The following is a 144,179-nucleotide window of genomic DNA, read 5'->3' on the forward strand; positions in this document are numbered from 1 at the left end:
GTCACATGCTCCACTGACTGAGCCAGCCAGGTGCGCCCAAGCATTTTTTAAAGGGGAAGTTATTGCTAAATTTTATCTGTACTGGCATAATTATTCCGTAAGTCTCTTCTTCAAAGTTGTACGTACTGTTCTAAGAGGACAAGCTCTGCCCTTAGGAGGAATTGAATTAAAGATAGGCAAAACCAGGCATGATCATGGTACTGGTTTCATTATAATTTCTAATATTTTTTGACATATTAAGAGATGATTCTCTTTCTTTTTTTGCCCATGTATACATTTTCCTTTTTTCAACACTTGAAAATTGTATTCTAATTTTATATAACAAACTATCAGGGTGCCTGGCGGGCTCAGTCTGAAGGATATGCGACTCTTGATCTTGCAGTCATGAGTTCGAGCCCCACATTGGATGTAGAGATTATAAATAAATCAACCTAAAAAAAAAAAAAAAAAACTAGGAGCGCCTGGGTAGCTCAGTTGAGCATCTGAGCATCTTTTGATTTCGGCTTGGGTCATGATCTCATGGTTTGTAGTTTCGAGCAAGCCACGTGTCAGGTGACTTTCAGCATGGTACCTGCTTGGGATTCTCGGTCTCCCTCTCTGCCTTTCCCCTGCTTGCCCTCTCAAAAATGGATAAATCTTAAAAACAAAAACCCCACGTTCTAATTGCCATTACAAAAGCCTTCCATGCTTTTTGCCATACTCAAGAAGCATGCCCACATCGAAGAAGTTTGGTAGTGGTGGTGGTGGTGTGTGTGTGTAGTGTAGCATAGTTTAAACGGGATCATGCATACACATTAAGGTGCAATCCCCTTTTCTCACTTGGTAACTTACCATGACTGGGCTTCCTTCCAGTCAGTGCCTACAAGTGTAACTTTTTAGCTTTTAGACTCCTACATCATAAAGACAAAGCATAATAATATGCAGCCCAATCTTCCACCAGTTCAGATTTGTTATTTTACAAATAATTAATTGTACAATTTTATTACACATGTATTATTTCCTGTTGGTGCTTCTGTTGAGTGGATGGATTCCCACCAGTTGGATTCCTTGCTTTACAACATAGTGTATTTTAGATGTAGTAGTTAATGCCTTATTTTCTGAAATTCGCCATTAATCTAGAAATATATACCCATTCCCAACAACTTCAATGAAGAATGAATCTTTTGTTAAATTGAGTGAAGAAAAAAAAGTGCGTTTAATTTGCATTTTCTTAACTGTCGGTGAGGTTGAGCGTTTATCATGTCTAAAACATCATGCCTCATATTGCTGTGAATTCCTTGTTTTTATGTATTCCATTTTTTAAATTGGAGTAGTTTTTGAAGGAGTTTGTAGAAACCTTGTTTTGTTACATACTTTGCAGTTGGTTTTCTTAGTCTAGCATGTATTTTTTACCTTTTTTAATGGCAAAAGAAATCAACAGACTTTTTCTGTGAAGGACCAGATAGTAAATATTTCAGGCTTTGTGGTCATACAGAATCTACTCTGCCTTTGTAGTGTGAAAACATACATAAACCAGTGGTTCTTAACCAGGGGTAGTTTTTACCTGTCCTACTCTTAATCCCAGGAGACACTGGGCAGTGTCCAGAGAGATGTTTGTTTGTCAGTTTGAGGGGAAGGGCTGCTGGCATCTAGTGGGTAAAGGCTAGGGATGCTCTGAATATCCTGTAATGCATAGTACAGTCCCTTACAACAGATCTGGGGGTGCCTGGGTGGCTCAGTAGGTTAAGCGTCTGACTTCAGCTCAGGTCATGATCTCATGGTTGGTGGGTTCAAGCCCCGTGTCGGGCACTGTGCTGACAGCTCAGAGCCCGGAGCCTGCTTCAGATTCTGTGTCTCCCTCTCTCTCTGCTCCTTCCCCACTTGTGCTCTCTCTCATAAACATTGGAAAAAAATTTTTTAGAATTATCTAGTCCAAAATATCAGTGCTGAAGTTGAGAAATCCTGAATGTAAGAAAATGGGCATGGCTGTGTTCCAATAAAACTTTACACAACAAGCAACAGGCCACATTTAGGTATCCTTTTTGATGTATGATATCTACTTTTCTGATATTGTTCCAGAATTCTCCTAATTTTTCCAAACTTTCTTGTTTATGTTAAATTTTCTTGACTAAAATAATTCAGAAAAACAGTAGCACCTGTGTGACTGGTGCCTACTAACTAGACATCTAATTGTTTTTTATTAAAATTTTATAAAAGAAGTAAATCATTTCATAAATAAGTCTTCTCTTTTCCCTTCAGTCCTGCTCTTCTCCCTGTGTCTGAAGAGGCAATAACTTGGTGCACGTACTATCTGTAAAACCAATACTTAGGTGTACACACAAATGGCACATAATATGGGTTTCTAGGAAACAAATGATACGTATTTCTGTAATTTTTCTTATTGACAATATGTGAGATCTAAAACTTGAAAAATACCTAATTTTTATATGCTGTGTTGTGTTTTTATACAGTTTATTCATTGAAGTCCATTCATGAACTAGAAAACAATTGCAGATAAGATCATTTCTATATGTTTTAGCAAGGAATTGAATAAAGGATATTTTGTAATTTGAAGAATTTTCAGAAGGCCAAGGAATTAGACTTCAGGGCTGTACGATCCAGAAAATAACAGGATAAAGGCCCAGATATACCACAAATACAAAAGCTCAGATACATGGTTTCTTGAACAGTACTTGAATGTAGTACTGTTCAAGAAAATCTGCTACTGCCACTTTATGCTCATCACCTAATGTTCTAAGGACTGGAAGGTAGAAACTTCAACAGCTGCTTAAGGGGAATCAGTCACTCCTGCCACTGTGAATCCTATCCCTATGCCACCACCACCCCATTATGCTCACTTCCTCCACCTCCAAGGTTCAGGTAGTGCCTGGTGGAACCTAGATTACATGCTAACTCCCACCTGCAGTGGAGTCCAGGTGAAGTATGTGGATTGTAATGAGAAATCACAATTTGGGATGATATGACAGATTCATTCTTGTCTGCCATCATCCCACTGAATCTGGTGGAACAAGTACATTTGCTGACCCTGGATGAAATCATGGACAGACCATACCCTGAGTCCACCATATAAATCAAAACTGTAAGCATTATGGATGGGGGACTTCCCTCCTTTAGCTCAGGCATGTTGCAGGGTGGGTGAGATGCCAGATGAGGAAAGAAGACATGGCTTCTGCCTTTCTGGTCCTCTTTCTCATCTCCCAACTTGCTGTCCCTAGTTTCTGATTGCTTGGATGGAACTTGAGTATTAGAAAGAGGTCTAGATCCTCCTTGCATGATAAGTCATAATGATCCTGTCACACTGCTCTCCACCCTTGGCTGTTCTCTGCTGGAGTACTTTTGTAAATTTCTTTGGAACCCCTTGATATATAAAAGAGATGATCTGTTCAACAATCTCACACTCCTTTTCTGATTTGTTCTACTTTAGTATTTTTTTAAAAATTTTTTTTAACGTTTATTTATTTTTGAGACAGAGACAGAGCATGAACGGGGGAGGGGCAGAGAGAGAGGGAGACACACAATCGGAAGCAGGCTCCAGGCTCCGAGCCATCAGCCCAGAGCCCGACGCGGGTCTCGAACCCACGGACCGCGAGATCGTGACCTGAGCCGAAGTCGGACGCTTAACCGACTGAGCCACCCAGGCGCCCCTAGTATTCTTTTTTTTAATTTATCTTTAAAAAAGATTTTCTTATTGTGATGAATTACATCAATTTGAGTTAAATGTTTCCTCATGATTAGGTTCAGAATATGTATATCTGCATTTATGAATTTTCGACAAATACTGCATCTCTTCCAGGCATTATGTCAGGGAGTATATGATGTGACTGTCTTATTAGTGATGGTAACTTCAACTACCTAAGATTGTGCTTTCCAGGTTTCTCCACTGGAAAGAATATTTTTTTCTTTGTACTAAGTAGTATGCAGGAAGGTGCTTTTAAATTAAGATAGCTATCCCATTCTCCATTATATGTTTAAAATCCATTGATGAGGGGCACCTGGGTGGCTCGGTTGAGCATCCAACTCTTAATTTCAGCTCAGGCCATGATCTCGTGGTTTATGGGATCCAGCCCCATATTGTCAGCACAGAGCCTGCTGGGGATTCCCTCTCTGCCCCTCCTGTCCTCATGTGCTTGCATGCTCTTTCAAAATAAATAAAATTTCTTTTTAAATCCATTGATGATTCTTCATTGAATCAATTGTTACTATGATGGTCATACCCTATATGATTCTAGTCCTTTTGGAATGTGTTTCATGGCTCAGCATATTCTCAATTTATATAAAACTTATGTGTGTTTGAAAAATGCCCACCCATCTGGCTCGGTCCATTGAGCATCTGACTTGATTTCAGCTCAGGTCATGATCCCAGGGTCATGGGATCTTGCTCAGCATGGAGCTTACTGATTCTCTCTCTCTTCCTCTGCCCCTCCTCCCTGTTCATGCTCGCTCTCTAAAATAAAATGAAAAAAAAAAAAGTTTTTAATGCCTACCCATCAACAAACTACTCGTGAGGCTGCTTTTTCTTTAAAGTTTATTTTTGAGAGAGAGAGAGTGAGCAGGGGAAGAATAGACAGAGAATCCCAAGTAGGCTCCATGCTGTCAGTACAGAGCCTGACTCAGGGCTCAAATTCACAAACCATAAGATCATGACCTGAGCCAAAACTCAAAAGTCGGATACTTAACTGACTGAACCATCCAGGTGCCCCCCTCATAGGACTACTTCAAAATGTTGTGCAAATAATCATCAATTTGATAAATTAATATGTATAAAATGTTCAGAATAGATCCTGAATGACCTGTAAACTGTTGATGAGGATGGTAATACACATACTCTTATGTAAAAAAAAAAAAAAAAAAAAAAAAAAAAAGCTGCTGTTTTTATTACTACTTTCATCTAGAGTCATGAATTTTCCATTCTTGTAAATTTTTTTCTTCAAAAAAATTTTTTAATCTTTATTTTTGAGAGTGAGAGCATGGGTGGGAGCTAGGGAGAGACAGAGAAAGAGGGGGGAACAGAAGATCTAAAGTGGGCTTTGCACTGACAGCAGCAAGCCTGGGGTAGGGGGTAGGGGGACTCACACTCAGACTGTGAGAACATGACCTGAATTGATGTCAGACATTCAACCAACCAAGCCACACAGTCACCCCCTATTATTGTATATTAATACAATTGCAACAACATTCTATTGTGGAATTGACTCTTTGCTTTCAGGCATAGTCTCCTGTAAGGAAGGAAATCCAAAGAGGAAATATTTTTTGTCTGCTAATATTCAAGAGGGAAACTCCTCTGAGTATGGGTAGAAACTGGCAATAACAGTTATCCATAATCTTGACTGCTTTTAAAGATTACTTGGCACATCTCAGAAATCAACATATTGTGACAATTATTATGGAAGTGTGACAACATAAAACTGGGAGGATCCACATAGGATAACTAAACAAGCAGAATGACTAGAGAAGTGAAGAGACAAAGATTACTGTATATGTGCTTATTTCTGCTGTCTCCCTAAAGTCTTGTTAAAATAACAGTAACAGAAAGTACAAAATCAAAAGAACAGAGGATGGAAGGGGTAATAACAGTAGAAACAAATGTCAAGATGGAAGATGGAAAGCATATGGAAGGTTGTCACCTAAGAAGCTACAGGAAGTCTTGAAGAAGAAAATCTCATAGGAAAGTGAGATATTTTGTACCACAAAATACCAGAAAGGCCCCCAGCAATCCCATTGCAGCAATAATAGTGACAACAGAGACAGCTGGGCCAGTTCCTAAAATTCCAAGGGAGGAAAATCCTCTTTGACCACAGGATCTGTGTTTCCAAGAACATATAGGGAGTCCCATTGCTTTTTTTTTCTATCCTTTTACTGCTTGGCCCTACACGTTGGCAGAAAATGAACAGCAGACAAAAAAGCCAATGCTTCACCTTTCTACCCAGAAGAAAGGGAGAAATGGTCTCTGAATTGGAATGTGTTGGGAAGATCAAAGAAAATGGAGCATAAGAAAACAATCCCATAAAATTTTGTATGAACTGGAAGCACCCCCCAAGCTGTGCATTCATCAATCTGACCCTAAATAGCATACTAAGACTTTGAGAACTAAAATATAGGGTAGACCACCACCCAGGTCTCAAACTGGCCACTAGGTGGCACAGACGTGGAACAGCTCTGAAGAGAACTACAAAGATTAAAAATTAAACTGAGGTTGAAGCCACAGCTTACAGAAGGTAAGCAGGAGCTTGTGGCCTGAAACTTACTGGGTTGATTGCCTGCTACACAAACAAAAAATGCCTTAAACGAGACCCAGAGAAATATAATAGTTAAAATGACCAAGATACAATCCAAAATTACTATAGATAGAATGAGGAAAATCATGTCATCTCACAGAGGAAGAGATAATAAATGACACCAATTCTGAGATAATAACAGGTGTTGGAATTAAGAGACAAAGCCTCTAAAGCAACTATCATAGCCAAACTCCAAGAACAAGGGGAAAATACACTTGAAACAAATGGAAAAATAGAAACTCTCTGAAAAGAAATCAAAGATACAAAAAATATCTAAATGGAAATTTTAGAACTGAAAATTACAGTAACAAAAGTTCACCATATGGGCTCAATATCAGAATGAAAATGATAGAGGAAAGATTAAGTGAACTTGAAAATTGATTAATGGAAATATTCTAATCTGTATAACAGAAAAAACAGTTGAAAGAAATTATCAGGAAGAAATTATAACAATTTCCACAATCTCCTCCAGAAAATGAAAGCATGGGAAAACTCTAATAACCCATTCTATAAGCCAACATTATTTTAATACCAATCCCAGATAAAAATATTATAAGAAAGGAAGACTACAGATCAATGTCTCTCATGAATAATAGATGCAAAAATTCTCACAAATAATATTTTAGCAAATCAAATCCAACAATGTATTAAAAAAATTATACCATGACCAAATGGGATTTATTCTAACTGATCAACATTCATAAATTAATCGATGTAGGGGTGCCTGGGTGGCTCTGTCAGTTAAATGTCCAATTCTTGATTTCAGCTCAGGTCATGATCTCATGGTTCATGAGTTTGAACCCCATGTCAGGCTCTGTGCTGTCAGTGTGGAGCCTCCTTGAGATTCTCTCCCTCTTTCTCTGCCCCTCCCCTGTTTGCATGTGCGCTCTCTCTCTCTCTCTCTATCAAAATAAATGAATAAATTTAAGAAAAAATCAATTGATGTAATCCATCACATCAACAGACTAAAGAAAGATCGTGGGATTTTATCGATACAGAAAGAGTATTTGACAAAATCTGACATTCATTCATGACAAAACATTCCCAGAAAATTAGGAGAAGAGGAGAATTTCTTCAACTTGATAAAGGCATCTACAAAAACCCCACAGCTAACATCATATTTAATGGGGAGAAACTGAACGCTTTTTCCCTCAAATCAGGAATGAAGCAAGGATATCCTCTTTTACCAATCCTTTTCAACATCATACTGGAAATCCTAAGTAGTTCAAAAAGACAAGAAAATAAATAAAAGGTATGCAGATTGGAAAGAAAAAATACAATTTTCTTTGTTCACAGAGGACACAATTGCCTGTACAATCCCAAAGGATCAACAAAACTTCATTCTTTTGTCTTGAATTGACCAATCCAGCCTTAGCCCAGAAAACATGAAGCACTCTGCCACAGACCCTAATACAGGCATGTGTCCCAGATCCTATCTCTCTCTCTGTGCTGTGGCTTGACTTCCAACACAGGCCCTCAACGTGTGCTTTGTACTTTCTCCAGGACCTGTGAGTAATAATTTATTTCAGTTTCTCTTATAGTTGTTTATTGAACCATGGCTCACTCTCCAGCACCCTTGTGCTCCACTTAACAAATGTGAATTTGACAGATTCATAACAAAATCTAAGAAAATATGTACAGGATCTATATGAAGAAAACTATAAAACTGATAAAAGAAATCAAAGATCTGGGGGCACCTGGGTGGCTCAGTCAGTTAAGCATCCGACTTCAGCTCAAGTCATGATCTTACAGCTTGTGGATTCACGCCCTGTGTGGGATTCTGTGCTGATGGCTCAGAGCCTGGAGCCTGCTTCAGATTCTGTGTCTCCCTCTCTCTCTGCCCCTCCCCCCTCACACTCTGTCTCTGTCTCTCTGTCAAAAATAAATAAACATTAAAAATAATAATAAAAAAATCAAAGATCTAAATAAATGGAGAGATGATCCAGGTTCATGAATTAGAATACTCAGTATTGTGAAGAAGTCAACTGTTCCACACTTGATCTACAGATTTAACACAATCCCAATCAAAATTCCAGAAAGCTACTTTGTAGATATCAGCAAAGTTATTCTAAAATTTATATGGACAAGCAAAATCCCCAGAGTAGCCAGAACAAATTTGTAAGGCTCACATTACACATTTTCAAGACTTACTATAAAGCTACAGTAATCAAGACCACAAGGTATTTGAGAAAGAATAGAAAGAATGCATCCATTGAACAGAATAGGTCCAGAAATGGACCCACACAAATATAGTCAACAGTGCTTTGACAAAGGAGCAAAGTCAATTTAATAGCAAAAGGATAGTCTTTGGGGGGATCTGGCTGACTCAGTTGGTGGAGCATGTGACTCTTGATCTTGGGGTTGTGGTTTGAGCCCCATGTTGGGTGTAGAGATTACTTAAAATCTTAAAGAAAAATAAATGATAGTCTTTTTAACAAATGGTGCTGAAACAATTGGATGTACATCTTTAAAAATAAACACAGACCTTATATCTTATGAAAAACTTATTTCAAAGTTTTACCATATGTAGATGTATAGATGTATTTTTTACCTTTTCTAGGAAAAACACTCATTTTCAAAATTTTGTTTTGCTGTAAAGATATATGTAACTATATGCCTATGGGGAGGTTTTATTTTTTTCCCTTTATCTAAAGGAAACCAATGCAAATCATGTTGCCTGAAGATGTTCACTTCACTTAAATAGTAAAACATTTAAAACCTAAAATTTTCATTTATAAAATTATGGAAAATCAAAATTGTGTCATATTGTGGCAATTATTTTTAACAGCACCAGATAAGAAAAACTAAAATTTTATTGCAGTGAATGGCTGACATTTATGAAGATGGCCCCAAATTAGAAAGTAACAGAAGGTTCTTTAGTTGCAATTTGATTGATTTCTCCTTCTTAGTATTTATAAGGTTTATATTCTTTTAAAGGATATTATTCCGGGGCACCTAGATGGCTCAGTTGGTTGAGACTTAGACTTCGGCTCAGGTCATGATCTCACAGTTCGAGCCCCACATTGGGCTCACTGCTGTCAGTGCAGAGCCCACTTCAGATCTTCTGTCCCCCCTCTCTATCTATCCCTCTCCTGCTCGTGCTCTCTCAAAAATAAATAAATAAACATTAAAAAAAATAAAAGACATTATTCTGTGGCTGGGAATGGAGGAATAGAAAAAGAACTGTTGGGTAAGAGAAAAAAATTAATGTTTCTTAGTATAAAGGTAAATTGGGCCATTTTATACTGGTTCTTAACAAATTATTAATACACAAGTACTAAGGTGAAAGGGCTTTCTCTGCCCATCAACTACTCTCATACAAATGCAATGGCCCAGAACTTCTTACTGTTTTAATTACAGGGCAGTTCAGCCCTTTCCAAAGAGATGTACTAATCTGATTACATTGCAGTTTATTCCCTACTCTACCGCCAACTCCCACTCTTCATCTTTCATTCAGTTATATGGGAAAGATCCAGGAAAAATTCAAGATAATGCCCTACTCCAATAGAAGTGGTAAGCTAATGGATAAATCAAACCAAAGCGAAATCCTAACACGGGCACTTCCCTGGCTCAGTTAGTAGAGCATGTGACTCTTGACCTCAAGGTTGTAAATTTGAATCCCACTTTATGTGTAGAGATTATTTGAAAATACTATCTTAAGGGGTGACTGGCTCAGTCAGAAAAGCATGCAACTCTTGATCCTGGGGTCATGAGTTCAAGCCCCACATTGGGTATAAAAATTACTTAAATAAAGAAAACGTTTTAAAAAATCTTTAATGAGGGGCACCTGAGTGGCTCAGTCGGTTAAGCGGCTGACTTCGGCTCAGGTCATGATCTCACAGTCTGTGGGTTCGAGCCCCACGTCGGGCTCTGTGCTGACAGCTCAGAGCCTGGAGCCTGCTTCTGATTCTGTGTCTCCCCCTCTCTCTGACCCTCCCCCGTTCATGCTCTGTCTCTCTCTGTCTCAAAAATAAATAAATGTTAAAAAAAAAAATTTAAAAAAAAAAAAAAATAAATAAATAAAAAATAAATAAATAAATAAAAAATCTTTAATGAAACTATAAGAGAAATAATTGACATCACAGGCAACCTTAAAATTTTAAGTGACAACATAAAAAACTAAGTGTATACTATAATTACGATTTTCACCTCCCAGTTATTTATCCATTTACCTGTTTTGTTTCCAGTTTTTGGCTATTATAAATGTGTAATATATTCTTTCTTAATTGAAGTACAGTTGACATCTGTGTAATACATGCTTCATTGAACTGGGGAGATTCCCTGAGATAACTCTTTCAATATTCATCCCTTCTGTGAATGCAAAAGAAAAAAAAATCACTTGTGCTAATTTACCTCCCTATTTAGTACAATAGGTCTTGCTTTCATTTGTAAACCACAATTTCACTATTATAGAGCCTGGTGGCTTTTGAGTGCCAGGGGTATCTTTAGAGTTCTTCCAGAATTCAGGCATGCAGAAATGTTATATTAAGGGAAATGGTGATTTTCTTCAAGAGAATAAAGGACTGATTATTAAGCCTGAAACAATCTGTTAATGGCTTACAGCAAAAATGGAAAGTAATTAGTTCTCTGTTTTTGTTTTGTTTTTTTAACGTTTATTTTTGAGACAGAGAGAGACAGAGCATGAACGGGGGAGGGTCAGAGAGAGAGGGAGACACAGAATCGGAAGCAGGCTCCAGGCTCTGAGCCATCAGCCCAGAGCCCGATGCGGGGCTCGAACTCACGGACGGTGAGATCGTGACCTGAGCTGAAGTTGACCCCCAACTGACTGAGCCACCCAGGCGCCCTGTAGTTCTCTGTTTTTGATTGAACTAAAAAACATTGTCATGGGTGATCTTAAGGCTTTGATTAAGTGAATAAATGTACAACTACATTAGTGTTGAATCCAAGTTAGCTTGTGGTCACTCAGTTAAAAACTTGAACTCTAAAAATACCCTGGATATCTTCATGCTAACATTTTTGTTGAGGTTTTATATAGTTAAAATGTGTCAGTGTCCTCCAGCCAATTACCACCAGGAACATTCCTTATATTCAAACAAGCTGGGTTTACTGCTCATTGAAGCAAACAGGAACACACAATATTGAGTTTGTGTTTATTAATTTAGAGAAGGTTTAAGGAAATGGGGCTTTGTTCTGGATTCGATATTGTCAGGAATCAGGTTAATTCCATAACTGCATATCTTAATAAATCTTATCTATAAGGAGAGAAGACTAAAGGAAGATTAAAATGGTAATTGGTAAAGAAATGGCAGTCATTTCATATCAGATAAAGGGTTAGTATCCAAACTCTATAAAGTTTTCAAACTCAACACCCAAAAAGCAAAAAATCCAGTGAAGAAATGGGCAGAAGACATAGACACTTTTTCAAAACCATCCAGATGGCTAATAGATACATGAAAAGATGCTCAACAGCACTCATCATTAGAGAAATACAAATCAAAACCACAATGAGATACCACCTCACATACCTGTCAGAATGGCTAAAATTAACAACTCAGGCAACAATAGATGCAGGTGCGGATGCGGAGAAAGGGGAACCCTCTTATACTCTTGCTGGGAAAGCAAACTGCTGCAGCCACTCTGGAAAATAGTATGCAGGTTCCTCAAAAAGTTAAAAATAGAACTACCCTATGACCCAGCAATTGCACTACTAGGTATTTATCCAAAGGATACACAAATGCTGATTCGAAGGGGCACATGCCCCCCAATGTTTACAGCAGTGCTATCAACAATAGCCAGATTATGGAAGGAGCCATTGACTGATGAATGGATAAAGAAGATGTGGTATATGTATACAATGGAATATTACTCAGCAATCAAAAAGAATGAAATCTTGCCATTTGCAACAATGTGGATGGAACTAGAGTGTATTATATTATGCTAAGCAAAATAAATCAGAGAAAGACAAATATTATATGATTTCACTCATATGTGGAATTTAAGAAACACAACAGATAAACATAGGGGATGGGAAGGAACAATAAAAACAGAGAGGGAGGCAAACCATAAAAGACTCTTAAATACATGGAACAAACTGAAGGTTGCTGGAGGGGAGGTGGATGGGAGGGATGGGCTAAATGGGTGATGGACATTAAGGAAGGCACCTTTGGGATGAGCACTGGGTATTATATGGAAGTGATGAATCACTGGTTCTACTTCTGAAACCAATACTACACTGTATGTTAACTAACTTAAATTTAAATAAAAAAAAATAATTTAAAAAAGAAGTGGCAGTCATTCATGCTATCTAGGAATATATTTAGCATTCTGTGGTTTGAATAATGTTCATGTTTTGTCTGTGTTTAGATACGATTACAGAGTAATTTTGTTTTTGTCTTGGTCCATCAGGGTCACAGAACTGCATATCTAATGTCGATGTTATGTGAAATCACTTATGATCAACAGGAAAACACCAAGATGTAGTTAATAGTACCAGGCTACCTCCCACATGTCAGCAGCAGCTTTTCTCTTTCTTAAGTGCATAAAGAGCATAAATCTTAAGTGTACAGCTTGATGTCATTTTATCCACTTTATTAGGTTATATACAATGAATTACACTCATTTTAAGTATACAGCAAAGTTTTGAAAGGTGATACCCATGTAACTACCATGACAATTAAGATGCAGAACATTACCATTGCTTGAGAAAGTTCTTCGTTGCCCTGTAGTTAACCTCTCCCACCATACCTTGTTCCAGACAACCACTGATCTGCTTTCTGTCACTGTAGATTAGCTTGCATTTTCTGGAATTTCAAAAAAAAAGGAATCATACAGTATTTCTCCATTTGTGTATTGCTTTTTCACTTAGAGTGCTTTTGGCATATGGTTTTATTTCTTTTGGGTATATTAGCAGGAGTGGAATTCCTCAGTTAGTTGTTAAGTTTGTATTTTACTCTATTAGAAATTGCTGAGGCACCTGGGTGGCTCAGTTGGTTAAGCATCAGACTTCAGCTCAAGTCATGCTCTCATGGTTTGTGAGTTCAAGCCCCACATCAGGCTCTGTGCTGACATCTCTGAGCCTGGAGCCTGCTTCTGATTCTATGTCTCCCTCTCTCTCTGCCCCTGCCCTGCTCATGCTCTCTCTCTCTCTCAAAAATAAACATTCAAAAAAAAAAAAAAAAAAGGAATTGCTAACCTGTCCTCAGCAGAGGTCATTTCATTTTACATTCCCATAAACAGTATTGGAGAGTTCTAGTTGCTCCATATTCTCACCAACACTTTGTATTGTCAATCTTTTCCCCCTCCCCCACCCTCAGCCTGTACTGTCAATCTTTTTAATTTTACCTATTCTATTGCTTGAGTTGCAGTCTCTCATTGTGGGTTTTTGGTTTTGTTTTTTAAGTAAGCTCCATGCCCAATATGCGGCTTGAACTCATGACACTGAGATCAAGAGTTGGATGCTCTACCGCCTGAGCCAGGTACCCCTCATTGTGGTTTTAACTGGCATTTCCGTGATAACTAATGATGTTGAGCATCCTTTTGTGTGCATATTGGCTACTCTTGTATCTTCTTTTTGAAATACCATTAAGACTGAAGGTTTTTGTTGCAGGTCAGTATTTACTTCAAAAAACCAAATAGGGACCAGAGAATGTATTGGTTCTGAATGTATTGGTTACTGCAGAGAAATAGTAACATTTGGGATACTGAAGAGGTAGAAGTCTTAAGACTATACACCTGAATAATGGAAAGGTAGAAGAACCTATTGTCTTAAAAAATATGATCTAAAAGAGAAGATTTTCAGAGAGGAGGGACATCTTTCCTGTAGTTGAGATTTGACCTTAAGACTTGCTTCAATAGAGACACAAGAACTTAGGGAACTGATGAGAATCAATTTAAAAAAAAAAAAAACAACCCTGAATATGGGAGGCACCAGGGTGGCTCAAGTAGATTGAGCATCCAACTTTGGCTCAGGTCATGAGTTCAGCTCATGAGTTCGACTCATAGTTCATGAGTTCAAGCCCTGCATCAGGCTCTCTGCTGTCAGCGCAGAGCCCACTTTGGATCCTCTGTTTACCTCTCTCTGCCCCTCCCCCGCTGTACTCTCTCAAAAATAAACACTAAAAAAAAAAAAATACCACGGCCTGTGCCAAGAGCTTCCTTCTTCAAAAAAAAAAAAAAAAAAAGAAAAAAGAAAAAAAAAGAAATCTGAATATTGAATATTTAATAAGTGCTTCCAGATAGTTGGTTTTCATTTCTTTTCAAATGTCTTTATCAAAATCTCCTGCTCCTCCTACTTCAGATGAAACATAGAGTAAGAAGATAACCACCAAAATACTCTGGGATATATAGTTTGTAGCTTAGCAAATAAGTCTGGCTTAAATTTTGTGTATTGTGTGTGCCCCAAAACCCAAGACGATGGCTTAAATCTGAAGTGGGCACTGGATAATAAAATGCTCAACTGTTGAGAGAGACAAGCTGGGCACAGCCATATGAAACAAACAAAAAACTTCCCATAACAGTATAATAATGACATGTTTGTTTCTATCCTTTGGTGTAATAGGATATTTTCACTTGTTTCCTTTTCCAGTAATACTTTTGAACTGCTTTAGACATTATCTTTCTTACATATTGGTAAAACAGAATACAGGCAAAACATAAAATTCATTTTGACTTACAGCTCTGCTCTTATCAAGCCCATATTCTTGGTGCCAGGCCAATGTGATGACATCAAATACCCACTCAACAAAAAAGCTTTTGAGCATGGACTGTATAGGACTTTACTTGCAAGCAACAGCACATTTTCAGACTTGTAGATGATCACTGGGATCCTGGAATGTCCTGCCTGAGAGGAGTTTCTTTGTTTGCTTGGGAGCTTTGGCCACCAGATAGTCTAGCAGTGTGAGTTACGATGGGGCTTTGGGACACATTACATCAGTTGTGACCTCTGAAGGAACTGGAGACTAAAGGTATGAGCTCAAACCTTCAGAAGGAGCTGGAGACTAAAGATCAGCCTCATGGGAAGAATGTGATTGAGCCCCAGGAAAAACTCTGGCAACCAAAGGCTCAGGCAAGCTTTCCTGTGGGAATTATCATGTCATAACCAGGAAGAGGTAATGCCATCTCTGACTCCACAGAGAGAGGATGACTGGAAGCTCCACATTTGGATCCCTCCCACAATTTTCCCTGCACGTCTCTTCCTGCACATCACATTAGCTGATTCTAATTTGTACCTTTTCACTGTAACAAAAATCGTAAGTGCACTGTTTTCCTGAGTTCTGTGAGTTGTTCTACTGAATTACTGAACCTAAGAGTGGTCATAGGAAGCCCTGAATTTGTCAGGAAATTTGTATAATTCATCACATCAGAAAATTAAAGAAGAAACACATGTTCACACCAATGGATATTTAATGGCTTCTGGCAATGGCAGGGATTAAGTAAAAGAGGGACTGAGTGAAATTAGTTATGTATAACAAAGACTATTTATATCAAGAAGCATTACACTAAATGTTTAAATAGATACATGATTTCCATTAAATTGAAAAAATGAGAGAATATATCCCCCACTAATACTCAACTTTATTCTGAAAATACCAGCTACTGCTATGAGAAATGTAAATAAAATAAATATAAATATTGAGAGGACTTATTTCTATTTGCAAATACCATGACCACATGGCAGAAAACATAAGACTAAATATAAATAAAAAGAGTAAGATTATCTGGTAAGGTTGAAAATAAAACTATATCTAAATTTAAAATGTTAGCAAAATAATGAATGCCATAACATAGTTATAACACAAGACACCTTGATAGAAAACAATTCCAATATTTGTAAATGTGTAGTACTTGGAATATCTTACAAATCATGAAAAATCAATGAGATAATCCCAAAGAAATAGAAAAAATGCATGAATAAAAAAAGCACTGTAAGAAAAACGATTGGCCAATAAACATATATGAAAAAGATGCTCAACTCACTTAAAAAATTTTTTGTGTTTACTTTTGAGAGCAAGAGAGACAGAGCACAAGCCGGGAGGGACAGAGAGAGGGAGACACAAAATCCAAAGCAAGCTCCAGGCTCTGACCTGTCAGCAGAGGCCAGCACAGGGTTTGAGCTCATGGACCATGAGGTCATGACCTGAGCCAACGTTGGACGCTTAACCGTCTGAGCCACCCAGGTGCCCAACTCATTTGTAATCAGAGAATTAAATGTTGAAACCAGTAACAGAAGAAAATATGGATGCCCATTTCAATGATCAGAGGGACTCAAAATTAGTGCAGTATTGGAGAATAATATGTATGTATGGCTGACAGTGAACAATTTCACTTCTAGATACGCACCTTAGATTCCTACACCCATTAAAGAAATCAGAAAATACACAAAATGATATTCAATATAGCATTTTTATTACAACTGAAAATGGTTTATGTCCTAATCACTATTTAACAGACTATTTAATCATGTTTAATATATACATATCAAGGACCAAGCTATAATCTTCTACATTCTACAGAAAAGCACTAACCCTCAATTCAAGCAGGAAGCTTTTCAGAATATGATGTGAGCTGCAAAGAAAAGTGTCCTTCCTTACCTCCTCCCGACACAATCACTCACCATAATGTCTGAAATGATGTCCTTGAAGACATTCATTGTGGTAATGGAAGCATCTACCAAAGTGGTTCACATTCTAAAGATGGTAAGAGATACTGGGAATGAGAATTCTACAATGAATTCAGTTTGAGATACCCTGTGTTAAATAATCATCTCTTTACTATATCTTTTGACAAACTGATAATGTGTATTTGGATTTCCCCAAAGGTAGATTTTTTAATGCCTTGCTGAATTTACACATTTTCCCGAGAAATCGTTTTTTCCCCAAATACCAAGGACTACTATTCCCCAAAACAAGCTTATGGAGAATGTTGGATTAAGACCCTACACTCTGTTAAACATTGGTCCCCTGGAGATATCAGATACTTGGGAAAGGCAACACATGGATTAGTCAAGACAGATTTTGTAATAAATTCTAAATATACCTTATTTAGAATTAAGATGGGTAGAATCTTCATAAACGAAGTTGGTCTAGATTTTGCTTTTTAGGAGCGATCTTCATCTAGGTTTGTATCAGGATTAACTGTGCGGAATTAATTGGTAGAATTTTGTGAAAGATTATCTATTCTTTAAAGCTTTTACCTATACAACTACCAGAGTTTTTTCTTAAACAGGGTGTTCATATACACACATTTGCTTGTTGGTCTATTCGAGTCAACTGTCTTAACAGAATCCTACAGCAAAAAATAAGTAACCCTTTTGTATTTATGTACTAGAATACATATAGCACATATATACAGTATTACCTTATGATTAAAACAAATTTTCCTTGATAATCTGTAGCTATGCCACCTCTGTCAATATTCTAAATGTATTATCTTTCATTTTCTTTTTCTTAATTAGATCCTCCAGAACCTAGTCATTATTAACATTGGTTAAAATCTACTACTGTCTAATCCTTAATTTCTATTTTTAGTTGTGCTCTGCTTCTCTTGTGTAGGTTTTATTTTTTTGTTTCTGGTTTCTTGACATAAATACTTACTCATTCCCTTAACACACTTATTTATCTGACAGGCGTAGATATGGTGAAGATGATGAAGATTGGCCCCACAAACGAAATTTCCTTAATGCATTAAAGGGGATGAATTTCTCACCGAACAGAATTCTGGTGACATCTGACAAGTTTAGATACACACATCTCATCAACAATCATTTGTAAGTCTATAAATTTTGGTTTTGATTTTAAACATTTTATTATGGAAGCTTTCAAACACATTAAAGAAGTAGAAAATAGAAAATATTAGAACAATGACCCCCCCCCCCAAAAAAAAAAACAAACCACTACCCTTCAGTAATTAACATTTTACTACTCTACTTCCCAACTCTCTGTGCCAATTCTTTTTCTTTTGCTGGAGTCTTCTAATGCAAATGCAGTATCTTACCATTTCATAAATATAGAAGTATGTATCTCTAACACTTAGAACCTTTTATTTTTTAATAACCACAATAACATTATCCCTAACAAAATGCATATTTCTAAATATCATCTAATACTCAGTGTGTGTCCACATTTTCCCCAGTGTCTCCAAAATGTCTTTTTACATTTTGTGTAAACTAGGTCCAAGTAATGCCAATGTACTGAATTTAGTTGATAGGTCTCTTAGGTCTCTTTTAATCAATTAACAGTTGCCCTTACCTTTTCTTTTTCATATCACTCATTAAGTTGAAGAAATCAGATCATTTATTTTGTAGAATTTTAGTTCTGGGTCTGCTTGGCTGCTTCCTTCTGGTGCCATTTACTTTGTTCAGCTATTCCCCAAATTCTTGTTTTAAAGAATTTGATTTAAAGGTTTGCTTTCTTCAGTTGTTTTGGCAGTAAGGCTTTGTAGGTGGTGGTGTGTACTTCCTATTGCATTTTATCAGGAGGTGGATATTGTCTGATAGTCCCACTTTTATAGAGGTTAAAATTGATCAAAGGGCTCAGAGGTAGTCAGCTTGATAAATCCATTGTAAAGTTCTCACTATAAAATATTTCACTCAATAGTGTTAATATCGACTGAAGATCATTTTCTGGACCCATTATTCTACTAGGGAACTAGAAAATGGTGATTTTTCTAATCCTATCATTCTGTTTATTTGTAATGATTATTTAAAAAAACAAACCCTTTTAATTTGATGAGCTTTTGGTGGCCCTGAAACTTGGTCCACATGGAAAAAGCAAAAGAAGTGCTCATTTTTCTCCTTATCAATTTTCAGGATGAGTTGGTACCCAAGCATCTTCCATTGCTGACTAAACTGTGTAGCTGTGACCAAGTAAACTATCAAACTACTAGGGGGATCATGTCAAAAGACCCAACTCCCACTGGTTGAAGATGGGGCAATTTGATCAAACAGAAAACTGACTACAAAGGAAATGTTTTTTCTTTTATACAAGAGTTTTACACACACACATGCACACACAATATTAAACTTCCAACTGGTGAGTTTCCTGCCATCTTTTTAATAATTTCAAATTCATCTTTAACAGTGGTCAAACAACAGGGATTGCAAAACATTTACTTTTTGGAATTTATTATGGGAAACTAATTCCGTATTTTTTCTGATCCTTCAACAGTTGTAATCTTAACCTCACCTTCATGAAATTCATAAGGTTTCTTTTAAGCATGAAATTACTGACGCAGCTCAAATGCTCAAATGATGAAGAACTTCTCACTTTCCATATAACGTCCTAGATTTTATCTGGAATAAATTATCTTAAATTTAATTAAGTGCTGAGCAGTGACATGAGGCATTTCTACATTTACTACTTCTATAGTATATTTTTTTCATATGAATTCACTAATACTAATGATAACGACTGTAGATAATATTTACAGAAAACATGCTATGTGGCTGCTATTTTTCCAAGCATTAACTAATTAATCCTCAAGACAATCCTGTCACACAGTGTTGGCAGGCTGACTCTGAAATGGTTCTTACATTGTGGTATTCATACTCTTGTGTAATCCTCTACAATCTCTACCCTTGAGTGTGGGGTAGCCCAGTAACTTGGTTCTAATCAGTAGAGGACAGCAAAGGTGTTATTTTGGTGATTAGATCACATACGATTATAGCTTCTGTGATGCTAGCAGGCTCTACCACATTCTTGACTTGCACACTTAATAAGCAGCCATTTGAAGAAGCCCATGTAGCATGGAACTAAGGTCAGCCTTCAACCAACAGCCAACTAGAAACTGTGGACCTCAGTGCAATAGTTGACAACCATGTGAGGCTGAAAGTGGATCCCTTCCCCTGTTAGACCTTCAGATGAGACCCAACCCTGGCTGAAACCTTTAGTTTAGCTTTGTGAGACCCTAAAGGAGAAGCCCCAACTAAGTTATGTCCAGACACCTGACCTATAGAAATTATGAGATAATAAGTATTATTTTAAGCTACTAGGTTTGTGGTAATTTATTATACAGCAATAAATAACTAATATACATAGGTACTATTATCACCATTTTACAAGTAAGCAAAATGAGGCACAGAAGTTTAAGTACCTTGTCCAATAACACACTGGTAATAAAGTGGTGAAATGGGATAATGACAGATAAGGCTAAAGTTTTTCCTACATTCATTGTATTATTCCCTCAAATGAATTTGCCAAAGATAAACATCTGAAAGGTGATGGAAGGCTTTTAAAGCAACATTTTTTCCCAATAATATAAAATTTCTTACACTTAGTTGAAGCATGAAACAAATTTCTCAAAAATGAATTTTCTGATATTGTTACATAATGTACAATTGAAGGCCTTCTTGTTTTAAACTCCATTATGAATTTTCTGATGTTGAGTAAGGTGTGAATGCTGTCTAAAGGCCTTCTTACATTCCTTACATTTGTAGGGTTTCTCCCCAGTATGAATTCTCTGGTGTTGAGTAAGGAATGAATAAAGTCTAAAAGCCTTACCACATTCCTTACATTCATAAGGTTTCTCACCCGTATGAATACTCTGATGCTGAGTAAGTTGTGAGAGCAGTCTAAAAGGTTTTCTACATTCCTTACATTCATAGGGTTTCTCACCAGTATGAATACTCTGATGTTGGGTAAGTTGTGAGAGCAATCTAAAGGCCTTCCCACACTCTTCACATTCATACGGTCTCTCACCAATATGAATGCTCTGATGTGAAATAAGTTGTGAGTAACTACTAAAGGTCTTCCAGCATTCCATACATTCATAGGGTTTCTCACGAGTATGGATTCTCTGATGGCGAACAAGTTGCTGCCTTAGTCTAAAAGTCTTTCCACATTCCTTACATTCATAGGGTTTCTCACCAGTATGAATACTCTGATGGACAGTAAGTTGTTGGCATATTCTAAAAGCCTTTCCACATTCCTTACATTCATAAGGTTTCTCACCAAAATGAATTTTCTGATGTACTCTAAGGTCTGGACCACATACAAAGGCTTTCCCACATTCCTTACACTCATAGAGCTTCTCAGCAGTATGAAGTCTCTGATGTCGAGTAAGATGTGTACACTGCCTAAAGGTCTTCCCACATGCCTTACATTCATAGGGTTTCTCACCAGTGTGAATTCTCTGATGTCGAGCAAGTTGCTGATGCACTCTGAAGGCTTTTCCACACTCCTTACATTCATAGGGTTTTTCACCAGTGTGAAGCCTCTGATGTTGAGTAAGTTCTTGGAGCACTGTAAAGGCCTTTCCACATTCCTTACATTCATAGGGCTTCTCACCAGTATGAAGTTTGTGATGTCGGATAAGGTGTGCACGCTGTCTAAATGCCTGCCCGCATTCCTTACATTTATAAGGTTTCTCCCCAGTATGAATTCTCAGGTGTTGACTAAGTGTTGAGCGGCGAATAAAGGTCTTCCTACATTCCTTACATTCATACAACTTTTCTCCATTTTGAATTCTCTGATATTCAGCAAGAAAATTATGCTTTTTGTAAGTGGTCATTTTTTCAGAAGTAATTTTCACTTGCCCAAAATATCCCTCTTGTGGTTCCTTTTGCCCCTCAATCTTGCCTTTGCATTCCCAATCATTTCTAAAAAGGGAGTCCTGAAGACTGTAACTTTTAATTCTTTCCATTATCTCCCACTGGAATGAATATATTTCATAAATGTCCTTTTCTGGAGATAAAGTATTGGTCCTGTATCTGGACTCCAAATCTGAAAGAAAACAAGAAGGCAAACATACACTGTTTTCTTGTGACAGAAGAAAGCAAGCTTCTACAGAGAAATAAAAGGCACCTAAAATAATGCCTATTACAAGTGAATGGATTAGATATCTCTAAAACAGGCATTTCTGCTATAATACCACATATGTGTACTGAAAAAACCCCTTATCTTCTGCAAAATTACACACCAAAAAATTAAGAGCTTATGAAGAAAACATGGCTGGAGAAGACCACTCAAACCTATGCAACTTTATTGGCAGAGCACTAACAAATATAATAATTGATATCTTAAGAGATAACTCAAAAGGCAGCTCAACATGGCTGAAGGACACTTCATGGATACTAAAATGCCCCAAAATAAAGTGGAAATGCTGGATTTCAAGTGCTGAGACATTGCAGTGGCGGGGGGGGGGGGGGGGGGGGGGGGGAGCCCTGAGCCAGTGAGGCTACCATTAAGGTGGGAATAAAATAAAATGTAACCTGTCTTCAGCTAGAAGCCATGCAAGATTGATGGTATATATCTCTGGGGAGACAGCCCTTGGTGCAGACACTTACTAATATTCTTCATGTAGAGGTGAAAGGGCATCCAACAATAAAGCATCAAGTTGAAGGCTTTTGCCTTTCCTGCTGAATGCTGTAAGTCTACTTCTATTCTGGCTTCATTCAAGTAGGAAAATTGCCTGTGAACCAACTAACTTTCATATTATACTGTTATTCCCTATTTCATATCACTATTAAGCTAATTTGTATTGTGCGTTATTAATTATATTATGGAACAGACCGTATTCTCCTACATTAAAAAAAAAAAAAATGGTAAAGGAAACACAGAGAACAGAGTCCAGGATTGGAGGTAAGCCTGGTGATTAGGGACACAAGTTAAATCAGAGTAAGAATCACCTGAAGATTTCTTAAAACTATACATACAGAGGTATTTTTTTAATATATATATTTTTAACATTTATTTATTTTTGAGAGACAGAGACAGAGCCTGAGTGGGGGAGGGGCAGAAAGAGGGAGACACAGAATCTGAAGCAGGCTCCAGGCTCTGAGCTGGCAGCACAGAGCCTGACACAGGGCTCAAATTCACAAACTGTGAGATCATGACCTGAGCTGATGTTGGATGCCTAACCGATTGAGCCACCCAGGCACCCCTCAGAGGTATTTTTAAAGGAATGAAACTTAATCTGCAGGATTGAGTCCTGGGCATGTTTTGCTTTGTACTTATTTATATTCTCCAGCAAATGATTCAAGTGCTCATCAATATTTGAGTCTCTCTACTTAAATGTTTTTAATAACTTCTCTTTAGAATTAGAATCAAATATAAATACCTGAGCAGAGATAATAAGACTTCTGCTATCAAAACTCCTCTCTCATTTGGCTGTTCATGCCACAAGCCTCTTTTCAGCTCACAAAAGGTACTACCACTGTCCCCATTAAATAGGACCGTTCACAGGTTGTTCCCAACTGCATGGTTGGCTTCCCTTCATCATCAGGTCTCAATCAACAATCACTTCAGAAAAGCTATTCCTGCCGATCCTGTTTAAAACTATGCACTTTACACTCTATCCCAGCAAAGCGTTGCTCTTCTTCTTCCCAATTTTGGAATATTTATTAATTTTCTCATTTGTTATTCCATTAGTTTCTTACCCCTAAGCTTCCTTAGCGGCAGAAGTAATCTCTAAGTTCATTTACCATTACATAACAAACCCCATTCAAGAAACAAAACAGATGAACATATGGGAAGGGAGAAAAAAAGAGGAGAGGGAAACAAACCACGAGAGACTCTTACCGACAGAGAACAAACTAAGGGGTGATGGAGGGAGCTGGGTGGGGGATGGACTAGATGGGTGATAGGTATTAAAGAGGGTACTTGTTATGATGAGCACTGGGTGTAGTATGCAAGTGATGAATCACACTGAATTCTACTTCCAAAACCAATATTGCACTGTATGTTCACTAAAATTTAAATAAAAAGTAAAAGATATATAAATAAATAACCCCAAATACACAATAAATGTTACTCATTTAATTCCCATAACTACATAATCACTAACAGATATGTGTATCTGTTTCTAATCTTTTATTTATTTATTATCTTTTTGATATTTATTTATTTTGGTAGAGGGAGAAGGTGAGCAAGGGAGGGGCAGAGAGAGAGGGAAACAGAGAGAATCCCAAGCAGGCTCTGCACTGACAGATGCAGGGCTCGAACCCACGAACTATAAGATGATGATCTGAGCAGAAATCAAGAGTCGGACACTTAACCTACTAAGCCACACAGGTGCCCCTCTAATCTTTTAAAATGTACTACAATAGGGGTGCCTGGCTGGCTCAGTTGGTGGAGCATGTGACTCTTGATCTCAGAGTTGTGAATTTGAGACCCATGTCGGGAATAGAGTTTACTTAAAAAAAAAGTACAATGATTTACTTCTCTCTGCTAGAGTTTATACTATTATTAATGCTACATTTGCTCAAATTTTTGTTTCTTCATACCTCTTCTAGGTGCTCCTTCCCATTCCTACATACCCAAAGCAATTTTTGTACTTCCTAGAAAACTATCTCAAATATTAAAAAAAAAAATTTTTTTTAATGTTTATTTATTTCTGAGACAGAGAGAGACAGAGCATGAGTGGGGAGAGGGGCAGACAGAGAGGGAGACACAGAATCTGAAGCAGGCTCCAGGCTCTGAGTTGTCAGCACAGAGCACGATGCGAGACTCAAACTCACAAACCGTGAGATCATGACCTGAGCTGAAGTCGGGGTCAGGGCTCAACCGACTGAGCCACCCAGGCGCCCCTCAAATATTTTTTAATCACACTAACAGTGAAAGGCTTATGAATTCCTGAACAAAAAGGCATGGGCAGATATTGAGTATAGCAGAATGACTGTCAAATATGGAATGGTACCTGGGATCACCTGAGTGCAAAAGAGTAAAAAATAAAGGCTATGTTGGATAAAGGTCCAAAGATAGTGATCCAGATGGGGGACTTGCATGAGAAAATCTAAATGTTGAATGAAGTAAGCAAAGATATGGGGAGATGTGGGATAGGAGAGATAAGAAACTTTTTTTCTGTGACTACAGTACAAATCTATAAAACTGCTGGAATGGCTCAAACAAAAGTCTGATCACTGTGAACCAAAATAAGAAATAATACAATCATAAAACCAAGAGACATCTTCACACTTCAAGTTAAAAAAAAAAAAAAAAAACCCTTTACCAAGTAAAGAAAATTGTAGACTATCTAGAAAATAATATTGAAAATACTAGATTACCAAGAATCTACAAAATATACTATAGATCTTAGAAGAATTCATCAATGCATTTAAATTCTTAGAATAAAGAAAAGAAATATGAGTATCCCAGTCAAAAGTTAGAAAAAGAACAAAAAAGTATACGAAGGAACTCAGAGGAGGAAATACAATAAAAGCAAAATTTCATTGATTAGATAACAGAAAAAAAAAGAAATTAACACAAATTAAAAACCTAGGTTGTTTGAAAAAAGTCAGTGAAACCTATTAACCATTTGCTAAAAAAAAATAAAAAAAATGAAGCCACTCAAACAAAGTAAAAAACAGCAACTAGGTACTCAGGAACAACTCACCATGGGTATCTCTCATTTTTGCACATCGGGCAAGAAGTATTAACTGCCTTTGTTCTGGACTATCTTTTAAAGAATGTTTGTATAACCAACAACCTTGGAAGGTAGGGATAGTATTTCTCTCTGGATCAATAGGCAGGTTTGCTAACTGTTCAATATAATAAAGGTAGTATCTCCCTCAGAGCAAAGGTCACTCATGCTTATTGCCCATTATTAAAGATTTGGGTTCTCTACCTTCAGGGTTCTTCTCTTATTATGCAGCTCACTGCATGTTCAAGTATCCTTCTAGACCCATGCATATCACTCCCATGGGGTTTGTGGGCAAAATAGGAATGATGCAAATATGTTGATGTTCATGCCATTTGTTGTGCCGTTTTATTGTTGAGCAATAAAATCCTCATCTTTGGTTTAGGACTCTTGTATCTTTTGCCAGCATCCATGACACTGCAGCAGGCTAACTTGTTAGCTTGCATGTAGGGTAAAATTGCAGATGCTTCACAGTTCTTGACACTAACAAATAATTAACAAAACAGAATATTTTGAAAATCATAAGGAACTACCATGCCAATAAAGGGTAATTTTCTTTTAAAAATTTTTTAAGTTTTTATTTATGTATTTGAGAGAGAGAGAGAGAGAGACAGCATGAACAGGGGAGGAGCAGAGAGAGGGAGAGAAAGAATATCAAGCAGGCTCTGCCCTGTGACACGGGGCTCAAACCCACAAACTGCGAGATCATGACCTGAGCCAAAATCAAGAGCTCAACACTCAACCAACTGAGTCACTCAGGTGCCCCTAAAGGATAATTTTCTAAGGAAATATAAAGCAATCAAAGACCTAAAAACTACTCTGAAGATTATAAAAACTTTAGAAAGCACAGAGCCCAATTATAAAATGGCCCAGAACATTACAAAAAAGAATAAATTCCAAGTTATTTTAAAGTGAGTTTAAAAATGAAACAAAAACCTAGTAAACTATATGTCAATATCACTTACAAAAATTCATTCAAAAACACCTACAGCACATGAAAGAAAATACAGAACTAATTGTGGCTTATTTTAGGAATGCAAGGGCAGTTCAATACTAGGAAATCTAAAATAATTTATCATATTAATTATTCTAAGGATAAAAAATCATGTAATTGTTTCTACAGACACTGGAAAGGTATCTCACATAATTCAGCACTCATTCCTTATTTTTAAAGCACTCAAAATAACAGGAATGTATAGTTACTTCCTTAACATGATAAAATATATTTCTTCATCAGAAAGCCAGATTTAGCTTAGTGAGGAAACACTGGGGACATGAAGAGACTTTGAAACTATTCTTTTTTCTTTTTAAAGTAGGTTTCCATAATTTGGCTATTGTTGAATGGATAAAGAAATTGTGGTTTATATACACAATGGAATACTACGTGGCAATGAGAAAGAATGAAATATGGCAGCGTGGATGGAACTGGAGAGTGTTAGGCTAAGTAAAATAAGTCATACGGAGAAAGACAGATACCATATGTTTTCACTCTTATGTGGATCCTGAGCAACTTAACAGAAGACCATGGGGGAGGGGAAGGAAAAAAAAAAAAAAACGGTTAGAGAGGGAGGGAGCCAAAACGTAAGAGACTCTTAAAAACTGAAAACTGAGGGTTGATGGGGGGTGTGGGGGGGTGATGGGTATTGAGGAGGGCACCTGTTGGGATGAGCCCTGGGTGTTGTATGGAAACCAATTTGACAATAAATTTCATATTTAAAATAAATAAATAAATAAATAAAATTAAAAATTAAAAAAAAAGTCATGTGCCTTAACTTTGGATAATCATCCTAATCATCCTGGCCTTCTTGCTCTTCCTCAAACACAAAACTTCCAACTCCCAACCCAAGGCTGTTACATTTGCTGTTCTATCAGAACTTTTTTTTCTTTAATGTTTGTTTATTTTTGAGAGAGGGTGAAAGAGAGACAGAGCGTAAGTGGTGGAGGGGCAAAGAGAGAGAGGAAGAGTCAGAATCCGAAGCAGGCTCTAGGCTCTGAGTTGTTAGCACAGAGCCTGACGTGACGTGGGGCTCGAACTCACAACTGTGAGATCATGACCTGAACCAAAGTCAGATGCCGAACTGACTGAGCCACCCAGATGCCCCTAGATCTGCTTTTGCTTTAGATATTCCTATAACCTGAGTTCTTTTTCATGTCTCCACTCAACTATTGCCTCCTCAAAAAGCCTAACCAGCCTAAAATAAACCTGTCTACGCCTGCTAATTTCTATTCCCTTACTCTTCTCACTTTTTTAAGCTTGAGAGAGACAGAGCACATGCACACAGGCGGGGGAGGGGAGAGAGAGAATCCTAAGCAGGCTCTGTGCTGTCAGTGCAGAGCCTGATGCACGGCTCCATCTCCAGAGTGAGACACTTAACCGACTGAGTCTCCCAAGAGCCCCTCACTTTTCTTAATAATACTTGTCACCACCTAATATTATTTATTCATTTACTTGTTTACTTAATGTCCTACTCCTGTTAAAACATAAACTGACTGCTGGAACCTATCATTCTTGTTCACAATTGTTCCACTGGTGTCCAGCACAGTGCTAGATTGGGTACTCAATGAACGAATACATTTTTAGGCAACCAAAGACATTTAAACTAATCAAAACAGAACCTGGAAAGAAACTGGATCCTATATAGATAGATATTGCTATGCACTGAACTGTGTCCTTCCAAAGTTATACACTAAAGCCCTAACCAGCCAATGTGACTGTATTCGGCAATAGTGCTTTTAGAGGTAATTAAGGTTAAATGAAGTCATCAGGCTCCTAATCCAATAGGACTGGTGGCCTTGTTAAGAGATCTGTCTCTCTCTCTCTCTCTCTCTGGCATATGAGGACAATATGAGAAGGGATGATCTGCAAGCTGGGAAGACAGCCCTTACTGGAGCACCCAAATGCTAATCTCAGATTTCCAGCCTCCACAACTATAGGAAAGCAAGTTTCTGTTGTTTAAATCACCCCATCTATTGTATTTTGTTATGGTAGCTCAAGTTAATATAACGGATTCAGATATAAATGAATTATAATCACTGATCATAAAAAAGAGTAGCCCCTCTCTTTGTTTAAATCTTTTACTCATCATCCCTAATGGGACATTTTTGTTTACTTCTTAGTTTAAAATAACTGTAGATTCTTAGGAGGCTACAAAGAAATAACAGCAAAGTCTCACGCAACCTTCACCCAGCCTCTCTCAATGTTAACATCTTACATAACCATAGAATAATAGTCAAACCAAGAATTAACACTGGTATAATCCATAGAGCTCATTTAGATTTCACAGTTATACACGCCCTTGTGTGTATGTAGAGTTGACCCCTGAATAATGCAGGGTTAGGGATGCCAACTCCCCATGCAATTGAAAATCTGAGTAAACTTTTGACTCCCCAGAAACAACTAATAGCCTAGTGTTGACCAGAAGCCTTACTGATACAGTAAACATTTGATTAACACATATTTTATATGTGATAGTATATACTGTATTCTTATGATAAAGTGAGCTAGAAAATGTTAAGAGAAACATAAAGAAGAAAAACATGGAAGAGACAATCCATTTATAGTATTGTACTATATTTATTGGAAAAAATCCATGTATAAGTGGACCCACACAGTTCAAATGCATATTGTTCAAGGCTCAACTGTATATGGTCCTATGCAATTTAAAAATTTTATCATGTAGGGTGGGTGCCTGGGTGGCACAGTCAGTTAAATGTCTGCCTTCAACTCAGGTCATGACCTCACAGTTTGTGAGGTGGAGCCCCGTGTCGGGTTCTCTGCTGTCCTCGGAGAGTCTGCTTCAGATCCTTTGTCCCCCTCTCTCTTTGCCCCTTCCCCACCACCCACCAATAAAAAAAAAAAACAAAAACCAAAAAACTTAAAAGATTTATCATAAACTTGAATAATCACCATCACAAACAAGATACTCACTGTACCATAACCACAAGACTCCCTTGTGTTATTCCTTTATGGCCCTAAACACCCCTTCACTTTTCTATATCCTAACCCTTGGCAATGATTAATTCATTTTCATCTCTACAATTTAAAAAAAATTTTTTTAAATGTTTATTCATATTTATTTTTGACAGAGAGAGAGAGAGAGAGAGAGAGAGAGAGAGAGAGAAAGCATGAGTGGGGGAGGGGCAGAGAGAGAGGAAGACACAGAATCAGAAGCAGGCTCCAGACTCTGAGCTGTCAGCACAGAGCCTGACATGGGGCTTGAACTCACAGAACACGAGATCATGACCTGAGCCGAAGTTGGACGCTCAACCGACTGAGCCACCCAGGCGCCCCTCTACAATTTTGATATTTCATAAATGTTACATAATTAAGGTCATGTGGTATATAACTTTTTGTGATTGGTTTTTCTCACTCAGCATAATTACCTTGAGATTCACAATTACCTTGAGGTTCACTTAAGCTATCGTGTCTATCAATAGTTTCTTTCTTTTTATTGCTGAGCATTATTCCATGGTATAGATGTAACTTTTACCCATTCTTATTTGGGTTATCATTATGGTGTTGAATTGTAGTATATGTTGTTCCTTTGTTGGATATGTTTTCTTGCTATTTTCTCTCAGTCTGTGACTTATCTATTTTTATTGGTATAATTTTTTTACTGGTATATTAAAGTTTTCAATTTGGATAAGGTCTGATTTGTCAATTTTTTATTTTTATGGTTATTGCCTTTACCTAAGAAGCCGTTGCTTACTACTAAGTCATTCTCCTAGTTTTCCTCTAAAAGCTTTATATTTAGCTTTCATATATTTTTTAAAGGTGATTTTTAATTTTTTCTACTAATTCCTACACCCAACATGGGGCTCAAACCCCAAGATCAAGAGTCACATGCTTCTCCAACTGAACTAGCCAGGCACCCCTAGCTTTCATATTTTTTATATAAAATTCATATTTAGTTTTAAAACTTTTTATTTTTTATATTTAACTTTTTTTGAGAGAGATAGTGAGCGAGCATGTGAAATTTGGGGAGGGAAAGAGAATTTCAAGCAGGCTCCATGCTCAGCACAAACAATGATGTGGGGTTCAATCCCACGACCCTGGGATCATGACCTGAGCTGAAATCAATGGTCAGATGCTCAACCGACTGAGCCACCTGGCACCCGTATAGTTAACTTCTATATCTGGCTTTTCTTTAAAAAAAATTTTTTTAACATTTATTTATTTTTGAGAGACAGAGAGAGACAGAGCATGAGCAGAGGAGGGGCAGAGAGAGAGGGAGACACAGAATCCAAAGCAGGTTCCAGGCTCCAAGCTGTCAGCACAGAGCCCGACATGGGGCTCGAACCCACAAACCATGAGATCATGACCTGAGCTGAAGTCCTGAGCTGAAGTTGGACGCTTAACCAACGGAGCCACCCAGGCACCCCTATATCTGGCTTTTTATATTTTTTATGTTTAGTTTTTATATTTAAGTCTAAAATGCATCCTAAATTAATTTTTTTAAGTTTATTTCTTTATTTTGAGAGAGAGAGAGTGCATGAGCTGGGAAGGAACAGAGAGAGATGGAGACAGAGAAACACAAGCAGGCCCTGTGCTGTCAGCACACAGCCTGATGCAGGGCTCAAACTCAAAACTGTGAGATCATGACCTGAACTGAAATCAAGAGTCAGACGCTTAATAGACTGAGCCACCCAGGCACCCCCATCTTAAATTAATTTTTGAATGAAGTAGAGGTCAAGACTGGTTTTCCCGGTTATTCCAGCACCATTTGTTGAAAAAAAATTTCCTTTCCTCAAAAGGAAAAAAATAAATGGTCTTTTAAGTATGTGTAAGTTCCACCTCTAGGATCTCTGTTCTGTCCTGTTTGTTGATCTAATACTTATCTTCTACTTATACCTTATCTAATACTCAATGTCTTGATTACCATAGTTATATAATACATCTTGAAGTATCTTGAAGTCATGTAGTCTAAGTCCTATAACATATTCTTCCTTTTCCAAGATTACTTTAGAAATGCTAAGTCCATTGTTTTGCCATATAGATTTTGGAATCAGATTCTTAAAATCTATAAAATTGACATTTTAACAATACTGAGTTTTCTCATCCCCAAAAAGGTCTCTCTTCATTTCAGGTCTTTCTCTTAGGAATGTTCCATGACTTTTAGCATAGAGGTGTTACATGTTTTATCAAATTTATTCCTTAGTATTTTTGTTGACACTATTGTAAACTGACTTAATTTGCTTGCAATTTTTTAATTGACTTAATTTACCTTACTTTCCTAATTTTTTCACTACCAGTATATAAAAATATAATTGATTTTTGTATATTAACCTTGCATCCTGTGATCTTACTGTGATCATTTATTACTTTGAGTACTTGTTTTGATTCGTTAGGATTTTCTATGTACATAATCATGCAATCTCCAAAGAGAGTTTAACTTCTTTTTTATTTTATGTCTCTTATTTTTCTTGTTGTACTGCAATGCTAGGACCTTCAATACAGTGTTAAGCAGATATGGGAAACGTAGGCACTCTTGTCTTGCTCCCAATCTTAGGGGGGAATTCTTTAATCAAGTATGATGAAGTTTATAATGTAGTAAATTTTTTTTAGCAGTATTTTTTGAGGAAGCTCCCTTCAGTTTTTGGTTTCCTGAAAATTTTTATCATGAATGGATGTTGAATTTTGTTATATACTATTTTTACATCTATGGACACGATCACATGGTTTCCCTCATTTCTGTTAATACAGCGAATTACACATAATTTTTTTTACATTAATTCTAGAATGTTAAACCAAGCTTGCATTCCTGGAATAAACTGTACTTGATCATTTTTATATATTACTGAATATGACTTACTAATATTTTCTTATGATTTTACATCTATGTTCATGAAGGATAATAAGTCTGCAATTTTTCCCCCGTTTAGTGATTTCCTTGTCAGGACACACTGTAACATTTATGCTATTCTCAGAAAATGAGTTGAGAGCTCTTTCCTCTTATGAAGGAATTTGTTAACATTGCTGGTATTTCTTCCTTAAATATTTAATAGAATTCACCAGTGAAGCCATGTGGGCCTGGTGTTTTCTTTGTGGAAAGATTTCTGATTATGAATTAAATTATTTTAATAGATATAAAGTTACTTGTATTTTTTTTCTTGTGTCAGTTCTGGTAGTTACGTTTTTCAAGGAATTTTTCCATTTCACTTAAGATGTCCATTTTATTGGCATAAAATTATTCATGGCATTCTTTTATTATTCTTTTAATGGCTATAGGATGTGAAGCAATAACTCTGTTACTCTTTCATTCCTAGTGTTAAAAACTGATGTTGTGTTTCTTTTTTTCTTTTTTTTAGAACATGTGTTGCCAAAGTGAGCACTTTTTTTCTAAATGAGTCAAGCTAGGTATTTACCAATTTTGTTGATCTTTTCAAGAAATCAACTTTTGGCTTTATTAATTTTCTTCTACTTTTTCTATCTTGTTGATTTCACCTCATATTTATTATCATCTTTTTTTCTTCCATTGAGAATAGCTGCTCTCTTTGTAGTAGGAGAAAAATATGAGAGATGAGAAGAGTTGTAATACAGGTCAACAGGCAGCTCCTTTGGAGTCTAGTCTTAAAAGATTTTCATTTGGGAGCGCCTGGATGGCTCAGTTCGTTAAGCGTCCGACTTTAGCTCAGGTCATGATCTCATGGTTCATGAGTTTGAGCCCCATGTTGGGCTCTGTGCTGACAGCTCAGAGCCTGGAGCTTGCTTTGGATTTTGTGTCTCCCTCTCTCTCTGCCCTCCCCTGCTTGTACTCTGTCTCTCTCTTTCTCTCTCAAAAATAAATAAACATAAAAAAAAAAAAGATTTTAATTTGTTTCCCAGGTCTCAGGCCTTTTCTCCATAGGCCATGGGCTCTCAAAGAGAGATTTCCAACAACCTCTCAAGGCTAACAGGTTTAGCTATTACCTGTAGTAATTAATTCCCCATCCTGCTCAGCCCTCACTCACCAGGGTAGTGTCTTCTGGTCCCTTCCCTTATAACCATCCAGGGCTCCTTCCCTTCATCCAATAAGGTAATCACATCTGGTTTAGAAATGGAAGGTTCTGCTTAAAAGGTAATGTGACATGAAACTGTAAGTCCAAAAGTCAGGTTCAAATTTGGTTAAATTTGTCATTAATTACAGATCAAAATGGTACTTTATAGAGCCTAAGAGCGAAGAAATGCAAGGGAGTTGAAGAACACTCATATTAGGGTAACCTTAGGAACAGATGGTTAAGAACAGGCCTTAATATAATTTAAACTCATACAAACTCTCTTGAGAGGCAGTAAGAATCTGGATCCAGACTGCCTGAATTCAAATCCTGCCTTTGTTGCTGTGTTACCTCAGCAAATTATTAACCTCTTATACCTAAGTTTTCTCATCTGAAATGAGGATAATGATAGTAGATTTCTTACAGAGTTGTGATAATTAATTAATAATGCACAATACTAAGAATAGTATCTAAGCACAAGTATATGCAGTTATATGTATATATACATATAATATGTGAGTGTATTAACTTTTTTATCATTATCAGTTTGCTGAAAGGAGAGTTATCTTCCTGACACATCTTCTGATCCTTTATAGGATTATCCATTCAATGTTAAGTGCAAAGTTCTTAGATTTTAAATTTCAACCACAAAGCATGTAGAACTGAATACCTCTGTTATAAGAAACAGAATGCATTTACTTGAAGTTTGTGAATCCATTTCGTGCTGTATAAGCTCTACAGGCTCCCCTGGTTTTTAGACAGACTCAAAACCCCTGTGTTTAGGTATTCTTCTTGCAGGTGGATTAGGAAAGAGTGTTGAGCATTTGAATCAAATCTGGGCTCAAATATAATATAAAATCTGATTTCTTGGACAATGCTTCTGTTGTAAGCAATCCAGAATTCAAACCCAGTCCCTTGGATATCAGTGAAACAAGGAAATTACAGAGACTGGAGAAAATATGAAGGATATAGCAGGATGAAAGCAATGAAGTGGCCTATTTCCAAACTAACAAAGCTGAAACCATTCCTTTGGAACACAGAGAAAAAAAATATCTTGTTTCTCAAATCATAGTCCTGAAATTGGCAGAAGAGAAAGCCAACGTAATTTGGGATAAATAGCCTTACCTAGTGAGATGAAATTACTATAATTCTCCCACATCACATCCCTATATAAGTCTCTTTGAGCCGAGTCCAGGAATTCCCATTCTTCCTGTGAGAAGTCTATGGCCACATCCCTGAATGTCACTGAACCCTGAAAAAAAAACAAACAGAAACAAAAAACACCTCATGTATTACCTGTGAAAATAAATGAAATATTTCTTAAAAGAAAAGAGGACTTAAAAGATCGAGGACTGCAATGCAGAGAAGGGGCCACATAACAAGCAAATAGGGTAGGGCTAAAAATGTATGTATAGGGAACAGTAAGAAAATTGGTATCACTGAAGCACAGTGCTGCGTGTCTTGAATAGTCCTGTGGTTGAAGATAAGATTAATTTTCTACCCCAAAATATCTGGAAATGAATAAAATGACCCAAAAAAGTCCCAATTAAATGAAACAGTATACACAAGCCTTCAGCAAGCTATGTGTCTCCACCACAAATTCATGGAAAATATGTCTTCCACCTTCTTTGCCCTTTAATGATCATGAAAAAAATATTGATAAAAACTGCTCCCAAACGTACAACAATACCTCTTCTAAGAAAACAGACTCAAGTTAATCATAAAGTCAGATTTTCCCTATAAGGACCAATTCTTTTTTTTTTACATGTTTTTATTTATTTTTGAGACAGAGAGAGACAGAGCATGAGCAGCGGAGGGGCAGAGAGAGAGGGAGACACAGAATCTGAAGCAGGCTCCAGGCTCTGAGCTGTCAGCACAGAGCCCAATGCAGGGCTCGAACTCATGGAGTGTGAGATCATGACCTGAGCTAAAGCTGGACGCTCAACCGACTGAGCCACCCAGGCGCCCCAAGGACCAATTCTTTAGTAAACTTTAAAATAATTGCTACATGCCAGTCCACATTTTTAATATATCAGATTCAACCACTCTCTTTTCCTATTCAGATATTTTATTTCAATACAATTTCAAAAATCTTCCTCAGCTCTCACAGCCTACATTGTCTATTACTTATGCACCTAGATGACCTTACTCTTTATCATCTACCACCCCTCACCGAACACCCTTCCTCATTCCTAGTTAGAGGACACTGAACCATGATGATATCACCCTGGACCAGTGTTTTCACTAAGGCATGATTTTACTCCCCAGAAGACAACTGACCATGTATGGAGACAGTTTTGGTCGTCACGACTGGGGGGAAAGGGTGTGAGTGTTACAGGCATCTAGTTGGTAAAGGCCAGGGATACTTTGAGACATCCCACAATGTAAAAGACAGCCCCCACAATAAAAGATTCTCTGGCTCAAAATATTAATAGTCCCAAGGTTGAGAAACCTTGCTCTAAACCAGTACATCCTATAAAACTACACAAGGAACTTTGCTCCTGGTATTCTTCTCTCAGGGTTTACAGGAGATGATTCTTGATCTCTCTATTCGCAGTTCTGCTGATTACTTCCGAATCACAGGCACTGGCGAGGGAGAGATCCCTTGCCCTAATCAGCATGAGGTGGCTCAATACCGGATGCTGGACAGATGAGATTGACAGCATTTATTAGACATGTATACTCACAGCCCGGGGTAGGAGGGCACCACACATCATGCAGGGCCACACAGGGGTTGCACTCAGGAATGGAGTGAACAAGCAGGGTCTGTGGGAGGCAGGCTTTGTAGTAAAAAGAGGGTAAGGTGTCCCTGATTCCCACAGAATGTGACTGGCTTGTCTGAATAATTCTGTGTGCTGGCAGGAAGGTGAAACCCTTTACAGTGAGAACCAGGAAGGGTTTAGGTCATCTGCCTGATAGGAAAACTAGCTGTGGGGAGTCTTTTCTGCTCCGACAAGAGCAGGGAACTCACATTTAGGCCTCTGGAGCCCTGATAAAGGTATCAGGTCGGCACATGAAATTTTATGCCTTACAATACAAGGCCCCAATTACAGCCCTTACCTAATCCACCCAATCCGAAAAGCCTTTCATACCATAAGATCTCAACACATACAGAGACTGAGACCAATCAATACTAAGCCTCATCATATGTACTTGGAAAACAAGTCTGTGGAGAAATCTGGAGTTTTCCCTGTAAACAAATAGGACCAAATTCTCTTTCATCAAACCACAGCTCTTCAGAGAAAATTCAAAACAAGGATCTCTCACTTAATATCAATAACCCATCCCTGAATATCAGACATTCTAATACTACATCATCAAACAGGTGCCTATTTTCCCATCACTTAGAAGCGAAGAATTACACTGCATTATAAATCAATTCCAAGTCTCCAACTAGCCTCCATTTCCCTCCAGTATAGAATTATAGTACACATGGGTTACTGAGCACACATCTTTTGTATTTTGTCTCTTTTACTGAATTTACTTTTCTCACTTACTTTGTTTCTTTCCCCACAGTTTCTTCAATACTTTCCCAACTTTTTAGAAACTCATTTTATACTACACAGGGGCTACATGTTAAGTGCACTATGAAAATGCATTTCTAACAAGAACATAACAACGGGATGTCTCACACTCAGTATGCTGTTCTGACACCTCCTTTATCACCAGCAGCACCAGATACACACATCCTCTTTAATGCTATCTGTATGCATCTCAAAACATCTGCAGATGGTTCTAACAGTCTAGCAACTATGTTTGAAATATAACGAGACTCTCCCACACATTATTTTTCGTTAAAAAAAAGGAGGCACTGAACTATATAATTTCACTTACACAAAGTTCTAAAAATGGCAAATTCATTTACAGTGTTAGAAGTCAGGACAGTGGTTGTATCTGAGCTGGGTGCGTAGGGAGTGACTGAAAGAGGGGGCATCTGAGGTACTTGTAATATTCTCTTTCTCAACCTGAGTGCTGACAGCATAGATGTGCTCAATTTATGATAATTCATTCAGCTACACACTTATGATTCATGCACTTTCCTCTATGTATGTTATATGCCAATAAAAAGTTCAAAAAACTTTGAAACGATGTCAAATTGTGTATTGGGGACACAAATTTTTCCTACATAAAACCAGACAAAAAATCATTGTATTCAGAGAAATAAACTTACTCTGAAGTTTAAATATTAAAATCAAAAGCTGTTTATTGGGAAATGTTAACAAGGGGACATTCTGCAGAGAATGCCTGCATTTTTCTCAAGGCATTTCACTTTTGCTTGCTCATGGCTCTTGACAGATTTTGTAGTAGCTAGGAGACAGTTCACATCAGTGGAAAAAATGGAAGGGCATATAGATAGGACACTGGGCTGTCGGTCCCCAATCCTCACAGGAATGACAGCACGTTCTTGGATGGAGTTCTGTTAAATAAGAAGTTTCAAGATAAGGAACAAGTATGTACACATGACCTAGAAATCAACAATATTTCAAAAAGGAAAAAAAAAAACCATAACTTACATGGGCCATGGTTTCAAAATGCAAGAACTGGTCAGTCCTTTTCAAGATTTCTCTTCGGAGAACCGCAGAGTCCAGATAAGCCAGATCTGGAAGACAAAGAGGCCATGAAACCAAAGGTACCTCAGAGATTCCAAAAGGACTTACTGTGAGCTTTTTTCTTTTCCACTCCTACTTCCTAACTACTCCCCACTACTCTACTCACTCTGATCCCATACCCACAAAACCTGGAGGAGAGTAGAAGTCTGAAGAAATCCAAGCCCTGAAGGAACCCAGCTGAACAATAATGGATTTGATGTAAAAGCCCAAATACTTCTGAGGACTTGTGACCAGTTTCCTATCTAGTAATGTGGATCTGGTCCTGACATCGGACTCCTCCTCCCTCCAGTACAAATTTTCAGGGCTGAGAAAATGCGATACCATCCATATACGGCCTCTTGAGCCCTCCAGGATCCTGTCTGAACTTCCTAAATACGAAGACTGAAAACCACAGACTGAGCCTGGCAGCTGCTACCACTGTAAAACTGCACTGGCCTTTCCCCAGCCAAGACACTCACTACTCTGTTTCCCAATCAAGACCTCTCATACCATGACAGCCTGTGCACGTTCCCCCTCTCTTTCAGTATCCAAGGTGGAGACAAGGGGATCCCTGATCACTGCAGTCAGCCAACCACCACCACTCATTGAGAACTGTTACATGCTGGGTGCTTTATATACATCACCTGATGACCCTCAGCACTGCTCTGCAATGTATTCTCATCTCTCAAGAGATCAGGAAACTAATGCTCAAGGGAGAAATCGTTTGCCCAAAGTCACAGCTATTAAGTGGCAAAGCTTTGTTTTGAGCCCACATTTCTCTAACTAAAACACTACCTTTCAACTTTAGGTTTTTGCCTCTCCAGACTAGATTTCTATTTCATTGAGAGGAAACTGACCAAGGGCAATTCAATAAAAAATAGAAATAACCTTTCAAAAGATATTAAACCTCACTACTAATTACGAAGATGTATATAAAGCAAAAAAAAATTATTTTTACAGTGACATGACTGGAAGGTCTAAAAGACTGATGATGTCCCTTATTAGCAAGGTCATGAGAAAATGGACACTACCTTGGCCCAAATTTAGAACTATGTGAGGCAGCATTTAAATGTTATAACTATATAAACCCTGTGAACCAGTTCCCAGAGCTTCACTTGAGACTACAGGAACTACTCCTAGAGTTCCTGGGTGGCTCAGGTGGTTGAGCGTCTGACTTCGGCTCAGGTCATGATCTCATGGTTCATGAGTTTGAGTCCCGCATCGGGCTCTGCGCTGGCAGTGTGGAGCCTGCCTAGGATTGGGCACCTGGGTGGCTCAGTCAGTTAAGCGTTCAACTTCGGCACAGGTCATTATCTCACAGTTTCGTGAATTCGAGCCCCACGTTGGGCTTTGTGCTGACAGCGTGGAGCCTGGAGCCTGCTTCGAATTCTGTGTATCCCTCACTCTCTGCTCCTCCCCCGCTTGCACTCTCTCTCTCTTAAATATAAATAAACATTACCCAAAAAATAAAGGAACTACTCACACATGTACATGAAGATGCCTGCAGAGATATGCTGACAGATAAGGTTTACAATGAATAAAAGCTGAAAAGAATCTAACTGGGAAAATTATTAAACAGTAGTGCATCTACACCACTGAAAACTAGGCAAATATTAAAAAGTGATGATGTTGGGTGCCTGGGTGGCTCAGTCGGTTAAGCGTCCGACTTTGGCTCAGGTCATGATCTCGGGGTCTGTGAGTTTGAGCCCTGCATCGGGCTCTGTGCTGACAGCCTGGAGCCTGCTTCAGATTCTGTCTCCCTCTCTCTCTGCCCTTCCCCGGCTCATGCTCTGTCTCTCTCTCTGTCAAAAATAAACCTTAAGGGGCGCCTGGGTGGCGCAGTCGGTTAAGCGTCCGACTTCAGCCAGGTCACGATCTCGCGGTCCGTGAGTTCGAGCCCCGCGTCAGGCTCTGGGCTGATGGCTCGGAGCCTGGAGCCTGTTTCCGATTCTGTGTCTCCCTCTCTCTCTGCCCCTCCCCCGTTCATGCTCTGTCTCTCTCTGTCCCAAAAATAAATAAAAAATGTTGAAAAAAAAAAAAATTAAAAAAAAAAAAATAAATAAACCTTAAAAAAATTTTTTTAAAGTGATAATGTTGCCCTAATTTTGATGAAATGGGTGAAACCAGTGTGTTTACAAAAAAAATCCCAACATCTGTAGTATTACACTATTTTGACAGAAAAAATCACATGTATGCCTAGGACAAACAGTTAAAATGTTTACAGTTAAGAGCCAGCAACACACACCACCACATTAAACATATTAAAGCACATAAATACTTCAAATAAGGAAAAGATTTTCTCATTTCAAGGTTTTCTTTCAGTCTTCTGTTGACCTGAGGAAAAAAAAAAACTCAGGATATTCTAAGAACAGCTGTTTTTCCTGAGTGACTTCTTTTTTACTTCACCTTTTAATTCATGAACCAAGTCTATGACTGAATTTGCCCATGTATGCTGGAGTACTATCTAGACATCAATGGTAAAAAGTCCCTGACTGATGTATTTTAAGTACTGACAGCTGTCTCATCACTGCTTCCTTTCATATCTTAGAAATGACTTCATTTTGCTTCTGAGCCAATCCACTAGGCTAAGATGCCTCTGAAGCCTCCAACAACTATTGTATTTCCTTGCCCTACTAGTCTGACTTTGCATAAATCATCATTAAAATAAAAACTGAGACATTAACTATACTGGAATTAAAATAAAATTAAAAAAAAAAACCTATGTGACAAATCTTTTTTTTATAAATTCTTTTTTTTCATGTTTCAGTTTTTTTTTTAAGTTTGTTTATTTGTGAGGAAGAAGGGGGGAGAGAGAGAGAGAGACAGCACAAGCAGGAGAGACACAGAATTCGAAGCAGACTCCAGGCTCTGAGCTGTTAGCACTGAGCCCAACTCGGGGCTGAAAGCCACACACCATGAGACCATGACCTGAACCAAAGTCAGACACTCAACCAAATGAGCCACCCAGGCGCCCCAGCATAAATCTTACTGTAGGAAATCCATTACCTCCAGACCTCATAGCTTCAGTATAATCTGGACAAAACTTGATGATTCTTGCTGTCATCAGATTAATATCTCTTCCTTCAATCATGAAAGGTTACCGAGTAAGGCAGGAAGAATTTTTTTAAGTATGCATAATGATGAGACTTGGTATACTGTTATAATTACTAAAATGGGCTTTGGTGTGACACTTCCAGGATATAAATCTCAGCTCTGATAGTTATTAACTGTGTGATCTTGGACATGTTACTTAACTTTTCAGCCTTAGTCGCCTCCTATAAAAAAAAAAGTTGATAATTATAAATTCTATCTCAAAGTGTTATTATAAGAATTAAATAAGACACTACATATAAGAAAGCACTTAAAGTAGCAAATAAACATTAAATAAAAGTCAGCTATAGCACTGAAGATGAAGAATACTATATACTCTTCTTTCCCTAATTATTAAAGAAAATTATCTTCTGCTCTTTTCTTCTTCCATAAAAAATTTGAGCTTCTCAGCCTTGCTCTTTCTTACAATGCTAGCTAATAAATTTCAAACTTCATATTGATAAGCAATTCCTCTTGATTAACAACAATTTACAAAAGGGAGTATGTGGATGGATGAAGCAAATGTGAAAAAAATGGAATTACAACATAATAGTAACTATTAAATCTACTGAACACTTTTTATGTGTCAAGCATTATCTGAGGACTTTATTTTTTATTTTTGTAATTTTTATTTATTTTTGAGAGAGAGAGAGACAGAGTGCGAGTGGGGGAGGGGCAGAGAGAGAGACGGAGACACAGAATTTTTTTTAAACGTCTCATCCGAGCTGTCAGCACAGACCCTGATGAGGGGCTGGAACTCACGAACTGATGATGACCTGAGCCGAAGTTGGACGCCCAAAGACTGAGCCACCCAAGTGCCCCCTTAGGACTTTATATATATTAATTCACCTATTCAAAGCAATCCTATACAGTAGGTTCTGTCATTATCCTCTTAAAGATGAAAGAACTGTAGCACAAAGAAATGAAATAAATTACTCCGATTCACCCAGCTCTGACAGTTTTAGGACTAGAACACTGGTAATTTAGTACCATAACTAAACTGCCTCTCATAAAACCACATAAATATATGGCCTGAAACAACTCATGTTGTCAAAAACTTCAAACCATTTCTCAAATTTCTACCAGCATCTTCTATTCCCTTCCCTTGTTAACACAGTACTCTCCCTTAAAAACCCTGTCACATTGCAACTCCTTACAAGCCTCAAAAGCAGAAAACCCTGTCACCGATTAAACCATCTCCAAACTTTCCCTGCTTGTGAATTCAGGGCAGAGGTGAAGATCAAAGACACCTAGCATATGATTCCAACTGAACTGTAATCCTCTCAACAAATCAAAGCCTAAAATAAAGCTCTGCAGTTGGCCTCCCTTCAGGAGGTTTACTTGCAAGCCATTTAAATGATTAGAAAGCAACAGCTCACAGGAGGAATTAAATGACTGCCAAATGTTCATGTGAATACCCACAGGAGAGGAGGCAGGAAGTAACCTCATCACCCCTATCATTCACTGGGAAAGAAGAGCAAAGCTCCAGGTCTACGGATAGGATATTTCCCGTGTTAAAGCCTAACCAGTTAAAGACTACCCGGAACAAGCCTGTACAGTCCAACAAAATCAGATTTATTGATTTAAGAGAGGGAGGAAATTCCACAGGATGGGTTGGAATGCAATGGAGGAGGAGAAGAAAAGCTCTTTTGTAAAGGGTTGAGTTCCAACTGAAGGACTTTGAAGAGAATGTATGGGAAGCGGGGAACAATTCTAGAATGGTTGCAGTTTCTGAGGTAAGACTAGGAAAGGCTGGGATTAATTGGAGACTAAGTGCTATCTTGAAGGGAGGGTAGTTTAGCAATTGGGTATCTCCAGTAATAAAAAGAAAAAATAGCAAAGCAAGTGTGGAGCTTCACTGGTAAAACAGCTGTAATCTCTCAAAGAGGGAGTTGTGATCGCATTTTACAGTTGCTGCATGAAATAATAATTTCTATTTTGCAGCTGGCTTTATCTGTCTCCTGTCTCCCGGCCTGATTAATGCAAATGCTTTTTCTCTTTTCAGTCCGCACTGATTTTTATTCTTTCTCAGGAGACTCAAAGGTTTTAAACCATGCACAGAAAAATAAAAGTTACATTTCACGGAACAAAGAAATACAAATTCGTCCTGATATACTTTAGATAGACAAATAGATATAGACATAAAAATGGTTATTTCCTCTTTCTCTCCTTCCTAAAGATCAGCAGGATTGGGGGAAAAAAGACGGGAATCTTGAGACACTGAGCCTTTCTTGGAACTCAGCCCGACCTGGCTAACTCAGAACACACCCCCGCTATCACACTTGCTCCCACCATCACCACGCACATAACCCGATGGAAATTAAAGAGGGAGCCGGGAGGTAAAGCTCAGCCTTCAGAGAAAGGCCGAGTACAAAGGCCACGTCTGGAATCCGTCTCCGAATTTCCTTTACGAGGGAGCTCTGATTAAGCCGTGGTTCTGAGAGCAGCAGTTCTCGAAACCGTCTTTTTGTTGGGGGCCTTCACTCTGGGGTTCATGCATCTAACTCGAAGCCATTCTGGGCCGAGAAATCTGTGCGGCCCTTAAGCGGAAAGGGAAAGGACGCCTCAGGGCACCCAATGCCCAGTAGCGTCACAAATTCCACAGTCACTGCAACCCAGTTCACACAGAAGCCCGCGCCACCCCCGCGCCGCCCCCGCGCCCATTTCCTCAATGCACGCGACCAACTCACCTCTCGGAGCCGACACCAGCAAGAAAGCCGGAAGGAAACTACGAGCAGAGGCCTGTGGGAAATGTAGTCTTCGGTAGGGAGGGCCCGCCCCCGCCCCAACTTGTTGCTCAGAGTGCGCAAGCGCGAATGCCTGCGAGAGAGCTAGATCGCGGGGCGGCATTTAGGGTTTGACGGTGGGCTACTAGGGGAGGGGCTTCAAGGCTGCCCAGGAATGGACGAAGCGAGTTCTGCGAGCCCGTTTTGTGTTTGTAGCTGAGGAAGCCCTAGTATGGCTTAGAATGCACTTGGCACCAACAAGCACATAATGTATGTACTAGGGGCGCAGCAGATGCTTAGTATATATGCTCAAATATATATGCATCAAGTACTCAATAAAAATATCCCAGAACTAAAACAGAACCAGGATATAACAGAATCGGGAGCAGGACGACACGGAATGGTCCCCCGTGCTAGCTCGCTCTCCCGCCTTCCATTCCTTCCTCCTCTCGGTTTTTCGCCTTCCTGCAGTTGTGAAGGTGTTGTTCTATAAATTGTTAGGTTAAGATGGTTGATAAAATTGTTCCCCACCTTGTCGGCTGTTTCTTTTTCTCCAGCTTCAGTTGCCAGCCATCAGTTGCCTTCCCGAAGCAGACAATCCTTCTTTGGTGAGGTCAGTAGTAGTCTAATGCTGTGTCAGAATGTGTAAATCATTCACCTCACTTCATTTCATTACTAGGCATTTTATCAAATCAGATCATAAGAAGATGGGTGAGTACAGTACAATAAGATAGTTTAAGAGAAAATGACACATTCACATAACTTTTATTACACCATATTGTTATAATTGTTCTATTTCATTATTGTTGTTAATCTCTTACTGTGCCTAAATTATAAATTAAGCTTTATTATAGGTATGTATGTATAGAAAAAAAGCAGTCTATATGGGGCTTACTATCCACCCTTTTGGTCATCACCTGAGGGTCTTGAAATGTGTCCTCTGAGGATAAGGGTGGGGGGACTATAAGGTGTGTCTATTACTGTTTTCCCTTTAGTTCTATCAAGTTTTGCTTCAAGTATTTTTGAGCTATGTATATGTGTGTGTATATATATGCATATATATGCATATATATATATGCGTGTGTGTGTGTATATGTATATACACACACACACGCATATATATATATATAGTCTTCCTGATGAAGAAGATTGAAAAGTGAACATTAGGAAAAGTATCTTCAGAAGTGTTTCTCAGGTGACTAATAATTGAATTTGTTACGTCCTGGGTTTGGTTCAGGAAATAAATGGAATAAGCCCACCAGGATTTATCCATCATTGTAGCATCCTCCCATTTCAAATGTTTTGATACAGTAGTTCTCTCAAGAATATAACACCTGGGGCGCCTGGGTGGCTCAGTTGGTTAAGTGTCCAACTTCAGCTCAGGTCATGATCTCATGGTCCGTGGGTTCAAGCTCCTCAGTGGGCTTTGTGCTGATAGCTCAGAGCCTGGAGCCTGCTTCTGATTCTGAGTCTCCCTCTCTTCTCAGTCTCTCCCGCTCGTGCTCTATCTCTGTCTCTCTCAAAAATAAATAAATGTTAAAAAAAAAAAAAGAATATAAGACTTTACAAATTATTTGACAATGTCAAGGCCAATCTTATTAAGTCCCACTTTGCAAATAGGAAAATATATGTGAAGTAGAAGATACATGAAAATACAAATTCTATTTCTCCCTTTAGTTCATTCAGTTTTTATCATGTATTTTTAAGCCTGTTAAATAGTGTATACACATTTATGATTGTGTGTGTTCCCAATGAATTGACCCTTCTATTATGAAATATTTCTCTATGTCTCTTGTCTTTAAAAAAAATTTTTTTTTTTTTTTGGGGCGCCTGGGTGGCGCAGTCGGTTAAGCGTCCGACTTCAGCCAGGTCACGATCTCGCGGTCCGTGGGTTCGAGCCCCGCGTGGGGCTCTGGGCTGATGGCTCGGAGCCTGGAGCCTGTTTCCGATTCTGTGTCTCCCTCTCTCTCTGCCCCTCCCCCGTTCATGCTCTGTCTCTCTCTGTCCCAAAAATAAATAAAAAATGTTAAAAAAAAAAATTTTTTTTTTAATGTTTATTCCTTTTTGAGAGACAGAGACATAGCATGAGCGGCGGGAGGATCAGAGAGAGGGAGACACAGAATCTGAAGCAGGCTCCAGGCCCTGAGCTGTCAGCACAGAGCCCGGCGCAGGTCTTAAACCCAGAAACTGTGAGATCATGACCTGAGCCTCAGTCAGACATTGTACTGACTGAGCCACCCAGGTGTCTCTCTGTATCTCTTGTCTTAACGTCTATTTTGTCTAGTATCAGTACAGTCACTATAGTTTTCTTATGCTTACTGTTTGGCTAATATATCTTTTTCCATTTTTTTTCTTGAACCTACCTGTGATTTTATATTTAATATACATTTCTGATAGATATCATGTAATTTGGGTTTTACATTTGTTACCCAGTATGACAGTCTCTTGGATTTTCATTGAAATACTTAGTCCATTTATATTTATGTTATTATTAACTTGGTTGGATTTATGTTTGCTATTTGGTTGATACCTATTTACCACATTTTTTATTAACTACTTTCCTGTCTTTTTTGGAGAATTGATCATTTTTTCTGATAGATTTGAATTCTTCTGTTGGCACTCAGCTATACCTTTATGCATCTTGTTAGAGGTTGCTCTAGGGATTAAAATATGCATTCTTATTTAAACATAGTTTACCTAGAATTAATATTGTACCACTCCATGTAAAATATGAGAACCTTGTAAACAATATCATTTCATTTATACTTCTTATTCTTTGTCCTACTGTTGGCAAACATATTTCAGCTACATACATTGCATTATTTTGGTTTAAACAGTTATATATTTTAATAACTTATAAAGAAGGAAGCATATGTTATATTTATCCACATATTGACTATATCTGATGTTCTTCCTTCCTGTTGAGACTGTATTTTCATCTGAAGTCAGTTCTCTTTAACCTGAAGAGTTTCCTTTACCAGAACTGCAGTTCTGCTAGTTAAAATCTAAATATTCATTTATCTGAAAATGTCTTTATTTCATCTTCATTATAAAAGCATATTTTCTCTGGAAATAGAATTCTGAGTTGACCTATTTTTCTTTAGTTTTTCCAGATGTTATTCTATTGTCTTTTGGCTACTATTGTTTCTTCTTTTTTTTACATTATCAGAATTTTATTTTATTTTTTAATTTCAGGAATAGAGTGCAATGATTCATGACTTACATATAACACCCAGTGTACCCAACAAGTGTCCTCCTTAATGTTCCTCACCTCTTTAGCCTTTACCCAACCCAACATCCTGTCAGCAACCCTGTTTGTTCTCTGTATTTAAGAGTATCTTATGGTTTGTCTCCCCCTCTGTTTTTATATTATTTTTGTTTCCTTTCCCTTATCTTCATTTGTTTTGTCTTAAATTCCACATGTGAGTGAAATCATATGGTATTCGTCTTTCTCTGACTGACTTATTTTGCTCAACATAATACACTCTAGTTCCAGCCACATTGTTGCAAATGGCAAGATTTCATTCTTTTTGATAGCAGAGTAATATTCCATTACACATACACACACACACACGCACACACACGCACACACACCACATCTTCTTTATCCATTCATCAGTCAATGGATATTTGGGCTCTTTCCATACTTTGGCTATTGTCAATAGTGCTTCTATAAACATTGGGGTGCCATGTGCCCCTTCAAATCAGCATTTGTGTATCCTTTGGATAAATACCTAAAATACTTAGTAGTGCAATTGCTGGGTCATAGGGTAGTTCTATTTTTAATTTTTTGAGGAACCTGCATACTTTTTTCCAAAGTGGATGCACCAGTTTGCATTCCTACCAGCAATGCAAAAGGATTCCTTTTTTCTCCACATCCTTGCCAACATCTGTTGTTGCCTGAGTTGTTAATGTTAGCCATTCTGACAACTGTGGAGTGGTATCTCATTGTGGTTTTCATTAGTATTTCTCTGATGATGAGTGATGTTGAGCATTTTTTCTTGTGTCTGTTAGCCATCTGGATGTCTTCTTTGGAAAAGTGTCTATTCATGTCTTTTGCCCATTTCTTCACTGGATTATTTGTTTTTTGGGTGTTGAGTTTGATACGTTCTTTATAGATTTTGGATACTAACCCTGTATCTGATATGTCCTTTGCAAATATCTTCTCCCATTCTGTTGTTTGCCTTTTAGTTTTGCTGATTGTTTCCTTCACTGTGCAGAAGATTTTTATTTTGATGAAGTCTCAGTAGTTCATTTTTGCTTCTGTTTCCCTTGCCTCTGGAGACAAGTCAAGTAAGAAGTTGCTGCAGCCAAGACCAAGGAGGTTGTTGCCTATTTTCTCCTCTAGGATTTAAAAAAAATTTTTTTAATGTTTATTTATTTTTGAGAGAGAGAGAGAGAGAGACAAAGCGCAAGCAGGGGAGGGGCAGAGAGAGAGGGAGACACAGAATCCAAAGCAGGCTCCAGGCTCTGAGCTGTCAGCTCCAACCCATGAAATATGAGATCATGACCTGAGGCAAAGTCAGATACTTAACTGACTGAGCCACGCACGTGCCCCTCTCCTCTAGGATTTTAATGGCTTCCTGTCGTATGTTTAGGTCTTTTATCCATTTTGAGTTTATTTTTGCGTATGGTGTAAGAAAGTGGCCCAGGTTCATTCTTCTGCATCTCACTGTCCAGTTTTCCAAACACCATTTGTGAAAGAGACTGTCTTTTTCCATTGGATATTCTTTCCTGCTTTGTCAAAGATTAGTTGACCATACATTTCTGAGTCCATTTCTGGGTTCTCTATTTTGTTTCATTGATCTATATGTCTGTTCTTGTGCCAGTACCATAATGTCTTGATGATTACAGCTTTGTAATACAGCTTGAAGTCCAGAATTGTGATGCCTCCAGCTTTGGTTTTCCTTTTCAGGATTGCTTTGGCTACTCATGGTCTTTTGTGGTTCCATACATATTTTAGGATTGTTTCTCCTAGCTCAGCGAAGAATGCTGGTGTTATTTTGATAGGGATTGCTGGCTACTATTGTTTCTAATTAAGTCAGCATTATTCATGTTTTTGGTCCCCAGTATTTTATGTATTATTTTTCTCTGTCTGATTATAAGATTTTCTATTTATTGAATTTTGGTGGTTTTGGTCATAGTTTTGTTCTACCACACTCTATCAGTACTCTCATTCTAGAACTCTAGTTATGAGTATTGTTCCATAGGTACCTCTGTATTTTTTCAATGTTTTTACTTTTTTATATTTCAGATTGGATTATTATTGACCTATCATGGTGATCACTGACTGTTTCTTCTGATGCCTCCCATCTGTTCTTATGCTTATTCAGTGAAATTTTCATTTCAGTTTTTTTCAGTTGCATTTTCAGTTCTATTTTATACATACTGATTTTCTGCTGAGGTTCCAGTTGTTGACTCAAAATGAACAAATCTTATAGAATCTCTAAGAAAGAGAGTTTTTTAACATTTATTTATTTTTGAGAGACAGAGACGGGGGAGGGGCAGGGAAAGAAGGAGATACAGAATGCAAGGCAGGCTCCAGGCTCTGAGCAAGCTATCAGCACGGAGCCCAACATGGGGCTTGAACCCACAAACATGAGATCATGACCTGAGTCACAGTTGGATACTGAACAGACTGAGCCACCCAGGAACACCTGTGGAGAGATGTTTTTAAGGTGCTATAAACATCTGTTTTTCATCAGACTTCCACCTGCTACTTTTAGCATCCATTGATGATTCTTACCAGATCAATTATTATTGTGATGGTTGATTATTGGTGATAATCTAATTCCACCATTCCTTCCACATTAGTAATTTGGTGTTCTACTATAAAGCATGTTTCATGGGTTCCTATTTTAGCCACTGGGTTATTAAATGGTTTTACTTAATCTGTTACTATTATGACATATTGTTTTACTCAGATTATCCCGTATTTGGCCAGTGGGAACTCCTTCAGACTGCCACTGTGATCTTTTGACATTGCAATCACTTTTCGAGCACTTCCCTACTTTCTGCCTCCACACAATGTTCCAAAACCATCTTGTGTTTTCTCTGCTCAGTGCTTGTATATGCTATTTCTCCAAGTTCCTTGGATCTGGGTGCTGGATATTCTCACTGGTACTAGGATGTCATTTCTTTTTTGTCCTCTCTGCTAGAAAACACACACACACACACACACACCTCTATATGTATTTCTATATTTATCTATTTAAAAATATCATGGGGGCAACCTGGCTGGCTCAGTTGGTAGAGCATCTGACTCTACATTGATCTTGGGGTGGTAAGTTGGAGTCCCATCTTGGGTGTAGGGATTACTTAAAAAATGCACAAAAATATGACTTTATAGTGATACCTCCAATTTCAACCCAACACCACAGGGTTCATGTAGCCTCCTTCTCTCCATATTGCAATTACCTTCTCCAGCAGTGATAAGCTTTTCTCCCGTTATATTAGCTTAATCCCATAATATATTTACTTTTTTGCTTGATTCTAGAATATATGAAGTAGTAGTTTCAGAATTGCTAATCTATATCATTGTGCAAATCAATCCTACTAGCTAGTTATTTGTTTATGGTTGTTTTTTGTTTTGTTTTGTTTCTGTTTTGGGCTGAGCGAATAGGGTCAAGTTGTCGTTCAAAAATTGCTTGGGTTAGGAGCACTTGACTGGCTCATTTGGCAGAGCATGTGGCTCTTGATCTTGGGGTCATTAGTTCAAGCCCCATGTTGGGGCTTACTTTTAAAAAAAAAGAGCTTACTTTTTAAAAAAGCTGCTTTGGGCACCTGGGTGGCTCGGTTGAGTGTCAGACTTTGGCTCACGTCATGATCTCAATTCATGAGTTTGAGCCCTGCATGAGGCTCACTGCTGTCAGGGCAAAGCCCGCTTTGGATCCTCTGTCCTCCCCCCTTTTCTATTCCTCCCCCCGCTCATGTTCTCTCTCTCAAAAATAAACATTAAAAAATAAAGCTTTAAAAAAAGTTTCTTGGGTTAGCTTTTTCCCCTGTAGTGTGGGGAAATATTTGTTTCTGCTTATATTCCAATGTAGGGTCTTTTTTCTCTTTATGTAAACATATATAACATTAACATGGTTCCCAAAGTGAAAAATATACAGAAAGGTATACTTAGAGAAGTGTTACTTCCTCATCCCTTCATGTATTAAAATTTCCTATATTTTTGGGTCCCTTATAGACTTTCTGTTCTATTCCACTGGTCTGTTCCTGCATGAGTACCACATCATTTTGATTATTTAGGGACTTTTTAGTACTTTTAAATATCTGGTAGGACTAGGACACCTTGGTAGCTTTTCTTTCTCAGTCTTAACCTGGCTATTCTTGCATAAAATCTGTACTGCTACCACTAGGGATACTGTATATACGTCAGATGAAATGACCAACTGAATTGTCTCCCTCTAGTAATTCTCCTTCCCAATATCTTTTCTCTTCATGGCCCTTATCAGAATCTGAAGTTTTCTTAGTTAGGTACTTACTGGTTGTCTGCTTCCCAGATTTTCCTGAAGATTGGGGAACTTGTCTTCAGTATCCACTAGCATATTGTCAAAGGCTTGAGCACTCCATGGCATTATGCACAAGCACTTTGTACATATTTTTTCCATTTAGCTATTCTGGAGGGTGTATACTTAACACATTGTGGTTTTAATTTTTCCACTTTCTTAATAATGAACTTGAGCAACTTTTGATATCTTTATTGGCCATTTGGATACACACTTTTTTTGAAGTGCTTATATGAGTTTTTTTTTTCCCATTTCCTATTTTATTTTCTGTCGTTTATTGATCTATAGGGATTCTTCATATATTGTGAATGAGTCAGTCAAATATATTATATATATATTTATTTAATATTTTATTAACATTTTGTCTATATATGATTAAATATTTTACATTTATTACATAAATGTATATATTAATATTAAGATATATTAATATATACTATATTATATATTATATATATATATAATATATTCTCTGTGACTTTTTTCAGTTTCTTAATTGTGTTTTTTGATGAAATAGATTCTTAAATTTAATACAGTAAAATTTATCATTTTTCCCCATATGGTTAATGCTTTTTGTATTCTGTTTAAGAACTCTTTGCTATCTCAGCATTATCAACAATAGCCAAATTATGGAGAGAGCCTAAAAGCCCATTGACTGATGAATGGATGAGGAAGATGTGGTATTTATATGCGATGGAATATTACTCAGTCACCAACAAGAATGAAATCTTGCCATTGCAACAATGTGGATGGAGCTGGAGTATATTATGCCAAGAGAAATAAGCCAGTCAGAAAAAGACAAATACCATATGATTTCATTCATATGCGGAATTTAAGAAACAAAACAGATGAACGTATGGAAAGGGGAAAAGAAGAAAAAAGAGAAAGATGGGGGAACAAACCACAGGAGACTCTTAATGACAGAGAACAAACTGAGGGTTTGATGGAGGGAGGTGGGTAGGGGATGGGCTAGATGGGTGATGGGTAATAAGGAGGACACTAGTTGTGATGAGCCCTGGTGAACTGAGTAATTCACCAATTACTCAGTTCTACTCAATTCTACTCCTGAAGCCAATATTGCACTGTATGTTAACTGACTAGAATTTAAATTAAAAAAAAAAAAAAAAAAAAGAAAGAAATCTTTGCTACCTCAAGCCCAGAAAGATATTTTATATTTCTTTTGCTTTACCTTTTACAATTAGGTCACTAATGTATCTGGAATTTATGTTTGTAGTGTGATGTAAGGCCCAAGATTCATTTTTTATGAATATAGCTATCAGTTGACCCAGTGCTACTTATTGAAAAGACCACTATGTCCCAACCATAATGCAGAGGAACCTTTGTCGTAAATCAGATGACCACATATATGTAGGTGTATTTCAAGGCCATTTATTTTGTTCCATTGGTCTGTTTGTTCATTCTTGTGCCAAAACCATACTGCCTTAATGACCAAAGTATTACTTTCACATTAACAAATTCAAGGACAAAAATATTATATCAATGTGTCAAAATAGTATCTGATAATATTCAGCCGGCATTTCTAAACTTTTTAAAAATGTTTTTTTAATTTATTTTGAGAGACAGTGAGTAGGGGAGGGGGAGAGAGAGGGGAGAGAATTCCAAGCAGCGCAAAGCTCTTTGTGGGGCTTGAACTCACGAACCGTGAGATCATGACTTGAGCCGAAATCAAGAACCAGACGCTCAATCTACTGAGCCACTCGGGTGTTCCATGTTCTCCACTTATTTAAAAAATATATATATTTTTTTATCTTTATTTTTTGAGAGAGTGAGAGAGAGAGAGAGAGAAAGCATGAGTGGAGGAGGGGCAGAGAGAGAGGGAGACATAGAATCCGAGGCAGGCTGCAGGATCTGAGCTGTCAGCACAGAGCCCAATGCGGGGCTCGAACCCACGAACTGTGAGATCATGACCTGAGCCAAAGTTGGACGCTCAACTGACTGAGCCACCAAGGCACCCCTCTCAGCAGGCATTTCTAATAAGGAAGTTAATAAGGAACTGAAGGAAACAATTGAGCCACAAAAAAGTCTGTTTACCTCCAAACTAAAACAAACGTTATACAAGAAATTTCCATTAAATAGGTGAAAACAACTATATCCCTATCACCACTAATCCTAAGTCCTATTTTGGAGATTCTTTCTATTGGATTAATAAAATAATCACTATAAATATTCAGAAAAAACCCAAAATTATATCTATTTGCAGTTGACATAACTGATAGCCTAGAAAACCAAGGGTCTTGTAAAAAATTAAGATTATTGGGTAATAATGAAAGCTATGATTGCATCCACATTTAAATTTTTTAAATTTTAATATGATAGTATCACCATAAATACACATACAGCCACAATCTGGGGAGGCTAAGTTTCATTATTTATAATACTAGGTAAAGGATTATTATCTAGAATATTATTTTTAAGAATCCCACAATTCTTTTATATTTTTTTAACAAAGAACATGGCATGAATTGGTAAGTTATAATGTTTAACAATAAACAGATGTGAAAAGATGCTCAACTCACTATAAAGCACATATCAGAAGTAGGATTACAAGGAAATAATACTTTATTGGGTGAAGGGGTTGTAAATTGGCAAGACAATGATGTTCTCACTTCTTTTTTTTAGAAAGAGAGAGAGAGAGAGCATGCGTGAACAGGGGAGAGGGGCAGAGGGAGAGAATCTTAAGCAGATGGAGCCTGACATGGGGCTCAATCCCACAACCCTGGAATCATAACCTGAGCCGAAATCGAGTCAGATGCTCAACCCACTGAGCCACTCAGGTGTCCCATGTTCTCCACTTCTTTAAAACAATGTTTTTTAATGTTTTTGAGAGAGAGAGAAAGCATGAGAAGGGGAGGGGCAGAGAGACAGGGAGACACAGAATCTGAAGCAGGCTCCAGGCTCTGAGCTGTCAGCACAGAGCCCGACATGGGGCTGGAACTCATGCACCGCAAGATCATGACCTGAGCTGAAGCCAGACACTCAACCAACTGAGACACCCACGTGCCCCTTCCCATGTTCTCCACTTTTATGGCACTATCCAGTGAAGTTGAAAATGAATATAACCTTTGACCGAGCAGTCCCACTTTTTGATAAATACCTCAGAGAAATTCTTGTTTATAGATAGCAAGAAACACACAGGTAAGTCAGTAGGATTTTTCAGCAAGAAATTATAGTCTATACATATATTTATAGAAAGAATAGGGGGAAGGATTTTCTATTCTATTGAAAAGTATCATTTTAAATTAAAAAAAAAGAGCGAGCAGCTGACTGTATAACATAATTTGAATTGCTTTCCTTGCCAAACAGATAACTGTACACCTGTCATAATGCTGACATTTCCATCCTTGAGCCACTCCTTCTGGTTATGGCAGCATCTGCCAAAGTGGAATTACAACCGCAGTAGGTATTCGGAATGGGAGTTCTGTATAGTAAAGTCTGAGATACACTGGTCAGATAAAATGAAACTTTTTTGGATAGTCTTTTGTTATGCACTTAATGTGAATTTTTTTTCCCCCTCAAGAAATATAGTATACAGAGTTCCCAGCCTTGTTTGACTATACAATAATTTTCCCATTATCATTAAAGTACTAGTGTTTCGTGGAACATACTTTCAGAAATTTTGAGTTAACGTATAGTCTCCAGAAGACCTCTGTTAGCATGAAAACGATACCAGGCAGGAGAAACATACTGACCCATTAATAAAAACTAATTTTGTTATAGCACTTAAAATACTTTTTGTGTTAAAATATTGTGTGTATTGTTTGAAATCATGAGTGGGTCTATTCTAGGTGAGTGATTATCCAATGATATCTGCCCAATCTGAACAAAATGGACCTGGAAGTACAAGTCTTAATGTATAACTATAGTGACATTACAGAGGTTTGGTAGAAAATAAAGTGTAATAATATTCATTTTTGTTTTGTGGAAGGTAATAATTTTTGTGTTGAATCCCCGTTTTTCATATCTGTTGTTCACTCCTTTTTTAAAGCTGATGAAGCTAAGATGAATTAGAATATGAGAAACAACCTAAAAGATATTGAGGTAAATAATGCCATTTTTTCCAACATTGTTACATTGCTCAAGTTAGAAACCTAAAATCTGGATACTTAATTAAATCACAACAGGTCAGGTCCCTGGATATTCCTGGTAAATTGTTTTATGTTTTATAATTTTTTTAATTAAAAAAAAGTTTATTTTTTTATTTTTGAGAGAGAGAGAGACAGAGTGCGAGCAGGGGAGGGGCAGAGAGAGAGGGAGACACAGAATCTGAAGCAGGCTCCAGGCTCTGAGCGGTCAGCAAAGCCCGACGCAGGGCTTGAACTCACAAACTGTGAGATCATGACCTGAGCTGAAGTCGGACGCCTAACTGAATAAGCCACCCAGGTGCTCCTATAATTGTTTTAACAGACCATTAAGTTCGCTGAACTTTATTTGGGATGTTTGTGTGTATCTTAAGTGATACTGGTCCAGATTTTGCTTTCTAGGGGCTATTCGCATTTTATTATTGGGATGTTAGCCTTATAGAATGATCTAGCAAAATTTTGTTAGAGGCTCTCTATGCTTTAAAACTTTTTATTGCCTGCAAAACTGTTGATTCTAGTTTTTTAAAACAATCATAACTACAATATTTTTCTTTGCTTATATATCTGTTCAGGTTTTCTATAGTATCTTGAGTCAACTTTGATGATTTAGTTTTCTCCAGATAATCCATTCTCTGTATTTTTATAGATACTGAAATATATGTATATGGTAATACATATAACTTTAAAATTTTTAATTCTCCTTGATATATATAGCTGTTTAACCTTTCTCATATATAAAGTTGAAACGGAGTCTTTTTTTCCTCAATAACTGCCAATTCTGTATTAATGGCCTTTTCAAAGAGAACATCCTTGGATAAGGATTTTATTAGCTATTTCATTAATTTCTACTTTAGTGTATGAATTACTTTATGGTACTTAGGTTTTTTTTTATTTATTTTTTTATTTTTTTTAGCGTTTATTTATTTTTGAGACAGAAACAAAGCATGAACAGGGGAGGGTCAGAGAGAGGGAGACAGAATCGAAACAGGCTCCAGGCTCTGAGCTGTCAGCACAGAGCCCGACGTGGGGCTCAAACTCACAGACCGCGAGATCATGACCTGGGCAGAAGTCAGCCACTTAACCGACTGAGCCACCCAGGCGCCCCTGTGGTACTTAGTTTTAAAAAAAAAATTATTAAAAAACTATTTTATGGTTCAAGCTAATGTGTTTTTACCCCCAATTTTAAAAATCAACTATCTGTTAGGGGCACCTAGGTGGCTCAGTTGGTTAATAAGCATCCATCTCATGATCTCACGGGTTGTGAGTTCAAGCCCCACATGGGGCTCTGCACTGACACTGTGCAGCCTGCTTGGGATTCTCTCTCTCTCCCACTGCCCCTCTCCCCCCTCTCTCAAAAATAAGTAAACAAAAATCAACTGCCTGTTATACAACAGGTACTATAAGTGTGGGGACAGAATGGTAAAGAAGACAAACACTAGTTCCTCAGTCCAAGTTTTCTTTTTCTTTTTTTTTTAATATATGAAATTTATTGTCAAATTGGTTTCCATACAATACCCAGTGCTCATCCCAAAAGATGCCCTCTTCAATACCCATCACCTCCCCTCTCCTCCCTCCCACCCCCCATCAACCCTCAGTTTGTTCTCAGTTATTTTTTTTAATGTTTATTTATTTTTGAGACAGAGAGAGACAGAGCATGGACGGGGGAGGGGCAGAGAGAGAGGGAGACACACAGAATCCGAAGCGAGCTCCAGGCTCCGAGCTGTCAGCACAGAGCCCGATGCGGGGCTCGAACTCATGGACCGTGAGATCATGACCTGAGCCGAAGTCGGACGCTTAACCGACTGAGCCACCCAGGCACCCCTGTTCTCAGTTTTTAAGAGTCTCTTATGCTTTGGCTCTCTCCCACTCTAACCTCTTTTTTTTTTTTTTTTTTCCTTCCCCTCCCCCATGGGTTTCTGTTACGTTTCTCAGGATCCACATAAGAGTGAAACCATATGGTATCTGTCTTTCTCTGTATGGCTTATTTCACTTAGCATCACACTCTCCAGTTCCATCCACGTTGCTACAAAGGGCCATATTTCATTCTTTCTCATTGCCACATAGTACTCCATTGTGTATATAAACCACAATTTCTTTATCCATTCATTAGTTGATGGACATTTAGGCTCTTTCCATAATTTGGCTATTGTTGAGAGTGCTTCTATAAACATTGGGGTACAAGTGCCCCTATGCATCAGTACTCCTGTATCCCTTGGGTAAATTCCTAGCAGTGCTACTGCTGGGTCATAGGGTAGGTCTATTTTTAATTTTTTGAGGAACCTCCACACTGTTTTCCAGAGTGGCTGCACCAGTTTGCATTCCCACCAACAGTGCAAGAGGGTTCCCTCAGTCCAAGTTTTCTAAATGCATTAAGGTTATTTCTTAACAAGTAGACTTTTGGTGATTTCCCACAAACTTTTATTTGTAGGCATCATTATCATTTATCACTAAGTGGTCTAAAATTTCAAATTTGATTTTCTACTTAGGGAAAGCTTTATTATGGATATTTTCAAATATATGCAAAGGTAGTAAGAATAGCACAACGACTCAATGTACCCATTATCCAGCTTCAACATTTAGCAGTTGCCCATCTTATTTCATCTGTTCCTGCCACCCTCCCTCCCTCCATTTACTTATTTAGTTATTTATTTATGAGAGTGAGTGAGCAGGGGTGGAGGGACAGAATCCTAAGCAGGCTCAAGTCAAACTCAAAAGACATCTGACTAAGCCATCAAGGCACCCTTTTCCTGAAGTATTTTAAAGCAAGGCATAGACATGATGTGACTTCACCCTTGAATGCTTCAGTATGAATCTCTAATGTATAAGGACTTACACATAATAATTGGTGATGATGCCATCATCATGCCTAAAAAATGAATAATTGCTTAATATAACTTAATATCCACTTAGATTTACATTTTCAAAACAATGTAAACAATGTTTTCATTTGTCCAAATCAGGATTGTATTTAATGTATTTTATTTTCTGTAATTATGCTCTAGCATTTGGAGACTTGGTCCTGGAGAGACTGCCCTTCCCAGGGGTAGCAAATTCCTAGAGATAGCAAACAACTCTTTTGATCAAACCCACCAAGCCAAAGCCCCAACTGTTTCATCAAACTCTCACACACCAAGCCAATATTCCTCCTGCACAAATCACCCCAGGGCCAGGTACCAGACAACTAGGGACCACTCATATACCTCAGAACCTCCGAAATTATTAAGATTATCCAGGGGCACCTGGATGGTTCAGTCTGTGAAGCATCTGACTCTTGATTTTGGCTCAGGTCATGATCTCACAGGTTCATGAGTTCGAGCCCTGCCATCAGGCTCCTCACACTAATATTGTGGAGCCAGCTTAGGATTCTCCCTCTCCCCCTCCTGCACACACACACTCTCTCAAAATAAGTAAACTTAAAAAAAAAAAAAAGAAATATTAAAAAAAAAAACCACTATCCATTCCATTCCCAAACTTCCTCAGTGTACTTACCCAGTGTCACCCATTCTTTGGAGAAAACATCAGCAAAGGCTCTGTGCCATGCTCTGCCCTTTCCCCACTTCTGCCTTCCAGCATAACTGGGTATTTCCCCATGTGGCCCTGTGGGCATGCTGTTGCCTCCTGTTTTTAGAGATCTTTGAGTCTAAACTTCTTCCTTCATGACAATCATTTCTGTATCTGCATGTTGTACCACAATTGATTAAAACAAATCCTGGGTACATTTTAAAACAAGGATTCCAATACATTCCATACACTGTATTTAATTGATATGTCTCTTAAGTCTCTTTTAATTTGCAACATTCTTTTGTCTTAACCTATATTGGTTAAGAACCAAGACCATTTATTCTGTGGAATTTTGTACATTCTGGGTTTGGTTGTTTGCTTGTGTCATTAATTTGTTCCTTTATTCCCCAAGTTTCCTGTAACCTGGTAATTAGATTTAGAGACCCACTTTTACTTCTGAGTTAACATTGGGGGTAAGAACACTTAACAAATGATACTACATATAGCCACCGCACAAGCAAGATGCACATAGTGGGGCTGATCTAATAGAGATGTTGATGTAATGTAATGTAAATGTAGGTTCTGTCATTCTGATCCATTAAAAACTTCCTATCAATCTTTTTCACTAATGATCTTTGCTTCCATTGATATCACCACCAAGATCCAGTATTTCAGAAATTAAAGACTGATTTTTCAAATTCTGTCATTCCTTTGATCTTTATTAACTAGAGTTCTCTAATAATAATAAAGAACTTTACTTCACCAACTTTTGGTTGTCTTATATAGGTCATAAAGGAAAGACAAAATAAATGCTCCACTTTTCCCCTTTATTTATCAATAAGTACCCTAATATGCTTCATAACTGACCAGTGAATTTGGTCAGGAAAAAAGGAAGCTATTAAAAGCTTTTGTCATGACAAAAGGACATAGGAACCAATTTGAGGGGATTCTCACTAATGAAAGACAGGACAACCAGAGCACAAAAAAAGGCTACAATGTATTTTTAAAAATCAATACAGAAGTTATAATACAAGTAATTTTTAATTTCCAAAGTTTCTTTTTACATTATTCTTTGTTAATTTTAAGTTAAATTTAGACTTGGGCCAGAGAATGTAGACTGTAGAATATCTGCTTTTTTATGAACAAATTGAAAAACAATTTCTCACTTCCACTAGTTTAAAAAGAGTAAGTTATCTGAAGTTAAATAAGGGTGAGTGTTGGTGGAAGGCATTTCTATATTCTTTGTGCCCATAGTCTTTCATATGAATTTTCAAAGGAGTAATACTAATGATAATAATAAAACAAAATTTAGTGGCTTAAAACAACAATCATTTTATTATATCTCATGATCTTGTGGGTCAGGAATTTGGGCAGGGACTCAGTTGATAGATTCATCTGTTTTATATGGTATCAACTGAAGTCACTCAGTGGGTACTCAGCTGCTGGGTGGTCTGGAGGATCCAACACTATTTCACTTAAATGTCTGGCGTCTTGGTAGGCATGTGTGGAAGACTGGGCTCAGAAGGGTGCCTCTTCCTTTCTTTGTGGTCTTAGGGCTTCTCCATGTGGTCTCTTCAGCAGAGCAGACAGACTTTTTAACAGAATTCAGAGCCTAAGCTTAAAGGAGCACTCCAAGAGATGAAGTAAAATCCACCAGTAAAGCCTGGAAACTGGCACAGCAGTACTTCTACTAGTCAAAGGAGTCTTGGTCTGCCCATCCTCAAGGAGAATGGATGTGGATTCCAGATTTTGATGGGGGGAAAGAGGGAATGTCAAACAATTTGCAACAATTTTTATTCTGCCACAGTATTGTATTACCATTTTACAAATGAAAAAATTATAGCACAGAGCAGTTAAGCATCTTGTCAATATAATACAAGTAGGAAAGTGATGGGACAGAGATAAGTGTCTCCCACATTTGTCACACTGATTAGGATTAGTTTTTAGAGTAAGTGTAAAGTTTATCAGGTTTAAGTGATGGTGGAATACATTAAATTAACATATTCTTTTAATGATATAAAACCTCTTAAGTCAATTGCCTGTATGAAGGAAGCAAAAAGGATTAATTACTATATTCATAGAGTATTCTACAATACAGGATTGAAAAACTATCTTATATTTTTACGTTATGAATTTTTAGATGATGGGTAAGGTGTGAATGTTGTCTAAAGGCCTTCTTACATTCCTTACATTCATAAGGTTTCTCACCAGAATGAATTCTCAGATGCTGAATAAGGGATGAATTAAGTCTAAAGGCCTTCCTACATTCCTTACATTCAAAGGGTTTTTCACCAGTATGAATGCTCTGATGTAAAGTAAGTTTTTGGCGCAATCTAAAGGCCTTCCCACATTCCTTACATTTGTAGGGTTTCTCACCAATATGAATACTCTGATGTTGTGTAAGTTGTGAGAGCAATCTAAAAGCCTTCCCACATTCCTTGCAGTCATAAGGTTTAACACCAATATGGATACTTTGGTGTGAAATAAGTTGTGAGTAACGACTAAAGGCCTTCCAACATTCCTTACATTCATAAGGTTTCTCACCAGTATGAATTCTGTGATGAAGAATAAGATGATAACCACGACTGAAGGTTTTTCCACATTCCTTACATTCATAGGGTTTCTCACCAGTATGAATTCTCTGGTGCAGTGTTAGTTGCTGTCTCACTCTGAAAGCTTTCCCACATTCCTTACATTCATAGGGTTTTTCACCAGTATGAAGTTTGTGATGTACTCTAAGGCCAGAGCCACACAAAAAGGCCTTCCCACATTCTTTACATTCATAGAGTTTGTCAGCAATATTAAGCTTCTGATGTCGAGTGAGATGTGCATACTGTCTAAAGGCCTTTCCACATTCTGTACATACATAGGGTTTCTCACCAGTATGAATCCTCTGATGGAGAGTAAGTTGTCCTCGCACTCTGAAGGCTTTCCCGCATTCTTTACATTCATAGGGCTTTTCGCCAATATGAATTTTCTGATGTACTCTAAGGTCTGGGCCACATATAAAAGATTCTCCACATTCTTTACATTCATAGAGTTTTTCACCAGAATGAAGTCTCTGATGTCGAGTAAGGTGTGCAGTCTGTCTGAAGGCCATTCCACACTCCTTACATTCATAGGGTTTTTCACCAGTATGAATTCTGTGATGAAAAGTAAGCTGTTGGCGTACTCTAAAGGCCTTTCCACATTCTTTGCATTCATAGGGTTTCTCCACAAAATGAATTCTCTGATGTGGAGTTAGAGATGTACGTTTTTGATAAGAGGACACTTTTTGAGATGTAATTTTCACTTGACTGAAATATTCCTCCTGTCCTTCAAATTTTCTTTTAGACTCCCAGTCACTTTTTAAAATTAGGCCCTTAAGGCCATGATTTTTAATTCTTTCCATTATCTTCCACTGAGGTAAGTTTATTTCATAAATGTCATTTTCTGAGGATAACTTCTTGGTCTCATACCTGGTCTCTAAATCTGAAAGAAAATAAAAGAGCAAACACATAGTTTCCTTTTTTAAAAGAAGTAAAATTTCTACAGTAGAAATAATAGACAACTGAAGTAATACTCAGTGAAATTCTGAAAATATGCAAGTTGAAAAAAAAGCATACAGTAACACCAGGGAAAATGAAAGTTCATGTTAAGAAAGTAAGACTGGTGGGGTGCATGGGTGGCTCTGTCAATTAGGCGTTCAACTCTTGGTTTTGGCTCAGGTCATGATCTCATGGTTTGTGAGATTGAGCCCTGCATGGGGCTCTGTGCTGACAGTGGAGCCTGCTTGGGATTCTCTCTCTCTCTCTCTCTCTCTCTCTCTCTCTCTCTCTCTCTTTCTCTCTCTCAAAATAAACAAATAAATAAACTAAAAAAGAAGAAACAAAGTGAGGCTGGTGATTAGTAAGTCAGTGGGTATCAAGCTGAGATGTGGAGTAGAAGTCACAGGAACTTGTTATAAATATTGAGGTTTAGACACTACCTAAACCACCTGGATCAGATTCTACAGTCCTGGTCAGTCCAATATTTAATATTCTCCACACAGTTCTGATGGAAATGAAAGGTTAAGAATTCATCCTTACTTTTTTCAACAACTTCTCTTTATTCTTAGAATAAAATCAAACTTGCTGTGGTTAAAAGACCTCCACTTACCTATAACATATCATCTCAGTCTGCTCTGTTTTCCACAAATCTGCTTGGGCTCTTTGAATAGCTGGTTACTTCTCATCCTGAGGTCTTAGTTTAAAAGTTATTCCTTTAAGGCTGACTCTAAACCTATGTTGTTGGGGCACCCAGGTTGCTCAGTCAGTTAAGCATCTGACTCTTGATTTTGGCTTGGGTCATGATCTCCCAGTTCAGAGTTCGAGCCCTGCATCGGGCTATGCACTGACATATAATATATGTGTATTACATATCAACATATATCTGGGTTGAAATTATATATTTATTAATTTTTCCAATTGTTTCTCTGCTTTTCTTACCCCTAAACTTCTTCAACGGCAGAAACAATTTCTACTCTCTGTTAAATAATACATGCACAGCACATAATGAGTTTTACTCTTTCAATTCCCATGGTTGTATACTCATTTGGAACATATTTCTGTCTCTAATCTCTCACATATTATAACAATGATTAAATATTCCCTTTATTAATCCAAGCTAGTCTAGTTAAACATATAAATGGAAAATGATGGGTATATATTCCTATAGATCCTTTTATTGCTTAAACCCCTTATCTATGTCCATTCCTTACTTCATGTAGCTGTGAGTTATTTTTTGTCTCCACAACACAATAAAAGTGCTGAAGAGTTCTATTCACTTAATTTCTCTTTAAGCTTATTCTGTTATTCATCCATTTTATAAATGCTCAACTAGTTTTGTTCCTTCATCCCCTTACTCAAGTCTCCTTTCCGTTCCTTCAGAGGCAAAGCTATTCCTTTATTTCCTAGAAATGTGTACCAGTGATTTTCCACACAGGAAAACATGTTTATACCTTACTGAAGTTCTTATGAAATACTTAGCAAAGAAAAAGATGTGATATGTAAGAAACTCACTAAAAGGGACAATGGGTCTTGCAGTCACTTGAGTATGAAAAATTTGCTAACAAAGTTCATGTTGGATATAGAGAGAAGATGGTAAACCAGTGGGAGAAATAGCCAGAGAAATATTTAAGTGCTGAATGAGTTATGTATGAGAGAGAAAAAGGAGGATGTTTCAGTTATTATAATATGGTCTATGTAAAAAACTTGAAATCATATCAACATTTTCTATTGAAGCTAGAAATAATAAAATTTTAAAAAGCCAAAAATAAACCCACTTGAAATTTTAGAAGTCTATATTAAATAACTTTTAGATCAATAGGGAAATAAGTTCCAAAACAGTATTTTTGTATTTTAGAAAATGGTAATAATTTAAAAATCAACATTAAATTAGTCTCTATAAAATATAAGCACAGCGCTTAGAAAAAATTTTGAAAACTTTAAATATTTACAACAATAAACATGAGAGAGAAAATTAATTAAAAATCAAAGAAATTGGAAAAAGAATAAAGTAAACTGAAGCAAAGCAGAAGGAATAAATTAATCAGTATAAATGCATAACTAGTCAGAAAACAGAAAAAAAGAACTAATACATAAAGCAAAAGCATTCTTTAAAAAAACAAATCAGGGGTGTCTGCTTGGCTCAGTTAGTTAAGCGAGTGACTCTTGATTTAGGCTTAGGTCATGATCTCATGGTTTGTGGGTTTGAGCTCTGTGTCAGGCTCTGTGCTGACAGTATGGAGCCTGCTTGGGATTCTCTCTCTCTGTCCCTTCTCCACTTGCATGCTCTGTTTCTCTCTCTCTCAAAATAAATAAATAAACTTTTAAAAAATCAGCAAAACAGCTAAAGCGTTAGTTAATATAAAGAAAACAGCAAGGGGATGCCTGTGTGGCTCAAGTCAGTTAAGTGTCAGACTTCAGCTCAGGTCAAGATCTCAAGGCTCGTGGATTAGAGCCCCAAGTTGGGCTCTGTGCTGACAGCTCAAAGTCTGGAGCCTGCTTCAGAGTCTGTGTGTGTGTCTCTCTCTGCTCCTCCCCTGCTCATGCTCTCTCTCTCTCTCTCTCTCTCTCTCTCTCTCAAAAATAAACATTAAACAAATTAAAAAAAAAAAAAAGAAAACAGCAATAAAGCACATAGAAATAAGAAATGGCAAAGTGAAAATAACCACGAATACAGAGGCCAGCTGAAAAAAGATTATTTTGCTAATAAATTTTAAAACATACCTAAAATGAATAATTTTCTAGGAAAATATAATTTACCAAAACTGACCACAGAAGAAATACAATGTTTAAACATGAATTTCCAGGGGGCCTGGGGGGCTCAGTCAGTTAAGCGTCCAACTTCGGCTCAGGTCATGATCTCGCGGTCCGTGAGTTCGAGCCCCGCCTCAGGCTCTGTGCTGACCGCTCAGAGCCTGGAGCCTGTTTCGGATTCTGTGTCTCCCTCTCTCTATGACCCTCCCCCGTTCATGCTCTCTCTCTGTCTCAAAAATAAATACATGTTAAAAAAAAAAATTTAAACATTAATTTCCATAGAGCAAATAGAGAATGGGGTGAGACTTACCATCTCCTTCTCCTAGGAAAGAAGCTTTAAAGAATAGACCATCTAAATTCTATTAAGAGTAGACTATCTAAATTCTATTAAGACTGAGAACTAAGAAAAAGGAGGACTTCCAAACTATTTTCATAGAGTAATACTGTACTAAATAAAGATCACTCATAAAAAGAAAACTACATACCAATTTTTTGAAAACTGATATGAAAATTCTAAAACATCTAATAAAACAGTATATTGAAAATCTAGTGTTATTTATTCAAAGAATGTTAGAGTGGTCCAATATGAAGAAATCTATTAAGACAAATCAACAGACAGGGTTGCCTGAATGGCTCAGTAGGTTAAGCATCCAACTCTTGATTTTGGCTCAGGTCCTGATCTCAGGCCCTGGGGTCAGGCTTGTGGGGTCAGCCTCTGCGCTGACAGTGCAGAGTTGGCTTGGGATTCTCTCTCCCTCTCTCCCCTTCCTGCGTGCATGCTCTCTCTTTCCCTCAAAATAAACTTTAAAAATAAATAAATAAATAAATGTATTAATAGGGCTGCGGGGTTTGGGGGGAACCACAAGATCAACTTCAGAGATTCTGAAAGGCAACTAAAATAGGAACCATTCCTGATTTAAAGGAACAGCACAATAAAATAGAAATGATTACTTCCCTAAAATGATAAAATATATATTAAAGGCAGCTTTTGAGTTATTAGCCAATACACTTAAATATCAGAAAAAAGCTAGAAGTAGAAAAATTTAAGAGGAGGTAAAATTGTTTTTCCAGATGATATGATTACATAATTGGAACACTTAAAAGGTTTAAATAATATAAATGGTAACAGAATTTAGGTAGGGTAGTAGGATATAAAATCAAAATACAAAAACTAATAGCTTTAATATATATGTTTAACAATAAAATATAATGCAGAAAAGAAGATTCTAGTCAGGTAGTAAACTGAAAATATATACATAACCTTTATGAAGGAAAACTCTGAAATACGAAGCATTTGGCATTAGATTTTCTAAAGAAATGACATGTAAAATCACAAGATGGAGATTACTCTGTACAAGGTGAGAATGGCCTACCAAGTGTATGTTCATGCTGAGAAGCTGAGCAGGTATGGATGACAATGGGTGACAACAGGATAAATACTATCTTCAAAGTGGCCATGTATATTGAATCCTGCAGATTTTCTCAGGCCAGATAGCAACTACTCCTGTCTGCCTCCACAGCAGGCAATGGACATGGGGGCTAGGGCATGAGAGAGAAAATAGTGGCTAGTCATGTCCTGGGGATATAATCACATCCCTAGGTCTAGGTGACAAAGTACTTCTGCTTCACAAGGGAGTGTTTATTCCAAACAAGTTTAGGCCAGTTTCACTTTTTCCCTTAAGGTATCTAATTTAATTAAATAATAAACTCATGAACAACTATGAGAAGAGACTGATTCTATGAAAATGAAATTGAACACTCTGGAAAAACTGATCATAAATACATATTGTTAAAAAATCACAGCTTTCAAAAATTGTTGGAGGAGTTAGAGTAAAAGATGGGGGAAAACATGACAATCAAGAAATAGTCTGCACTCACACTTCAAGTCTGGCTCTTGTTCTATTTAAAAAAAATTAAAACTAGGACACCTGGAGGCTCAGTCAGTTAAGCGTCCAACTTCAGCTCAGGTCATGATCTCAGGGTTTGTGAGTTTGAGCCTTACATCGGGCTCTGCCCTGAGAGTCTCTTACTGTCTCTCTGCTCCTCCCCTACTCATGCTTTCTCTCTCAAAATAAATAAATAAAGTTAAAAAAAAAAAAAGTCTATCCTCCAGAAAGCTCTTTTGTACTCTTCCCTAGTTGATCCCACCCCACACTCTTGAGGTGACCACTGATTTAATTTCAATTACAATATATTAGATTTGTTTAAAAACATTCTTTTTAACTAGAAATAATAAACTATGCATTATGTATGTGGTTTAGATGAAAAATTAAATATGATGAGACACATTAGAAAGGCAGGCTTAGACATATCTCAACTGAATTAACAAATAAAGATACATTTTCATGTTGAGAGTTAAAGTACTTTTATGATATATATATATATATCATATATATATTTATATATATATATAAAATCTCTAGGGGCGTCTGAGCAGATCATTTGGTTGAGGATCTATATGACCAGCTTAGGTCAAGATCTCACGGTTCACGGATTTAAGCACCACATCGGGGCGCCTGGGTGGCTCAGTCGGTTAAGCGTCCGACTTCAGCTCAGGTCATGATCTCGCGGTCTGTGAGTTCAAGCCCCGCGTTGGGCTCTGTGCTGACCGCTCAGAGCCTGGAGCCTGTTTCGGATTCTGTGTCTCCCTCTCTCTGACCCTCCCCCATTCATGCTCTGTCTCTCTCTGTCTCAAAAATAAATAAACGTTAAAAAAATTTTTTAATAAAAAAAAAAATAATAAGCACCACATCGTGCTCTCTGCTGTCAGCACAGAGCCTGCTTCAGATCCTCTGTCCCTATCTCTCTCTGTCCCTCCTTACCCTGCACTCTCTCTCTTTCTCTCTCAAAAATAAATAAACATTAAAAAAATAAAATATCTAACCCATTTTTATGAATTAACAAACCAAATACCAGTCCCAATTCTATTCAACCAAAGGATTTCTATTCAATATATTAAAGACTGCTAATGGGAATACAGAAAAATGTAAGAACTTTCTCTCTATATATATAATAATTACATTTAAGTTTAATAAAAGCCTGACATCCAAGAAACTGTACTTCTGAGAATCAATTTTACACTGAATGCTAATATTGAATAATCTTCACATTCTATTCATGACTATCTTCTTACTTCACTGAGAAAAAAGCAACAATAGAATATGCTATCTTCTCTCTACCACCTCTGACCAACCAACTGCATTCATAACTACATTGTTTTCTTTTTTATACCTTATTCTCTGGATCTTATGCCCTTTCCTCCACTCCCACCTCAAGGACACAGCTTCCACAATTATCTTCTTTCTCTATTGCATCAGTTTCCCCCACCTACAGAATCATTCTCATGAACACACAAACATGTTCTAATATATCACAAAATACATTGCTTATAACTCATATCCCCAGTGTAACTATGAATGTCATTTCCCAACTTCCTTTCATACACAATTCCTCCCAAGAATTCTTATACTGATTCTCATCACTGCCTCACCTACCCTTCTCTCATTATGTCATTTCAATCATGTTTTCACCCAGACTTCACTGATATCACTTGCCAGAACCTGGGATGAATTCTCCATCTCCACTGTCTACTCTCATTTTGAAACATTTTGTTTTTATGTCAGTGGCTGTTCCTTCTCTATCTCCTTTGCTATCTAAGGTCTAAATGGTGAAGTGCCCCATGAATCAATCCTCAGGCCAGTTTCCCTTGTCTGCTTTCTTCCTTCGAGCATGTCTTCCTTAGATGATCCAGTTCAGACCCATGGATTTAAATTTGAACCACAGACTCCCAGATGTACAATAGACCATAATCTCTCCCTGAGCTCCAGGTTATTCAGCTGCCTAATCAACATCTCAAAGAGAAACATATCTCAGAGTTAAAAATATCCAAAACAGAAATTCAATGTCCACCTTCCAACCTGCTCTTCTTATCTTTACCACTTCAGTAAATTGTGCTTCTATTTACCCAGCTAACACCCTTATCTCTTCCTTTGATAGATCTTTCCCACTTAATCCACTTATGATCCTATCAGCATGTTCTTTTTGGCATTACCTTCAAACATATCACAAGTCTAAGAGCTGCTTATTACCTCCTACTGTTGCCATTCTTTTTTTGTTTTTTCTTACTGTTGCCATTCTTATCCAAACCACCATTACTTCTAGTCCAAACAGCTGAAATTGCCTCCATACTGGTCCTTCCTGCTTACATACTCAACCAGAGGGATTATTTTATTTTATTTTATTTTTAATTTAAATATATTAAATTTATTGTCAAATTGGTTTCCATACAACACCCAGTGCTCATCCCAAAAGATGCCCTCTTCAATACCCATCACCCACCCACCCCCCTCCTTCCCACCCCCCATCAGCCCTCTGTTCTCAGTTTTTAAGAGTCTCTTATGCTTTGGCTCTCTCCCACTCTAACCTCTCTCTCTTTTTTTTTTTTTTTTTTCCCTTCCCCTCCCCCATCGGTTCCTGTTAAGTTTCTCAGGATCCACATAAGAATGAAAACATACGGTATCTGTCTTTCTCTGTATGGCTTATTTCACTTAGCATCACACTCTCCAGTTCTATCCACGTTGCTACAAAGGGCCATATTTCATTCTTTCTCATTGCCATGTAGTACTGCATTGTGTATATAAACCACAATTTCTTTATCCATTCATCAGTTGATGGACATTTAGGCTCTTTCCATAATTTGGCTATTGTTGAGAGTGCTTCTATAAACATTGGGGTACAAGTGCCCCTATGCATCAGTACTCCTGTATCCCTTGGGTAAATTCCTAGCAGTGCTACTGCTGGGTCATAGGGTAGGTCTATTTTTAATTTTTTGAGGAACCTCCACACTGTTTTCCAGAGCGGCTGCACCAGTTTGCATTCCAGAGGGATCATTTTAGATTATATAGCAGGCTATAGCTTCCAATTTCTCTTAATGATTATATTACTTGACCCTTGCCTAACTCTGATCTCATCTTTTGTTACTTTCTTTTCCCTTCCTCCTCCTCTAGCCATAATGGCCTTCTTTTTACTCCTCAAACATGCAAAGCTATCTTCCTCCTTAGGCCTTTTCTGTTGGCTCAGAATGCTCTTGCCCTAGAGAATCACATGGCTTGAGCCTCACATCTCTCTTCAAATATCACCTCCTCAAAAAAGCCTTCTCTCGGGGCGCCTGGGTGGCGCAGTCGGTTAAGCGTCCGACTTCAGCCAGGTCACGATCTCGCGGTCCGTGAGTTCGAGCCCCGCGTCAGGCTCTGGGCTGATGGCTCGGAGCCTGGAGCCTGTTTCCGATTCTGTGTCTCCCTCTCTCTCTGCCCCTCCCCCGTTCATGCTCTGTCTCTCTCTGTCCCAAAAATAAATAAAAAACGTTGAAAAAAAAATTTAAAAAAAAAAGCCTTCTCTCATTTATCTGCTCTTCTGTATGCAAGTTATACTTCAATAAAAGTTACTTGAAGGAAGAAAGAAACAAAAGCAAGAAAAGAAAATGAAAGAAAAAAATGATCTTGTTTAAGATGTCTAATTTTGAGTCAAGAGTTGTCATTTTGGCTGAATACTTCCTGATTAAACTTACATTATCTTACTCATTTGGAAACTCTGCATTTCATTGTTTGTTTGTTTTTTTTTCAGCATTAATAACTGTAAATGTCATTTAATTACCTAAGTGTGAAAAAGAAAATAAGTTAGGATTGGGACAAAAAGCATGTTTTTCCTTCCTGTGGTGGAGAGTGAGTCAGAAGATATAACATTATAGATAGTGTAGGCACTGAAATGGCCCTGTTACAAAACAAGAACTTTTAGCCTAAAATGAGTCTCCTCAGCCAGACCTGAATGTACAGACAGCAAAATACAGAATGACAACATATATCTCTCTATATAAAGAATGTTGAGGATCTTTTTTAAAGACATTCAAAGAGAGATTAAAATAGCACAGAGGTGGAAGCTAAACCAAGGGATCATTCTTCCTATAGTCTATCACATTCATGTTTCTTCCTGATATGAAGGTAGATATATATATACACAGGGAAAAAAGCAGAGAATGAAATTCTACAATCTAAGGATCTTCGAGTAATTCATATAAAACTGTGATTGCTGATAAAACATATATGTATTCTTAGAATGTCAAGTATAGTCTTTTTATAGTCTTTTATTTCCCCAAAAAAGTTTTCTCAGACCATTTCTAAAGTAGCTTTCCATCCTACACCATTTTCTATTCTCTTACTTTGCTTACTTTACTTCATAGTACTCTCTTATTACCTGAAGTTATCTATCTTTATTATTTTTTTAAAGTTTATTTATTTATTTTGAGAGAGCCTGCACATGTGTATGCAAGTGAGGGAGGGGCAGAAAGAATCCCAAGCAGGCTCTGTGTTGGCAGATACGGGGCTCAAACCCATGAACCATGAGATCATGACCTGAGGCTGAAATCAAGAGTCGGACACTTAACTGAGCCGCCCTGGTGCCCCCTAAAATTGTATTTCCTATTTATTTATAGTTACTATGTGTCTCTTATTACAAGGTAAATTCCATGGGGGACAGAGACTCTATTGGCTTTATTTACTACTCTATTGATAGTGTCTAGCACAGTGCCCAGCTCAGAGGTAGGTAGATAAGTCAATCAGTCAGTTAGTCTAACTATCTACTATTTATAAATGCAAAAGAAGAAAGCAGCTGAATCAAAATATAGATAGAATGGTTGTTAACAGGGAACAAAGAGAGCACCTCTCCACCCATGCCCCCTTCAAAGAGGAGGAAAATTTGAAAGAACAACAGCAACAACAACAAAAGAGTGGTAAATGGATAAATAAATAGTTCTATACGTATCCCCTGCTAAGACCTTAACTTGCTCCTCAGGTCTTAGACCTTTTCCTTTCAGGCCCTAGACCTTAATTTTTTAATTTTTTTAAAGACTTTATTTTTAAGTAATCTCTACACCCAACGTGGGGCTCAAACTTACAACTGCGAGATCAAGAGTCATATGCTCTACCGACTAAGCCAGCCAGGCACCCCAGGCCTTGGATCTTTAAAGAGGACTTTCTAAACAACAGCAGTAGAGTGTGCCTCTTCCCGAACTAGTTGTGTGGTTTCCTCTGGTGATGGCTTTCCCCTACTTAATTGGGGCTCACTCACCTGCATATCGTCTCCTTCCTTTCCTCACAACTTTCCAGGGCTCTTTTCCTTGCTCCAACAAGGAAATCACGTCTGGCTTAGAAATGAAGCATCCTGATTAGAAGAAATGAAATGTAAGGTGATATGGAAATAAAAAATAAATTCAAAGTTACTTTGATTCAATCTTGGCTAACTTCTTAATAAACTACAGGTCAGATTGATAAAGCCTTTAGAACAAAGAAGTGCAAGATAGCTAAAAAACATTCATATTAAGGTTACATAATAAATAGATTAATTTATATTCATAGAAGTAATCCTTCTTGAGGCAAGTGGTTGAGAGCACAGACTGCCCGAGTTCAAATCCTGTCTCTGCCACATCCTAGTTTTAAGAATAGTAATCGTACCCTTCATACACAATTGTTGTGACAGTTATATTAACATATACCTATATCTAAACACTGCCTAGGCTATGTACTAAGCACTATATACACAGTTGTCCCTTGAACAATGCAGGTTTGAACTGCAACAGTCCACATATATGTGGATTTTTTTTGATAAATAAGTACTGTAAATGTATTTTCTCTTCTTTATGCTTTTCTTAATTTTTTTCCTCTAGCTTACTTTAAAGAATACAGTATACAATACATATAACATACAAAATATGTGTTAATCAACTCTATGTTATCAGTAAAACTTGTGATCAATAGTAGGCTATTAGTTAAGCTTTGGGGAGTCAAAAGTTACATGCAGATTTTTGACTGCATAGGGGATTGGCATCCCTAACCCCTATGTTGTTCAAGGGTCGAATGTATTTTATTAGCTATTATTATTTATTGTCATTGTTATTTTGCTGAGGGGAAAACAAGAAGTTTCCAGAAGCATTTATTGTTATTTCTTATATTAATATAATGTTAAATGCAAAGTTCTTGGATTTTTAATTTTTAATCATGAAAGTAGGTAAAAGTGAATATGTTTATTAACAAAAGGAATGAGTTGTCTTGAATTGTAAATAAATCCTGTTGATCCAACTTAACACTACAAATATTATCTGTTCTTTTGGTAGATAAAAACCAAGATACATGGTCTAGCTATTTTCCTAACAGGTATACCAACAAATAACAAAACACCTATAGCAATTCTGAGTTCACATACAAAGTGAAACCTGATTTCTTTTTTTTTTTTTAAGTTTATTTATTTATTTTGGAAGAGAGACAGCATGCATACACAAGTGGGGTGGGGGTGGGGGGCACAGAGAGAAAGGGAGAGAGAGAATCCCAAGCAGGCTCCGCAATAACAGCATGGGGCTTGAACTCACGAACCGTGATATCATGACCTGAGCAGAAATCAAGAGTAAGACACTTGAATGACTCAGCCACCCAGGTACCCTGGAAACCTGATTTCTTTGACACTAGTAAGGCTGTATTCAAATCCACCCTTTTTTCATCAATAAGGAAGGCCTAAAGGCCACTTAAGAATGAGGAAGATGGCACATTAAAAAAAAAAAAAAGAATAAGGAAGATGAATATGCCTAACAGAGGTGTTCAGTTTCAAACAAATAAAGTTCAAACCATTAACTGAGAACAGGGAGCAGAAATTTAGATAGCTTCTTGAAAGATATTACTGAAATTTCCAGAGAAAAAAGCAGAGATTACAGAAAACATGTCTACAGGCGGATGACCTTACCCAGTGAGACCAAGTTGCTGTAATTCTCCAACATTACATCTCTGTACAAGTCCCTCTGTTCCAGGTCCAGGTATTCCCACTCCTCCTGAGAGAAGACTATGGACACATCACTGAACATCAGTGATCTCTGCAATGACAAACCATATAATACAATTGAAATTAAAGAAAATTTGTTTTAAGATGGAAGAGATACTGCAGGAAATGGACCATATGGCAAACAAAAAGGCTTGGGCTGGAAGCCTTTAATATAGTGAGTTAGGAAATGAGTGTGCCTGAAGCAGCATGCCTATGTGCTCTTGAAGAATCCTGTTGCTATAGGTGCAGCCTCTTGAATACTCTGGCGTATCTTGATCATCCAAACATGTCTGGGAAAGAAAAAAATCAGTTTTCCAATTAAATGAAATATTGTATATAAGCCTGTGCCTGTTACATGTCTCCCTCATAAAGTCTCAAGAAATGTAGTTCTTCCACCCTTTCCCTTTAAAGAACAGATTTTTAAAAAGTTTCCTTATAATATTTCTATGTTAGAAAAGGATATGAATAAAGAATTTATTCCAAGTTCATCATTGAATCAGATCATATCATAAGCATTTTTCCATTTATGACAGATTCTTTAATGAAGTCTAAAAAATTGTATAATAGTCTATGTGAGGGTATATGAGACTTAATCATTCTTCCATTTTGGTCTATACAAAATATTTAAGGTTCTCCTCAGTTGTAAAGGTCTATAAACTATGTATCTGCATGATTTTCCTACTTATCATTTTCCATCACTCACTGTATACATTCCTTGTTCCTGACTTAGAGGATATGGATGTAGATTCTGGATACTGGTGATCCAGAATCACAGAGATGTCATTCTAGACCAGCATATCCTGTTCAACTACAAATGGAACCCTGATCCTAGTATACAACTCTTAGGGATTCCTAGGGAAGGTCCTTGATCTCTTTGCATGCAAGACCCAATTATATCTGTACCCCATCCTAAAAGCCTCACAAAGCAAGTGAGCTCACCATATGTTGAGGCTGAGGCCAACCAACAGCAAATCTTATCTTACATACTTGGAAAACCCAAATCCAGAAACATTCAGTTTCCCCATGAGTAGTCAAATGGGCTCATCCTCTTTCATCAACTCACAAAGATGGTCAAACATCCCCCTCAAGCGATTTCATTTCTGCCCCACTGCAGCTCTTAGCAAAAGATTGAGCACATATAGGAGATGCTAAATGATTTTTTTTTTCAGTGAATACACGAATAATGACCGGCGAAAAGAGGACTCATAGGACAGGTGTTGTGCTAAATAGCCTCATCCCTCACTGGATTTGGAGGACTGGGAGAAGATTCCTAGATGGGACTCTGATAGGTAGGAAGTTTCAGGATAAAGAAATGTTCATAGGACATTAACATGACTGTATTTTCAGGAGAAAGAAACAGTAACTTACATGGGCCATGGTTTAGAAACTCAAGAACTGGTCAGTCTTCCTTGGAGTTTACTTGCCTGGAGGGTTCACAGAGGCCAGAGCTAGGGGGAAGAAAAGAAAGCCATGAGATGAGATAGTCCTCAGAACTCACAAAATGGCTGGAGTTAATGTCCTTTTCCCCTCCCTTGAACTTTCTCTCTCTCTCTCTCTCTCTCTCTCTCTCTCTCTCTCTCTCTCTCTCACACACACACACACACACACACACACACACACACACACACTCTGAGGGAGATTTGAGGGCATCTGGAAAATCTAATCCCTCCTCGAAAATTCCAGGGCTGATAAAGGGCCACATCATCTAAATAAGAATATCTTTCAAAGCTTTGCAGGCTTGCTTGGATTCATCAGATACAAAGAGAGAAATTCCTAAGTCCCAACCCTGGCAGTCATTAACCACTGTCAAACTGCTACACTGGCAACCCTACCAGCCTGCCAGCCTGTACAATAACTTCCAGAATCTTCTGGGCTCATCACTTTTTTCAATCAGAATCAACCACACTGCTTTCCTACATGTCTTTATTTACCATTCTCTTTCTTACAACCTAGGCTGAAAAGGTGTGGATACATGCTCTCAACAGGTAGACAACACATAACTATATCAAAGACTTCCACAGGATAGGCATTTTATATACATTAAGTGGATCCTTAGGATTGCTATGTAGTATAATAATTATCTATGCAATGGACCATAATATTTACAATAAAAGTAAAACCACTTGCAGAAATTCAGTTAAGTAGCAAAGCTGAATTTGGATTCCTCATTTTTCTAACCAAAGTCAGCTCTTAATCAACTCTAGTTCTGGTCTCTGAAACCCAGAATTTCTTGTTCCAATGGGAGAAACATGAGCATGCAGGACTCATTAAAAAATAGAAATAACGGGGCTCCTGGGTGGCTCAGTGGGTTAAGCATCCAGCTCTTGATTTTGTTTGGTTCAGGCCATGATCGCACGGTTTGTGAATTCCAGCCCCAAGTTGGGCTCTGCGCTGACAGTGCCGAGCCTGCTTGAGATTCCTTCTCTTTCCCTCTCTCTCTGCCTCTCCCCCGCTCATGCTTTTTCTCTTTCCTTCTCTCTCAAAATAAATAAATAAACCTAAAAAAATAGAAATAACATGTGAAACCACCAAAAGACATTAAATCTCACTTTGGGAGTACTTATGTCCATATTAGCAAGTTTGTAAGGAAATGAATACTCTAACCTGCAGATTGTGTAAATTTAAAATTATGTCCAAGCAGGGAAGCACCTGGGTGGCTCAGTAGGTTAAGCATCTGACTTCAGCTCAGGTCATGATCTTGTGGTTTGTGAGTTCGAGCCCCGTGTCTGGCTCTGTGCTGGCAGCTCAGAGCCTGGAGCCTGCTTCAGATTCTGTGTCTCCCTCTCTCTCTGTCCCTCCCCAACTCATGCTCCATCTCTCTTAAAAATAAACATTCATTAAAAAAAAATTATGTCCAAGCAGCATTTAAACCATGCAAATCTTCTAACTCAGAAATTCTACTCTGGGGATTAAAGAAAATAATTGTATATATGTACAAGATGTAAGAATGTAGTGACAGACATTATTTATAATGGAAAAACCTGGAAAGAATCTAAAAATCCTTCAGTAGAAAATAGATTAAATAAATTATAAAGCACCCACAGAATGAAAAAGCTTGTCACTTAAAAAAATGATAATACAGACTTTTAATTGGAAAGATGGAAATATGTTTACTACATGCTGCTGAGTGAAGAATGCAGGTGACAACAGTTGTGAGTACTGTGATCCTGTTATAGCAGGGCAAAAAAGATATATATATTTGTGCATGTGCATGATAATCACAAAATCTAAGCTTTTAAAAATATATAAGGACATACAAAATATTCAAGATAAAATATTCTTCAATAAAATAAAATAAAATGGACATTATGAATACATTAGTAAAGTATAATTAGGCATCTGACTCTTGATTTCAGGTCAGGTCATGATCCAAGGGTTGTGAGATCAATCCTGTTGGACTCCGTGCTGAGCATGGAGCCTGCTTAAGATTCTCTTTCTTTCCCTTTGCCTCCCTCTCCCCTGCTTGTGTTCACACACTCTCTCTCTAAAATTAAAAAAAAAAAAAAAAAAGATCGGGAAAGATTGCTAATTTCCCCATTTTGATCTTAGTTTTCTTCTTTTTGCTTATATTTACTTCATTATTTTATATGGCAATATATACTCTGGAAAGATATTTTTGAAATTTTGTAAATGGGAAGCTTTTCTTCAAATAGGTGAAAGAGACTCACTTCTGAAGCAGTCACCTCTTGAGCTTGGAGGAAAAAAGCTACTATATATTTTCTTCTAGCTCCCAATAGCTGACCCAACTCTATGATTTGTAAGTTTGTTCATGTATGTTGAAGTTTTGCCTAGAAAAAAATGGTTAAACACCCCCCATCTAATGCCTTGTTTCTCTGCTGCTGCCTTTCTTAACTTCTGTACTAATGCATTGATCTTGCTTCTGAACCAGTCATTTTAGCCATGATGCCCTCCAAAGAGGTGCTGAATCTTTTGCCCTGTTGGGTCTCACTTTGCATCAACATCATGAGAATAAAAACCATAAGGCATAACACCTCTTACATACAGTCCATTTACCTATACAGAAATCCTCTGGATTTGGCGTTTTTTGGTTACAACCTGATAAAGCTTGCTATAATCAGATAATGTATCTTCTTCCCAGGAATTCCCAAGCTAACTTCTTCAGTGACCTTTATCACACTTAGTCTAATTCCTATACAGTTTTATCTATGTTGATAGATAATAATTTAAGAATCAACCCTGTTATGTGGATCCTGAGAAACTTAACAGAAGACCATGAGGGAGGGGAAGGGGGAAAAAAAAAAGGTTAGAGAGGGAGGGAGCCAAAACATAAGAGACAATTAAAAACTGAGAACAAACTGAGGGTTGATGGGGGGTGGGAGGGAGGGGAGGGAGGGGAGGGGAGGTATTGAGGAGGACACCTGTTGGGATGAGCACTGGGTGTTGTATGGAAACCAATTTGACAATAAATTTCATATTAAAAAAAAAAAATCAACTTGTCATTTTAGTCACTCTTTCACCCTCAGAGTACTAGCATAGGATCAGGCATATTGTGAGTACTTTATAAAATGTCTAATAATTCAACCTAGAAATTCCATTTCTAGGAATTTATCCCTGGAAAATTTTTATAGAAGTATACAAGGAGATATATACAAGGAAGTTCATCAAGGAATACTTTCTAACCAAAAGTCAGAAAACCTAACAGTAAGGCAACCAGCTAAATAAATTAGGTTCTACAATATGATGGCATATTATGTAATTATTAATAATAATGGTACTGGTTCATATTAATTCATGAAGAAAGATATCCATGATAAACTTCCAAGTGCAATAGGCAGACCAAAAAGAATATCCACAATGGTGGGAGGTGACTGACTCTCACATATGAAGAACACAGGCTTTGTTGTCAGGATCCAGAATATGAATCTAAGGTTTGATGTTATCAACTGGGAGACTTCAGGCATGTTAGTTTTCAGTGCCACTGCTTCCTCTTAGATAAACTGGAGAATAGTAACAGTATATACCTTATAAGGTTATTGTGAAGGTTAAGTAATATAATACATATAAAGCACTTAAAATACCTTATTACAAGCAATAAATAAAATGAAAAAATTACATGCCCGTTATTCCATGTGTTTAAAAAAGTATCTTTAATAAAAGCATTTTAATTATTTGGTAAATTATCTTTAATAATTTTACTTTTAATTTAATTTTATTTTTGAGAGTGAGCATGAGCAAGGGAGGGGCAGAGAGAGAGGGAGACAGAGAATCCCAAGCAGGCTCCACACTGTGAGCGCAGAGCCTGATTCAGGGCTTGAACCCATGAACCATGAGATCATGACCTGAGCCGAAATTGAGAGTTGGATGCTTAACCAACTGAGCCACCCAAGCGTCCCTTTAATAATTTTAATACTAGGATGCCCTTTCTCCTTTCTCTTATAGTGAGATTTTCAGGACTCCTCTTTCTTACAACATTAGTAAATTTTAGAACTGTTTGAGAATGTAATTCTTCTTAATAAATAATATTAGCAAAAAAGATTCATAAAAATCAAGAAGTAGAACAAAGTCCCTTTTGCTCTCTATTCCTAGCAGTTCCAAAGAAACACCACTTGGCATCATAAAACTCAAGAAATTTGGTAAGGTATCATATTGAACACATTAACACATTAAAAACATTTGATCAAGTTCTTCTGTATAACATGCCTGAATTATTTGTCATTACTACCACGTTCCACTGTTATTATAAATCTCTACTTAGGAGCAACCTTGAACCACAAAAAAAAAAAACAACACCTCAATTCTGAAAAGATATCTTACTTGATATTTGTTGCCCTGATAAATGTTTCCATAATCCTAAAAGGTATAAAGTCTTGAAAAAAATTTCAGATTAGAGGGAAACCACTGTACTCTCCTTTACTCTGTACAAACAGCAATATAATAAATCTTATGACTGCGCTGGATTTCTTTTCAAAATGTTGGAGAGTATCTCCTTAAATAATCAATTTTTGTAATTCTATTTTACGAAATAAACATATGTACACAAGCGCACAGAAAAAAGATTTGGAAAAACAAACATCAAAGTACTAATATTCATTAACTCTGTATGATGGGACTATGAACAAATTAAATGTTCTTCTTTATAAGTTCCTTAGGTCTGCATATTTTTCTTGTTTATAATAAACCTGCATTAATTCTATCATCAGAAACAAACACTATTTTCAAACAAAATAAAAAAGAGTTGAGGAGAGGAACTATCTTTTAGTTGTTAAGAGAAAGGAGTCTATAGGACTGTGAAATGAGTGAGTTCCTAAAAAAAAAAAAAATCAGTATGGCAGAAATAAATAACACTCATCAGTTTTTTTACTGTTCTTCACCAAAACAAGGTGCTGCCTTCACCTTATTCTGTGACTGAACACAATCAAGGTAAGCAGCATTCTTTTTTATTTTTTTTTAACATTTATTTATTTTTGAGAGACAGAGAGAGACAGAGTATGAGCAGGGGAGGGACAGAGAGAGAGGGAGACACAGAATTCGAAGCAGGCTGCAGGCTCCAAGCTGTCAGCACAGAGCCAGACACGGGGCTCAAACTCACAAACCTCAAGATCATGACCTGAGCAGAAGTCAGAAGCTTAACCAACTGAGCCACCCAGGCACCCCAAGGTAAGCAGCATTCTTAAATTCAGTAAAAATACGCGAAAGCAGACAGGAATATTTGGTACACGATAGAGGCTTTCTCTCTGCCTTTCTCCACTGCATAACTAATTATAGTTTCACATTAGATATAATCCTTGCAAAATTTCTACAAATCCCTAGTTTACTAGAAGGGATTCATCTGTAATTAAAATTTTCCTGAGTCATCTTGTTCAAAACTATGACTATTGCTTAAAATTTATTATTTACAGGGCACCTGGGTGGCTCAGTAAGTTGAGCATCCAACTCTTGACTTCAGCTCAGGTCATGATCTCATGGTTCGGAAGCACCATGTCAGGCTCCACTGCTTGGGATTCTCTCTCTCCATTCTCTCTCTCTTTCAAAAATAAATAAATAGACTTTAAAAATTTTTTTAAATTTTTTCCTTCTCATGATTCACATGTTTAATGACATAAAATTGCATCACAGGGATGGAGTGTGACTTAAGAATTTCCTATTGTTAGACACTAATTTTATTTGTTATCTAAAAGTACATTCTCAGATATTAGTCTTTGACTCTAGGACAGTAAATCTAAATCTTTTTAGGATCATGTTTGAAAATCTCATTAAATTATGGACTTCCTCCCCATAAAAATGACATATTAACAAACATCTACAACAACTTAAATACAACTTCAAGGAGTTTCTGGTTCCCTGAAAGCTCCAAATGGATTTAAATTACCTCTGGTTAAGAATTTCTGTTCTAGACCATTTGAGCATCTCATTTTTTTTTTTTTTTTTTTTTTTTTTTTTAACTAGGAAATCCCCATCACAGTTAGCTTGGTATTTTCATTTTTCCTGATCTATTGGAGGTGGGTGGGGACTTGCCCCAAATCACATTAACAAATAGCTAATGTTTATTAAATACTTATCAAGTGTCAGGAGCTGTTCTAAGAGCTTTACACTTAAAAAGAAAGCTCATAGAAGTAATGGGAAGTATCTGTCAAATGGACAAGTGCATATAGGCACTAGGTAGGTAGCCTAAGTATTAACTCAATTGACAGGAAATTTAAAAAGGAAGCAAATGTTCCCATGCCCTAAAATATAAAAATGCATTTCATATTATATGAGGAAATACCCACTCACCTTGACCTTAACTTTTTACAATGGACAAGAGCATTCCTTCTCCTCCTCCTCCTCCTCAGAGCCCTTTCCTTAGGGTTTGACAAGATTGAGGAAGAAGGGAATCTTAGGACAACAGGCCTTTCTTGGAGCCCAGCCCAGCTAAATTAGGGCACGCCACGACCCCATCTGTCCCCACCAACCACCCACACATAAACCGAGTAAAGAGGGAGAATATTGTTGACCCTTCCTAGTATTAGAAAAAGGCCAGGGTCACGGTTGTGGGAGGCGGGCGGCGGGAATCGGACTTCTGGGCAGTTTCCCGGAAGAAACTCGGTGGTTCTGAAACCTGCAGCTGGACCCCTCAGAGCTGTGTGTGTGTGTGTGTGTGTGTGTGTGTGTGTGTGTGTGTGTGTGTGTGTCCGCGCGCGCATCTGAAGATGTAGTGGGGTGGGGGTACCCCCAGGAACCTGCCTGCGAGGCACGTTCTTTTCTAACATTCTTATCCGAAGATCGGGTATGAGCCTTTTCGCTGGCGCTCAGCTATCTGTCTGGGAGCTTTTTCTCTGCCGCTGGGCGCGTGCGGCTAGAGGACAGAAGATCAGCTGCGACGCCAGGGTCGGAGTCACATAGTCCACGGTCACGCAACCTTCCGTCACACAAGAGGATCTGCATCCAATTCAGCCACACAAATGCCATCACCCACTAGTTCCGACCTCACAGCCACACACAGTCCTGATGCCACACTCGGGCCCCGTCACGCCCACGGTCACCCAGATACACAACCACACACACCACTGCCGTTCTCACGCACACTCGGGCCTGAGGTGAGAGGCTCGCCACACTCTGCGGTACTGCAGCGCCTCCCTTCTGTCTCCTAATCTCCAGGCCAGGCGGCAACGCCTCTCCGACCCTCTGAACCGGGACTGCTCACCTTGGGTGTCGCACCTGCCTCACGGTGATGCTCAGTGTAAGCGAGGATGGGACGGAACCTGCAAGTACAAGCCCCCGGGGCTTAACGGGCCGCGCGCGGAGGCTGCTGGGAGCTCGCTCTGTAGGCACTGAGTGCGCCGGCGCCGCCAGCCCAGGGGAGCGGAGCTTCCACCCCGCCCGCTCGCCGCTTGAGGCGGAGATCTAGGCGGGCTCCTGCGCGGGCCGCGTTCCCGGCTCTTTGTCCCAAGAAAGTCCCGGCAGGTCCTGGAGCGCGGCGGGCACCAACAACCGGCGTATTAAAGGGGGGATATGCATAAATGTGACTCTCCCTACCGCCCGCTCGATGGCACTGTGTGTCTATCTTTGGAGTGGTTCTGGGTACGACTTTTTCATTGGGTGTGGCTGGTTTGTGTTTGTGAAGTGCTACTTCGAGGACCGGAATGTGGTTTGTGAGGGAGATTTTGACTGGATTGTGTGTCAGACTGTACAGGACTAAGAATGTTGTGTTGGCCTGCGAGGTAATGGGTCTGTGAACGTGTCTGTAATTGACTCTGAACATTTAGGTGGCACGGTTCTGATAGATACGTTTTCCCCAGGCCTTCCCTGCAGACCTTGGATGGGAGTCCCTCAGTGTGTGCCTGATTGTGGCGTGTGTGTGTGTGTGTGTGTGTGTGTGTGTGTGTGCGCGCACGCGCGCGCGCTTCTGGTGTGTTCCTGCGGGACTGTGACGATGTGGAATGATTGGATGAGACCAAAAGCCTCACTCACCTCAATTCTGAAATGAGAAAGAAATGTTGCATTTTCAAGAAGCATCATCTTTACTGAAGCATTTGGTGAAAAAAACTGATTTTTCTGGAAAATTGTGTATTTACATTTAATCACAGGTTTATTATGGAGAATGTAAATAAACCTAGCTTTAAACATAAGATTTCAAAGGAAATTCCTGTCCTGGAATAGTTTATTTGCTCCTTCCCCAGATTTCCAGAATAGGCTGTTCCTCTTAATGTTAAGGGGACTTTGTTGGGAGGATTTAAGAAGGCCCAGACTAAGAAAAAACATCTTGGGGCCAGTTAAGCATCTGACTCTTGACGCAGGTCATGATCTCTCGGTTTGTGAGATGGAGCCCCACATTGGGCTCTGTGCTGACAGTGCTGAGCCTGCTTGGGATTCTCTGTCTCTTCCTCTCTCTCTCTGCCCCTCCTCTGCTCATGCTTGATCTCTCTCAAAAATAAATGTTAAAAGAAAAAAACATCTTTACCTAAAAGAGAAGCACTATGGCTAGAGCAGACAACCCAGGATTAGGGAGTCAAATATCTTGGGTTCTAGATCAGACACTCTTCTCTTTGTTGAAGGAAGGCAAGAAACTTAAGACTCAAAGCATTCATTCATGCTGACATTACTAATTCAAATGTAATGTTACAAGGTTTTATTCTTACCTTTTATATTTGTTTTTTTCCTCTAATAATCTCTCTCTAGAAATCCTGGTTCCTAGTAATATTAACATATTTATATAGTTGCAGTAGTCTAGAATGGCCATAAGAGTTTTTAATTGTGATGCCAATATTATTACTAAAAATAAAACTAGTAAATAAAATTTTAGATTGTAGTTATTCTAAAGCAGGGGTTGACAAATTACAAATCTGGCCTGCCACGTATATAGCTAGTGAGTAAAGAATAATATCTACCTTTAAAATGGTTTTAAAAAATCGGAAGAAGAATATTTTGTGACGTGTAAAAAATCATGCATTTCAAACTTCAGTGTCTATGAATAGTTTTACTGGAACATAGCCATGTTCATTTATTCATTGTCTATGGCTGCATTTAAGCTACAAGGGCAGGATTGAGTAGTTATGCTGACTGAATGGCTTGCAGAGCTTAAAATACAGTCAATTCCCATTATTCACAGTAGTTCTATAAAGTTATTGCAAACACTGAATTAGCAAACCATTTCTCCTAAAGGAAATACGGGGTTTCCTGCAAGTATCAGATGACATTTTCTTCAACCAACCAATACATACCTTGTTTTATGTGCTTCAACACATAAATAGAAAATTTGTGTTTTCTTGTGAGCCTAGAAGATAAATCCAACTTACCTTATGAAAGAATTTTCCTATTTTTCTGTTCAGGAAACCAGCTGCTTTTTTTTTCTTTAACATTTATTTATTTATTTATTTATTTATTTATTTATTTATTTATTTATTTTTTGAGGCACAGAGAGAGAGAGAGCACAAGTGGGGTACAGGCAGAGAGAGAGGGAGACACAGAATCCAAAGCAGACTCCAGGTTCTGAGCTGTCAGCACAGAGCCCAACGCAGGGCCTCAAACCCACGAACTGTGAGATCATGACCTGAGCCGAAATAAGATGCTTAACTGAGCCACCCAGTTGCCCCTAGGAAACCAGCTGCTTTCTTACCTGTGTTTCTCCTCTGATGGAGGTATACCAATATGAATAAAAAATAATTTGATACCTCTGCTCTTATAAGGACCAGCTATTTTTCCTCTGATAAAACTGATTTCTCAGCCTAAGTACCATTCCTGGCCAAGTGATTCATAAACAAACACGTAATCTCAATCTACTCAGGAATATGAGTGCAGAGTAAAGTTCTGTATATATGTAATCAGGCATGGGTGGTATGATGTCACTGAGGAAGATAGAAAATTCTTTAGCTTGGGACTGGGGATTTTAGGTTGATGGTGGTGGATTTCAGCAATTGATTTCTGAGCTAACATAGCATACTGTCCATTTAGAGCTATTTAAATCATCCTCCCTTCTTTGGAGATTCACTGGAGAGGGCTGACAACTGGCCATACTTTGTGTTCAATCATAAATATTGTTACCACTCTGCTTCCCATATATTTTAATACTAAGAGAAACAAACCACATTTCTTATCTTATAGATGAGGTTTGTGATCAAAATTCCTGTGTCCCTCCAAGAGGTGCAGGTACCCAATCAAGACTGAAAGAGCCACATTCAGGAACATAATGAGGTGTGTGTGATGGGTACAATCTCTGTCTTCTTTATAACTAAATTATCAATAGGTTTTGGTTGAAACATATATTTAAAAAAACAACAACTTGGCTTAGGAAACCCTAAAGCAAGCCTTCAAATTCATTGTTTTTTGTTTTTATTCTCTTAGAACACTTCTGCACATTTTCTTTCTATCCTCTATTTAATTCTTTGTGAAGTGCCTCCTTTGTTAAAATGGTAGCTTTGAAGAGGTACTTATGCATTGTAACTTGGTGGAATAGAAAACACTTAAAGCCACTCAAAAGAAACTTTATAGGAATGTCACATAGACAGATTTCAGAAATGTGGTATTGCTAAATTCCATCTTTCCTCCTGTTACTCTTCTGTGATAATAATTTGGGGTTCTCCTTGTCACAATCTATACAAATTCAGAAATTCTGAACTGGGAATTGAAAGGATTTTTTTTTTTTTTAATGTCATAATCTACATGAGGGAAGAGGGCTGGTAGCAGTCCTTTGTCATTTAGCTCCCGTTGGCTTGCATTCATTATCAAACATTTAATGTTTATGAAAGATCTATCCCTACGTGCAAAGGTGTTTTTTATTAGTTTGGAAACACTGAGCTTGTGTTTATTCATTTTTTTATTAAAAAAATTATTTTTAATGTTTATTTATTTTTGAAAGAGGGAGAGACAGGGCGTGAGCAGGGCAGAGACAGAGGGAGACACAGATCCAAAGCAGGCTCCAGGCTCTGAGCTGTCAGCACAGAACCCTACTACGTGGGACTCGAACTCATGAACAACAAAATCATGACCTGAGCTGAAGTCAGATGCTTAACCCACTGTGTCACCCAGGCGCCCTGCAGCCACTTTAAAAAACAGTCTGGAAGTCCCCCACACTGTTAAAGGTATAAAACGTATAACTCAGCAATTTCACTCTTAGCTATATATGCCCAAGAGAAAGAGAAATATGTGTCCACAGAAACATTTCATGAATGTTCAGAGCAACATTAATAACCATAGCCAAAAAGTGGAAATGACCTAGATGTCCAGCAACAAATGCATGGATAAATTAAGCATGGTATATCCATACAACAGGGTATTTATTATTCAGCCATAAAAAGGATGAAGTACTGACACATACAAGGGATGAGCCTTGAAAACATGCTATGTGAAAGAAACCAGACACAAAAGACAACATATTATATAATTACATTTATATTAAATGTATAGAACAGGCGAATTCATAAAGACAGAAAATAGGTAAATGGTTGCCTAGTGTTGGAAGGTATGGGGAAAACAATCCCAAGTAGTTAAAGAACTGTCTTTGAAGTCTCAAAAAAAAGGTAGGTGTAAACATAGAATACAGTAGTAAATATGGTATAAACATAGGATATAATAGTACTTCCTTATCTGTGGGGGGGGTATACTTCCAAGACCCTTCCCAGTGGATACCTAAACCTACAGATAGTACCAAATCCTATGTAGACTATGTTTTTTTCTATACAGACATAGTTATGATAAAATGTAATTTATACATTAGACTCAGTAAGAGATTAACAATAACAACTAATAATAAAATAGAACAATTAGAACAATATACTCTAATAAAAGTTATATGAACGTGGTCTCTCTCAAAATATCTATTATACTGTACTCACCCTTCTTGTGATGGTGTGAAATGATAAAATCTCTACATGAGGAGATGCAGTAAGGTGACTGACATAGGCATTATGATGCAGTGTCTGGCTAACACTGACCTTCTGACCATACATCAGGAGGAGGATCATCTACTTCTGGACCACAGTTGACCACAGATGACTGAAACCATGGAAAGCAAAACTGTGGATAAGGGGGGGGGGGACTACTTTATCATAGAATAGTTGAAATGAATGGACTGTATTAAACAATAATATGGATGCACCCTGGCAATCTAATGTTAAAAGAAAAAAATTTATATTCCTTAAGGTTCTATGGAACATGAAACCCATTTCATAAAGTGAAATTTAACAAGAAAATAAAAATAGATTAAAGTAATCTTATCCTAGAGTTCTTAAGTTCCCAAATCATAAATTCTTCTAAAATAAGGAATTTTAATAATTTAAACTTTATGGATTATAAGGGAATATGATTTATCACTGTAGATTCCATATACAACTGATTATACTATAAGAACCTGAGCTAAATGGATTTTTCCAAAGGAAATTTAAACTGCATGATAGTATGCAACAACAGAATTAAGTTCCTTGTATTCCTTATTATGGATTCTTTACAATTTCTACTTACGTGACCATGTTAAAAGTTAGAAAGTTTATGAAAATAGTCTATTTCACTTTTAATGTTAATTTTTCTCCCTAAATTTTGACGTGAGGTAGTTTGAAGCCAACCTGGAATAGTGATGCTTAATGAGATTATAAATTTTGACCATGACCAAAAGGAATATTCATTAAAATAGTAGTATGTGTATCTCAAATATCACAATCTATGGGAGAAGCAAATACAATTTAATTTACTCTTACCTCTGAGATGGTTTTATATATATATAAACTACTTTTCAAAAAATGTTTATTTAAAAATTTTTTTTAAGTTTATTTATTTATTTTTGAGAGAGAGACAGAGAGAGTGAGCAGGGGAAGGGCAGAAGAGAGAGAGAGAGAGAGAGAGAGAGAGAGAGAGAGAGAGAGAGAGAGAATCCCAAGCAGGCTCCACGCTGTCAGCACAGAGCCCGATGTGAGGCTCAAACTCACAAACTGAGATCGTGACCTGAGGCCAAAACCAAGAGTTGGACACTTAACCAACTAAGCCACCCAGGCACCCCTACTTATTTATTTATTTTTTAGAGACAGAGATAATCCAAGTGGGGGAAGGGCAGAGAGGGAAACAGAGAATCCCAAGCAGGCTTTGCACTGTTAGTGTGAGGGGCCTCATGCAGCGCTCAAACTCATGAACTCCTGAGATCACTACCTGAGCTGAAATCAAGAGTCAGATGCTTAACCTACTGGGCCCCTCAGAAGCCCCCAGTTTTTTTTAAGTTTATTTATCTATTTTGAGAGAGACAGAAAGAACACCAATGAGGGAAGAGCAGAGAGAGAGGGAGAGAGAGAATCCCAAGCAAGTTTCGTACTGTCAGCACAGAGATTGATGCAGGGTTTGATCTCACAAGTGTTAGGTTATGACCTGAACCAAAATCAAGAGTTGGATGCTCAACTGACTGAGCCACCCAGGCACCCGAGCATCTTTTTTATTCACAGCTCAACCCTGAATTCTTTCCATTCATTTTTTAAAAATGTTTTATTCATTTTTGAGACAGAGAGAGACAGAGTGTGAGCAGGGGAGGAGCAGAGAGAGAGGGAGACACAGAATCTGAAGCAGGCTCCAGGCTCTGAGCTGTCAGCCCAGAGCCTGACGTGGGGCTCGAACTCACAAACCATGAGATCATGACCTGAGCCGAAGTTGGACGCTCAGCCTACTGAGCCACCCAGGTGCCCCTCTTTCCATTCATTTGAAAACCAAAGAGATAAAATTTTGTGACCCTGATTTAGGAAACATTTTTCAGGCAGGATGCAAAAAGCATGAACTGTGAAAGAAGGAAAATAATTTGGATTTTATCAAAACTAAAACATTTTGATCCAGATGGCCAACCGACACATGAAAAAATGTTCAACTTCACTCATCATCAGGGAAATACAAATCAAAACCACAATGAGGAGTGCCTGGGTGGCTCAGTCAGTTAAGCATCTGACTTCAGCTCAGGTCATGATCTCACAGCTTGTGAGTTCAAGCCCCGCATCGGGTTCTGTGCTGACAGCTCGGAGACTGGAGCCTGCTTTGGATTCTGTGTCTCCCTCTCTCTCTCTGCCCCTCCCCTGCTCACACTCTGTCTGTCTCTCTCTCTCAAAAAACAAATAAACATTAAAAAAAAACTAAAAAAAAAAAAACAAATCAAAACCACAATGAGATACCACCTTACACCTGTCAGAATGGCTAACATTAACAACTCAGGCAAAAACAGATGTTGGTGAGGATGTGGAGAAAGAGGATCTCTTTTGCATTGTTGGTGGGAATGCAAGCTGGTGCAGCCACTCTGGAAAACAGTATGGAGGCTCCTCAAAAAACTAAAAATAGAACTACCCTACGACCCAGCAATTGCACTACTAGGCATTTATCCAAGGGATACAGGTATGATGTTTCGAAGGGGCACATGCACCCCAATGTTTATAGCAGCACTATCAACAATAGCCAAAGTGTGGAAAGAGCCCAAATGTCCATTGATGGATGAACGGATAAAGAAGATGTGGTATATATATACAATGGAGTATCATTCGGCAATCAAAAAGAATGAAATCTTGCCATTTGTAACTACATGGATGGAACTGGAGGGTATTGAAATTAGTAAGTGAAATTAGTCAGAGAAAGACAAAAATCCTATGACTTCACTCCTATGACGACTTTAAGAGACAAAACAGATGAACATAAGGGAAGGGAAACAAAAATAATATAAAAACAGGGAGGGGGACAAAACATAAGAGACTCATAAATATGGAGAACAAACTGATGGTTACTGGAGGGGGTGTGGGAGAGGGGTTGGGCTAAATGGGTAAGGGACATTAAGGAATCTACTTCTGAAATCATTGTTGTACTATATGCTAACTAATTTGGATGTAAATTTTTAAAAAACACAAAAAACAAAACTAAAACATTTTGGAGCACCTGGGTGGCTCAGTCAGTTAAGCATCTGACTCTTGATTTCAGCTCAGGTCATGATCTCTCAGTTGGTGGGTTCAAGCCCACCACTCTCAGGCTCTGCTGAGAGTGCGGAGCCTGCTTGGGATTCTTTCTCTACCCCTCTCTGCCCCTCCCCTACTCAAGCTTGCACACTCTTTCTCTCAAAATAAATGAATAAACTTAAAAAAAAAAAAAAACTAAAACCTTTTGCTTTTCAAAAACCACTGTTAAGAAAATGAAAAGGCAAAGCATAGATTGGCAGAAAATATTTGCAACACATATACCTAATAAAGGAGTTATATGTTGAATAAACAAATAATTCTTTTTCTAATTTTAATTATTATTTTTTAAAATTTACATCCAAATTAGTTAGCCTTTAGTGCAACAGCGATTTCAGGAGTAGATTCTATGTATATGTATATATATGTACTTCGGAATACAAGCATGTTTCCAGAACGAATTATGCTCGCAAACCAAGGTTTTACTGTATTTGAAGTGATGGAAATGTTTTATATCATGATTGTGGTAACAATTACATGATTGTATACACTTGTCAAAACTCGTAAAATTGTACATTTAAATATTGGTGAATTTTATTGGGTGTAAATTTTACCTCAATAAAGCTGGGTAAACAAAAAACAAAAGGAGTAACAAAGATTCCAGAAAAATAATGACTGCAGCAACACAAGTTTTGAATCATAAGATGGAGCAATCAGATAGCAAAACCAAAAACCTGTTGACAACATTTAAGCAGAACCCCAGTACCTCAGAATGTGACTATATTTGGAGGTGGGGCCTTTAAAGAGGTAATAAAATTAGAATGATGGGATTTGGGTGGCACATAACCCAAGGAGAGACGCCTCCGGAAAAGACTGGTTGACATCCTGATGTTGGACTAACAGCCTCCAGAACCAGGAGAAAATAAATTTCTATTACTTAAGCCATCCAATCTGTTATGACATTCTAACAAACCCATACAGATAAACCCCCAAACAATACAGAGAAAGACAGATACCATATGGTTTCACTCTTATGTGGATCCTGAGAAACTTAACAGAAACCCATGGGGGAGGGGAAGGAAAAAAAAAAAAAAGAGGTTAGAGTGGGAGAGAGCCAAAGCATAAGAGACTCTTAAAAACTGAGAACAAACTGAGGGTTGATGGGGGGTGGGAGGGAGGGTGGGGGATGGGTATTGAGGAGGGCACCTTTTGGGATGAGCACTGGGTGTTGTATGGAAACCAATTTGACAATAAATTTCATATATTGGAAAAAAAAAAAAAAGATAAACCCCCAAACATAAGCAAATGGGGGAAAAATAAAAAACAACACATTACCCTGTATGGTGAATCTGTGACTAAAGGAGAGATCAAAATAAATTACTAGAATCTTATCACAGAGAGGCAAAGGAATAAAAAACAATATAGGAATTATGGGGAGAAATGTAAAAAAAAAAAAAACCAAACATTGACTCTTGAAAAAAATTTTTTAATGTTTATTTATTTTTGAGAGACAGAAAGAGTGAGAGTTGGGGAGGGGCAGAGAAAGAGGGAGACACAATCCAAAGCAGGCTCTAGGCTCTGAGCTATCAGCACAGAGCCAGATGTGGGGTTTGAATTCAAGGACCATGAGATCATGACCTGAGACGAAGTCGGATACTTAACTGACTGAGCCACCCAGGCACCCCAAACATTGACTATTTAAAATAGTAATGTCCTTGGGGCGCCTGGGTGGCTCAGTCGGTTAAGCGTCCGACTTCAGCTCAGGTCACGATCTCACGGTCCGTGAGTTCGAGCCCCACGTCGGGCTCTGGGCTGATGGCTCAGAGCCTGGAGCCTGCTTCTGGTTCTGTGTCTCCCTCTCTCTCTGCCCCTCCCCTGTTCATGCTCTGTCTCTGTCTCAAAAATAAATAAACGTTAAAAAAAAAATTAAAAAAAAATAAAATAGTAATGTCCATCAGGTTAAAAAAAAAGATAATAAAAATATAAAGAACAATAATTTACACTGGGAGGTGGGTGGATAAATGTAGCTAAAGTGCCCTAAGTAATTTCTATTGGTACAGGAATGAGTAAAGATGTGAACTGTTTTGGACCTTAATAGGTTTTAGTATGTATGGTATTTTCTGAGGTAATACTTAGAAAGGCTTAGAAATAGTATATAGAATTTCCAAACTAGTAGAGGTAAGAAAGAAAATGGTAATTTTTTTAAATCCTGAAGAAAACCAGGAAGAAAGGAACATAGAACTGGCAAGATCAACTGAAAAGCACAAATGAGGATGGCAGATTTATAGCCAAATAGATTAGTAATTACACCGAATAAAAATGGACCTAGTACTCTATTTGAAACACAAATAGATTGTCAGGTTGGATTAAAATATTTTATATTGTGTTTACAAAGCACATCTATAGTTAAGGACACAAAAAGATTAAAATTAAACATGGGAAAATTACATCATGTAGACAATAAACAAGAAAGTTCATGTAATTGTACTATTAGCACACAATAGAAATTTTAAGACAGGATGCATTATTAGACATGCCTTTCTTGAAGCTCTTATAATTACCTTGTCTGAGGTAGTTATCTTGCAAGTGTTACTTTTTCATGCTCCTCTCCCCTTATATTCATACCATAAACTATAAGCAAGTTTCAGCATACTCTGAAAGAACAATTATAAAGTCAAGCCTAAATATCAAGAACATCACCAAATTTTGACACTTTGATGAAGAATAATGTAGAGAATAAATGAAGGGATGTTTTCACCAGTGGACATAACAGTGATTCTAATAAAATGTAAAGTGAGACTATAACTTGGCTATATGGAGTTCCTCATGACCATGGGCAGCAGACCAAAGGCTGGGGTGAGAGGAAGGGTTAATGTCTGCTGGGCTGATTGATCCTGGCTACCAAGGGATGTGAAACTTCCAAATGAAACATGAATAATACTCAAAGATTTCCTAGGGTCAACTCTTATCCCTATCATTTCCAGTTGTAAAAACAAGCAAATAAACACCCCCCCCCCCTCCAAACCAGAAAACCTATAAAGAAAACTATAACCAACAAAGATTCTGATCTTTAATGAAAGGTTTGGATAACTTTAACCATAAAAACTTCCCAGTTTGCTAATTAAAAGGGAATGTGTCACAACTATTATTTACAGAAAGGAAGGCTGGAACATCTACCTAATTTATATATAGTTAGATATTATTATTACATTCCTTCTTTCCTCTTAAAAATTTGTTTTAAGGTTTATTCATTTTTCAGAGACAGAGAGAGGCAAAGTGTGAGCGGGGGAAGGACAGAGAGAAAGGTAGACACAGAATCTGAAGCAGGCTCCAGGCTCCCAGCAGTCAGCACAGAGCCCTTTTATGTAGGTTGTTACAACTTAGAAAAAAGGTTACAGAATGTCTACACAGGATCCTGACAGAGAGAAGGTATAAACATTACCCAACACAATTTTGGTTGAATGAGGAATGGCTCATGAATAAATGAGGAATGAGTAATGTTATTTTAGATGAGGTTTTAATGCTCAGTTACAGGAAGAATGAGGTATATTGATGGGATGCCATCTTGTGAACACTGGTCATTCATTTGGCTGTACAGTATTTGTGCACCCTTGCTATGATGGTTAACACCCATCTTTAAGAAGCCGAGGCTGATTCTCACTAAACTGAAAATGCATCTTAGTCTCTCCAGCAGCTAATGTACAAGGATGGAACATAGGCTTCAGCACTCCAACACACCCATCTCAGGGGTGCCTGGGTGGCTTCATCAGTTAAGCAACCAACTTCAGCTAGGGACATGATCTCATGGTTCGTGAGTTTGAGCCCTGTGATGGGCTCTGTGCTGACAGCTCAGAGCCTGGAGCCTGCTTCAGATTCTGTGTCTCCCTCTCACTCCCCTCCCCCCCCCCCACTTGTGCTCTGTTGCTCTCTCGAAAATAAAAAACAAAAAACAAAAAACACCCATCTCAGAACAGCAAGGTGATGATATAAAGGAAAAAGGATGGGAGATTCCATCTGGGTGATGGGTAACCCCATGTACACAGGTGGCACTCGCAGGAACATCCAGAGTCCATGTTGTCAGTAGTGTAAGCTGGCAATTCTGTCCAGCAGCAGCAGCAGCAGCAGCAGCAGGAATGACCTCACGAGTTCTGTGTCATCATGTGCAGCAATGTTCTTGGTTCTGTATCTTTGTTCCTTAGCACTCTAAGATTTTCTATGAGCCACTCAATATTCTTTGAATGAATTTCTTATCTACTCCATTTTTAAAAAGGTAGAACATATGGACTGTAACCATTGTGTTTCCATTATAATTAGAAATAAAACAAAGATGGCTACAGTAGAAACTTCTGTGGGTGATAATTAATTTTCTACACTTGATTTCTGGACTGAGAAACAGACTTTTTGTTAGGGATGCTTTACTGAAAGAGGCAGCTCGAAACTGCACATCCTAATACTTCACTTAAACTTAGGTATTGGGAGACATAACAAGCAGAGGACTGGGCCTGTAGAGTAGTTACAGAGAATCATAGTCTGACCCAGGGAACATGAGAAATTCAGGGTCAAATGGGGGGGGGGGGGGATATTCATGTGTTTTAACACATTTCACCAAAGCAATAAATCATTTATGACACACAAATAAGAGTAGAGATGAAAACAACAAACAGAAATTAATCTGAAAAAACCAACCCTTCAGTCTGTTAAAATGGGGAAAATACAGTGAAAAAAAAATTCTTGCCCAACAGCCACTGTCCTCATGTCTACAACATGAAAAAAGGTGAAATAGGTATACTGAGATATCCCTTTATATGCAGATTATCAAAGATCAAAAGAATCTATCATTTTATAATCAATACCTAATAAAAGATACTAAATTTCAGATTATTACTAGCATATTTTAAGTATTGTGAAACATTACATCATGAAGATATTAGAGTGTAAAGAGATAAAAAGTTGTCAAAGACATTTTGAGACATACCTGTATTAATGAATATCCATTCAAAGTCAATTCAATGTGAATTCATTTTGAAATACTCTATTTAAATTGAATAAAATTTAAAATATAACCCTTATTAGTCTTTTTATTGGAACTGGATAAAATAATTTAAAATCTAATAAGCATTTGTTTTTGTTTTTTTCATTAAAAAAATTTTTTTTAAGTTTACTTATTTTGAGAGAGAGAAAGAAGCAAGCATGGTAGGGGCAGAGACAGAGAGAATCCCAAGCAGGCTCTGCACTGTCAGCGCAGAGCCGGATGAGGGACTCCAACACAAACTGCGAGGTCATGACCTGATTTGAAGTCGGACACTCAACTGACTGAGCCACCCAGGTGCCCCCTTTTTTTCTTAAATGTTTAACGTTTATTTAATTTTGAGAGAGAGAGAGACAGAGGGTGAGCGGGGGAAGGGACAGAGAGACAGGGAGACACAGAATCCAAAGCAGGCTCCAGGCTCTGAGTTGTCAGCACAGAGCCTGATGCAGGGCTTGAACTCACCAACTGCGAGATCATGACCTGAGCTGAAGTTGGACGTTTAACTGACTGAGCCACTCAGGCACCCTGTCTTTATTTCTAAATAAAAATTATATATTAACAATATACATATCTCTATTTCCAAGTAATAAGTTACTAAAAAGTATAAGTCAAAGATTGCTGGAAAATAGAGCACAGAAATAGATTTGAGAATATGAGCATTTAATATATGAGTATTTTAATACAGTAGGAGAAAGATGAATATTTCAATTATTGGTTCTGGCATAATTGGTCTTATTTCTGAATGGAAACAAAACCAACATCCTGTATTACACCATATACAATAATGAATCCCAGATGGATTAAAATGGTAAAGTCTGTGTGTGTATACACACCCACGTATGTGAAAAACTGCACTCTGTCCCTTTATCCTCTTCCCTCTGAAAGTTTCTATAAGTAATACCTTCCTAAGAAACAGAAAATATTGGAAATGGTTTGGAAAACCTATTTTACAGAAATAAAATAGACAAAAATATAAAATGTTTATTGAAGCATTAATTTTATTATTTTTTAAAAGTTTTTTAAAGTTTATTTTGAGGGGCGCCTGGGTGGCTCAGTCAGTTAAGTGTCTGACTCTTGGTTTCAGCTCAGTTCATGATCTCATAGTTCATGGGTTCGAGCCCCACATTGGGCTCCATGCTGTCAGTTCAGAGCCTGCTTGGGAGCCTCTCTCTCCCTCTCTCTCTGGCCCTCCCTGCTTGTACTCTCTCAAAATAAATAAACTTAAAAAAAAAAAAAAAGTTTGAGAGAGAGCGCACACGCAGGGGAGGGGCAGAGAGAGAGAAAGAGAGAGAGAGAGAGAGAGAGAGAGAGAGAGAGAGAGAGAGAGAGAGAGAGAGAGAATGAATCCCAAGCAGGATCCACGCTGTCAGTGTAGAGACTGACTCAGGGCTCAAACTCACAAACCATGAGATCATGACCTGAGCCAAAAACAAGAGTCAGACGCTTAACTGACTGAGCCATCCAGGTGCCCTGAATGAAGCACTGCTTTCAAACAGCAGAGAGGAAACAGTCTGAAATATTGCATGAATAGTTGAGTTGGTATTGGTACAAACATACTTGGGTATAAAATATACTGTAACCATTTAAAAAAATAAGTTAAATCATCATTTACTGACTAGGGAAATTCAAATTTTAAAAGGCATGTTTAAACCATCCATATTTTTTGGTAAAAATATACTGATTTGTGTTAACATTTAAACATAAAGAAATATATGGGGGATATACACAAGGTTTGAACATTACTCAGAAGTAAATCAGCAGAGAGGGAGTGAGGAATAGCAAAAGGCATAGCTTTTTTTTTAGTATTGCTTCATTGGTTTGAACGCAAATGCATTACCTCTGAAATTTTATTTCATTTTATTTTTTAAAAGTTTTTATTTCTTTTAGTAATTTCCCTACCCAACGTGGGGCTCGAACTCATAGCCCTGAGGTCAAGAGTCGAATGCTCTTCCCATCGAGCTAGCCAGGCATCCCATTTCCTCTATAATTTTAGATGAAGAACTTAATGAATGACTTAAATGCCTATGTTGCTCATTCCGCTTTTCTTAAGTTGATTATAAAATATTTTACAGGCATAAGCCTGGAACAAAATAACTCAATGTTTAAAAAAAAAACCCTAACCTACTAACATGGGATCTAAGAAAAAAGGAAGTGAGGAATGGAAGAACAGACCTGTAATTTTGGGTATATGGGAATTTCCTTCCAAGAATGGAATCCATCCAATGCAGGAAGCTGCTTGCTGAGCATGAAAATTGAGGCATAGAAAAGATCTATTTCAAAACACTAATCTACCTAAACAAAGCTAAAATGTGGGGCATTTGCTTAACTTCAGGATTCTTAATCTAAGACTTTTAGTAGCCTTCCACACTCTTCCACAATGGCAGAATTAAGTAGTTGCTACAGAAATAGTACGGCTCACAGGGCTAAAATATTTACTATCTGGCCCTTTATGGAAAGTCTGCTAACTTTTCATCTAGGACACAATACAGAATTCCAATGACATGTTTGCTGCTAGTGCAAAAATGTGATGGTCAGGCTATTTTTCCTCTTCATAGGCCACTTAAAAATTTTCAGTTGTATGTGTATATATTTATCAACAATAGGATATTGTTGTTACATATAAAATAGACCCAATTTTTAAATTTGACATGATGCTTAGAATAAAGAAAGAACTGCATGTAGAAAATATGGGGGTGGAATAAGTCTTTTAAAAAAAATCCTTACACTTGGAGTTTAGCTAGTTATCTCTAGAAATATTTTAAATATTAAATATTTAAGGGATTTGCACTATTAAAAACTCCTCCTCCAAGCCTTCTGCACATCCACAGCTTTAGGATCCAGAACAAAAGGAACTTATGGCCTATTTGTGCAGTCAATACATCTTTGGTACTCATGGTGTCTTTAAAGATAAATCTGAGCTACCATTTAAAAATCAAGAGCTATTAGGGCACCTGGGTAGCTCAGTCGGTTGGGTGTCTGACTTTGGCTCAAGTCATGATCTCGCTGTTCATGGGTTCAAGCCCCAAGCCCCAGGCTCACTGCTGTCAGCCTATCAGCATAGAATCCACGTTGGATCCTCGGTCCCCCTTCTCTGCCCCTCCCTCACTTGCACTCTCTCAAAAATAAACATTAAAATAAATAAAAATCAAGAGCTATCACACACTGAAAAAAAAAAAAAAAAAAAAAGATCCATACTCTCGAAAAGTCACAAGAGCTGGCAAAATGAGGCCTGCATTTCCTCACATCAGTTAGTTAGAACTGGGCACTGAGTATCCTCCTTAGCTACTGCTGCAACCAGGTTCATTTGTATTATTTTAATAGGTACCACGGTTTGCTAGTTTCTTTAGTATGCTCACATATATCTTCATGGATACTAAAAATGAGCTTCCGTTTTTAGGTGTCCTAATATTATTCTAACATCAAGGTTATATTTGGGTGGTTATGAGATGTCTACCTCTATATAATAATTCCTTAGATACTTGATAATGTTTTGCCTGAAAAAAATTTTTGGTTTGGTGCTTTATTAGTAGTAATAGCTACTATATCACACTAAATTTCCCCTTTTCTGTGTTTTTATGATTATGAGGCTTCTGAGAGTTCTAATTCTGAGTCAATACCGTATTCATTTTTATTTTCCTAAAAAAATAATTTTGTTTAGGTTTTCAAATATACCAGAAAGCACTGTATTTAACATTTTATTAAATATTTTAAGTAATCTCTACACTCAATGTGGGGCTTGAACTTACAACCTCGAGACCAAGAGTCACATGCTACACCAACTGAGCCAGCCAGGCACTCCTACAATAACATTTTAAATCATTAACTATAAGGTTTCTCTTTGTGTGTGTATTCATTTTTCAAACATAATACTGTTTCTTTTCACATTTTCATTTTTCATCCATGTTGCAAATGGTTTGTCTACATTCTTGTTTTTACATTAGGTATTGCATGATGTAGCAAAAAGGATGCTAGTCTGAATAAAGTCCTTTCCACACATTACTTTCCCCATCAACACCTAGGATAATTTCATGTTTCATAGGAAGTGATGATGGAAAATTTTCTGAATTCATTACCCTGTGTCTTTCTTCAACTATATATCCTGCCTGACGTTCAGCAAGATCTGCAGAAACTGTTTTTCAGCAAATACTACTAATGGCAATGATGAATAAAATAATGACCAACATTCAGCGAATATTTATTATATGACAGGCAGAATTCTAAGCACTTTATGCATCTTAATTTATTTGATCCTCACACAAAATTTTGAGGTAGGTATTATCATTATCCCGTTTTAGTTTCCACTGAGACAAATATGTATAAAAACGTAGAAAAATGGTCAGGAAGCATAAATACTAAACAGATAATGACTATCCTTCAGAAAGGGAAATGGATACAAGGATGATACTCAAAGAGTGTATCTGCCTTATTTGTAATGTTTAAATCTTTTAAAAGGAAAATATGTTCATGCACTATTTCTGCAATTAAAATACATGATATAAAGATATGCCTGTGGAGAATTTCCATTAGGGTACTCTGTGTAATGGCAGAAACTCTGGGAAATGTCTATCAGTAGGAATTTGATAAAATGATATCACACCAACATATGGAAACACCAAGAAGCTATGAAGGGATCTCTATTTACTGTGTGGAAAGTTGTTCGTCAATGTTTTTACAATAAATCCGAAGTTTTGTAAATAACAAAAACAATAAGCCATCTTTGAATAAAGAGGTCACTTATTCCAGGTATTAAAGGTATTTTACAAACTGTGATGGAAACAGGTGGGCTTTATAGTCATATAAATTTAAGATGGGTTAAAATATTAAGAATATAACAAGTATAGACAAATTAGGGGGAAAAACAAAAATGTCAGGATTATATTTCATCATGAATTCTGAGGTTTAAAATAAGGTTAGAAAGGTGTCAAAAGTGCTGTGATTTTCAGTATTTGCTAGCTTGAATTATCTGATGTCAAAAGAAATATAAGCTTTTATTAAAGGACTTCCAAAATATATTCTACTCATAGGGTGTTTCTCCTACATGATTTTTCTCAGGCTGAATAAGCTGGAGTCAACAAATAAGATGTTTCTACATTATTCTATTTAAAGGGATTATTATCAAGACAAATTCTCTAATGTTGAATAATTGAACTGTAATTAAAAGCCTTCCTACAGATTTCAGACCTTCTATGGTTTATCACCAGTACAAATTTTGATGCTGAATAAGTTGTGAGCCATAATTAAATGTCTTCCCACATTCTCTATATTCATAGGGTTTCTCACCAGTATGAATTCTATGATGACTAATAAGTTGTGAACTCTGAGAATAGGCTTTCCCACATATCTTACACTCATAGGGCTTCTCACCAGTATGAATTCTCTGATGTCTAGTAAGATCTGAACCAGAACGAAAAGCCTTTTCACATTCCTTACATTCATAGGGTTTCTCACCTGTATGAATTCTCTGATGTTTGATAAGTTGTGAGCTCTGACTAAAGGCATTGCCACATTCTTTACATTCATAGGGTTTCTCCCCTGTATGAATTCTTTGATGTTGAGTAAAGTTTGAGCCACTACTAAAGGCCTTCCCACATTCTTTACATTCATAGGGCTTTTCACCAGTGTGAATTCTCTGATGTCGAGTGAAGTTTGAGCCACTACTAAAGGCCTTTCCACATTCCTTACATTCGTAGGGTTTCTCACCAGTGTGAATTCTGTGATGTCGAGTAAGGTCTGAACCACAAATAAATGTTTTCCCACATTCCTTACATTCAAAGGGTTTCTTGCCAGTATGAATTTTCTGATGATGACTGAGTCTTGAGGGATGTCTAAAGGCTTTTCCACATTCCTTACATTCATAGGGCTTCTCAATGGTATGAATTATTTGATGTGTAGTAAGCTGTGAGTCATGTCTAAAGGCTTTCCTATATTCCTTAGTTCCACAGTATTTCTCTTTATTATTGATGATTTGCTGTAATGTAAAGGATGGATGCTGACTGAATGTAGGCATGCCTTCATGGGTGAATATCAGTTGACCAAAGTGTCGCTCCTGAGAGCCATGTTGTTTCTCAAACTGGCCATTACATTCCCAATCATCTCTGAAACTAGAGCACTGAAGGTCATGTCTTGTAAGTCTTTCCATTAACTCCCACTGCGCTGACTCTATTTCATAAATCTCCTTCTTCAGAAATAATTTCTTGGTCTCACATCTTGATTCCAGGACTGAAAGAAAATATGAAAGTAATCACTCATATTTTTTGTTTGGGAGAAATAAAACTTCAGTTAAAATGGGAGAATTAAACCAAACTTGAAAAAAAATAGATGAGAATAAGGACAGATCATATAGTAAGATGAGGGCAGTAAATAAGCCAGTGATTTCCAAACATTGCTATTGATCAGAGTTATTTAGGGGAGCTTGCTGAACATACAGAAAACTTAGTCTTATCTCCCTTGTTACAAAATGACTCTAATCATAAATACACATACAAAACTTCAGAGCATATGCACACATACCTGTAAGAGCACCCCACAACATGAACTACAAAATAAGGGAAATGATTACCTACTTAATAGAGTTATTATCAGGATTAAATAAGATAACATTCCCAGGGGTTGGCAAACTATGGCCTGCAGCACTGTAACAATTTTTATAAGTAAAGTTTTATTGGAACATAGCTACACTTATTTGTTTACATATTGTCTATGACTGCTTTTGAGCTACAATGGCAGAAGTGAGTAGATGCAACAGAGACCACATTGACTATAAATTTAAGATATTTATTATCTGGCCTTTTAGGAAAATGGTTTGCCTGTTCCCAGTTAGATCTATGTTGTCCAGTACAGTATCCATGAGCATATGTATCTATTTAAATTTAACATAATTAAGATTATATAAAAATTCAAATTTAATTCAATGGCACTGTAATTTCCAGTGTTCAATAGCCAATTGTGGTTAGTGTTGGAAATTACAGACATAGAACATTTCCACATTACACTGAAAGTTTTATTAGACAGCACTGTCCTCAATTCTGTAACTGGAAACCCAGGGTCTCTTTAACAAATAAGGAAATTGAGAGTGGCAATCCAGATGGCAGGAATGAATAAATCTAGCATGAGTGGCAGACAGTGAGGATTCTTTTGTGGCTAAATATGGAATATGTTTGGAGTTTGATAAAAACACTTTTTGGCTTGGAACTCTGTGATGCTGATCTTAGGAGAAAAGAGGAAAGGACTTAAAAAAGAACATAAACACTATAGTAGTGATGACCAACTGACAGGAAGAGCATTTGTAGGTTTAAAGAGAAGGTAGAGGATATAAAAGCAGTGTTCTGCTATTGAAAAATCAGTTATCAGAATCAGTTGTGAATTTTTGAACACACAGCTAATTACAAGCTTTGTTTTCTTGGGCAAAGTAGTTCATTTTTCTTAGCCCTCAATTCTCTGTCTACTCTTATAATCATTGGGGGAACTGTAAATAATATATGAGAAGTATTTGGCATAAATGTTTAATATGTGGGAGATAATACAAAAGAATTTCTATATTAAAATGGGGATATTAGGCAAGTGCAGTGTTTTGAAGACCACACTATGGGAAAATCTCAAGCCAAAAAAGTGAAAAGTATTCTAGTACCATCTTTTCTCTTTCTCTCATATAATTATTCAGCAAATACTGCCTAATCTTGCTTCTAAATATATCTTAACACTCTTCCTATCTTCAATATCTAATACACGTATCTCTTTGAACTATCAGGATAGTGTCTTTCTTATCTAGTTTCCCCACCTGAGGTAGGCAATCTTGAATCCATCCTTAATGGCAGTTCTCTTACAACAAAAGCCAAACTCTTGAACAAGGTATACAAAGCTCTGAATGATCTAATTGCTGCCTGCCTCTTCAGACAAATCTCAGGCTATGCTCCCTTTTGGTTGCTAAGCTCCATCCACGCTGGCCCTATTTTGCAGTTCTTCAAATGCTCTCAGCTTTTAGTCCCTCTTAATAGTCTTTTCAGGTACTTTTCCTTATGTCTAGTAGGTGGTTTTGTTGTTGTTGTTTATTCTTGGCCTTGGTAACTATTGCCCATTTTCCAAATCTGCACTTAAAGGGCATACTTTTTGAGGCCTTTCCTGGCTGCATGACCAAATTATACTCTCCTTGTAGTCACACTTTAAGCACTCTGTTGTTCTCCTTAACAGGACTTTCATAATTTGTAATTATATATTGACTTAGCTTCACTTACTATCTTTTTCACTGAATAGGTGTTAAGTTCTGTGAAGGAAACGTCCATAGTCTTCATCAGTGTGTACCTAACTCTAAGCACAGTATCTGGTATATACTGGAAGATCAACAAATATTTATTAACTGACTCAATAAGCAAGTATTTAAATGTATACTCCTTAAAAAATTCCTCTAGAAGGACACACTCTTTTCAAACACAGCACAGTGAATATATGCATTTATTACTGTTCCTTCATGAAGTCCCACTAAAGTGATAGTGATGAGATTAAATGAAAGAAGAAACTCCACAAAGACAAAGAATAGGAGAGGAAAGAGCAGCAACAAAATTTTTGAAGCCACCGTAGATGTAATGGTAACAAATAATTTGTTAACCATAAACACACTGAAACTCAGGTTATAGATAAGTCTTACTGTAGAATCATTATTTCTAAGAACTGCAATCAACAGGTACCTTTGAAAGCAGGGTGCAGGAGGGGCTGCAAAAAGTTAAGATTAATTGAAATCTGTACGAAACAGACCCCAGAATCTCAATCCTACCCCATACACCTGATACATACAACTCAGTAAACTTTCAGAATCTGGCAGTCAAGCTCATTTTATTGACTCCCAGAAAGAAAGTAGAGGATTCAATTCTGGAGAAAACCAGTCCAAGAGAAAATATCTGATAGGTGGTATCAGCCAACGAACTGTTCTAGGAAGATCACTCTACAGTGACTACCACCAATAAATATACACTTCTTCAGACACAAATGAGAGGTCAAGCCAGCTTTTTAAAAATATATATTTTAATTAAAAAAAAAAAGTTTTTATTTTTAGAGAGTGTGTGCAAGCAGGGCAGAGAGAGGGAGAGAGAATCCCAATCAGGCTCTGTGCTGTCCGAGTGGAGCCTGATGCACAGCTCAAGCCTATGAACTGTGTGATCATGACCTGAGAGGAAATCAAGAGTCCGATGCTTAACTGACTGAACCACCCAGGCACCCTCATATCAGTTTTTTAATACCACAGTTTTATATGGGCAGACAGCCTTAAATCACTAGTAGTTTCAGGAAAATCTTAAACATGAGAGATTAAAATGGACAAAGGGAAAAAAAAAAAAAAAAACTTGGGAAAGACAACCAATGGAGAAAAATTCAAAAGAATGCTTCCAAAAATATATAATACATATCTCATAAGAGAATAATGTCAGAAAAAATATTGAAAGAAAAATCTTTTATAAAAATACGAGAATTAGAACTTAATAAATTCTCACAGAAAGTATAAGAAGAAATAAAAAATAGAAAAAAAAATAATTCTAGAGCTAAGACAAGAAATTTAAGATCTGAATTATGAGTGTTCAATCATTCAAAAAAGTTAATGAGCCCATTAAATGTGTCAGACATGGTGCCAGACACTAGAAATAAAAAGTGAACAGGGGCATCAGGGTGGCTCAGTTGGTTAAGTGTCTGACTGTTGGTTTAGGCTCAGGTCATGATCTCACTGTTCGTGGGTTCAAGCCCTGCACTGGGCTCTGCCCTGGCAGTGCAGAGCCTGCTTGGGATTCTCTCTTTCTCTTCCCCTTCCTTGCTTGAGCAAACGCGTGGGAGATATCTCTCTCTCTCTCTCAAAATAAACAAACATTAAAAAAAAAAAAAGCAAACATTCAAAGTTTGAAACACAGAGAATAGAGAAGACAACATAGAATAAATAATCAAGAAAATAATACAAGAAAATTTCAGAGATTTTTGTTTCCAGAATGAAATGTCTCAGTGAGTGCCCAAATGAAATAAAATCAACATCATGCTATCTCTACTTGAAATATTAGCATATTATAAATAAAGATAAATTCTAAAAGCTTCCAAAGACATTAAATAGATCACATGAAATAATTAAGAACCTGAATGAGTTTTGGATTTCTGAACAACACTAGAAGCTAGATTTTAAAAATCTGTGGAGCAATGCCTTCAAAACTTTGAATTTCAGTTTTTCAACCTAAAATTACATCTCCAAACTATCAGTGAAATTGAAGGGTGAATGGGAAACATTTTCAGACATATAAGGATTCAGAAAATACACTTCTGTTTTTAAAGATTTTATTTTTTAAAATTATCTCTACACCCAATGTGGGGCTCCAACTTACAACTCTGAGATCAAGAGTTTCATGCACCACTGACTGAGCCAGCCAGGCACCCCCACAAAATACACTATTTATTTTTCTTGCATACTTTCCTTGGTTGCTTTTGGAAGGTGTGTGTCAGAATAATGAAGGGATAAACCAAGAAAGAGGAAGGAAAGAGATCCAACAATCAAGACAAAGGTATCCAAGATGTCCACATAGAGAATCAAAAGAAATTCAAAGGAACATGGTAAAGGGAATCAATGGGATGATAATGAAGAGAAATTCTAAAATGATAGCTATGTATGTCTCAACTGGGGCAGAACAGAGGGTTAGAGGAGAAATGTCTCTTAAAAAATAAACCAGTTACCTGATGTGTCTGAAGAGAGTTAGATTAATGAGAGATACTCAGAAAACTCAGCAATTCTCAATTAAGACAAGGATTAACTGCATAGAAAAGAACAAGTCCTAAAAGAAGTGAAATGTGACTACAGAGCTCAGAAATGAAAGCCATTTCATTGTCATGAAGCAAGCTGAATAATACTTTAAAAATTGTGATATAATTATATTTGGAGGGTGAAAAAAGGTATAAACTAAATCTTCAAATTCCACAGTGAAAAGTCAATCATCATGAAAACTAGAATTCATGAAAAAAAATTCTCAGAGGGGAAAAGATAGAAAAGGTGACAAAAAAGTGGTGGGAGTCATAGGAAAGGAAAATTATATGGGCAATAAAATAAATGTAAGATATGAGTTCTGGAAGAAGAACTTGGTGATGCAGAGCTAACAACAAAACTAATTTCCAGGGTTGAAGAAACCTCTGAGTAAAAAGAAGTTCCCTTCTGTGTTGAGCACAATTTATGAGGAGTTTTAACCAGATGTACCTTGGTAGAATTTCTGAGGTTAAAAAAAAAAGAAAGAAAAAGAAAACTCCACAGAAGTAAAAATCTGATGAATCAGGTTGTATCTTACATATTTGTTTGATGTTGCCCCCAACAAATTTTCTAAAGTTTTGAATTAGTTATCAACATTGAGCTATCAGATTTAATATGAAAATCTGGATTTCTGACTTTCCTTGAAAGACATTATGTGGAAGCACTGGGCCAGAATTGGCACAGACAACTGTCTCCTAGACTTAACTAGTGCTTCCCCTCTAACATGGTATATAAATTGTCTCATTAGCCAGTCTTCCCACTACTGTCATATCTCATAGGGACCTTCAAGAGAGTCTCAGTTGCCATCTACATCTACGGTATTGCCTTTCTTAATTTCACCTTCATTCCTGGTAGGTTTTTGCTGGATTTGTAAATCTGGGTTAACAGTTTTTTAGCACAATAAAACTTTATTCCACTTTATTCTGGCCTCCATGGTTTACAAAGAGAGAAATCCAGTCATTCAAATAATTGTTTCCCTATAAGTAATGCATTATTTTTCTGTGGTTCTTTCATTACCTTTTTGGTCATCCATTTGCAGCAATTTGATTATGATGTGTCTGGGTATGGATTTGTGTTTATCTTGTTTGAGGTGGGGGCGCCTGGGTGGCGCAGTCGGTTAAGCGTCCGACTTCAGCCAGGTCACGATCTCCCGGTCCGTGGGTTTGAGCCCCGCGTCGGGCTCTGGGCTGATGGCTCGGAGCCTGGAGCCTGTTTCCGATTCTGTGTCTCCCTCTCTCCCTGCCCCTCCCCCGTTCATGCTCTGTCTCTCTCTGTCCCAAAAATAAATAAATAAAAAATGTTGAAAAAAAAAATTATCTTGTTTGGGGTGGCTGAGCCTTTTGAACTGATATATCTTTCACCAAATTTGGTAAGCCATTATTTCTTCAAATGCTTTTTCCAGTCCTGAACTTTCTCCTTCTGGGACTTCAAGGACATGAATGTTAAAACTCTTGTTGTCTCACATGTCCCTGAAGCTATAGATTCTTTTTAAGTTTTTGATCTTTATTCTGGTATTTATGTGAACTAGTTTGGCTCATCTTTAAGTTCACCAATTTTTCTGTTATTTCCATTCTATTGAGCTTATGCAGTAGTTTTAAAAATTTTGGCCACTATATTTTCTAATTCTAAAATTTCCATTTCTTTTATATCTTCTATATTTTAATTGGAATTTTTGCTATGTAGTTTAGATTCTGTATATATATTTTATATATTACCTCCTTATCAGATATATGATTTGCATACATTTTCTCCCATTCTGTAGGTTGTCTTTTCATTTTGTTGACCATTTCCTTTGCTGTGCAGATTTTGAGTTTGATGTAGTCCCACTCATTTATTTTTGCTTTTGCTGTCTTTATTTTGTTGTCAAATCCAAAAAATTGCCAAGGATCTAAGAGCTTACTGCCTACATTTTCTTCTAGGAATTTTGTGGTTTCAAGTCTTATTTATGTTCAGGTCCTTAATCCATTTTGGGCTGATTTTTGTATATGATGTAAGACAGTGGTCCAGTTTCATTCTTTCATATGTGGCTGTCCAGTTTTCCCAAATCCATTTATTGAAGAGACTGTCCTTTCCCCACTGTATATTCTTGGATTCGTTGTTAAAAATTAATTAACCATATATATGTGGGTTTAATTCTGGGCTCTCTATTTTGTTCCATTGATTGATGCATCCGTTTTTATGCCAGTACCATACTGTTTTGATTTTGATACCTTTTAATATAGTTTGAAATCAGGAAGTGTGATGCCTCCAAGACTGTTTTGGCTATTTGCCTCTTTCATGGTTCTAGACAATTTTATGATTGTTCTATTTCTATAAAAGGCACCACTGGAATTTTGATAGGGATTGCATTGAATCTGTAACTTGTTTTGGGTAGTGTCTATTTATTTGTGTTTTTTCCATTTCTTTCATCAATGTCTTATAGTTTTCAGTGTACAGGTCTTTCACCTCATTGGCTAAATTTATTCCTAGGTATTTTATTCTTTTTGATGCAATTGTAAAAGGGATTTTCTCAATTTCTCTTCTGAATGTTCATTGTTAGTGTATAGAAATGCAACCGTTTATTTATTTATTTATTTATTTATTTATTTATTTATTTAGAGCTAGAGCTCGCAAGTGGCACAGGGGCAGAGAGAGAGTAAGATAATTCCAACCGGGCTCCGTGCTGTCAGCCCAGAGTCCAACATGTGGCTCGATTCCACGAATTGTGAGATCATGACCTGAGCCAAAATCCAGAATCAGATGCTTAACAGACTGAGACACTCAGGTGTACCTGCAACTGATTTTTATATATTGATTTTGTATCCTGGACCTTCACTGAATTCATTTATTAATTTTAATAGTTTTTAGTGGAGTCTTTAAAGTTTTGTATATATAATATCATGTCATCTGCAAACATAGATGGTTTTATTTCTTCCTTTCTAGTTTAGATGCCTTTTCTTTCTTTTTCTTGTCTAATTATTCTAAGGCTTCTAGTACTGTTTAATAAGTGGTGAGAGTAGGCATCCTTGTCTTATTCCTGATCTTAGAAGAAAAGCTTTCAGTTGAGTATGTTAGCTGTAGGCTTACATATATGGACTTTATTTCGCTGAGGTACATTCCCCTATATACCCACTTTGTTGAGAGTTTTATTCATGGATGGATGTTGAAAAAGACATTTTTAATGAAACTTTACTTAATGTAAATTTTTTAATTCATGTGGAAGACAAAGTAAAACCAAGCACTTCTGAAGGAAAGGGTGGAGAGTTCTCTCACCAGAGATCAGGACTTTTTATAAAAGTAAGAGCAATTAGGGGCACCTGGGTGGCTCAGTAGGTTAAGCACCCGACTTCGGCTGAGGTCATGATCTTGTGGTTTGTGAGTTCAAGCCCTGCGTCAGGGTCTGTGCTGACAGCTCAGAGCCTGGAGCCTGCTTCAGATTCTGTGTCTCCCTCTCTCTCTGGCCCTCCCCTGCTCACAGTGTTTCTCTCTGTCTCTCAAAAATAAATAAACATTTAAAAAAAAAGGCAAGGCATAAAATAATACATATTATAGTATGATTACATGTCTATAAAATTCACACCCAACTAAAACTAAACTATATATTGTGGATGGCACTCTTAGTAAAACTATGAAAGGACACAAAGATCTTATGGACACAAAGAGATCTGTGCTGGTAGTGTTGTAGTTTTTTACCTGGGTAATGGTTACATGACAGTTCATTTCATAACTGTTTAAATGTCCACCTGCAGTTTGTTACGTTATTTTTAATAATTTCCAATAAAAAGAATGACAATATATTAACTTCTGCTAGGCATATCTATCTCCGTAGGCATAAGTAGACAGACAGATACAAGAAAAAGAAGCTGACATACAAACTAACATAAATCAGAACTTGTTATTGAACAGGCAGATAAAACAAAGATGAAGTAAGCTAAATGATGAAAGGGTGCTAAATTGTGTGTGTGCGTGCGTGTAGCGGGGAGGGAGGTTAATGGATTTGGACTCTTAATTTATACTTTATTGAAAAAGAAACTAAAAATGGATTTAAATGGTATAAAACAAATCGCAGAAAACTAAAAAACAACAAAAATTTATAAAATTCATCACAATAATCATTTAAGGAGCTGACTACAAACACATTACAACATACACATTAAAGACACCAATGCAAATTAAAATTAAAAAGTAAAAGCACCTTCTGGAAATGGGTACATAGATATTCTTATTACATAAAGTCCATAAAATTTGAAAAAATAAGGATAGTAATAGGTAAAAAGGGCAAAATTTAGTAGTGAACAAGTTAAAGAGCACCATTAAGATGAAAATGTCCACTCTCACTAGTACTCATTATAATGACATGAAAACAATCCAGTATACCAAGAAATTGTAAAATTTATTAGAGATGATAATGGCATTAAAATTGTGTAAGGGAAAAAAAAGTCTATATTTTTTACAACTACAAATTGAGATTATACAAAGGTGAAATGACGTCAAATCTCCGGTTTATTTGAAAATACTTGACCAACCAGGATAAGATAAAGCACTGGCCTCCTGGCTCCTGCTCCCTGAACACAGCCAATGCACACCTGCTTCAGGACCCTGGAATGTTTGGCTTCCACCCTCTGTAATGTTCTTCCTTCCACTAACCACATACAATGATTTACTGTTGTACTTCTTCACGTTTCTGTCCAAATGTCACTTAACTGGAAAAGTTAGTCTTACCCCATCATATAAGATAGTATCCTCTACGCTCTTCCTCTACTTTGTTTTTCTTATTAGCACTGTTACATGACCTATATATTCATTTATTTTTATATCTCTCTCAGCACTAGAAGGTAAGGTCCAGGGATAGAGATTTTGCATGTTCTGTTCACTGCTGTAATATCAGTGTTAAGAATAGTGCTGGGCATACAACAGGTACTCAATAAACATATACTGAATGAATCAATGTGCTGTCCTGTTTTAACTCGTTCATATCAAGTTTTGTTTATCTTTGCTAGCTTTAAGTTCTCAATGGAGGTACAGAGCCTTTATTTCCAACATTCTATCTAAAGTTAACAACATGCACACTCATGTATCTATGTGGATATAGTATCTGTGTGGATCAACTTCTCTTCTATATCCTTAGCCCTCATTTTTTCTGAGCTCCCTACTTTAGCCTCTTTCATGATGGTTCTACTTTATAGAAGCTATATATATAGGTGTGTTCTAGTACTCCTATTAAGCTATAAATTCTGAAATTGCTTATTCTTTTTTTTAATCTCTGCAGTACCTCTGAGAGTACCTCACACATTCAAAAATCAGTAAATGTTTGTTCTAAGTATGAATGAATCAATGACTGTATGAGCTACTTCATCTAAAACACCCTAAAGAAAATAAGTCTTTGGCAATGTAAAAAAAAAAAAAAAAAAAAATGTCAGGAGACAGTGATGCTTCTTTAAGACTAAATACAAAAGAGGATAAGAAAGTGATAAGAAAGTGATAAGAAATTAGATCCAAAATATGGATAGAAAGGAATATCATTAGAGAGTGTAGAGGAGGGCACTGGCTGGTTAGAATTGGGCAATTACAAGAGGAAATGGAAAGAAGTATTAGCGAAGAAAAGCAGGTAGAGTGTGTTAAGTAAGAGGAAAAGGTAAGGTCATTTGAAAGTTCATGCTGAAAGGCTTACTTTTGTACAATAGGCCTAAGGGGAGATTCCCAGAGAGCACCTCAAAGGTGCAGTCTCTCCAATGACCAACTGAGTAATTACCTGACGAGCTTCACTTACCTGGCCACTGGTCTCTTGTTAGTTCTCTGTCAACCAACCAGGGCTCCTTCCCCTGCTCCAAAAAGGAGATCACATCTGGTTTAGAAACAGAATGTCCTGCTTATAAAAGAAGTAAGGAGATAAGTTTATGATGAGAATATACCAGTATTCAAATTCAGTCCCTTCATTAAGAAAAGGTCAAAGAAAGGTATATCAGATTTATGAAACAACATAGGACTTGAAACTCCCCCATAACTCAGTGTAGCTTCTTTGTTCTAACACTACAATATTAAAAACATTCTTCTAAGAACAGGATGTAGAAATACCTACTTGAAAGGCAGGTATTTCACATGGGAGAAAATAGAGCTTCTGACGGCAGAATCTGATTATGGACAGACGTCCTTACCCATTGAAACCAGGTGGCTGTAATTCTCCAACATCACATCTCTGTATAAATCTTTCTGATCATCATTCAGGCATTCCCACTCCTCCTGAGAGAAGTCTATGGAAACATCACTGAACATCACTGACTCCTGGAACAACAACCATGTATATGACTTGATTAATAAAAAGAAATGTTTTATATTTTTGTTTTTGTTTTGTTTTTGGTGAAGGAAAGAGAGAAGAAAAGAATAAAGGAAGAAGTGAAAAATAGCAAGCATATAGAGTGGGGCTGGATGTTTCGGACGCAAGTGGAGGACCGTAAACAAATAAGCAGGACTGAATCTTGTGTTTCCATGTTTATTCTGTTTCCCCCAGACAAAATTAGGAAGGTACAAAATCCAGCTAAGAGGGACATCCCAATTAAGTGAAATAGTATATACAAATGGCTAGCATAATCCTTGCCAGTCAGTACATATAAGCTTTTTTTCTCTACTTGCCATACAGTAAGTCACCAACACATGTGAGCTTCTTTCTTTCTCTTCTTTTCCCAAGTAGCTAAGAGTAAAATTTCAGAATAAGGGATAAAGAGAAGACATTAAAACCATCCAGAGGAGAGCAGATCATATAAAGGACATCAAGAATCAGAGAGGCAATGAGGTTCTCAAGAACACTACTAAAAACAAGAAATGGTAAGAATAATTCTTCAATATGCTGATAGAGAAAAGAAATTCTCACCTACATTCCATAACTAAACTATCATTCTATTGTGAGGGTTGAAAAAAGACATTTCTAGACATAAAAGGACCTCATAATTTCTTAGGAAAGTACCAGAAGATGTGCTCCACCAAAAAGGAGGAAGTAAACCAGAAAAGAACAAGACGTAGTATTCAAGAAATAGGTGAATTAACACAGGAGAACAGTGAAGGAAAATCTCAGGAAAACCACAAAAATGGAAGCCTTGGGAAAACTATGCAGTAGTCTAGAGAGTAACAGGACCAGGTGGGAGCAGGGTGAAAAAGGGAATGGAGATGGCAGTCTCCATACTCAAAACGAATTAATGTGTTTGATCAGATGGAAAAAATGGACAATGAAGGAAATGGGGGGAAAAAAAGCAATTAACCGCAGGAAAAATGAAAGGCTGTAATAGAATGGAGCTATGAGCTGGCTCATCAGTAAGCAATATTTGCAGTCATAATATTGTGTACACTACTGATTTGACAAAAAAAATTGTAATATGATTAATAACTATCAGAGGAAATGAAGGGTGCGATACAAGAATATAGAATATACAATGTCCCTTCCACTTTGTAGTAAGTCAAGAGAGTAAAATTGATTCATCAAAAGATAGCAATTAAACCATATTCAAGACAGTTGAGGGCAATCACCTTTTGGGAGTGGGTGATGGGGCAAGATTAGAATAGCACTACTTTACTTGCAAAATGTGTAAAATGACTTTAAAAAATATTTTATCTCAGAAAATTAAATTTATATAAAATTCAAGACTGATCCTTTCTCATGTCACACTATTATATAGTAAGAGTTAATTCCTTGTTACAACAATTTATTTTTTAAGAATAAAAAAATTTTTTTTTAATTTATTTAGGCAATCTCCATACTCAACATGGGGCTTGAACTCACAACCCCAAGATCAAGAGCTCCTCTGACTAAGCCAGCCAGGTGCACCTTAATAAATTCTTTTCATTAGCATATTTTTTTCACTGAATAATATTCTATCACATGGATATAAAACAAGTTTTCTTTTGTTTTCAGATATTGATGTTAAAGTAATTTTTAAATCCCTAATACTGGCCAATTTTACTTATAACTACCCATTGCTCAACAGTAAATTCCCTTTGTTCCTGAGATATAGGAAGGTGACAGAAAATGACCCAAATTCACACAATGGCATTACTGAAGTCTATTTATTATGGATGATCTGTTAAGATATAGGTGTCAGAGCTTTGTACTATGAGTCATACCCCCAAACCTGAAAGGCTCATACATCAGGAGATCTTCCATGTACTAAGAATGATATCAAACAAAAACATTCCACATATTTTCTTCTTGGAAACCCTAGGTCTGTGATGATCAGGCCTTTTCCCTATGAGGTGCCCCTAATTATTCATCTCCATCTCATCAAATCACTGTCCAAGCAAATTAGATTCATTAACAAATGGGGAACACATTTCTATTCTTTTTGGCAGAAGTCTAAGACAGAAGATCTGAAGTACTTACTAAATGAATTTGTAAACGTTGCTTAAAAGAAGAGGGAACTGGGAAGGACACTGGGTTTTTATGAAGAAATGAGGGTCAGGTTCCTGAATGGACCATGTAAAAGTTTTTTTTTTGGAGCCTCGCCTCAATCAGACCATTTTTACATTATGTAATTAACAATCTCTTTGTGAGAACAAACAAGGATTCTTGATGGAATCCATAAGAATTTTCTGAAGGATTTATAATCTGATTAAGACCTCTTCACAGAAACTTGTTAACCAACAACTTGGCTGGCCCTTAACCGTCACCCGTAATTTGAGAGTGTAAAAATCTTTAACCAGACCTTGTTTCTTTTTTCCAACAATGGTTATAGAACCAATTCTTTTTTCTATAAATACCTCCACCAAGAGAGAAATTTTTGAATTGACTTATTGAAGATCTTTCTCTTTAGAGCAAGGTTAAGAGAACTTTAGCACAGCTTTTAACTAAAGTGTCTGAAAAAGTTTTTGGTTTTTTTTTTAAACATCAAAAATATCATGATGAAGAAGGCAAATATTTACATGTACTAGGGGTAAAAATAACTCTCTTTGAGCAAAAGGAAACAGCATCTCACCTGAGCCATGGCTTTGGTATTTGCAGAAAAAGATCAGTCTTCCTCTGGGATCCTTTTGGAAAAGGGCAGAACTGGGGAAGGCAAAAGAAGCTACATAAGATCCCACTTGCTGCATAGCTCCCAGATGATCATTCCCCTCTGTTCATCCCACACAAATACAAATAAAAAAGGGGTATCAGTGAGAAAAATGGGCAAATCTTTCATTATTCCCTACTCCAGAGACCTCAGGCTTTGAAGTAGATTTCAGCAATCTAATATGGGCTTGGAGAATATAGTATACATATATACACATCTACACACAAAGATATAATTTTTTTACACAACTGATTGCATATTATATACACTGTTATACACATTTCTATTTTTACTTAATGTATCTTAAAAAAAATTTTTTTTTAACATTTATTTATTTTTGAGACAGAGCATGAACGGGGGAGGGTCAGAAAGAGAAGGAGACACAGAATCTGAAGCAGGCTCCATCCAGGCTCTGAGCTGTCAGCACAGAGCCCGACGCGAGGCGCGAACTCACGGACCACGAGATCATGACCTGCAGATGCTAAATGCTTAACCGCTTAACCGACTGAGCCACCCAGGCGCCCCTTTACATAATGTATCTTGAACTGGAAAGTAACTTGTACCCACAGAGCTGAAATTCCCTTAGCTACATTGTATTTCATTAAATGGATACACTTTTATTTAACCAACCTGCGGCCCATGACCATTTGGGACTGTTTCTTGTCTTCTACTATTACAAACAATGCTGTAATAAATATCCTTGTATAGAGGTGCCTAGGTGGCTCAGTCAGTTTAATGTCTGACTCTTGATTTTGGCTCAGGTCATGATTTGATGGCTCCTGAGTTCCAGCTCCAAGTCTGGCTCTGCACTGATAGTGCGGAGCCTGCTTGGGATTCTCTCTCTCCCTCCCTCTCTCTCTGCCCCTCCCCTGCTTGTGCACACACACTCACTCTCTCTCTCTCAAAATAAACTTAAAAAAAATCCTTGCATATATATCATTTTACCTTTATACGAATTCCAAATAACTCCTAAAAGTTGATCATATACATTTTAGTTTGGATATACATTTGTCTAAACAGTTTTTAATGATCTTGTTTTGTACAATCAAGTTCTGTGTCCTGACCAAGAATTAACTGGTTGATGAACCAGATCCTCTAATCTTGCACAGTTTGAGACGATTTTTGGGATTAATGAATCTTAAGAAAACTGAAACCCAGGAAAGCGAACACAGCAATATTACAAAAACTTTAGGAAGATGATTAATTCGCGTAACAATGGGAAGAAATTAAAAAGTATAGAAATAATGTAGAAATGGACTAAATCCATCACTGATGCTTTAGAATAGCTTTTAACTGTAAGTGTAGTAATAAAATTTGTAATAATTGTATACACGATATGTGCTTAAGATGTTTAAAATGACCCAAAGAACATTATACTAAAATACTAACAGATGTCTAAATTGTTTAAGAGGAGTAACTTAATTTGAGATCGATGTTGAAATGTTTCATAAAATATGTTCTTTTTGTTTATTAGATATAGGAATATAATAAACTGAGCATTATAAAGGGCAGTGAACATACCTATGTACAAAACTCCTTGATGATTAAACAATTTATCAATAACTGTATGTAAAAGTGACCACCCAGGACAAAGAACCTTGTTATCAATTATTTAATGGATACATCTACCCCTAGCACTTACTGCATTCTGCTAAAGGTGTGTGTGTGTGTGTGTGTGTGTGTGTGTGTGTGTGTGTATTTCAGGAAATGAAAACCAAGGTAATCCACAAATGTCTCTTCTTTAAAACCTGAAAGCACTCCTTTAATATTTTTATTATTATTACTATTTATTAAGCTCTTAGTTTGTTTTTCAAATCGACCAACATAATCTATTATGTGCCAAGCACTGTGCTATATACTAAAGAATCAACAGTAATCCGGAAAGACTTGGAAACAACTCCTTCTCCCATACTTCTTAAGTTCTTAGTTTGTTTTTCAAATCGACCAACATCATCTATTATGTGCCAAGCACTGTGCTATATACTAAAGAATCAACAGTAATCCGGAAAGACTTGGAAACAACTCCTTCTCCCATACTTCTCACTTTAAAGTCCCCTTTTCTGGTCTCTCCTACTGGTCTTTCCTTGGTTAAAGGGACAATCTCAAGTGCTGCACCTTCCAAGTCAAATGAGCAAGGAACCCCCCCACCTTTTTTTTAATTTTAGAGACAGAGTACACACACAAGCAGGGGAGAGGGGCAGAGGGAGAAAGAATCTTAAGTGGGGTCCACACTCAGCATGAGTGGAGTCCAACACTGGGCTCAATTCCATAACCCTGGTATTATGACCTGAGCCACAATCAAGAGTTGGACCTTCAACTGACTGAGCCACCCAGGTGACGTGGTCAGGAAACATTCTTATTTCAATAGCTCCATATTATGTCTGTTACATTCCCAACCCTCTTCATCTTTGCTCCTAGAGTATATCATCTCCAGCTGAATTCTTGCATCTGGGGAATCTGCCCTTTCCTTCTTCTTTTATTTTTTTTAAGTTTATTTATTTATTTTTGAGAGAGAGAGAGAGAGAGAGAGAGAGAGAGAGAGAGAGAGAGAGAACGAGAACATGCGCACAAGCGCAGGAGAGACGGAGAGGAGAGACAGAATCCCAAGCAGGCTCCACGCTATCAGCGCATATCCCAGTGTGGGGCTCGAACTCACCAACTGTGAGATCATGACCTGAGCTGAAACCAAGAGTTGGACACTCAACCAACTGTGCCACCTAGGTGCCCCTGACCCTTCCTTTTAAAACCAATAATCTCTGTGGCCAAGACTGTAGTATGTTTACAAAATGACCACATGTTGGGTATGGAGCACCGCCAAAAGATACCACTACAGACAAGAGAGCCCTCTGAAATCTACTAAATAAAATTTTTGAGAATTTTGCACTTTTCTAAATAAGCAGTCTTTTAATAAAAATATGTTTTAAATTATTTCCAACATTATCCTGAAAATTTCTCGTATACTAAGAATTGTATTTGTTAGTAAAAGAGACCTGAAAAGCACTTTAATTTTTCTGATATAACGAGAAGGCTAGATGTAGGTAGTGGTTGCCCTTGGCCTCCATGGTTGTTTCGACACAATATCTATCATCCAATTTAAAAATGCTAGATAGGGGCGCCTGGGTGGCTCAGTCGGTTAAGCGTCCGACTTCGGCTCAGGTCATGATCTCACGGTCCGTGAGTTCCAGCCCCGCGTTGGGCTCTGTGCTGACAGCTCAGAGCCTGGAGGCTGCTTCAGATTCTGTGTCTCTCTCTCTCTCTGACCCTCCCCCATTCATGCTCTGTCTCTCTCTGTCTCAAAAATAAATAAACATTTAAAAAAAATTAAAAAAAAAATAAAAAATGCTAGATATGCTCAGAGATAAAGCCAGAAAACAGAACCATGGACAATTCAGATATTAGAGTTGGCAAACAATTTAAAATAGCTTTAAAATAGTTTTAAAATGTTAAAAACAACCAAACTATAAGGAAATGGGTAAGATAAAGAAATTAAACAGAACTGAAATCTGTAAAAAAGAACCAAATAGACAACCTACATCAGTAAATGAGGAAATTAAGAAATTAGGGCACCTAGCTGGCTTAGGCACAAGAACACATGATTCTTGATCTCAGGGCTGTGACTTTGAGCCCCACATTGGATATAGAGATTACCAAATAAATAAACTAAGAAGAAAGAAAGAAAGAAAGAAAGAAAGAAAGAAAGAAAGAACGAAGGAAGGAAGGAAGGAAGGAAGGAAGGAAGGAAGGAAGGAAATTAAGAGAATTACTGAACTCAGAGGCACCTGGGTGGCTAAATCAGTTAAGTGTCCAACTTCAGCTCAGGTCATGATCTCGTGGTTAGTGGGTTGAAGTCCCACATCGGGCTTTGTGCTGACTGCAGGGAGCCTGCTTCAGATTCTGTATCCCTCTCTCTCTGCCCCCTCCCCCGCTCTCCAAAACAAATAAACATTAAAAAAATTAAAAAGAAAAAAGAATTAATGAACTGAAAGACAAGTCAAAAACAAACAAACAAAAAAATCCACATGAAGTAGAAAAAAAGAACAGAAAGAACAGAAGTGAGTATAAGACAAAAGGGACACAGTCCAAAGATTTACCATATATGTAAGTGGAGTGTCTGAGGAATAAAAGAGATTGGAGAGTAATAATTGTCTGAACTGATTAACTGATTAAAAGCCTCAACAAGAGTTTCAAGCTCAGCAAACCTGAAGAATAATAAATAAAAAGGAAAACACAGAAAACAAAAAGCAAAACCACAACCCGAGAAAAAAGTTTTGAAAGTACCCAGAAGAAAAAATGTTACCAATACCACTGATGAAAATGAGAGGGATAACACAAATGAACAAAATCAAGAATGAAAACGTGAACATCATTATAGATGCCACAGACATTAAAAACATAATAACACTAATAACTTCATGCTCTTAAATTTGAAAGCTTAGATGAAACAAATTCTTTTAAAAATATGCCAAAATGGACAAAACAGACAAAAAACCTGAAACATCTGAAGAGGTAAATTGATTCCACAGTTTAAAATCTTCCTATCAAGAAAAGTTCAGGCCCAGATAGCTTCACCAGTGAATTCTTCCAAATTTAAGGAAAACCTTTAATCTTACACATAGTGAATAGAAAAACACAGGGAACTCTTCTTAATTCATTTTATGAGGCTAATATAAGACTGATATCAAAACAAAGACATAAAATGAAAATTATGGGCCAATATTTCTCATGAATATACATGCAGAAGTTCATTAGCAGATCTAACCCAGTGAAATTGTTAAAAAGTTTAATACTTTATGGGCAAGTAAGATTTATTTCAGGAATGATAGGTTGGTTCAAGGTATGAAACTTAAGATAATTTACCACATTGATAATAATAGTAAAAAAATATCCTCTCGAAGACACAGAAAATGCAATTGCTAAATTCAGCCCCCATTAATGTAAAAATCTTAGCGAATGAGAACTTCCAACTTGATAAATAGCATCTACAGTAGGTGTTCTGTAGATGCTAGATACAAGGACAATATACAAAAAAAAAAAAAAAATTGTACTTCTAGCAATAAACAACTGGAAAAAAAAAATTAAATACCACTGACAATGTCAAATACCCAGGCACAAATATAATAAAAGATGTGCATTGAAAACTACAACAAATTATTGAGAGAAATTAAAGACCTTAACAAATGTAGACATATACTATATTTATTAATTGGAAGATTCAATATTGATAGGATGTCAATTCTCCCCAAATTAACATATAGATTCACAAACAAAACCCCAGCAAGGATTTTTCATTTTTGGTGAGAATTAACAAGTTGATTCTGACATCCAAGGGACTTACAACAGCCAAGACAATCTTAAAAAAGAAAAGAAACAAGGTTGGAGAACTAATACTATAGATTTCAAGATAGTGGCATTGATAAAAAATAAAATAAAATAAAATAGAATTACAGTCCAGAAAGAGGATGACAGTATATATCACCTGATTTATGATAAAAGCCTCTAGCATTTCAGATGTGCAAAGATGGTGTTTTCAATAAATACCATACACAAAAACTAATTCAAGATGGACAACAGATTTAAATATGGATGCTAAATCTATAAGAAAACATAGAGTATCTGCAGGAACTTGAAAATATAAAGATTTCTTTTCAAGATATGAAAAAAGCACTAATCATAAAAAACAAAGGGCTAAAAACCTGCTAGGAAAATGGGAGAAGACATATACATAGGCATAAGAAAGTACTCAAAAATGATGCCATGTTGAAAGGACACAGGAGCTAATTTGGAGTTCCTAATGGCCAAATCTGGGACAATTTGAGCAACAAATTATATAACAATAACAATGGATTAAAACTCATAGAACAAAATAAGTATCCATTAGTTAATAAACAAGTAATTGAATAAACACATGAGGAATAATGGACAGCTTTTTACAGAATTTAATAAATATAGAAGGAATGATGGAAAGAGAAAACCACCACTAGGCACACACCACAGTAATAGTTGTTACAGACAAGAATTATCAATGGGTGAAAGTATGATGAGAACAGTATTTTTTTAAGTTTATTTAAGTAATCTCTACCCCTAACATGGGGCTCAAACACATGACCCTGAGATCCAGAGTCACATGGTCTTATGACTGAGCCAGCCAGGCACCCCCATGAGAACAGTAGTTTTGCATAGTCTCTAAAGCATCTCCCCACAAGATACTTATTAACTAAAAAGAGAAAAATAGTTTTACAAGGAAGAAACCTGGCAGATACCATCTCAACCAAGTGATCATAGTTAACATTACCAGTAATGAGATATACTGGTATCATTATATGACACATTGAGAAGAACATAAACACTATTTCTGTGATCTTTTAGCCAAAAATGCATAGTCTAAATTTAACCATGAGGAAAAAGCAGACAAATCCAAATTGAAAGACATTCTACAAGAAAACTGGCCAGGACCCTTCAGAAGTATCAAGGTCATGAAAGATGAAAAGAACTAAAGAACTATGTCTGATGGGAAGAGACAAGACAACTAAATCAATGAAGTATTTTATATTGGGTCCTGGAACAGAAAAGGGAACTGATAGGACAATTAGCAAAATTTAAGTAAGGTTTGTAAATTAGTCAAAAATCTTATTTCTGTGTAAATTTCCTGATTTTCATCATTGCACCATGGGCACCTTAGTGAAGAATACATAGGAATTCGGGGAGCCTGGGTGGCTCAGGCAGTTAAGTGTCCAACTTCAGCTCAGGTCATGATCTTGCAGTTTGTGGGTTTAAGTCTTTCCATCGCTCTCTGCCCCTCCCCCACTTGCACACTCTCTCTCAAAATAAATAATACACTTAAGGGGATGCCTGGGTGGCTCAGTCAGTTAAGCATAGGACTTTGGCTCAGGTCATGATCTCATGATTTGTGGGTTCAAGCCCTGCATCTGGCTCTGTGCTGACAACTGACAGCCTGGAGCCTGCTTCAGATTCTGAATCTTCCTCACCCTCTGTCCCTCCCAGACTTGCGCGTGCTCGCTCTCTCTCTCAAAAATAAATAAGCATTAAAAAAATTAAAAAATAATAAATTTTTAAAAAGAATATATAGGAATTCTTTAAACTACATTTACAATATGAAAATAAAAAGTTGTCTTTAAATGAAGACAAAAAATTTTTAAGGGCAGTGAGTGAAAAGACCTGAACAGACACTTTAAAAAACAGGATAACTTCTGGGACGCAGCAAAGGCAGTCATAAGAGGAAAGTATATAGCAATCTAGGCCTTCCTAAAGAAGGTAGAAAGATCCCAGATACACAACCTAACCTTATGCCTTAAAGAGCTGGAAAAAGAACAGGAAATAAAACCCAAAACCAGCAGAAGACAAGAAATAATAAAGATTAGAGCAGAAATTAATGCTATCGAAACCAAAAAAGCAGAACAGATCAATGAAACCAGAAGCTGATTCTTTGAAAGAATTAACAAAATTGATAAACCACTAGCCAGTTTGATCAAAAAGAAAAAGGAAAGGACCCCAAAAAATGAAATCAAGAACGAAAGAGGAGCGATCACAACCAACATAGCAGAAATAAAAACAATAAAAAGAGAATACTATGAGCAATTATATGCCAATAAAATGGGCAACCTGGAAGAAATGGACAAATTCCTAGAAACACATATACTACCAAAACTGAAACAGGAAGAGAGAGAGGCAAACCGTAAGAGACTCTTAAAAACTGAGAATAAACTGAGGGTTGATGGGGGGTGGGAGGGAGGGGAAAGTGGGTGATGGGCATTGAGGAGGGCACCTGTTAGGATGAGCACTGGGTGTTGCATGCAAACCAATTTCACAATAAATTTCATATTAAAAAATAATAAATAAAACCCAAATGCTATAAACTCTGAAAAAAAAAAACCTGAAACAGGAAGAAATAGAAAATTTGAACAGACCCATAACCAGTAAAGAAATCAAATTAGTAATAAAAAACCTCCCAAGAAACAAGAGTCCAGGGCCAGATGGCTTTCCAGGGGAATTCTACCAAACATTTATGGAAGAGTTAACACCTATTCTCTTGAAGCTGTTCCAAAAAACAGAAATGGAAGGAAAACTTCCAAACTCATTCTATGAAGTCAGCATTACCTTGATTCCCAAACTAGACAGAGATCCCACTAAAAAGGTGAACTACAGACCAATTTCCCTGATGAACATGGATGCAAAAATCCTCAATAAGATATTAGCCAACCGGATGCAACAATACATTAAAAAAATTATTCACCGTGACCAAGTGGGATTTATACCTGGGACGCAGGGCTGGTTCAATATCCGCAAAACAATTAACGTGATTCATCACATCACTAAAAGAAAGGACAAGAACCATTATGATCCTCTCAATAGGTGCAGAGAAAGCATTTGACAAAATACAGCATTCTTTCTTGATAAAAACCCTCAAGAAAGTAGGGATAGAAGGATTATACTTCGAGGTCATAAAAGCCATATATGAAAGACCCAACCTGATACCACCCTCATTGGGGAAAAACTGAGAGCTTTCCTCCTAAGGTCAGTAACAAGACAGGGATGTCCACTCTCGCCACTGTTATTCAACATAGTATTGGAAGTCTTAGCCTCTGCAATCGGACAATACAAAGAAATAAAAGGCATTCAAATCGGCCAGGAGGAGGTCAAACTTTCACTCTTTGCAGATGACATGACACTGTATATGGAAAACCCTAAAGATTCCACCAAAAAACTGCTAGAACTGATTCATGAAGTGAGCAAAGTTGCAGGATATAAAAATCAATATACAGAAATCAGTTGCATTCCTATACACCAACAATGAAGCAAACGAAACAGAAATCAAGGAATTGATCCCATTTACAGTTGCACCAAAAACCATAAAATACCTAGGAATAAATCTAACCAAAGAGGTGAAAAATCTATACACTGAAAACTATAGAAAGCTTATGACAGAAATTGAAGAAGACATAAAAAAATGGAAAAAGATTCATGCTCCTGGATAGGAAGAACAAACATTGTTAAAATGTCAATACTACCCACAGCAATCTACATATTCAATGCAATCCCTATCAAAATAACACCAGTATTCTTCACAGAGCTAGAACAAACAATCCTAAAGTTTGTATGGAATGCGAAAAGACCCCAAACAGCCAAAGCAATCTTGAAAAAGAAAGCCAAAGCAGGAGGCATCACAATCCCGGACTTCAAGCTATACTACAAAGCTGTAATCATCAAGACAGTATGGTACTGGCACAAGAACAGACACTCAGATCAATGGAACTGAATAGAGAACCCAGAAATGGACCTACAAACATATGGCCAACTAATCTTTGACAAAGCAGGAAAGAATATCCAATGGAATAAAGACTGTCTCTTCAGCAAGTGGTGCTGGGAAAACTGGATAGCGACATGCCAAAGAATGAACCTGGACCACTTTCTTACACCATACACAAAAATAAACTCAAAATGGATGAAAGACCTAAATGTAAGACAGGAAGCCATCAAATTCCTCAAGGAGAAAGCAGGCAAAACCTCTTTGATCTTGCCCGCAGCAACTTCTTACTCAACACGTCTCCAGAGGCAAGGGAAACAAAAGCAAAAAGAACTACTGGGACCTCATCAAAATAAAAAGCTTCTGCACAGCGAGGGAAACAATCAGCAAAACTAAAAGGTAACCAACGGAATGGGAGAAGATATTTGCAAATGACATATCAGATAAAGGGTTAGTATCCAAAATCTATAACGAACTTATCAAACTCAACACCCAAAACACAAATAATCCAGTGAAGAAATGGGCAAAAAACATGAATAGATACTTCTCCAAAGAAGATATCCAGATGGCCAACCGACACATGAAAAAATGCTCCACATCACTCATCATCAGGGAAATACAAATCAGAACCACAATGAGATACCATCTTACACCTGTCAGAATGGCTAACATTAACAACTCAGTCAAAAACAGATGTTGGTGAGGATGTGGAGAAAGAGGAACTATCTCTTTTGCACTGCCAGTGGGAATGCAAGCTGGTGCAGCCACTCTGGAAAACAGTATGGAAGTTCCTCAAAAAGTTAAACATAGAAATACCCTACGACCCAGTAATTGCACTAGTAGGTATTTATCCATGGGATACAGGTGTGCTGTTTGGAAGGGACACATGCACCCCAATGTTTATAGCAGCACTATCAACAATAGCCAAAGTATGGAAAGAGCCCAAATGTCCATCGATGGATGAATGGATAAAGAAGATGTGGTATATATATACAATGGAGTATTACTCAGCAATCAAAAAGAATGAAATCTTGCCATTTGCAACTAAATGGATGGAACTGGAGGGTATTATGGTAAGTGAAATTAGTCACAGAAAGACAAAAATCACATGACTTCACTCATATGAGGACTTTAAGAGACAAAACAGATGAACATAAGGGAAAGGAAACAAAATATAAAAACAGGGAGGGGGACAAAACAGAAGAGACTCATAAATATGGAGAACAACCAGAGGGTTACTGGAGGAGGGATGGGCTAAATGGGTAAGGGGCATTAAGGAATCTGCTCCTGAAATCATTGTTTCACTGTATGCTAACTAATTTGGATGTAAATTTAAAAAAAAACAAAAACAAAACAGGATATACAAGGGGCACCTGGGTGGCTCAGTCAGTAAAGCATCCAACTTCAGCTCAGGTCATGATGTTGTGGTTCCTGAGTTAGAGCCCCAAATCTGGCTTACTGCTGTCAGTGCAGAGCCTGCTTTGGATATTCTGTCTCATCTTTCTGCCTCTTTCCAGCTCATGCTCTGTCTCAAAAATAAACAAAGATTTAAAAACAAAAAATAAATTAAAAAATTAAAAAAAAAAAACCTTTGGAAAACACACACACACACACACACACACACACACACACACACACACACACCAGAATATCCAAATAGCCAATAAACCTGTGAAAAGATGCTGAACATCATTACCCATCAGGGAAACAAATTAAAACTGCGATGAGGAGTGCCTGGGTGGTTAAGCAACCAACTTCGGCTCAGGTCATGATCTCACAGCTCGTGAGTTTGAGCCCCGCGTGGGGGCTCTGTGCCCTCAGCAAAGAGCCTGCTTGGAATTCTCACTTTCTCCTCTCTCTCTGCCCCTCCCCTACTTGTGCTTTCTCGCTCTCAAAATAAATAGCCTTAAAAAAAAAAAAAAAAAAACTGCGATGAAATTCCACTACATAACCACCAGAATAATTAAAAGACTGGCAATCTCAACAGAGCCAATGTGGAGCAACTCTCATACGTTGCTGGATGGATTGGTACAACCACATGAGAAATTGGTAGAATCTATTAAACAAATGCCCACCATATTATCTAGCAATTCCACTCCTAAATATTTAGCCAAGAGAAAAGCATTTACATGTTCACCAAAAACAGAGAATGTTCATAGCAGCAATACAATCTGTAACAGCCAAAAAATGTAAACTATCAAATGTCCATCAACAGTGTAAGCAATTAATACATTGCAATACATCCCCATGTAATGACAACTAAGTACAACTACAGTGGACAACTTGGACGAATCTCAGACATAATGTGGAAGAAGCCAGGCATAAAAGAGCACATGCTATACAATTCCATTCATATGTGAAGTTCAAGAATGGGTAAAATTAATGGCGATAGACTTCTGAACAGTGATTGTGGGAGAAATAACTGGGAAGGGGCATGAGGGAACCTTCTGGGGTGCTGGCCATGTTCTTTAGGTTGCTTTAGGAAATTGTGTTACAGCTGTATACTTAGGATTTGTGCACTTTATGCTCTACCTCCTAAAGATGTTTTTTAAAACTGTGAGAATCATGTTTTGGTAGAAACATGGAGCAATGAGAAGTTTCAAATATTGCTGTGCAAGCATAAATGTGCACACCCACTTAGGTAATTATTTTGGTACTACTGAGTAAAGTGTAGGATATCATATGAGCCAGCAATTCCACTGTCAGGTAGAGAAACTCATGCACATGTATCCGCTGTAAAAGAAAGCTGTGGCAGCGCTGTGTATAAAGTCGGAAACTAGAAACAATTCAAACACCCATCATTAATTGGAGGGATGAATAACAAGGGTATACTTCAAAGGATGTAATGCAAAGAAAACAAATGAACCACTACTATATTTAATATGACAATTGTCTAAAACATAGTTGTACAAATAAGCAAAATAAAAGACAAAAGATCATATGATAGCATTTGCAAAAGTTTTAAAACGAGGGAAAACCATAGTATAATATGTAGGTATACAACCTAAGTGAAAAAACCTCATATATTTATCCAGTCACCCAAAACATAATCACACGACCACCACGGGGACAGACAGCTAGCGGTAACCCATAACCAAAGCAACAGGGCCAACACCCTGGGCCTCAACGGTCACATAAGCACAACCACACATTTACCAAGAGGACATTAAGTCACAACCGCACTGACACAGGCACCACACGCCCGCAGATGGTCGCACAGTCACAATCACACTATCCACAGATAAAACCACATAGAATTCACAAGTACCCCCAACTGTACTCTGCAGCACACAGTCACAGAGTCGCACAATCACACGCCCTAACGGGAACAAACACTATTATTACATCTACTGAGTCACAAGCTCCCCACACCTTCACACACAATGCCGCACGTGGTCCCAATCACTCACTCACTCTCTCCCTTTCTCTCTCTCACACACAAACACCACCGAGTCACATCCAATCACACCAGAACAGTCACGAGCTCCCAGACAGTGCTGCACACGGGTAATCACTGGAAGCACACACCACAGGAACAGCTAGTTACAACCACACGGTCATTCACTACATACTACCAGCCAGACACAATCACACAACTTCAATCTTACCTCCTCCGCGGTACAGAGCCGAGCCTCCGGCCCCGCCCTCTCCTAGGGAGCCTCACCCCGGGCCTTCCAAGCTTCCAAAACAGCGGTACCCTCCACAGCGCTGCAACAGTTGTGGGTGCAGACCTGAGGGTACCGCCAGCGCGTGACTTGGAGGCTGAATTCACGCGAGAATCACAACGATGCCGAGGAGTCCTCTGGGAAATGTAGTCAGAAACTTACCTGTGGCAGGCAAGATGGCTCCCGGTCGCCAGAATTTCTGTAAGGGGTTAGCTGAGGCCCTGCTTAAAGGATTGCGCCCCCTCATGGAACCGCGCACCGGAGGCCTCACAAAGGCTGGCACGGCCTTAGGCAGTGGCTTCCAAAAGCTACTCTGACGTGTTTGAAACGGGGTTCCTTCTCTGGCCCACCCTCCTATCCTCAGGAGTTGTACGGACTCAGAAGGAGGGCTAGTTTGGTTTAGGTAAGATAATTAGCACCATTGAGCCTTCTGGGAAATGTAGTTCGGAGCAGGGAGAGCGTTGGATGGACCCTTTGAAATTCGTCTTGATTCTTCACTGCTCGCGCCTGGCTACACTCCAGAGACTTCTTGGGAGGGTCATTGCGCCCAAGGAGTGCGCAGACTTCTTTGGTCGCTTTTTCGGCCTTTGTTCAGGCGGGAGTTTGGCGTGGGGATCCTCTGTGCAAACGAGTTGTGGGATCTGAGCTTCTGAGACTTGAAGCTAGGGTGACCGAAAGGGAGGAGACTGGAAACCTGCAACGGGATTGGGGAGGTCCAAGGGGAGGAATTGCTAAACGTGAAACGGGTTTGGAAACGCCAAAAGGGAGGGGTTTGCGATGTTGCAAAGGGGGCTGGTATTATTCTGTGCTATTGATTTGTGTGTGAAAGTCAGGGCCTGAGGAGAGTGATGGGGTGGTGAGTCAGCCTTTGCGGGAAGCAAGTAATGGGATTCCAGGTGTGTGTGATTTAAGGTGTCGGGGGGTCGTGGGGAGAGAGAGAAACAGTACTCAGGATTTTGTGTCTGGGTGTGTAATTGGTAATTTAAATAAATATCATTGTATGACTGGGATTGTATCTTGGAGATAATCTCTGAGCCACAATAATAAAACAGTAACTAGGATAGATTTTCCTAGAATGTGTTTTTTCTTTAAAATATTTTTTAATGTTTATTTATTTTTGACAGAGAGAGAGAGAGAGAGACAGAGCATGAGTGGGGGAGGGGCAGAGAGAGAGAGGGAGACAGAATCTGAAACAGGCTCCAGGCTCCGAACGGTCAACACGGGGCCCCACGCACGGGGCCCCACGCGGGGCTCGAACTCATGACCTGAGCCGAATTCGGACGCTCAACCGACTGAACCACTCAGGCACCCCTGTTTTTTTAAGTATTTTGGTGGGAGAAAGTTTACATAATTGAGCTGGTAAGTGAGTTAAAGCCTGACTTTTGGGTAAAACCAGTAGCATTGTTATGGAATTGAAATAAAATTAGCATTGTTCTCTTAAAAGAGAAAGTATTTGAAAAGGACTTTTTTTGTTTATTTATTTTTAAATTTTTTTTTAACGTTTATTCATTTGGGGGAGGGGCAGAAAGAGAGACATACACCTAGAATCCGAAGCAAGCTCCAGGCTCTGAGCTGTCAGCACAGAAGACTGCTTGGGGCCAAACCCATGGACGGGGAGTTTATGACCTGAGCTGAAGTGGACCCTTAAGAGACTCAGCCACCCAGGCGTCCCTGTTGTTTTTGTTTTTGTTTTTTAAATGAACTGCTTGCTCCACTTAAAGTACAGACCTTGGAGACATAGCAGTTCAGTCTTCTGTGTTCTTTTAATGTCCTTGTGATGGGATGTAGGTCTAAAGGAGCTGATTTGTGAAATCCTGGGCTAAGAAATAAAGCATGAAGGTAGTGTGGACCATTGCAATAGCAGAGAAGTAAATTAGTGTCATTCCCATTTTATGAAGAGAAAAACTTGGCTTAGAGAGATCAAGGAATATAAGTTTATAGGTCCTTAAGGAGCCTACTCAAACTAATTTAGTAATTCCCTCCGCTTACCCTCAGACCAGGTGGATTTTATTAGGTGTAAAAATAGATTGTTCCTAATTGCAAAGATGCTTTATCCAGGTATGTTACTACAGTTACTTTTAACATTTTTTGTTTTGCCTTTTAAATATTTGTTTGTTTGTTTGTTTATAGTTTTGAGAGAAACAGTGGGGAAGGGAGAGAGAGAATCCCAAACAGGCTAAGTGCTGTCAGCGCAGAGCCCCCTGCCGGACTGGATCTTACTAACCATGAGAGCATGACCTGATGTGAAATCAAGAGTCAGGTGCTTAACCAACTGAGACACCCAGGCGCCTGTAAACATTTTATTTTTAAGTAATCTACACCCAACATGGGCACAAACTCACAACCCAGAGATCAAGAGTTGTATAGTCCACTGACTAAACCGGCCAGGCACCCAACATAATTTTAAATAAAAAGGAGAATGTAAGGTAGTTGGGTCTAAAATTCCTGTAAGTTTTATATATACAAACAAAAACTTAGAATAGGATAAAATTCTTCAGGATAATCTTAGCAAAAAATAAATCCTATTTAAGAAAAAGTTTAAAACCCTATGAGGATACACAAAAAAAGACTTAAATGAAAAATTATACCATATTCTTGAGTAGAAATCCTTTATTATAAAAATGTCATTTAAATTAATTTATGAATGTAACATGATCCCATTGAAAATAATATCTTTCTCTAGATAGGTAGGGGTTATTTTAAAGTTCAAATGGAGGGGCACCTGACTGGCTCATTTGGAAGAGCATGTAACTCTTGATCTCAGGGTCATTAGTTTGAGCCCCATGTTGGGTGTAGAGATTACTTAAATAAGTATTTAAAAAATAAAGGTCAGGGTGCCTGGGTGGCTCATTGGTTAAGCGTCTGACTTCAGCTCAGGTCATGATTTCAACGTTCGTGGGTTTGAGCCCCACATCAGGCTTTATGCGGACAGATAGCTCAGAGCCTGGAGCCTGCTTCGGATTCTGTGTCTCCTCTCTCTCTCTCTCTGCCCTCTCTCTGCCCCGTACCACTTGTACTCTGTCTCTGTCTCTCTGTCTCTGTCTCTCTCTCTCTCTCTCTCAAAAATAACATTAAAAAAAAAAAAGTTCAAATGTAAAAACAAAGGCAAGAACAGACAGTCTAATTGGAAGAAAAAAAGCAGTGTGGGGCATATGGGGCTAGTCTTAAAACATATGCTAAGGGGCGCCTGGGTGGCTCAGTCGTTTAAGCGGCCGACTTCAGCTCAGGTCATGATCTCGCGGTCCGTGAGTTCGAGCCCCGCGTCGGGCTCTGTGCTGACAGCTCAGAGCCTGGAGCCTGTTTCAGATTCTGTGTCTCCCTCTCTCTGACCCTCCCCCATTCATGCTCTGTCTCTCTCTGTCTCAAAAATAAAATAAATGTTTAAAAAAAAAAACATATGCTAAAACTTCAAAATTTAAATAATACGGGATTGTCATCTGAATGGACAGACCAGTGGAACAAAATAGAGAATCCAAAAATAGAACTAAATGAAGGATTCTAGTGTATGGTGAATGGGGCATCTCAAATCAGTTGGGAAAAAGATGGACTTTTCAATAAAGGTAATAGGGACAATTTGATAGACTTTCTAGAAAGAAGAGGATGGATTATGCCATGTACTGAATCCAGAATTAATTCCAAATGGGTCAAAATTTAAAATTGAAACAAAAAACTTAAATTACAAAGACTGAAAATTTGAGTGAATTACTTTATACCATGGAGGAGGGAAAGCCTTTCTAAACTTCAAAAACTAAAAATCAAAACATAGAAGATTAATTATCCCTACTACATGAAAAAAAAGTTAAAGTGACAAACTGGAAACATATTTGCATTTTGTGTTACAAACAAATGACTAAGCTCCCTAATGTATAAGGAGCACCAAAAAAAAAAAAAAAGATTTAAAGAAAGACTAACAACCCAATAAGAATGGAGAAAGAGATTAACAAACAAAACATAGAACACAGTCCCATGTTCTCAAATATGTGAAAATACGCCCAACCTCATTCACAATCAGATAAATTCCATTAGACATATATGGAGATATTTATTCTTATGGACTAGAATGGCAAAAATTCCCCAAAGATGAAAACCTTTATTGTTAGAGGGACTGCAGATTGTTATAAACTTTTTTCTTTTTTTTTTAAATTTTTTTTTTAACATTTATTTTTGAGACAGAGAGAGACAGAGCGTGAACAGGGGAGGGGCAGAGAGAGAGGGAGACACAGAATCTGAAACAGGCTCCAGGCTCTGAGCAGTCAGCACAGAGCCCGACGCGGGGCTCGAACTCACGGACTGTGAGATCATGACCTGAGCCGAAGTCAGACGCTTAACCGACCGAGCCACCCAGGCGCCCCTGTTATAAACTTTTTGAAAGACAATTTGGCAACATCTTTCAAAATTCCAATTGCATTTAACTTTCACTGAGCAATCCCCTCTGGGATTTTATCCTACAGTTATGATGATGTATATCCAATATTATACATATAACAGTCTTCACAATGCAAAATATTGATAATTAGCCATAAATAAGCCATTGAACATAGTGCAACACTATGTAATTGGAGAGAAAACTGAGAACACCGTCTATGGCCTGATACAAAAAGCCTCCGAAATATATTAAATAAAAACAAAAAGAAGATGCAGAACCTTATAATATTCTGCTTTTTGTATAACAAAGGGGAGGAGTGCATATGAATAAATATTTGTGTTTGCATGAAGAACTGAAATTTGCAAAAGAAACTAGTAAAAGTGATTTCTGTGGCAGCCATTGGTGGCAAGAGGGTGGGTAGCGACAAAGAAAGGAGTAATTTTTCACTGGGACATACTCTTTATTTTTTATTTACTTAAAAAGATGTTTATTTATTTTGAGAGAGAGCGTGCTCATGAGCAGGGGAGGGGCAGAGAGAAAAAGGGAGAGAATCCCAAGCAGGCACCACACTGTCCGCGCAGAGCCTGATGCAGGGCTCAATTCCATGAACCATGAGATCATGACCCGAGCCAAAATCAAGAGACAGACATTCAACCAACTGAGCAACCCAGGTGCCCTGGGACATACTCTATACATAAGCTTCATTTATTGTCACCTTTACATGAGAAAGAAGAGTTGACTTCTTCACATTCTTTCCAAAAACATCACAACTGCATTCTTGACAATTTCCTTGGCTTCCTTGAGACCACTCTTTCATTTTTCTAATTCTAATCCTCTGATCACTAAAACAAATAACAACAGCAACAAAAACATCCATGAATTGTTTTTCCACTTGTCTTTTTTATTTTTTTATATGAAAAAAAATTTTTTTAACGTTTGAGAGAGAAAGAGACAGACCTTGAGCAGCAGAGGGCAGAGAGAGGAGACACAGAATCTGAAGCAGGTTCCAGGCTCTGAGCTGTCAGCACTGAGCCCCCTGTGGAGCTCAAACTCACAAACTGGGAGATCGTGACCTGAGCCAAAGTCTGACGCTTAACTGACTGAGCCACCTAGGTACCCCTTTCCACTTGCCTTTTTAAAGTTAGGATTCTGTCATTGACCATCTCCTCTTATGTGTACTTTGTTTTGTTTTGTTTTCTTTTGTTTTTCAGCAACCATATCCATATAATAGCTTTGGCAATATTTACTGGCTCATGAGCATCAAATTTCCATTCTAGGACTATCTTTTTTTTTTTTTTTAATTGTGGCAAATTATACATGAAATTTACCATTTCAACCATTTTTATTTTTTTTAATTTTTTTAAATTTAATTTTTTATTTTTTTTAATTTACATCCAAATTAGTTAGCATATAGTGAAACAATGATTTCAGGAGTAGATTCCTTAATGCTCCTTACCCATTCAGCCCATCTCCCCTCCCCCCAACCCCTCCAGTAACCCTCACTTTGTTCTCTATTTTTATAAGTCTCTTCTGTTTTGTCCCCCTCCCTGTTTTTATATTATTTTTGTTTCCCTTCCCTTATGTTCATCTGTTTTGTCTCTTAAAGTGAAGTCATGTGATTTTTGTCTTTCTCTGACTGACTCATTTCACTTAGCATAATACCCTCCAGTTCCATGCACGTAGTTGCAAATGGCAAGATTTCATTCTTTTTGATTGCCGAGTAATACTCCATTATATATATGTATATACCACATCTTCTTTATCCATTCATCCATCGATGGACATTTGGGCTCTTTCCATACTTTGGCTATTGTTGATATTGCTGCTATAAACATTGGGGTGCATGTGTCCCTTCGAAACAGCACACCTGTATCCCGTGGATAAATGCCTAGTAGTGCAGTTGCTGGGTCGTAAGGTAGTTCTATTTTTAGTTTTTTGAGGAACCTCCATGCTGTTTTCCAGAATGGCTGTGCCAGCTTGCATTCCCATCAACCATTTTTAAATGTACAGTTCAGTGGCATTAGTACATTCACATTATTGTATTAACATCACCACTATCCATCCCCAGAAATCTTTCATCACCCTAAACTTAAACTCTGTACCCATTAAACAATAATCAGCCATCTACCTTCCCTTCATCCCCTTGTAACCACTCTGCTACTTTCTGTCTCTATGAATTTGACTATAGGTTCTGCTCATGTAAATGAAACCATACAATATTTTTTTGTGTCTGGATTATTTAACTTGGCATATAATATTTTAATGGTTCATTCTTGTAGTCTGTATCAGAATTTCATTCATTTTGAAGGCTGAAGAATATTTCATTGTACGTTCATATCACATTTTGTTTATCCACTTATCTGTTGAAGGACATTTGAGTTGTTTTCATCTTTTGGTTATTGGGAATAATGCTTCAGTGAACATGGATGTACAGATAAGTTTTTGAAACCCTGCTTTCAGTTCTTTTGTGTGTATACCTAGAAGTGGAAATACTGGATCGTATGATAACTAAGTGTTTAATTTTTTGAGGAACTGCCATACTGTTCTCCTCAATGGCTGCATCATTTTATATTCCTTCTGGCAGTGTGCAAGGATTCCAGTTTCTCCATATCCTCACCGACTCTTGTTATATTCTGGGTTTTTTTCTTTAGATAACAGCCATCCTAATGGGTGTGAAGGGTGTCTCATTGTAGTTTCGGTTTGCATTTCTTTGATGACTAATAATGTTAAGCATCTTTTTGTGTACTCATTTTTTAATTGAGTTGTTTGTTTTATTGTATTGAATTATAGTTCTTTATACATTTTGATCAGATACATGATTCACAAATATTTTCTCCCATTCTGTAGATTACCTTTTCACCCTGTTTATAGTATCCTTTTTTGCACAAAAGTTTTTAATTTTGAGGAAGTCCAATTTGTTTGTTTTGTTGCCTATGCTTTTAGTGTCATGTTGAGGAAATCATTGCCAAATTCAGTGTCATGAAGATTTTCCCTCATATTTTCTTTTAATAATTTTATAGTTTTAGTTCTTTTGTTTAGGTCTTATATCCCTTTTCAGTTAATTTTTTTATGTGGTGTAAAGTAAGGGTCTAACTTCATTATTTTGCATGTGAATATCCAGTTTTCCCAGCACCATTAGATTATTTCCAAGCTTATGGTAACATATTTGTAATAGATATCCTGGTTGTTTTGAGGGTTCCCAAGATTACCCTAAAGTTTGATGATTCAGTGAAGGCATTACAAGACCCAGAAAAGCTGTTATATTCGTGGTTATGATTTATTACAGTGAAAGGATACAAATTAAAACCAGCAAAGGAAAAATGAGCATAGGGTAGAGTCTGGAGAGAATAGGCATAAGCTTCTGGTTGTTCTCTCCCAGTGGAACTGCACAGAGAACACTTAATTCTCCCAGAAATGGTGTGTAACAGACAGCACATGTTGTTGCCAACTAGGATAACGTGTTGCCAACTAGAATAACGTACTTGAGCCTTGGTGTCCAGAGTTTTTATTGGGGGTTGGTCACATAGGTATGAGCACTCACAATGAATGACCTTAGCTCTTCAGTCTCTAGCCTCCCCCCACCTCCCTCCCAGAGGTCAAACTGATGCAACATAGCTCAAAACTCCAGGCATGCAAAAAACAGGTATTCACCATAAATCACATTGTTAACATAAAATATCTGATGTAGCTTTAGGTTTCTGAGATTCAAAGACACCCTTATTAGGCAGGATATTCCAAGGGCTCAGAGGCTGTCTCCCAAGAGCTAGTCACAGACCAGTCCTTTTTTTTTTTTTTTTTTTGAAACATGTAAGGTTTGAGCATCCCAAGCATGCTGATGCTTTACTACACTCTTTACTACACACTTGTATAGATAGATTTGCATGTATGTGCTAGTTTATTTATGGTAAATCCCAAAATTGGAAGTGCCGAGCCAGAGGTTAAATGTATTCATAATTTTTTTTAATTTTTTTTATATTTATTTATTTTTGAGAGACAGAGTGAGACAAAGTGGGACTGGGGGAGGGGCAGAGAGAGAGGGAGACACAGGATTGGAAACAGGCTCCAGGCTCTGAGCTGTTAGCACAGAGCGTGACACGGGGCTCAAACCCACAGACTGCGAGATCATGACCCGAGCCAAAGTCGGACGCTCAACCGACTGAGCCACCCAGGCGCCCCTGTATTCATAATTTTTATAGAAAGAGGTGACTTGCTGTTCAAAAATGTTAGCCCAATTTATAGTCCTACAAGAAGATAAACGAAACTGCCTGTTTTATATTCTATAAAGTAGAATATTCAGCAAATAGATATCAACAAATAGATATGGAGTGCTATTATACAATAGGCACTTTTATTCAACAAATAGATATCAAGTGCTAATTATATAGGCACTCAAGATGCATCAACAAATAGATATCAAGTGCTAATTGTACAATAGGCACTCAAGATACATCAGTAAAAAAACCAGAAGTCCCCATCTTCGAGGGGATTTCTATGTAGTGTTGTCAGATAGTAGAGGGTGGAAAGAGACAGTAATCAAATATATAAACTCATATATATATATATATATATATATATATATATATTCATATATATATATATGAAATCAGATGGTAATAAATGGTATAGAAAACAATGAAGCAGAGAAAGCAATAATGAGAGGACAGATGCAACTTTAAATAGAGTTGTCAGGTATGATCTCACTGTGAAGGTCAAATCTGGCAAAGATTTGAAGGGGGAGAAGGGAGAGAAACATGGAAATTTGGGAGAAGACCATTCTAGGCAGAAGAGACAGCTAATACAAAGGCCCTGAAGTGGGGGACTGAACTTAAGGTTAAAGGCACAGCCCTCCAGACTTCCAAGTCTGCCCAAGACCTACATCAACTGCAAGTTTAGGGGTTCCATGGCCACCCTCACTTCAGACCAGCTGGCTACAAATTTTCAGGTCCCTTGGATGCCCTCAATTTTGATAACTCAGGGAACTTGGGAAAACACTGTACTTGTTATTGCAGTTTTATTATAGCAAAAGGATACAAATCAGAACCAGCCAAAAGAGCAAAATCTGGGACTTAGAAGGTCCCAAATGTCAAAGCTTCCATGTCTCCGTGGGTGTATTACCCTCCCAGTATCAATGAGTGGCAATACGTGCATGGAGTATTGCCAATCCAGGAAGCTCACCCAAGCTTCTATGTCCAGAGTTTTTATCAATGCTTCATCACATTGGCATGATTTATTGAATCATTGGCAATGTGAATGAACTCAATTTTCAGCCCTCCTCCACTCCCTAGAGGTTAGGCTGTAGTATGGCTCAAAGCCCTGAATGTCTAATCACACAGTTGGGTCTTTCTGGGGTGGCCAGTCCCCACGCTGAGTCATCTCCTTAGCGTAAACTCTTTTTTTAATGTTTATTTATTTGAGAGAGAGAGCAAGTGGGGGGGTGGGGAAGGAAGAGAGAGGGAGACAGAATAAATCCTAAGCAGGCTTCACACTGTCAGCACAGAGCCCGAGGCAGGGCTCAATCCCATGAACCGTGAGATCATGACCTGGGCTGAAACCAAGAGTTGGACGCTTAACCAACTGAGCCACCCAGGTGCCCCTCCTTAGCATACACTATTGAGGGGTCCACCATAAGTCACCTCATTATCATAATGCATCAGATGTGGCCTGAGGGGGCTTCCATGAACAGAACACTCCTATCATTTGATAAATTCTAAAGGTTTAGAGGTTACCTTCTGGGAGCCCAGACAAAGGCTTTAGGTAAAGTTAATTCTTCACTACACATCCTCTCACTAGTCTTGAGAAGAGTTATGTAGTCAAATGCAACAGGAAAACTAGTAGTTCAGTTTTTTTTTTTTCCTGAAGACATTTCTCAAGTTTTTTTCCTACTACATTCTAAACTTGCTTTTCTTTATACTTGTTAGTTAGCTGTCATCCTAGGATATTATCTTATCATCCCTCTTGGGTATTTTCCTGCATTTCTCTCCTGTGTGGTATTTCTTCTGTCCTTGATGTCATCTCTTCCTTTCTCTTGAGCTACTAAAATTGACCCTTGAACAACACTGATTTGAACTGCATGAGTCCACTTATATGTGGATTTAAAAAATATATATACATTAGAGTACTGTAAATGTATTTTCCTTATGATTTTCTTAATATTTTCTTCAGTTTACCTTATTGTAAGAATACAGTATATAATATACCAAATAAATGTTAATCAACTACTTATGTTATCAATAAGATATGGTCAACAGTTGGCTATTAGTAGTTAAGTTTTGGGGGAGTCAAAAGTTACAGAGGACTTCTGGCTGTGTGAGGCCAACACCCCTAACCCCCACATTGTTCAAGGGTCAACTGCACCTCATTTTTGTGGAATACATCCTCCAGTAATATCCTGGATAAAGTATTTGGGCCTCTGAATGTATAAAAAGTCTTTGTTTTATCTTCTCAGTCGATGAATAATTTGGCTAGATTTACACTTTTAAGTTAAAATTGTTTTCCCTCAGAATTTTGAATGCATTGTACTAAATAGCTTAACATAAACACGGTGTCTATCCTGGGAAGTTTGTGACCTTTGGATACTTGTACTTTTGTATAGGATAGGTTTTTCCCTCTTTGTATTTAGGATGATCTCCTTATCCCCAGAATTAAGAAATTTAATAATGATATGCATTAGTGTGGGTCTTTTTAAAAAAACTGTTTTTGGACACTTGTGTGTTTTTTAATATGGAGACTCACAACGTATAGTTTTAGGAAATTTTCTGGTTTTAGTTCTTCAGTATTTTCTGTAATTTTATTCTCATTCTGGTTGTCTTTATTATTTATTATAAAAAAATTCCAAATATACCCAGAATTAAAGAGAACTATTTTTAGATAATTTTTTAAGCATTTTGTATTTATCCTCTTCTTTTCTTTTTTCTTTTTAAAGTTTATTTATTATTTTTAGTAATCTCTACACCCATTGTGGGGCTTGAACTCATAACCCTGAGATCAAGAGTCGCATGCTCTACTGAGCATGCCAGGGACTCCTATGCTCTTATTTTCTAATCTCCCCCCTACTGTTAGGGTGGCTGGTGACAAGGGTGGCAAGAATTGCACAGAGTGGAGCAAAAAGCAAGACAGAATTTATTCACTGTCCAAGAGAGGAGAAGGGCCAGACATCTAGACAAATGTCAGCCCCAAGTTTCTGTCAAGCTGGGCCTTTTAAAGGGTTCTGAAGTATGTTGAGAGGGTTGTAGGTGGGCCTATGGAAGGTGGGTGTGGGGAGGGGGTCGACTCCTGGCTAGATAGAACAGGAGGTGGCAGGTTTTCAAGGGGCTGGGATGTGGGTTGTGATCAGGCTAGAGAAGAATACATTCTCTGAGAACGTAGGGCCCCCATGACCTAGAAAAACAGAGTTAAGGCCAAATGCTGCACCTGTGAGTTTTGTCTGTAAGTGTGGCTGGGGAGAGGTGGGGGCTTTGAATAGATTGCTTTTACCTACTTTTCTAACTCTGTACTTTTCTGAATTTTGGGAAATTTACTCAACTTTTTTCTTCTTTTTTTTAAACCTTTTATTTATTTCTTTTTTTTTTTCTTTTTCAAGTTTTTATTTCATTTCCAGTTAGTTAACATACAGTGTAATATTAGTTTTAGGTGTCAAATTCAGTGATTCAACACCCAGCCCTCATCACAAGTGCCCTGCTTAATACCTATCACCCATTTAACCCATCCCCTCACCCTATAACCTTCTTTCAAATTGATGATTTTGGGTTGCCTGGGTGGCTCAGTCGGTTAAGTGTTTGACTTTGGCTCAGGTCATTTGTGAGTTTGAGCCCTGCATCAGGCTGTGTGCTGACAGCTCGGAGCCTGGAGCCTGCTTTGGATTCTATGTCTCCATCTCTCTCTGCCCCTCCCCCATTCTCTCTCTCTCTCTCTCTCTCTCTTTCTCAAAAATAAATAAACATTAAAAAATTAAAAATAAATTGATGATTTCCAAAAATATATTTCTGTATAAGACATGATTATTTTCATTGCTTCATTGCTGCAGTATTTGCTGTTGGCTTTCAGTGTAGTGTTTATTTGTAAAGTTTCTTCTGGTCCTGGCATTATAGATCTAGTTTTCATGTTCAAGGTGTCCCTGAATTATTTTGTGATCATTGACTGTCCTTTCAAATTTAACATGACCTGGGGCACCTGGGTGGCTCAGTCAGTTAAGCTTCCAACTCTTGGTTTCAGCTCAGGTCATGATCTCAGGATTCGTGGTTTCAAGCCCCTCATCAGGCTCTGCACTGACAGTGCGGAGCCTGCTTGGTATTCTCGCTCTCTCTCCCTCTCCCTCTGTCCCTCCCCAGCTTGTGCCCAAGCTCTTTCTTTCTCTCAAAATAAATAAACTTAAAAAAATTTAATATGACCTAAAAAGTTGATTATAACATCTGAGTCCATCATTTGAAAAGGGATGGGAAGGTGATTTAATCCCTGTTTTCATCTGCCAGCTGCTTAGCCTCTTATCCCCAAGTCAGTTGTGACTTAGGTTTCTCTAGATGGTAGATACCCTGTATCCTGCCAGAGTGATATTGTGACAGTCATCTTGCTGGGAAGGTTGAGAGACCCACTGCTTTTTTGCATTTTTCCCCCCAGCCACATTCTGTGTATGCTTTGTGAAAAATCAACTTTATTGAGGTATAATTTAAATATAATAAAATGTACCCATTTTAATTGTTCAGAGAGTTTTGTGTATGATTATCTGAGAACTCTTTGCCTAACATAAGGTCAGGAAGTTCTTTTCTGTTTTCTTCTAAAAGTTTTAAAGTTTTGGGGCGCCTGGGTGGCTCAGTCGGTTGAGCGGCTGACTTCGGCTCAGGTCATGATCTCATGGGTTCGAGCCCCACGTCGGGCTCTGTGCTGACAGCTCAGAGCCTGGAACCTGTTTCAGATTCTGTGTCTCCCTCTCTCTGACCCTCCCCCGTTCATGCTCTGTCTCTCTCTGTCTCAAAAATAAATAAATGTTAAAAAAAAATTAAAAAAAAAAGTTTTAAAGTTTTACATTTTATTTTATTTTTATTTTTTGAAGTTTATTTATTTTGAGAGAAAGAGTGAGTGAGCAGGGAGGGGCAGAGAGAGAGGGCCTGCCCAAGGAGGGGCTCGATCTCATAACCACAAGATTGTGACGAGCCTATATCAAGAATTGGAGGCTTAACCAACTGAACCACCCAGGCACCTCAAGTTTTACATTTTAATTTAGACATATGACCCATTTTTTTAATGTTTATTTATTAATCTTGAGAGAGAGAGAGAGCGAACAGGAGAGGGGCAGAGAGAGCTGGAGAGAGAATCCCAAGCAGGCCTCATTCCCAGCATGGAGCCCCTTGTGGGGCTCGATACGCCCCTAGACATACGATCCATTTTGAGTTAATTCTTCTGTAAGGCTTATGATAAGATTTTTCATTCTTTTTTGTTTTGCATTTGATGTCCAATTGTTCCAACACCATTTGTTGAGAAAAAACTATTTTTTCTATATTTGAATTGCTTTTGCACTTTGGTCAAAAATCATTTGACTATATATAAGTACACTTATGTATTCTAATCTCTAATCTGTTTTGTTTATTTTTACCCCAATACAACACTACCCTTTAAAAATGGATTTACAGGGGCACCTGGGTGGCTCAGTCGGTTAAACGTCTGACATCATTTCCATTTTGATGCCTTTCCTTCTTCTTTTTAATTTAACTGTTTTTTTTTTTCTTATGTCACTGGCTAGGACTTCTGGTATGACATTGAATATGACATTGAATACATATCATTGTATTGTTCCTAATCTGGAACAGAAGGCATTCATTCAGTCTCTTACCATGCATGAGATAGGTCCTCTATCAGTTTATGAAAGGTCATTTCTGTTCTAGCTTGCTGAGAGTTTCAATCATGAATAGACATTAAATTTTGTCAAATGTTTTTTTTTCTCTGCATTAATGGATATGATCATATTTTTTTGGTTTGTTACTATGGTGTATTACATTAATTAGTTTCCATATATTAAACCAGTGTTGCATCCCTGAGATTAAAACCAATTTGCTTTGATGCACTCTATATTGCTGTCTTTGATTTCTAACTTTTTGTTTAGCAGATTTGTGTCTATATTAATAAGAAACATTGGTCTATACTTTTTTGGGTATTGCCTTTGTCTGGTTTTACTTTCCGAGTAATGCTAGCTTTATAAAATGAGTTGGAACATTTGCCCTTCTGTTTTTTTTTTTTTTTTTTTTTTTTTTGCTAGAGATTGTGCAGAATTAACATTATATATATCCTTTAAGTATCTGGTAAATTACAAACACAAAACCATCTAGGCTAGAATTTTCTTTCTTGGAATATTTTAAACTATGAATTCAGTTTTTTTCTTTTGTTAATTGAAGTATAGTTGTTATATAACATTGTATAAGCTTAGGGTACATAACATGTTGATTTGGTGTATTCATATGTTGCAGTATAGTTGCCATTGTAGCATTGCTAGCACCTCTATCACATTACATAATTATAATTTTTGTGTGTGTGGTGGGACTAATTAAGATCTCATCTCTTAACAAGTTCGATGTTTATAATACAGCATTGTTGTTCATAATCACTATGCTGTGCACCAGATCTCCAAGATTTATTTATCTACTAGTTGCAACTTTGTACTCTTACACAATATACCTCTTATACCCCATCTCCTAGCTCTTGGTAACCACTATTTTACTCTCTGTTCTTATGATTTTTGGTTTTGGGGGTTTTTGTTTTTTTTAGATTTCACATGGAAGTGATATCATACAATATTTATCTTTCTCTGTTTTATCTCTTTAGTATAAAATCTTCATAGTCCATCCACATTGTTGCAAATGGCAGGATTTCCTTCTTTCTCATGGCTGAATAACATTCATGTGTGTGCATGTGTGTGTGTGTATCACATCTTCTTTGTTGATTCATTGTTGAAGGGCACTTGGGTTGTTTCCATACCTTGGCTATTGTGAATAATGCTGTAATAAAAATGGGAGTGTACATCTCTCCCATATACTATTTTCATTACCTTTGGGTATATACCCCAAAGTGGAATTTTTGGGTCATATGATAGTTTTATTTTTACTTACTAGTCTATTTATAAGTGTTTATTATTTTTTTAAAAAATATTTTTATTTTTTTAACGTTTATTTATTTTTGAGACAGAGAGAGACAGAGCATGAACGGGGGAGGGTCAGAGAGAGAGAGAGGGAGACACAGAATCTGAAACAGGCTCCAGGCTCCGAGCTGTCAGCACAGAGCCTGACGCGGGGCTTGAACTCACGAACCGCAAGATCATGACCTGAGCCAAAGTCGGACGCTCAACCGACTGAGCCACCCAGGCGCCCCAGTGTTTATTAATTTTTGAGAGAGGGAGAGAGTGTGTGCATGCACTAGTGGGGGAGGGGCAGAGAGAGAGGGAGAGAGAGGATCTGAAGTGGGCTCTGTGCTGACAGCAGAGAGCCTGATGCAGGGCTCAAACTCATGAACCGTGACATCATGACCTGAGCCAAGTCAGTCGCTTAACTGACTGAGC

The 144,179-nt window shown here is 37.6% G+C and overlaps 2 protein-coding genes across 4 annotated transcripts; both read right to left on the minus strand.

The window, feature by feature from the left end:
• Positions 1–18,114: 18,114 nt before the first annotated feature.
• On the minus strand, positions 18,115–83,166 carry LOC102952422. Its single transcript, XM_042970114.1, has 11 exons — positions 82,859–83,166; positions 75,583–75,662; positions 74,140–74,266; positions 72,478–72,570; positions 61,196–62,548; positions 43,930–44,070; positions 41,156–41,245; positions 38,075–38,160; positions 34,686–34,812; positions 33,537–33,635; positions 18,115–21,952 (listed from the first exon to the last, which is right to left on the minus strand). Exons 2-11 carry the CDS (start codon positions 75,589–75,591, stop codon positions 20,586–20,588), a joined length of 3,492 nt encoding a protein of 1,163 aa, XP_042826048.1. The 5' UTR covers positions 75,592–75,662; positions 82,859–83,166; the 3' UTR covers positions 18,115–20,585.
• Positions 83,167–99,426: 16,260 nt separating this feature from the next.
• ZNF566 (zinc finger protein 566) lies at positions 99,427–129,277 on the minus strand. Of its 3 annotated transcripts, none has more exons than XM_042969057.1 (5): positions 128,437–129,277; positions 115,273–115,343; positions 112,468–112,594; positions 112,083–112,181; positions 99,427–101,796 (listed from the first exon to the last, which is right to left on the minus strand). In XM_042969057.1, exons 2-5 carry the CDS (start codon positions 115,279–115,281, stop codon positions 100,772–100,774), a joined length of 1,260 nt encoding a protein of 419 aa, XP_042824991.1. In that variant the 5' UTR covers positions 115,282–115,343; positions 128,437–129,277; the 3' UTR covers positions 99,427–100,771. The 3 variants fall into 3 exon arrangements, with proteins under 3 accessions (XP_042824991.1, XP_007096900.1, XP_007096899.1); XM_007096838.3 differs by lacking the exon at positions 128,437–129,277 and adding an exon at positions 128,218–128,304 and having other exon boundaries at positions 112,083–112,178; XM_007096837.3 differs by lacking the exon at positions 128,437–129,277 and adding an exon at positions 128,218–128,304.
• Positions 129,278–144,179: the final 14,902 nt, after the last annotated feature.

Source organism: Panthera tigris, chromosome E2, assembly GCF_018350195.1.
Source record: "Panthera tigris isolate Pti1 chromosome E2, P.tigris_Pti1_mat1.1, whole genome shotgun sequence".
NCBI lineage: Eukaryota > Metazoa > Chordata > Mammalia > Carnivora > Felidae > Panthera > Panthera tigris.

What these genes read in the sequence shown, in the direction of transcription:
- LOC102952422 (XM_042970114.1), bottom strand. An exon ending in AGGAAGGAGACGATATGCAG is followed by an intron (nt 62,549 to 72,477) that starts GTGAGTGAGCCC and finishes ATTTTCTTTCAG; the next exon opens with ATTTAGAGACCAGGTATGAG. An exon ending in ATTTTGAAACCATGGCCCAT is followed by an intron (nt 34,813 to 38,074) that starts GTAAGTTATGGT and finishes TTTTTTTTTCAG; the next exon opens with GGTTCAGTGACATTCAGGGA.
- ZNF566 (XM_042969057.1), bottom strand. An exon ending in CAGCCACCTGGTTTCAATGG is followed by an intron (nt 112,182 to 112,467) that starts GTAAGGACGTCT and finishes TTCTTTTATAAG; the next exon opens with CAGGACATTCTGTTTCTAAA. An exon ending in AACAAGAGACCAGTGGCCAG is followed by an intron (nt 101,797 to 112,082) that starts GTAAGTGAAGCT and finishes ATTTTCTTTCAG; the next exon opens with TCCTGGAATCAAGATGTGAG.